Source organism: Capricornis sumatraensis, chromosome 12, assembly GCF_032405125.1.
Source record: "Capricornis sumatraensis isolate serow.1 chromosome 12, serow.2, whole genome shotgun sequence".
In the NCBI taxonomy this organism is placed as follows: domain Eukaryota; kingdom Metazoa; phylum Chordata; class Mammalia; order Artiodactyla; family Bovidae; genus Capricornis; species Capricornis sumatraensis.
In genome coordinates, this window is record NC_091080.1 from 42,349,544 (window position 1) to 42,492,686 (window position 143,143).

At 47.6% G+C, this 143,143-nt stretch overlaps 1 protein-coding gene and 1 non-coding gene across 2 annotated transcripts; both read left to right on the plus strand.

Annotated features, from left to right (window-relative positions):
• The first annotated feature begins 28,812 nt into the window (after nt 1-28,812).
• On the plus strand, nt 28,813-86,321 carry USP12 (ubiquitin specific peptidase 12). The gene is made up of 9 exons (XM_068984311.1): nt 28,813-28,886; nt 58,976-59,056; nt 66,679-66,892; nt 71,950-72,176; nt 75,820-75,896; nt 76,016-76,099; nt 79,252-79,449; nt 81,957-82,035; nt 83,164-86,321. The coding sequence occupies exons 1-9, from the start codon at nt 28,839-28,841 to the stop codon at nt 83,263-83,265; spliced, it is 1,110 nt and encodes a 369-aa protein (XP_068840412.1). The 5' UTR covers nt 28,813-28,838; the 3' UTR covers nt 83,266-86,321.
• Nucleotides 86,322-104,691: 18,370 nt separating this feature from the next.
• On the plus strand, nt 104,692-104,764 carry TRNAR-ACG (transfer RNA arginine (anticodon ACG)). Its single transcript has one exon. It is a non-coding gene; the product is annotated as a tRNA-Arg (tRNA).
• Nucleotides 104,765-143,143: the final 38,379 nt, after the last annotated feature.

Consider the following 143,143-nt stretch of genomic DNA (forward strand, 5'->3'; position numbering starts at 1 on the left):
GACTAAAACCTTTTTAGCCATTAAAAAAATTACTTGGGCTACAGTTGCATAATGCCAGGAATTTCTGAAATAGAATTTTTTGGAAAACTGACAGTAACTTTAACCATTGTAATGAACCACAATGACATCAAAATGCTTCTGCAAAATGACTGATACAAAGTGGTTTTGAAAAATTTTAGCGGCGGAGTTTGTAGCTGAAGCAAAAAGTGTTATGTGAACAATCTTTGTCAGACATTATTTTAGTGCTGCTAATTTTCACAAAGCTTTCACATTTTGCAAATGCAATCCCACTGCCAACTATTTTCTTCAAACTAGTTTTCAAGCATCTGTGATACTTAACAGTTGGTTTCTGTAGTATTTGAATGCTGATTTAGGTGCACGAAATTGGTAAGGCTCAATTTAAATAATTTGGTAAAATTCTATTTATTTTTAGTTAATCTAGGAGAAGATATTTGAAACTGGAGAATAAACTGGATAGGAAACTTATTAGGGTAGTGGTCTGATTGCTTTGGCAGAGTGGATTCCAAAAATTTTAAATGTAAGTTTCCCATGGGTAAGGACTTAGTCACTTTGTATCCAGTGCTTAGAGAGTGGAGCATGAAGGTGGCTCAGTCCTGTCCGACTCTTTGCGACCCCATGGACTGTAGCCTACCATACTCCTCCGTCTGGGGGATTCTCCAGGCAAGAATACTGGAGTGGGTTGCCATTTCTCCAGGAGATCTTCCCAACCCAGGGATCGAACCCGGTCTCCCGCATTGCAGGCAGACGCTTTACCATCTGAGCCACCAGGGAAGCTCAGGTAAATGCTTAAGACATAATTGGAAATAGAGATGGAAAAAATGGAACTGGATGGGGGCAATAAGATAGCCCAGTTGGTTCAGTGTTACTGTGGGTAATTTTAGAAAATACTGATTATTTCGCTGCATCAGGTCTTAGTTGCTGCACGTGGGATCTTCCTTGGGGTCGGCAGGCTCAGTAGCTGTGGCCTGGTGGGCTTAGTTGTCCCACAGTATGTGGGATCTTAGTTCCCCAACCAGGGATTGAACCCACTTCCGCTTCATTGGAAGGCAGATTCTTAACCAATAGATCACCAGGGCAGCCCCTGGGCACAACTTGATAACACTTTGCTAGTTGAATGTTCCCATTTCCTGTATAACTCAGCAATTCTATCAGTAAGTACCCTACAACTGCTTCTGCACATGGACACAAGGAGACATCCATAAGGACATTCATAGCAAGATGGAAATGGTATTCCCACCTTCTTTTCTGCAAGCATTGAATAGATGCAGAGTCTATCTCTGTGGATGAAGTGACCTAGAATTCTAGTTATATGCATAACTCATTAGGGAAGTGCTTAAAAATACACAGAAGATTTTCATAGAACTACGCATTCCTTGTTTACTCTGGGTAATTTTAACATGGCATCAGACTGGCAAGTCACCTCTAATAAAATGTAAACTGAAAACAGATTTTTTTCCTTCATTGTCTAGACTATTTAATTTTGTTCTCCTTTGCTATTTTGTCTAGTTTCAAAAGGAGCGGCTTCATATGAAATTTGTGGGAAGGCTGCTATTCAGAGTTTAATGCCATTATGTAGTAGCCCCATGAAAATCCAGCAGGAAGAATGTAGATACTTCTAGAAGATGCTGAAAACTATTTGAAAAATGAAGAATTCATAGACATAATTTCTCCAAAGTCATCGAGTTGGAGATTGAATAAATGGATAATTGAATGCATGGGTGATTCAAAATACATCATTAATGAATTGGAAGTAATCAACTATGTCACCTGGTCCTAAAAATATTCCTGAAAAGGCTTCTCTAGTGATTCAGATGGTAAAGAATCTGCCTGGAATGCTGGAGATGTGGGTTCAATCCCTGGGTTGGGAAGATCCCCTGGAGAAGGAAATGGCTACCCGCTCCAGTAATCTCGCCTGGGAAATCTCATCAATAGAGGAGCCTGGCTTGCTACAGTCCATGGGGTCACAAAGAGTCGGACACGACTGAGTGACTAACATTATTTTTTTTTTCCCTAGAGGATGAAGCATGTGATAAAGCCATTGAATTCTGCGGTCAAAATCCCGCTGGCAAATGACAGCCTCTGTAAATGCATCTCTTTACAGCATTGTGGTGATAGAGAAGACAGTCTCTGAGTTCAGGAATGCTAGTGCTGGTGGAACTCCTGGGGGGCAGGGAGGGCAACCACATGATTGGAGCAAAGGTCTATCCCACTGAGGCTGATTCTGCTGGAGGGGTCTCCTGCTGACCCCTTGGGGCATGGTGCCATCTCAGGGTCTCAGTGTTGATCAGTTGCCAGCAGGTTGGACATGCAGCCCCTGCAGAAGCCAGACCAGAGTTGAGGAGGGAATAAGCTACTGGCGTGTACAGCTTCCACCCCGCCTCGTATGTCCTTTGTTCATGAGCCCCTGGAACAGGCTTGTAGGTGACGAGGAAAGACTGACACAGGTCCACAGGTTGGATCAACTTGACCACCTGGTTTTTGCTAGGGGCTAGGTTTTTCCCTCCTCATATCCATGAGTTTATGTATTTGGAGAAGGGCCATAAGGGAGATTATTGTTGTTGTTTAGCCAGTAAGTCGTGTCCTACTCTTTGTGACCCCATGGACCATAGCCCACCAGGCTGCTCTGTCTATCGGGATTCTCCAGGCACAAATACTGAAGTGGGTTGGTATTTCCTTCTCCAGGGGATCTTCCCGACCCAGGGATGGAACCCATATCTCCTGAATTGGCAGGAGGATTCTTTACCATCTGAGCCACCAGGGAGTCCCCTTAAGGAGATGCTGCTGCTGCTGCTGCTGCTGCTGCTGCTGCTGCTGCTGCTGCTAAGTCACTTTAGTCATGTCCGACTCTGTGCGACCCCATAGACAGCAGCCCACCAGGCTCCCCCGTCCCTGGGATTCTCCAGGCAAGAACACTGGAGTGGGTTGCCATTTCCTTCTCCGATGCATGGAAGCGAAAAGTGAAAGTAAAGTTGCTCAGTCGTGTCCTGACTCTTGGTGACCCCATGGACTGCAGCCTACCAGGCTCCTCCGTCTGTGGGATTTTCCAAGCAAGAGTACTGGAGTGGGGTGCCATTGCATTCTCCCTTAAGGAGGTGATTCAAGTTAAATGAGGCCCTACAGAGTGGGCACTAATCCAACAGGACTGTTGTCCTTAGAAGAGGAGGGAGACTAAATGTTCATTATAGCTCAGTAGAGCTGGAAGCAATGTGAATAAACAAAAGTGAGGAACAAAGGGGAAAAAAGACAAGGAGACCTCAAAGAGCTCTCTCACCAGTGGCGCTCAGAGCGGAGGCCCGGTGAGGACCGAGAGAAGGCCGCCTTCTCTTAACCAGGAAGAGAGGCTTCACGGAAACCAGCCCTCGTGGCACCTTGCTGTTGGGACTTTTAGCCTCCACAACATGGGGAAAGAAATGGCTATTGTCTAAGGCTGCCAGGCAGTGGAATTGTAATCTGGCCACCTGTACAGATTCTGTACACATTCCAAAACACAATCCAGCCACACGTCTCTCCCATGCCTTCCCGCCACTAAATGGTTTATTTTTTCCAAATCCCCGATCAGCGTGGTGAACCTGCTACCACTGCCCAGGAGTCAGGTGGTCATTCCTCGGATGTCCTTCCCTTTTCTACAGTAAAGCAGAAGGACGCGTCCCACCTTCCCTTCTTGCAGGCCGCCCCTACTCGTTGGCTCATCCCTGCTGTCTGGTTCCATCCTACCATGTACATCCATGAATAAATCTGGCCAGTTTCTCCTTCTCTGCAAGTGGCTGCAAGGAGCTTTCCATCGGTCCACCAGTGTGTGTGGAGAGGGGAGCAGACAAGCTGTAGGAAGAGATGCCACGGAGCGTGGACCGCCTGATTTGAGGTTTCTAGACCTGCAGAGCCTGGTCTCAGTACATCACACACAGCACGCTGCTGGGCATGCCCTGGGTGTGAGGGCCAGTGAGTCAAATGGTCAGTCCCTCTGGGGCCCTCAAACTGTCCAGAAGCTGCTTTTCAACTGCAAAAATAGTTATCAGCAGGACTACTTCCCTGGAGGTCCACTGGTTAAGAATCCGCCTGCCAGTGCAGGGGACATGGCTTCAACCCTTGGTCCGGGAAGATCCCACGTGCTGAGGAATAACTAAGCCCATGCTCCACGACTACTGCAGCCTGTGAGCCTAGAGCCTGTGTTCAGCAATGAGAAGCCACGGCACTGAGAAGCCCGCTCATTGCAACAGAGTAACCCCCACTCATTGAAACTAGAGAAAGTATCTGCTCACAGCAACGAAGAATCAGTGTGAGTAAAAACAAAAAAATTACGGAAAAAGAAGTATTTATCAGCAGTTGGCTTTACTTGGCTCTTATTGGGTCTTCCCAGGCCCTCCCCACCCCCAATCCCACCCCCATAGCATCTCTGCCACAGACTCTCCCAGGCCATTGGATCTGCAGCTCACAGGGCTTGTAACACAGCCTGGATTTGTTTCAGAACCTTTCATACCCTGTGCCCATTCAAAATGGACAGCCTGGTAGGTTACCCAGTGAGTCGGTCAGAGGGGCACACAGCAACACGTGGTTGAAGTCGACTCTAATATCCCTGTGTCTCCCCAGGGGTGTGGGCGGGGGCACAGCAGCTGTCTCCCACTTGCAGAAGAAGACATCCCAGCATGCCCCAGGCCCCTGGGACCATCACTGATGCAGCGGCCCCTGGACTTCCCAGGGGATTAGCTCCCACCCCCTTGGCATGTGTTTTGCCAATGCACCCAAGGCTCCTGCCCCCTCCTGCTCCCCGAATCCAATTAGCATAATGCCATCAGCGTAATGGACCAGCATGATATTCTGCAGAGTATCAAGGCAAACAAGCGCCCTCCTGGTTGTGTCCAAACAACAGGATTTGATTTAGTTCTGAGGCAGAACAGTTACGATAAACTGTTGTCCTTGACACATGGAGACAAACTGCTTTTAATTTTTTTGCTGATAGAGAAGGGGGGTAGTGAAAGCATTTTACAGATAACATTTGGTGCATACTAGGTGCCAGAGAGTTGGACTGTGAAGAAAGCAGAGCACTGAAGTATTGATGCTTTTGAACTGTGGTGTTGGAGAAGATTTTTGAGAGTCCCTTGGACTGCAAGGAGGTCCAACCAGTCCATCCTAAAGGAGATCAGTCCTGGGTGTTCATTGGAAGGACTGATGCTAAAGCTGAAACTCCAATACTTTGGCCACCTCATGTGAAGAGTTGACTCGTTGGAAAAGACCCTGATGCTGGGAGGGATTGGGGGCAGGAGGAGAAGGGGACAACAGAGGATGAGATGGCTGGATGGCATCACTGACTCAATGGACATGAGTTTTGGTAAACCCGGGAGTTGGTGATGGACAGGGAGTCCTGGCGTGCTGTGATTCACGGGGTCACAAAGAGTCGGACATGAGTGAGCGATTGAACTGAACTGAACTGGGGTGCCAGAACAATGGAAACAGTGACAGACTTTATTTTCTTGGGCTCCAGAATCACTGCAGATGGTGACTGCAGCCATGAAGTTAAAAGACGCTTGCTCCTTGGAAGAAAAGCTATGACCAACCTAGACAGCATATTCAAAAGCAGAGACATTACTTTGCAGATAAAGGCCTGCTAGTCAAAGCTATGGTTTTTCCAGTAGTCATGTATGGATGTGAGAGTTGGACTATAAATAAAGCTGAGTGCTGAGGAATTGATGCTTTTGAATTGTGGTGTTGGAGAAGACGCTTGAGAATCCCTTGGACTACAAGGAAATCCAACCAGTCCATTCTAAAGGAAATCAGTCCTGAATATTCATTGGAAGGACTGATGCTGAAGCTGAAACTCCAATACTTTGACCACCTGATGTGAAGAATTGACTCATTGGAAAAGACCCTGATGCTGGGAAAGATTGAAGGCAGGAGGAGAAGGGGAGGACAGAAGATGAGATGGTTGGATGGCATCACCAACTCAGTGGACATGAGTTTGAGCAAGCTCCAGGAGTTGGTGATGGACAGAGAAGCCTAGCATGCTGCAGTCCTTGGGATCTCAAAGAGTTGGACATGACTGAGCAACTGAACTGAACAGAGGTGCCAGAAAGTGTTGCCATTGGAGCAGCCAACCCACAGCAACCCTGATGAGGAAGCCAGGGTTATAAACATGCCAGCCAGTCTCCAAGCTCCTGCTGGTGCCTCCAGGTACTCAAATCCAAATAAAAGCCAATCCTACAGGTTAGACTGTGGGACAGGAGGCAGAGCAGAGAAGGCAGAGACTGGGTCAGAGATGCAAATGGAAACCAGCATGACATAGTGCATGCTTGATAAATGAAGTGAATAATTGGATTCTGATGTTAAGGGCTTCTCTGGTGGCTCAGTGGTAAAGAACCTGCCTGCGATGCAGAAGACCCAGGTTCCATCCCTGGGTTGGGAAGATCCCCTGGAGAAGGGAATGGCTACCCAGTCCAGTATTCTTGCTTGGAGAATCCCTTGGACAGAGGAGACTCCCAGCTGCCACTGCCTGTTTTGAGACCCATGACCCAGGTCCCACTCGGCTCTAACTCTTTCTTTTCTCTTTCTTGCCCTCATAAGTAATTGTCTTATTTCTGAGCCATGTTCTATCTGTTTTTCTTTTCTCTGTGTATATTTTGTTTGGCATTGCTTAACATCTGTAGAGGATGAAGGGCATCCTGACTGGAAAGCCAAGCATTATTATTATACTTTGTATCTTAAATCATGGAAAATTCATTCCTTTCTCCTTGTAGGGTCTGTTCTGCAATACACTGACATTGTGTCGTTCTTACTTTTCATGCACAGGCAAAACCAGAACTTACCTTTCAGATCATTGCAGTATCCCTTTTCTGAACTCCGAAACATAGTTATTCCATGAGGGAAACAGGCATGGGAGAGAAGACCTTTGATGTTCAGGGGGTTCACCTGCTGTCTCTACCTGCCCCCAGCCCCGCCTAGGAGGAGGAGCACATGCCGAGGTCATGTGTAATCTCCACTTGCAGTATTTAATGCCGCCTTGTCAGCACGTTTCTCCTTACAAGTCACCCTAAGTCACTTTTGCTTCCCTTTCCTTCTCTCCAGTCTCAGTGGAAATGAACAGCTGGCTGGCCATCCTTGCTCCCCTCCTCCCCTCTCCTCTCCTCAGGAGCAGAGTCCTTTTGTAGCAAGAGATCATTCTTTAGTCACTCTGCAGCCATTTCTCTCCCTGGATGACTCATATCCCTTTCTTAAAAGTCCGACCTCGGTTTTATCATTCTGAGCGGTTAGTCATCAAGATGGCTTTTCTTTGAAATCCTCCTTAAGCGCTTTTCCTTGCTAAGCGCTGAGGTCCGAATGAGTTGGTTACTCTTTTGCAGAGCATTTCCAGGAGGGCTGAGACCATAATCCTTTTCATAATTCTTAGGATAAAAACATAAAACCCAATGAAGTAAACCACTGACAACTGTGCCCTGACAAATAAGGAAGCAAATACACAGAGTTGGGGGATTACCCTCATTTCTCTTAAATATTCCCGTTATGTTTCTTGCTCTGAACCAGGTCCTTACCTGCTAGGCTGCTGTCCTCCCAGATGTCCATTTTCTCCTTTGTAATCAAACCCTTAGTTATTGGCTGGACAAGTGACTCCTCAGAGTAGGGACTCTTTCTTAGGCTCCTTCCTAGCTCAATGGGACTGTGATCAGCGGAATGATATTGGAAGTGTTGCATGTGAGTACTGACAAATAATTTTAAAGGGTAAGCACAGGCCCTGTGACCCTTTCTCCCTTCTCCTTGCCTGGAAAAGGAGATGAGATGGTAGGGACCAAGCACCTTCAGGGGCCACGAGGATGCTGTCTGCAGAGGAAGAGCTGTACAACGATCGGCCTGGACCCAGATGATCACGTTAGAGCGGCCTGGGCTGCCTACCTTCTGGCTTGTTCTATGTGTGAGAGATATTCATTTCTATTTTCATAAGCCTCTTGTGTGTGTGTGTGTGAGTGTATCTGTGTGTGTGTATGTAGGGGCAAGAGTATGTATTTATTTCACGCAGCTAAACTTGACTCAATGGCCCTTAGAAGGTGTTTATATATGTTTTGTTTTGTTTCACTTGCAGAGAATGATACAGAAACTATCCAGCTGGTTATGTTTTCCTATCCTCTGTGTAAGAATAGCTCAAGTGTACCAAATACTTACTAGGCTTCCCAGGTGGCTGAGTGGTAAAGAATCTGCCTGCCAATGTAGGAGATGCAGGAGATGAGGGTTCGATCCCTGGATCGGGAAGATCCCCTGGAGGAGGAAATGGCAACCCTCTCCAGCATTCATGCCTGGAGAATCCCATGGGCAGAGGATCCTGGTGGGCTACAGTCCATGGGGTCACAAAGAGTCGGACATGACTGAGCATGCAAGCACACTAAATGCTTTCTCTCTGGCAGGTATCTGGTATGCCTTGATATTAATCCTGACACACATGCTTCTACGATGCTGCTTTTATTTTCATTTTCAATGAAAGTACACTGACACCGAGAGGCAAATAACATGCTCAAGGTCACACAGTTGGTTAAGAGCGGGTACAGGATTTGCTTCCGACAGCCTGGCCCCAGAGCCCACTGTCTTGGTACTTCATGTAAATGTGCATTCTGTTCCCCAGTTCAGTTCAGTTCAGTCGCTCAGTCGTGTCCGATTCTTTGCGACCCCATGAATTGCAGCACGCCAGGCCTCCCTGTCCATCACCAACTCCCGGAGTTCACTCAGACTCATGTCCATCAAGTCAGTGATGCCATCCAGCCATCTCATCCTCTGTCGTCCCCTTCTCCTCCTGCCCCCAATCCCTCCCAGCATCAGAGTCTCTTCCAATGAGTCAACTCTTTGCATGAGGTGGCCAAAGTACTGGAGTTTCAGCTTTAGCATCATTCCTTCCAAAGAAATCCCAGGGCTGATCTCCTTCAGAATGGACTGGTTGGATCTCCTTGCAGTCCAAGGACCTATCAAAAAGGTGTTCATAATAGCTACCGTTCACTGAGTCCCTGCTCCATGCAGGCACACTGATGAGACAGAAAGCAAATTCTAGAAAGCCTGGACTGAACTGGGCAGAGGGGAAGCAGAGCAAGCAAGGCAGCCAGGAGCCCGAATGGAGCGTGTTTCCAACATCAGAGCACCTTTCAACAGTGCTGGGTAGCATAATTTTCCTCTCTTTCCACTGATGTACTTGGAAATTGTGACTGATAGATGCATTCTTTTTGAAGCTCAGTGATCCACGACTCTTTCTTGTGCTTCTGTCTAAATTACTCTCTTAAATTGCTTCATCTGGACTCTCCCTTTGTTTTATGTTGAGAATACTGATATCATACAAATCTTATTCATCAAATGCTTAGATTAACTCTGGAAAGTACTTACCTTGTGGTACATCTTGTCTTACTGACTCATATCCAAACTCATCACGAGACAAAAGAACATGAAGTATAATAAAAATACAATAATTTCTCAGCTATTAACCCGCAGATATTAAACTACAAATAAAGTCAAATAAAAGATTCTTTGGTGTCACTTAATGAACTAACATTTAAAAATCATCCCCTTTTAGACTAACAGCCTTGGGAAAATTCAATACTCAATATGCTCAATAAACTATTGATTGATGGCACGTGAAAATAACCATTCTTTTTAAATTCTCCTTTAGCTGTTCTTTAACAGGAGAAAACTCTTCTCCGTTTGCATTTTGAACAATTAGTAAGGTGAACTTTCAGTCCAAATTAAACTATCTTTCCCCATGAAATTCTGGCATACATTTTTATGCTCCTCTGCTTCTTGAATAATCGATCTCACCATCTTTTTAATTGAGAGCTACATATGAAAGTGTGACTCATGAGTATAAATCCTACACATTGTAACTTTGAACCAATATGGCAAATTAAATTCTCTGAGCCTTTTTTTTTTATGCTGATGCACTGTAATGATACAAATAATATCAGCTGCAAGATATAAAATTTAGCTATTTGTAGCTAAATTGGTTATAGGGCTTTGAACTACCCAACTAGTACTTGAATATGGAATCAGTATAATTTCTATAGTATCATGCAGTACTGTAAGAGCAAATGGTGAAGCATAAAAACCACTCCTTGTTGTTCAGTCACTCAGTTGTGTGACTCTTTGTGATCCCATGGACTGCAGCACTCCAGGCTTCCCGTCCTTCACTATCTCCTGGAGTTTGCTAAAACTTATGTCCATTGAGTCAGTGATGCCATCCAACCAACTTAACCTCTGTTGCCCTCTTCTCCTCCTGCTCTCAATCTTTTCCAGCATGGGGGTCTTTTCTAAACCACTTAAAAAGAGACAAACTCCATAGTTTTGATCACTATTAAAAAATAAAATTCTGTATTGCAAAAATGTGGCATGCGAAAAAGGAAACTGCAGATTTGTAAAATTGATATACAAGACAAAAATATAGAGAGCTCACAAAAATAACTTAAAAAACCATAGGACACCAACAGAAGCATAGGGAAAGACTACAGATACAAAATTCATGAAAGAAGAGGTATAAACAGCTAATAAACATAACAAAAGTTATTCTCAAAAACAAAGAGATGCAAATTAAAAGACACAGTGATTTAAAATATCTCACCTTAGCAAACATTTTAAAGCAATGCTCTGTTAAATAGAAGTGGTTGGAGTGCGCATTCTTGCTTTGTTCTGATCTTAGGGAGAAACCCTTTGGTCTGAATCCATTAACTATGATGCTAGTTGTACATTTTTCATAGATACGCTTGATCCCGTTGAAAAAGCTCCTTTTTATTCCAAAATTCCCTTTTGTTCTCTAGTTTGCCAATAATGCTCAAGGTTGGCAACAATGTCACAAGACAGACACAGATTCTCTGCCATGGGAGTGTATGTTTGCACACTGTCTCTAAAATCAAGTTAGCACTATGTATCAAATGCATATGCCATATGTTTAATTTTTTTTTCTTTGGCCACACCCTGGGACATGAGGGATCTTAGTTCCCTACGGGGGATCGAACTGCCTACAGTGGAAGATTGATTCCTAAACCCTGGACTACCAGGGAAGTCCCTGTGTCGTATTTCATGTCAGTACTTTTGCTTCCACAAACCAGACCTAAGACAGTCATCTGATACATGCCTAAAGATTTATTTACAAAAATATTCCTTGAAATGTTATTCGTAACAGTGACAAACTGAAAAATAGCGTAAGGTCAGTATTAGGACAATGGTTAAGACAATTATGGCTGAACATAAAAGAGTAATATGCAACCATTCCTTTTCAATGTGCAGAGGCTTTTTAACGCTTGAAAATGGGTGTGGGGGAAAGTATGGTAAAGATCAGTTCTGGTCCAGGAATCTGGCTTCAGGGTCAAAGAGGTGAGATGAATGGATTTGAAGTGACAGGGCTCTGAGATCCTGACCAGGGACGTGATTTGGGGACCAGAGACAGGGAAGACTTAAATTAGGGTCACAAGCCCACAGATCTGCGTTCAGTGGGGGAGGAAGTAGAACCCAGTGTAGGAAAGAAGAAGCAGACTGAGAGTCACAGTGAGGGACAGAACAGAGGAGACAGGGACCACGCTGCCAGTGCAGGAGATGCGAGAGGTGCGGGTTGGATCCCTGGGTCGGGAGAATACCCTGGAGGAGGAAGTGTCAACCCACTGGAGTATTCTTGCCTGGGAGAGCCCATGGACAGAGAAGTCTGGTGAGCTACAGTCTACGCAGTCCCAAAGAGTCAGACACTACTGAGCAACGAACACTTAAAGCAACTAAGGTTCCAAGAGAGAGAGGGGGGAGGAAGCCATGATTTCCCAGGGGGTAGGAATTATGTTTATCTTGTTCCCTACTGATTCCCTCGCTATAAGCTCATTCCTGGTTCTTAGTTGGTGTCCAGAAAACATTTATTTAACAAACGTTTGTGGGCAGGGTAATGGGAAGAGACACATAATCAAATTCCCAGCCATGAGGAAACAGGTTTATTCATAGAAAACCTAGTTTTCTTTGGTAGGAGGATAAGCTGCATGAAGAGGAGCATTGGGATTTAAATGGGAAAGTTATCTGTCAGGTCCAAGTGTGCTGACTAAGGAGCACACAGCAGATAATCACGACGGTGGACTGGAAATGTTCACCTGCAGTGGTTTTCAAAATCAATGAAATAGACCAAAGATGAAGAACCGAGTGTAAATCTATTAGAAGAGAATTGGGGAAATATAGATGCAGACTGGGTATTTGACAGTGCTAAACAATTATTGTTCATTTAGGTGTGATAATAATAGTTTGGTGATCTCAAAGAAATACAAGGAAATATTTACAGATAAAGAAGATATCTGGATTTTCTTCAAAGTCATCCTGAGGTGTCCAGGGTAAGGGGTACAGATGAAACAAGCGTGGCTATGTATTGATAACTGTCAAACTGGGTGATGGCAAAGGAACTTTCTGGGGTGATGGGAAAATTCTTTATATTGATAGAGTGTGGCAGTCAAACAAGTATATGCATGCATGCTGAGTTGTGTCCAACTCTGTGCAACCCCATGGACTATAGCTCACCAGACTCCTCTGTCCGTGGAATTTTCCAGGCAAGAATACTGGAAGGGGTTGCCATTTCCTCCTCCAGAGGATCTTCACGACCCAGGGATTGAATCCAAATCTCCTGCGTCTCCTGCATTGGCAGGCAGACTCTTTACCACTGTGCCACAGGGAAGCCTCAGACAAGTATATGATTTATCAAAGCATATTGTACACTTAAAATCCATGCATTTTACTACATGCAAATTTTCTGTAGAAAAATTGGATGATGAGTAAATTGGGTTCTGTTTATTCAATGGGTAAGTTGGGTTATATTTACCCAATGGGTAAATTGGGCTCTAAATTGGGTTACTATTCTCTCTGCTTTTTTAATATATTTGAAAATTTTCATAACAAAAAAGCAAAAAGGAAAGAAGAAAGCATCTACTGCAGTCTTGGCAGCAGGGAAATTATTTAAATTGGAGTAGTGGCATGGAAAGAAGGCAGAAAGATAAAGAGTGAGATCTTTTAAGTTCAAACAGGTGATTGGATTGCTGGATGGAGCAGGATTTGGCCTCCCTGGAACACTCACCTGGTGCCTCAGAACTGCGGTTGGTTTGGGTCGCTTTGAGCCAGGCATTAGAACAGGAGAACACAAAAGAATTCATCTGGTATTTTCCAATGCAGTTCTTATTTTCTCCAACCAGCTTCATTACCTGCATGATCAAAATGCCTGCTTGATATTCTCATCCACGGAACTTCTACTCCACCATCTCTCAAGGGAAGAAAAAAAAGAAAACAGTGAGAAGAGATTTTCTTTGATGTGCTTTGGTTTTAGGGTTGAGACTTTCTCAGACCATTTCATAGTAGAACCAGGAGGAAGGATATTTAGGGCTTTCCAGGGTATGCTTAATCCTAGAGATCCGGTACCTTGACTCTTTCCCTGGATGGCTTCTTCTGTTCGAACTATGTCAACAGAATAGATGATATTGCCATTTTCATGTCTGTTGAGTTGTTTTCATTTTTATATTTGAATGGGAGCAATCTCTCTGGGGATATTTTCCTGAAGATCTGATATTCTAATTACTAACAATGACTGTGAGTGGTGTTTGATGGAAGAGTTAGGGAGCAGGGATGGTGGAGGAAAGTTTTCAGGAAAAGGTTGGCAGGTCCTAAGCATGTAACTAGTGTGAACAGGTTCTAACATGGCATGTGGCTGGGCAGGAAGGCAGGGTATTCACCCAGAGCTTTACAATAACATTCTGAGTAACATTTAAACATACCGTTAAATGCATTGTCCCAGAAGTATGCTGGCAGGGTGGAAAGAAGACACTACCGGAGGCAGCTCTGGCCTGGAGGTGGATGGTTCCCCTAGTCCTGCTTCAGCGGACACATTTACCTAGCCTCTCTTCCTTGCTTCTTCTCTTCTCCCTGTTTTTTAGAGCTGAAATGTTTTGCCTTCTGGTTCTGAAGATCAGAAGTCTGACGCATGCCTCACTGGGCTAAACTCAAGGTCTGGGCCAGGCTGCATTCCTTTCTGGACACTCTAGGGAGAGGTCATTTCCTTGCCTTTTCCAGCTTCAAGCGACCACCCACATTCCTTGGCTTGTCCCCTTCCACCATCTTCAAAGCTAGCATCCTAGCATCTCCGTGAAACCCCTCTCATCATCACATTTTGCTTCTTCCCTTCTGACTGAATGCTTGCTTTGGCCAAAGTGGCCCTCATCCCCCAAACAGTCTCATGCCTCAAGGAGAGCTGACCTACAGAGCAGGTCTGGGGGTGAGCCTACTTAGTCACCCAGCAAATCCCACATCTGCACCCTGCCAGTGATCTGCTCAGAAACTAACTTGTATCTGTTTTCTCCACTTAAATGTGGAGGAACTCCACGAGAATGTGGATGGTCATCTGCTTTGCCAAGAACTTGGAACAGTGTTGGGCACAGAATTCTCACTTAATGAATGAATTTATCTTTTCCACTCCTCTTTGGCAAACTTTAATTGACCACCTACTTTATGTCAGGGACTCTTCTGAGTGCTGGGGATGAGAAGATATATAAGACTTAAGGATGGGTTTCCCAGGTGGCTTGGTGGTAAAGAATCCACCTGCCAATGCAGGAGACATCAGAGACACAGGTTCGATCCCTGTGTTGGGAAGATCCCCTGGAGGAGGAAATGGCAACCCACTCCAGTATTCTTGTCTGGTAAATCCCATGGACAGAGGATCCTGGCAGCCTACAGTCCATGGGGTCATGAAGAGTTGGACATGACTGAATCACTGAGCTCACCTAAGATCAAGGAGTTTAGCAGGGAAGACAGACAGTTCCCTAACAACGCACCATGGTAAACACTGTCATGAAGTCACACAGAGAAGGCCGAGTGGGCAAGGCTTCCCAATACCTCCAACAGGGAGCAGATCATGAAGGATGAAGAATTAGAGCAAATGCAGTGACAAAGTGTCTTGTTGCCCAAACCACCGTGGAAGAAGGCTATTCATAATTACACCGAACAACACGTGTAAGCAGAGACCGCTCTGGACAAACCACGCCATGTGCGCCTTGGCAGAAGCCCGCGGGGACAGGCAGATGTCTGTGTGCTGTGGTAGGGGAGGGGCCGGGCTGGCAGTGGGGGCCCGTGTGAGGGGTGTATTCTGGTGAGCAAGTAGCCCAGGCATGTCCTCCAGGGTTGGGGCCTGTGGGGCTTCTTGGCAGGAGAGCAGCAGGACCAGATCTGCATTTGGGACAACAGCTCTGGCCATGACAGGGAGAAAGGTCTGGAGGGACACAGGTCAGGGGAGGGAGACCAGACCAGAGGAGGGACACGGACCAGAGAGGGACACGGACCAGAGGAGGGAGAACAGACCAGAGGACGGAGACCAGACCAGAGGAGGGACACGGACCAGAGGAGGGACACAGACCAGAGGAGGGACACAGACCAGAGGAGAGAGACCAGACCAGACCAGAGGAGAGAGACCAGACCAGAGGAGAGAGACCAGACCAGAGGAGGGACACGGACCAGAGGAGGGACACGGCCCAGAGGAGGGACACAGACCAGAGGAGAGAGACCAGACCAGAGGAGAGAGACCAGACCAGAGGAGAGAGACCAGACCAGAGGAGGGACACAGACCAGAGGAGGGACACGGCCCAGAGGAGGGACACAGACCAGAGGAGAGAGACCAGACCAGAGGAGAGAGACAAGACTGGAGGAGGAACACAGAATAGAGGGGGCACACCAGACTGGAGGAGGGAGACCAGACCAGAGGGGCATGCAGAGGCTTGTAGCAGGATGCAAGGGCGTGTTCCAAAGGAAACATATTGACCAGGTGCTCCTGAGGTGGCCCTGACGGAGGGGCAGAGTGGGGAAGGCAGAAATGGGTGACGCTCACGTTCCCAGCCTCAGAGACCAGTGGCTTCTGCTGGAGACAAGCAGAGAATGACCTCAGCTGCTTGGCAGATTCTGAAGAGTCATCAGGGAGCAGACACAGGAAGCTGAACCTTGCAAGGCCAAGTGCCCAGCCAAGCGGGCAATCCAAGGGCTGAGTCACTCCATCCAAGGGGTCAGCACAGGTGGAAAAGAGAAGTCAAGGTGACTCATGGGGCCCAGGGAAGCCCGTGAAGGAGAAGTGCTGAAGCAGATGGGCAGTGGGGCAGGAACCGAGGGAGGCCTGGTTTCATATTGAGCCACAGGCGTGCCTGGTGTGTTTGTAGCCTCCGCATCCTAGTAGTGATTCAGAAAGGAGCGGAGACCCCTGGGCAGACCCATGGGGGCACTCGAAGGCAGGCCGTAGGGTGGGGAGGCATACGGGGTGGCAGAAGAGAAGCTGTAGGCAGGTCAGTGTGGGGCCCAGAGGGTGGAGGAACTCAGTCTAAACGAATGCATTGACACTGTCTGTGTATAAGTCCTTGGTGAGTATGTTTCATGATTATTTTTTATCGTGGTGAAATGTATAATCCATAGCATAAAATTTACCATATTAACCATTATTAAGTATACAATCCAATGGCATTAAATGTGTTCACGTTGCTGTGAACCATCACCACCGTCCATACCCCAAACCTTTTCATCATCCTCGATAGAGATTCTGTACTCATTAAATACTACTCTCCATTCCCCTCCTCCCAGTCCCCTGGCAGCCACCATTCTCCTTGTCTCTATGCATTCAACCATTTTGTTATTTATTTATTGGCCACATTCCATGGCACCTGGGATCTTAATTCCTTGGCCGGGGATTGAACCTGTGCCACTGCAGTGGAAGCACTGAGTCTTAACCATTGGACTGCCAGGGAAGCCTTTGATCATTTTAGGAACTTCATGTGAGCGGAATTGTACAATATGGCCTTTTGTGACTGGCTTATTTCACTTAGCATCATGGCCTCAAAGCACTCCCATGCTATAGCATGCATCAGAATGTTGTTCCTTTTCCAGGCCAAATAATATCCCATTATGTGTATTTGCCATAGTTTGTTTGTCCATTCATCCATCGATGGACACTGGGGTTGTTTCCACCTCTGGCTACTGTGAATTCATTTCTCTTCGAACCAAGCAACCACACACTGTTCTGACTGAATCATCTTGTTGAAGAGAAAAGAGGAAAGGATTCGTGAGAACGGTCATGCACTCTCTTATGTCACGCAGCCTGGGGGCCAGCAGAGGCCAGTCCTTACATGCAGTATCTCATTTAATCTCCCCAACAAGCCGATGACGTCAGGGTCTTCCCCTTTGCAATAAAGAGGAAACTGGAGCTTAGAGGGTGAAGAGTTTGTTCAGGATCACAAACTGAACACCCTGTGGGGGCGAAGGGGAGGGATCCAACCAAGGTGACACCCTAATACTATTTTTTAAAAATTATTTACTTACTACTGGCTACACTGGGTCTTCATTGCCGCTCGAGGGCTTTCTCTAGTTGCGGTGAGCGGATTCTCTTTGTTGAGTGCCTGGGCTTCTCACTGCGGAGGCTTCTCTTGTTGCGGAGCACAGGCTTCGGGGCGTGTGGGCTCGCTAGTCGTGGTACATGGGGTTCATTGCTCCGAGGCATGTGGGATCTTCCCAGACCAGAGACTGAGTACATGTTCCCTGCATTGGCAGCTGGATTCCTATCCACTGTACCACCAGGGAAGTCTGCTGCTACTGCTGCTGCTAAGTCGCTTCAGTTGTGTCCGACTCTGTGCGACCCTGTAGACAGCAGCCCATCAGGCTCCACCATCCCTGGGATTCTCCAGGCAAGAACACTGGAGTGGGTTGCCATTTCCTTCTCCAATACATGAAAGTGAAAAGTGAAAGTCTGAGACACTCTAATTCTTAAGTTGAAACCCTCTGGTATTTCAGAAGTCGACCACTGCTAACTACCAGAGAGTTTTATACAATTTTATTTTCCCCTTATTTATTATTTTTGATGTCTATTTCCTATTTCTTACAAATGATTAATTATTGAATCCTTAAAAATAAAAAGCTCCTTGCCGCTTGCATGAGGGAGCAGTGGGGACCAGGTGTGGCCAGTTTGTCAGAAGCAGCAGCCCCTGGCTTGAGCCTTGAATAGAACAGGGCATGTGTTTCCCTGTTCCCTGGAAGACCTGTTGAAAGAAATTCTGGTGTCATCTGTCATTTTTGCTCAAGCTTTGTGCCAGTAAGCAGATATATCTGCTCTTGTATGTAACTGTTGTTCAAAAGAGAAATAAATTTTCTACTATGCTTGTTGAGCTTCTCTGGTGGCTCAGACAGTAAATAATTGGCCTGCAATGCAGGAGACCTGGGTTTGACCTCTGGGTCGGGAAGATCCCCTGGAGAAGGGAATGGCTACCCACTCTAGTATTCTAGCCTGGAGAATTCCATGGACAGAGGAGCCTGGTGGGCTACAGTCGATAGAGTCACAAATAATTGGACATGACTGAGCGACTAACACAGACACAGACACAGACACACACACACTATGCTTAGTAGAATTGGCCAGAGGGAATTGGGAAAGGCTAAAGATATTAAGAAGAAGTGGCAAGAATACACAGAAGAACTGTACAAAAAAGATCTTCACCACCCAGATAATCACGATGGTGAGATCACTCACCTAGAGCCAGACATCCTGGAATGTGAAGTCAAATGGGCCTTAGAAAGCATCACTACGAACAAAGCTAGTGGAGGTGATGGAATTCCAGTGGAGCTGTTTCAAATCCTGAAAGATGATGCTGTCAAATCGCTGCACTCAATATGCCAGCAAATTTGGAAAACTCAGCACTGGCCACAGGACTGGAAAAGGTCTGTTTTCATTCCAATCCCAAAGAAAGGCAATGCCAAAGAATGCTCAAACTACCACACAATTGCACTCATCTCACATGCTAGTAAAGTAATGCTCAAAATTCTCCAAGTCAGGCTTCAGCAATACATGAACCGTGAACTTCCAGATGTTCAAGCTGTATTAAGAAAAGGCAGAGGAACCAGAGATCAAATTGCCAACATCCACTGGATCATTGAAAAAGCAAGAGAGTTCCAGAAAAATATCTATTTCTGCTTTATTGACTATGCCAAAGCCTTTGACTGTGTGGATCACAATCAACTGTGGAAAATTCTGAAAGAGATGGGAATACCAGACCACCTGACCTGCCTCTTGAGAAATCTGTATGCAGGTCAGGAAGCAGCAATTAGAACTGGACATGGAACAACAGACTGGTTTCAAATAGGAAAAGGAGGATGTCAAGGCTGTATCTTGTCACCCTGCTTATTTAACTTATATGCAGAGTACATCATGAGAAATGCTGGACTGGAAGAAACACAAGCTGGAATCAAGATTGCTGGGAAAAATATCAATAACCTCAGATACACCAGTGACACCACCCTTATGGCAGAAAGTGAAGAGGAGCTAAAAAGCCTCTTGATGAAAGTGAAAGTGGAGAGTGAAAAAGTTGGCTTAAAGCTCAACATTCAGAAAACGAAGATCATGGCATCTGGTCCCATCACTTCATGGGAAATAGATGGGGAAACAGTGGAAACAGTGTCAGACTTTATTTTTTGGGGCTCCAAAATCACTGCAGATGGTAACTGTAGCCATGAAATTAAAAGACGCATACTCCTTGGAAGAAAAGTTATGACCAACCTAGACAGCATATTGAAAAGCAGAGACATTACTTTGCCAACTAAGGTCCGTCTAGTCAAGGCTATGGTTTTTCCAGTGGTCATGTATGGATGTGAGAGTTGGACTGTGAAGAAGGCTGAGTGCCGAAGAATTGATGTGTTTGAACTGTGGTGTTGGAGAAGACTCTTGAGAGTCCCTTGGACTGCAAGGAGATCCAACCAGTCCATTCTGAAGGAGATCAGCCCTGGGATTTCTTTGGAAGGAATGATGCTAAAGCTGAAGCTCCAGTACTTTGGCCACCTCATGTGAAGAGTTGACTCGTTGGAAAAGACTCTGATGCTGGGAGGGATTGGGGGCAGGAGGAGAAGGGGACAACAGAGGATGAGATGGCTGGATGGCATCATGGACTCGATGGACGTGAGTCTAAGTGAACTCCGGGAGTTGGTGATGGACAGGGAGGCCTGGCGTGCTGCGACTCATAGGGTCGCATACAGTCGGACACGTCTGAGCGACTGAACTGAACTGAACTGAAAGAAAAAAAGAAAAAGTCCTACAAAAACACCCAGAAAAGGTTAAGATGCAGAAGTGCCTGGGAGGATGAGCACTCTTCTGGAGAAAAGCACCAGACTTTCCTGGACAGGTGTCAGGCAGGAGGTCACGTGATGGTGGTCGTGGGTTCATTGGTTATATGATCACATGAGGGTAATCTCAAAAGAGATGAAAAGAAATATCATCTCTTTTCCATTTGGGCCTTGAGGATGGAGTACCAGGAACAGGAGAACAGACAGGGTTTTCTGGGTTCACCTCCTTCCTTCCCATCTCTCATTTCCTCCGTGACCTCTTCCCTTTGACAGAGCAGGAGAAATACCCATGGCTAGCCCTCTTGAGGCAGGCAGACAAAAGCTTGCCCTTTTGTAAAGAGACTGCTATCTTTCTTAACTCACAGAGTCTGAGCCAGTGTAGACAGAAGAGCCCAGAGTCTTACAGGAGGTAGTGTCAGATGTCAAATGTGTGTTCTATTTAGGCAGAGATGGACCAGAACTGAACTAGGCTCCCATTGACAAGTTACTTAAAATTATAAAAAAATTTAGATTGTGCCAAATAATTTTAAAATATTGTCACATAACTGCATCTTTTGGTTTAAAAAAATTCAATTTACTCAACTTTTGAAACTGACATACTTTTGCATATTCCCAAACTGAAAAAGCATAAAAAGTATGCACCCACTCCCACTTCCTCAGTCCTGGGAAATCACCATGAACAGTTTCCTGTATGTTCGACAAGAGTTTCTGTATGCTAAATATAGTTTGGAATTTTTGCCTTTGTCTAACATCACTATGCTCGGCTATTTTAATAGAGGATTCTTCTAAAAAGAAGAAGTGGGTGTCATGCCTGTCTGTCTCAAGTGATGACAGAGCTTGTGCGTCTCAGGAAACCCCCGGGGGCTACACTGCCTCATACTAGATGCCCTCGGCAGGCTCCTCAAAGTCAAGTGCACAGGAGGCCCGGTGGGTGGTAAGATGCAAAAATGGCAGTAAAATCACAGGTCAGAGGCAAATGTTTACAATACAAACTCCAAGTACATGGTTAAATTCTGGTGAATCATATAGAAAAACTGCCTTGACATTTTTGAGAAGTAAGTCCTAAGGAGAGGGCAGGATGAAGTAAGATGCTGCCTCCACAGAAAAATCCTAAAGGCACAATCAAGAAAGTTTGGAGTCACGATTGGGAAAGTTAGATGTAGGTGCTTCAGACTTTCAGAGTCCACAAAGTACATTTCTTCTTTTTTTTTTTTTCCTGGTGCACTTTCTTACAAGAGCTGAGCAAATGGTGAAATGAAAATGAGAAACTCTAGATGGAAGAGACTCAGAGAAGCATTGGAGTGTCTCTGAGTGCTTTCGGAGACTTCATATTCACTGCGTGGATTATTCAGCATAAAACAGTTCTACCTGTTCTGGAGGGGGCATGCTTAAATAGTAGCTGTTTATCAGTTTCTGTTCATTCACTGACGTTTATCCATTGAGCACTTAACTGTTCTTTCTCAGGCCTTGGGGATAGCTCTAAAACAGACAGGGTTCCAGTTATCGCAAATGTACACATGGTGGTATCAGAGCAGGCCTCCTGGAGAAGGTGACCATGTAAAGGAGAGTGTTCCTGGGAGAAGGAATGGCCAGTACAAAGGCTCAGAAATGGCTTGGAGCTTGTTGGTGTTTGAGGAAGAAGACAGAGGTGAGTGTTACTTAAAAGATATAATTATGTTACTCTGAGATTTTCCAATTTTTCCCTTTGGATCAGATGACCCTACTCTCTAGTAAGTGGTAGAACTCTGGATGACCTAAAGAAGAAACAAGCCCTTTCTTCTCTGCACAATGATACTACTACACATCACACAGTTGGTACTTGGCTGACTTAAAGTGGTTTGTGTACACGTCTTCTCTCTCAACTAGATGGGAAGCTTCTTGAAGGAGCAAGCTTTTTGTTCCTGGAGTGTCGGAAGTATTCAACAGATATGTGTCACTAAAAAAAATGCAATTCAGATGCACAAAGCTGAGTAATCGCATGACTGGAATGGGTCACTTTTCTATCCAAGGTTGTCACTCTGTGGCTCTCTCTCTCTGTTTCCTCCTTTTCACAGGAGATAGAGTGGCTGATTGAAAACATTTGAAAACATATCCGCTTCTCAAGTCACGCTCAGCAGCTTTTGCACTTCTCCTAATCAGCCAGGACGCTCCTCAGTTTTCTCCAGTCTCTCACAGTCAGGCCCTGCTTAGTAAGGAGCCAAGTACTGAATAAACCATTCTGAGTTACCGTCGTGCTCACCAGAAGTCAAGGTTTTTCTCCCCAGTTACAGACCAGTTAGTTTTATGTCTCCTTGAGATTCTCTATGATGTTTAGGCTCAAAAATGGCAGGATGAGGAATCCAAATGGAGAATAGGAAGGACAAGAAACAGGTTTCTCTCTTTTTAAATATTTATTTATTTTTATTAAACATTTCATTTTGTATTGGGGTACCACCATAGCCAGTTAGTGATGTTGTGATGGTCTCAGGTGAACAGCAAAGGGACTCAGCCATACATATACATGTGTCCATGTATTTATTTACTTGGCTGCTCCAGGTCTTAGCTGCAGCATGTGGGATCTAGTTCCCTGACCAGCGATCAAACCCAGGCCCCGTGCATCGGGAGCATGGAGTCTTAGCCGCTGGGTCACCAGGGAAGTCCCAGGAAACAGTGGAGTAGGCTGCTTCTACCACTTAGTAAGGATGGAGATAGCCGTAGAGGTTCCAGAGACCATAGCCCTTGCTGGTCATTGCAGGCTGGATTGAATCCCCTTAACATTCCACCCTCATCTCCACAGATACCATGGACCACTCAGTGCCCCAGCCTTAGATGAGCTTCAGGCTCGGATGGATGTCCTCCGTGGTCCCTTCCCTCACCACTGTTCATCCTGTTCTTCCAGGTTGTGAAGCTAGCCTCACCTCGTCCCTCCTGCAGGCAGACTTTCTTCACTGTCTCAGCTCATTTTCCATAAAATTCACCTGTTCGTCCCCAAAGGACCATGTATTTCTTGAGGGCACAGATTTCTCCTAAGCATCAGTAGATGACCAACTGATATTGGTTTTAAGGAATGAACTAGTTTTTTTCAGTTTTAAATAGAGTATAAAGTGGCTGTGCCTTTGGCCCTCTATTTGAAAATCTAGATTTAAACAATGACAAAGTTTTAGATATATTAGCTACAATGCCATGCTGCCCAGCAAAGTGGAGTTGTATATCCATAGAGCATATGCTTCAACTTCATTCGTCTGAATTAGAAATCAGCCTTGAAAAGACAGTCACTGATTTGTTGATCGACCAACAAAAGAACATCATTGTTTTGATTAAATGATGGTGGGGGGGGCTTCCCAGGTGGCGCTAGTGGTAAAGAACCTGCCTGCTGATACCGCAGACGTTAGAGACGTGGGTTCGATACCTGGGTCAGGAAGATCCCCTGGAGGACAGCATGGCAACCCACTCAAGTTTTCTTGCCTGGGAAAGCCCATGGACAGAGGAGCTGGCAGGCTACAGTCCATAGGGCTGTACAGAGTTGGACACGACTGAGGCAACTTAGCATGCTGGACAGTTTGCCGTTGTTCACTCGCTCAGTCATATCCGACTCTGTGCAACTCCACGGACTGCAGCACTCCAGGCTTCTCATCCTTCACTGTCTCCAGGAGCTTGCTCAAACTCATGTCCATTGAGTCGGTGATGCCATCCAACATCTCATCCTCTGTCATCCCCTTCTTCTCTTGCCTTCAATCTTTCCCAGCATCAGAGTCTTTTCCAATAAGTTGACTCTGTATCAGATGGCCAAAGTATTGGAGCTTCAGCTTCAGCATCAGTCCTGCCAATGAATTTTGTTGTTCAGTCCCTCAGTCATGTCTGGCTGTTTGTGACCCCATGGACTGCAGCACACCAGGCTGTCCTTCACCATCTTCAGCAGCTTGCTCAAGCTCATGTCCATTGAGTTGGTGATGCCATCCAACCATCATTCATTCATTTCAATGAATATTCAGGGTTGATATCCTTTAGGATTGACTAGTTTGATCTCCTTGCTGTCCAAGGGACTCTCAAATTTGAAAGCATCAGTTCCAGAGTTCGAAAGCATCAGTTCTTTGGTGCTCAACCTTCTTTATGATCCAGCTCTCACATCCAACTGGACAGGTAGATGATGTTAATTAGTGCCACCAAGAAGGTTAATTCATTCAACTGTCAAGGATCCAGAGAGAGAAGGGGAGAGACCTTGGGTTTTCAGCGTTTGGGTCTGGCCCCTGGCCCTGCACTGTGTGGGCAGCGCTGAGATAAACATGGTAAAATGAGCACAAAACGATCCAGGTCCAAGGGCCTTGGGAGCTTACATTAGAAAACGCATCTAAAATACAGATCAGATGACTGGCACACAGCAGAGCCTTGTCCTATCGAAGGGAGTGAGCTGGCAGCCTGCGAGCTGTACTCGCTCATCCTGATTATTAAAACGTCGAAAAGCTTGCCAGTCTATGCTGAGTGCCAGACACTTTTATAACCGTGTCTCCAGGTTTTATCCTCGTCACACTCCTCTCTCTCTCTTTTTTTAATATGTTGTTGAGTCACTAAGTTGTGCTCCTCTGTCCTCCACTATCTCCTGGAATTTGCTCCAATTCAAGTCCATTGAGTCAGTGATGCTATCTGAACATCACACCCATCACACCCCTCTGGGGTAGGCATAAACATTACTCTTATCTTTCAGTTGAGGAAAGTAAGGCAAAGCAGTATCTCTCTGAGTATATTTTGTAGCTAAAATCTGGATTTGGGTCCCAAAGGAGTGAGTACCTTTTAACCTCATTCTGTTAGAATCAAAATGAAGCACTTTGACATTCGCTGGGTTAGCAGAGTATATACAAGTGTAACCTCTGGAGCCGGGTTAAAATCCTATTGCTTACTAGTTGCGCCAGCTTGGAAACTTATTTCTGGGCCTCTGTTTCCTCATCTGGAATGAGGTGATGGTGGCACCGACTCCATGCCTGCTGCACAGAGAAGCCCTTGATAAGCACCTCCTGTCATTGTGGGTGTCTTCCGCACTTCTCCCCACCTCCTCACCGTGTCCTTCCCTCCCCATCACAGGCAACATCTTACTCACTGATGTCAGCTGGTTGCAAACCCTAATGCCTGCAAGGGAGAGAGAGGCAGCAGAAATATACAAAGTGACGCATGGTGAACTGGAGGCAGGAAGAGAACAGAAAATACAAAGTGGCTTGCAAGGAACTATACGAGGGAATATATAAAAGATTGTACAAAATTATTCAGATGAAGCCATTTAAATAAATATCGTGCTGACCCAATGGAATCAGCTTGGCCCTAGGTTGTTTACTCGGTTGGTCCCTGAAGTTATCTGGGTGTAAACTGGAGCTGATACACTCAGGGAGGCCAGAACGAAGTCAGTTGCCCACAAACTCATCTTTTCCCCGCATACAATGAAGCTCTTTGTGAAGCTGATATGGCTGCAGGTGAAAACTGTGTTCTAAGCCCAGATAATCCCTTTCAAGCTCTGGGAGCAAAAGTGTGACATTTCAGCTTACTCATCTTCAACTGCATTATAAACGGTAGAAAACAAAAACCAAAAAACGCACACCAGCACAGCACCTAGTGCATGGAAGACTCTCTCTTTACATTTGTATCTTTCTATTCAACCTTAGGCTGGAGACCCGAGACATTGAGATATTTGCCTTTCGCATCTGTGATATCACCCAATTTATTTACGTTCTTGATCTCACTGCGAGGCATGAGAGATCTTAGTTCCCCGACCAGGGATCAAACCTGCATCCCCCGCAATGGAAGCACAAGAGTCTTAACTGGCGGACCGCCAGGGAAGTCCCTCACCTGAATTTTGATGACTCTAAATTACAAAGGTCTGTACAGTCAAAGCTCTGAATTTTCCAGTAGTCATGTATGGATGTGGGAAAAGGACAATAAAGGAGACTGAGTGCTGAAGAACTGATGCTTTTGAACTGTGGTGTTGGAGAAGACTGTTGAGAGCCCTTTGGACAGCAAGGAGATCCAACCCATCAATCCTAAAGGAAATCAATCCTGAATATTGGAAGGGCTGATGCTGAAGTTGAAGCTCCAATACTTTGGCCACCTGATGCGAAGAGCCGACTCATTAGAGAATACCCTGATGCTGGGAAAGATCAAAGGCAGGAGGAGAAGGGGACAACAGAGGATGAGATGGTTGGATGGCATCACGGACTTAATGGACATGAGTTTGAACAAGCTCCGGGAGATGGCGAAGGACAAGGAAGCCTGGTGTTCAGCCACGGGGTTACAAAGAATCGGACATGACTGAGCAAACTGAACATCAACCAACACAACTCCAGGTAATTCTACCAGAAATCCATGTAGAAAAGTCCTTGTTCTTATGTGTGTGATTGCAAGCTGATCAGTTGTGACTCTTTACCACCCTATGGACTGTAGCCTGCCAGGCTCCTCTGTCCATGGGTTACACTTACATGTAAATCTAGTGGCCTCTTTTCTTGGAAAGATCTCAGTGGGCAGCATAGATAGAGGTGAGGCTCAAGTTCTGGTGCAGACCTGCTTGATGAAGATAGATTTCAATCCAAATAGGGGAGACAGCATCGAGGGGCATGGCGACAATGGTAGGAGGCCCAGGCACACACTGGAGGCCTAAGCAAGATGGAACATAGCAAGAAGGAATTCAGGTGGGTGATACTTCCCAGTCTGGGCAGAGAAACAGGGAGACGAGCACCCAGCACCCTGAACGTGTGTTTTGGAGCTTTCTAGTACTGGCTCAGGTATCAGGGCAAAGAGGGTGGGCCTGGCTTCCCAGGAGGCAGGTGCCTGGAGCATCAGGCCAGCTACTATGGGACTTGGTTACATTCTGTTTGCAATTTATTTTCCCCCCAAGCAAGCTTATAATGGAAATCACTATGGAAACAGCATGCATGTACCAGAAATATATTTTTCACCTAAATTTTGTTTGAATGTTTTGTTTTTTTTGAATGTTTTGAACTAAGGAGATAAGGAATATCTGATTTTAGAGATGCGTCTGAATTTCTGCCCCACTGAAATGGGGTAACCCCAAAAAGCATTCCATGACCACAATTCTTTAATCGTGAAAAATCACAGCTTTCTAATACAATAAGGGCTTCTCACGCGGCTCAGTGGTGGAGAATCCGCCTGCCAATGCAGGAGCCACAGGAGATGTGGGTTCGATCCCTGTGTGGGGAAGATTCCCCTGGAGAAGGGAATGGCAACCCCCTCCAGCGTTCTTGCCTAGAGAATCCCGTGGACAGAGGAGCCTGGCCAGCCACAGTCCTTGAGGTCGCTAACAGTCAGACCCGACTGAGTGACTGAGCACACAAGCAGGCTAATACAATAATTTATATTCTATTAACTTGAACTTCTTTCTCAAATAGGAAGAAGTGAAGCTGCGCTGCCTGACAGGAAGCACAGGGTGCAATTATGCATTTTACAAAAGCGGAAAATGGTAACTGTCCTCCTGGCTAACACCAGCTTCACCATTTCTCACAGGACCTTTTTCTCACTTGCAGGACTAAGTAGTTCCCTGGGAACATCATCGTCACTGCTGGGTTGAGATCTTTCCTATTTTGCAACTCGACTTTCGGAACAAATATATTTAGAAACTATATTTATAACCAAATTCTAAATTTATGGCCAACAAGCAGGCAGGAAAGCAGCTTTGCCCCCTTCCTTGTAATTCACCTTTCTTGATTCAAAGAGCTAAATATATATAGTTTCTTCTTTGCCCCTTTCACGTTTACTGAATTAATCTGTCTTTCGCTAAGTCATGGTGTTTTGACCCAGGTTATTCACCCAAAGTGTGTAAAAAGAGACAAACCACTTTGTATTTTTGCCGTTTGGGATGCTGGATGACCCGGGCTATTTTAACCGTCCAGAAGCAGGTTTCCTCCCATTGCATCCAAGATTATCGAGACCGCCCCTCAGTTTTCTGGCTGGGCAGTGGGGGCTAGCTGTTCCCTCGGCCGTGGTAGAAGCTGGAGGTCAGCTCCTTTCAGGATGGACGCTAGTCACCCCCGCGCCCCTCTTCGTCCCTCACCCGAAGCGCAGGCTCTAGGACCGCGAGGGCCGCGGGCGGAAGGCGGTGCCGCTCGAGCCCCGCCCCGGCCGAGCGCGGGGTGGAGCCGGCGCGGGAGTTCCCAGAGTGGCGCGTTCAGGGAGGCGGAGGGAGGTGGAGGGAGGTGTCCGCGGGACAGGGCGGGCCCGGCGCGGGAGTGGGCGTGGCTCGCGGCGGCGGGCGAGGCTCGCTGCTGTGGGCGGGGCCGGCACGGGAGAGGGCGGGGTGCGCGGCGGTGGGCGGGGCGGCGGCGGCGGGCGGGGCCGGCGAGGGAGTGGGCAGGGCGCGCTGAGGTGGGAGGGGCGGGGCGGTGCCGTGGTGGTGGGCGGGGCGGGCGCGCCGCCGGGCCGCGCATCTGCTGGGCAGGCCGGGCATTAGGGCCTCGGCGGAGCCCGCTCCCCGCGCGCTGGGCGGGGTGCGCGGCGGGCAGGCGCGGGCCCCGAGGCAGCGGCTGCGCCCTGCGCCGGGGAGGAGCCGGGGGCGGGCGGGCGGCCGGCAGGCGGGGGCTGGGGCCCGCGGCGGGGAGTGCCGGAGCGCCGGCGGCGAAAGCGGCAGCGGCGGCTGAGCAGGCTCGGTGCGTGGGTCCGCGGAGGCTCGGGGTCGGCCCGCGGTGTGAGCGGGCGGCCCGGCTGCCTCCCTCCCCGCCCGCCGCCGCCGCGATTGGGTGGAAGATGGCGCTGGGCGGATGGAAATCCTAATGACGGTCTCCAAACTCGCCTCCATCTGTACCATGGTAGGTACGGCGGGCGGGCGGCCCGCGTCCCCGCCCTTGCCGCCCGCGGGGCCTAGCGCGGGGCCGGCCGGGGGCGGTTGGACGGCGCGGCCCGAGCGCGGGCGGAGCTGCCCCGGGGCGCGCGTGGGTAGGGAGGGGCGCGGGACGGCGGTGCTCCCGATCTCCGCGGCTCTGGGGGGCCGGAGGCGGGAGCACGCGCGTGGTGTCCCCGCCTTTGCGTCCGGAGCGCGCGGGGCCGCGGCGGGGTAGGCAAGTCCCGCTGCCGGCCCGCGCGCACGGAAGTCGGCGCAGGTCTGCTCCCCGCGCCCTGGCGAGGCCGCGTCCCTTCGCCGGGCCCGGGGGACCGGTGTGTGTGTGTGTGTGTGTGTGTGTGCGCGCGAAGAGGGAAACTTTTAAGTGCTGTCGAAACTGACCCCCCCGCCTCCCCCAACCGTGTCTCCTCCTCGGAGGTGACCGAGCTCCCTGGTTTGCAGCCGGGGAGTCTTGTCCGGGAATGCCCGCCGATCCTGAGAACAGCTTAAGCGTTCCTGTCGTTTGTTTACTTGAACGCACCAGACGCATCGGTGTGTGACTTGGAAGTATTTCTGTGTGGGAACTGACGGCAGCATCGCTGTCTTGTGTCGTGTCGGGGGTTTTTAAGTAGAAGGGGAAAAGAGCTTCAGGGGAAAAGAGCTCCTGCCTCGTGGACAAGTCCCGAGTTAAGCAGAGCAAGTGTGCGTTTAAATCTTGGTCTTCTGTGCTTGGCCAGGGTACCCGTTGTCACTTCACACGGTGGGGGCGAATCCGTTTCCTTAAGCTCCTCATGGCTTTTACATCTGGCGATCTCTCAGGCGATCTTAGTTATGAGCCGTCTCAGGAAAAAAAAAAAAAAGTTATTCTTCTACCACGTGGGCCTAGCGATCACGTTTATTAAAGACTCCTGCAGTCTTTCCTTCTGTTTTACGCCTTCCCAGCCCTTTTTGTGCCTGTGGGAGATTCCCCCCGCCCCCCACCAGCTGTCTTCCTCATATGGGTGGTACATTTCCTGTACCTTTCTTTAAGGAGCTGCGAATCCGATCGGAAAGATGGCTTTTAGCCGCAGATTTCTGAACTGCACTCTGAGAAACAGTATTTTTAAAAATGGCTGAAATCAGGTGGGATTAAAATCTACAGTATTAAAGACATCACGCTGAAGAATGAATCATGAAGAGTCCATTTCAAGTGGATGTTTTTTTCGCACAGTTCACATTTTAGGAAAGCATTGATATTAAAGGGACCGTATTAAAGGATGATTTCCAAGGGTCAGGTAGATTAATTACGTTTAGATGTGTCAGTTATCATCTTACTCTGTTTCAGAAGGAATGTGATAATTAAGTCTTTGAAAATGATAATCTCGATAATCTCACCAGATTGCTGAGCCTGCACAGACTGCCGAGCCTGCACAGATTGCCAGGTCATGGTTCCCTGTCAAAGTCTAGAGTTTCTGGAGAGATGTGTCTGTCTTACTGACTGCTCATCCACTCCAGTATTTCAGGTATACATTTAGCACCTACTTCGTGCAGGAGGGTGTGCTGAGCGCTGGGGATACAGCAGCAGTCAAGTGGGACTCTTGCTTTCATGGTTGTTTACTTTCTAGTTAAGGGAAGCAAGCATCATTCACATCAACGAATTTATAGATGCACTAGTCACATTAAGAAAATGAGGCAGAGCAATTTGCCACGTCAAACAGTGGGATCTTGATCTCAAGAACCTTATACTGTAGAGTTCTTCCTAGGGTTTCTGCTCTGGTGCATTAATTGCATGTAGTGTGATGTGTGTATTGTTGGCAAATACAGAAACATCAGTGCTCAACCAAATGAGATTGCTCCTGAAGCAGTGTTAAAATTGGGTGTGTCAGTGTTCATATTTGAATAAAAACTCTGACGCTGTCCGAGATAGGGTTGAACATCTCAAAGTAGCCTGCAATCTTTTGCTTAAGGAGAACTTCAGACTATCTTCTGAGATATCACCAAGTAGACAACCAAGAAAAGAAAAATATTTACCTGTGTGCCTTTGTAGATTTCTGGCACATTCACAGCTCTCTCTCAAGCGGGTAGCCTTACTTGAATAATCTTAAACCTGTCCATCCCCAGCCTTCATCCCCACTCATGTCTTTTCGCAGCATTTTTAAAAATCTCAGTGGTACTTCTCACATTGCTGCTGCTAAGTTGCTTCAGTCGTGTCCGACTCTGTGCGACCCCATAGATGGCAGCCCACCAGGCTCCCCTGTCCCTGGAATTCTCCAGGCAAGAACACTGGCTATGTTGTAAAGTTTTCTCTTACCGCCTTATTATAATAGATTGTAAAGGCCTTAAGCAGAGGGACTGTTGTTTATTTGTTCAGTTTGGTAGAGCACTACCTTCTGCGGACAGTCAAGAGTTTCTCTGGGTCCCTTCCATCCCATGCTGATGTCTGGGGGGAGTGCGTTTGGCTAAACGTGGCTGAGATTGAGGTTGTGTGTTGGGTGGTGGGAGGAGGGGGCTGGATCTCTCAGAGAATCAGCAATTGTGAAAAAATTTATAGTGAGTTGACATTTTATTCTATAAATAATAAAGTTGACAGAATTTTATTTCACCTGTCGACATAAGGCACTTGGGCAAATCAGCAGTCCCGTGATTGGATTAAGTACCTGTTAAAAGCGAATCTCTTCCAAAGTGTCTTCTCCTAGATCACTGTTCTGGCGTGGGAATGTTAGTCAAGTTTGTTGCTCTTAAGTCAATGTTGCAGCTTAATTGAGTGAGGGATTGCATTTAGGCTGCAGGGAATCCATCTGCAGGGTGCCTCTAGAAACCCCTCTTATTTATGATGTCCAGGAAGTAATTTCAGTATCGCATGATGCTTGTTTTGCCGCCAAAGTAGCTTCCAACTTGAGGGCCTGGCATGGAGTATTTACCTAATATTTAATATTGTACTTCATCATGGTGAAATAATGGGAAAGTGACAAATGCATGTAGAGGGGCGGCCTGCGTTTTGAAATCGAAGTGAAGTTGTAGAACAACTTGTAGCGGCCGGGACCAGGTGACCACACGGCTCAGGGCCATCAGGAAGCACAGTAGTGGGGGCACAGGGGATGTGAGAGGCATCTAGGCTTGTTTGGGTTGTAGGAGTCCTGGCCGGGGAGGGGGCATGGGCCGGGGCTTGAGTAAAGGAGAAGTTGTGGCAAAGGAATGTGGTAGGCGGTGGGATGGCCTGGCTTCTTGCCCGTCCCCAGTTCTTGGGGTCAGCTAGGTCCCCTGGAACATGGGACTGCTGAGCCAAGACCATAGTCTGCAGCTTGGTGTCTGACAAGTTTGCTTTGAAAAAGGCGTGGGAATCTTGAAACTGACTGTACTTACTGCAGGAAAGTCGCAGGTGAGACTGGCTACTTGTCTTTTCTTATTGAGTCTCACTGGGGTCACTCACCCATGGTACCTTGTTCATGGGGGTGAGGCTGTGGGGTAGGCTTTTCTTGTAGTCTGAATATTCTATTAAATAATAACATTCTGTGGTCCTTCTTAGGAAATAGGGTAGATGTGCTGTGCTTAGTTGCTCAGTCATGTCTGACTCTGCAACCCCGTGGACTGTAGCCCATGGGAATTCTCCAGGCAAGAAGACTGGAGTGGGTTGCCATTCCCTTCTCCAGGGGATCTTCCTGACGCAGGGATCGAACCCAGGTCTCCTGCATTGCAGACAGATTATTTACCATCTGAGCCACCAGGGAAGGGTGGATGTAGTTCTTTTATTAGCGAAATATTTAATTAATTTTTATCTATATTTTAATAGTAAAACTAGTGTTTCTGTGACAGGAATATTTAAAGTGAGTTGCTGTTGGTTTTCTAATTTTGCTGTGTTTAATGTTAACTTAGGAGGGATGAAAACTTCAAAAATAAGGAGTCTTCTGTCATATAATTGGTTGGATAGGAAATGTTTGAACATGTGTTTGAGGACCTTAGTGGAGAAATCATTGAGAATAAGTTTTATTTAAGCTGGCTGATCTCAATTTGGCCAGAATACATACTGGGCATAAAAAATTATTTTCATTATAGAAAATTTGGAAAATATTCTATTAAAAAGAATTTGGAAACTCTGAAGGCAGCAGAAAATAATTTACTTAACCCCCCCGCCCCCCAGCTTGTTTTGTCCTTTTTTTTAAAAAAAATAATCATCTATTTTTGGCTGCTCTGGGTCTTTGTTGCTGCCCGAGGGCTTTCTCTAGTTGCAGTGCACAGAGTTCTCATTGTGGTGGCTTCTCTTGTTGTGGAGCCGCAACCCAGAAGTTGTGGTGCATGGGCTTTAGTTGCCTGAGGTATGTGAGATCTTCCACCATCAGGGATCGAACCCTCGAACCTGTGTCTCCTGCGTTAGCAGGCAGATTCTTTACAACTGAGCCACCAGCCTCCCTTTAAAGTCAGATTAACAGAAGCTTTCCTGAAAGTTTTACTGTCTCCAGAAAGATTATGTAAGCATTTGTTTATTTAACATTAATTTGTTTCCAGCAATCTTCATTTTTTAGATTTAAAAGATCTGATTTTGTTTTGATTTCTCTCTCAGTAGCTCCGTTCTAGAAGCTTAATATAGTATTTTATAATGTGTCCTACCGCATGGTATAATTAAAAAGAGCAGTTGGACCAGAAGGAAAACTCTAGTCCAGATTTTGACATTTAGATCTGCGCATATGGGAAAGTCTCTTAAAACTTTCCGAGTTCATTTTTCTCATCTGTAAAATAAAGGGGTTGGACTAGACACTAATAAATATTCCTTCTGTGGTTTTTTTCCTTCTAGATGTAAAACTCAGTATTCTCTAATCCTTTTAGAGTTTTTAAATGACTGTTGATTTCATCATTTTGGGGAATGTTAATCATGTTTAATTAATTAATTTTACTTTTTGACCCCCTTCACCCAGTTCTCTTCACACTTCACCCTTGTCGCCTCTGGCAGCCACCACTCCTGTTTTCTGTATCTATGAGCCTCTTTTTTTTTTTTTTTTAAAGATGCCACATATAAGTGAGTTTATATGGCATTTGTCTGTCTGACTTATGTCACTTAGCATAATAACCATAATATCCATTCATGTTGTTGGAAATGGCAAGATTTTTTTTTAGTGGTTGAGTAACATTCCATTGTATACATATACCTCATGTTCTTTATCCATTCATCCATTGATGAACATTTAGATTGTTTTTTCCCTATCTTGGCTATTGTAAATAGTGCTGCACTGGACATAGGGGTCCATTTATCTTTTTGGATTAGTGTTCCCATCTTATGTGATAAATGTCCAGAAGAGCAATTGCTGGATCATATGGTAGTTCTATTTTTAATTTTTTGAGGAGCCTCCATATTGTTTTCCATAGTCGCTGTATCAACTTACATTCCTGCCAACAGTGAGCAGTGATTCTCTTTTCTGCACGTCCCCACCAACACTTGTTATTTTTTGTCTTTTTGACACATTCTAACAGGTGTGAGGTGATACTTCCTTGTGGTTTTGATTTGTATTTCCCTGATGATTAATGATGTAGAGTATCTTTTCATGGAACTTTTGGCAAATGCGTATGTGTGTTTTTCAAAAGATGCCTGTTGAAATCTTCTGCCTGCTTTGTAATCGGATTGGCTTTTTGCTATTGATTTGTATTAGTTCTTTCATATATTTTGGATATTAGTCCCTTAGCAGATATATGATTTACAGTAGTTTCTCCTGTTCAGTAGGTTGCATCTGATCATGTTTTAGATAACATGAAGAGCATGGAATTAGATATAGTTAAATATGGATTATACTTAGTTTGCTAATTTTTAAAAAATGTTGTGGAATTTATGGATAATTATGGTCCAAAGTAAATGTTTCTTCTTTCAAAAGCATTTAGTGGAGGTTAGTGATATCACCATTTTATACATTAAGGGCCTCAATCCACATAGCTGTTTACTTATTTTTGACATTTTTTTCTTTTCCGATACCATTTTTTAAAGTAAGATTTTTGAATTGCTGCCCTTTTTGAGGGCTTTCCTGGTGGCTCAGATGGTCAGGAATCCGCCTGCAATGCAAGAGACCTAGGTTCAATCCCTGGGTCAGGAAGATCCCCTGGAGAAGGAAATGGCAACCCGCTCCAGTGTTCTTGCCTGGAGAATCCCATGGACAGAGGAGCCTTTGCATCCATCAGGTTGCAAACAGTCGGACATGACTGAGTGATGAGCAGGCACAAGCCCTTTTTGATATTCCACATTTATTTTCATGAGTGTGAATGTGATCTTGGACAAATTAGTTCTCTGTACCATGATTTTCTTATCTGTAAAATTGGGGTGAAATAATGTCCACTTTATAGGGTTCTAGAATGGTACTGGCCCATGACTAATCATTTGTTGTGTTTGTAGTTATTATTATTACCTTTGTAAAGTGGTTTGCTTCTAGTTAATGACAGGTTGGCAAATACTAGTAACCAAAAGGGAAATCTTTTAAATAAAATGCAGTTATTTTAGTTCATTTTCATCATAAGAAACATGAGTTTATTAATAGTATGTGCTTCTGAGAAAGCACACAGTTATTTTGAAGTTAAGTGGGTTAGATCATAATATTCAAACTAAGAACGTGGATTGTCTTTTTTCGCCTGTTTTGAGTAGTTTGTAGGAACTACTGCTTTTGGCTGGGAATAAAAATGTTCTAAATTTGCGACATTCTCAAGCATGTTTGAGAAGTTTAGATAAGTTGGGAATAGTACTTTGAGAAGAAAAGTCTTATTTTTTATACTGAAAAAAAGCACACCAACTTGTCATCATTGGTAGAATGAAGTTTGTGTTTTAAAGTCAGCTTCAGGCCTTATTTCCTTTTGGATTTTCCTGTTCTTTCCTGGGGCCACATTGTTGCATTTGATTCCTTCATGCTGCCTCGGTCCCCTACCAGGGTGACACCTCTTGTTGGCCTGTGGTGCAGTTACTGAACCCACTTTTTGAAGAGGATTGTTGAAATATCTGTAAAGTGCTTTGTGTTGGAAGAAAAAGATAAATGCCAGGTATAACGGTGAGTTACATGAGATGCTGAATCAAGAATCCAGAGACCCAGTACTGTTGAAAATACCCATATAGAAGTCGTCATCATTTAAAACCTTATGCACAGAATTTATATTAGAAGGAGACGAGAGAGATGGTTTGTATACATAATTCATCTTGTAGGAAAAACCCTGAAGTCTACTTTCCCAGAAATAATCAAGAATTTTGTGATGGTGTGAAGTACATGATATTTAATATAGAATGTGATTGTGTGAGTGGCTGTGGGTCTTCATAATCCTGTGTGTTCACTGGCTTATCCTTTGCTGCTGCGGCTTCCAAAGAAAGATCAACTTTTTCTCAGAGTTGTGTGACGTCTATAGAATGATGTCGAAGCTTGCTTTGGACCTCCATCTGTAGTAATCCACACATCGAAAGCTGCAGGCCAGTAAAAATTCTTTTCCAGCTCAGAACAAGACGTGGATATTTTTCCAGTGCCAGCTGACAGATATTCTTACTGAAATGCTGCATAGGTTCAGGGACCAACCCTGCACTTCCTACTTGTGAATAGTGGTCTCATCATGGTATATTTTAAAGGAGTTAGAATATTGTTGCCTTTGATTTTATTTTAGTGCTTTTTCTTTCAGTGACCTAAGCCAGGCTTCTTCATGATGCTCAGTGTGTAAATGCTTTTCATGGAAGGCGTGATGGGTTTATTCTTTTTAAGCCAATAGCGATGTGTTCTTTTTTGTTCCCCCCTGTAAAGAGTGCCTTTTCTTCATAAGCGCTTTGAGGAAGTGTTCACAGGGACCTGCATGCTGTCAGGTTGCATGTGGTACTGAGAGTATGGAGAAGAGCATGATGAGCTCTGGTCTCACAGGAGCTTCCCATTCACTGTGTCCCGAATAGGTCATAGTTGTGACCAGGGAGAAATCCTCTTGGCTGCTGGGCAACCAGGAGCTGTCTGGATTGACCAGAGACCCTTAACCAGTTGCATCCAGAAAAGAACCCGCCTGCCAGTGCAGGAGACATAGGAGACATGGGTTCAGTCCCTGGGTTGGGAAGATCCCCTAGAGGGGGAAATGGCAGCCCACTCCAGTATTCTTGCCTGGAGAATCCCATGGACAGAGGAGCCTGGTGGGGCTACAGTCCAGGAGGCCACAAAGAGTCGGACACAACTGAAACAACTTGGCAGACAAGTACGTATGAGAATAGTCTTACCTGTATGTTCCTGTGGGCTCCACACTTAGTACCCACTGTGTGTACCAAGATGAGAAAAAGGTCGAGGAGGAGGCCAGACGTATCCAGCACGTCAGGAGTGAGTAATAATCAGTGTGTGAAAGAGGAAATGGTCGTTTCTCCCTGGGAGAGAGACAAGGGCTTGGGGAGGAAACCTCTCGGAAGAGATCGGAACGTTGTGCTGTTGCTGTTGTTCAGTCGCCCAGTTGTGTCCGACTCTTTGCGATCCCATGGACTGTAGCACGCCAGGCTTCCCTGTCCTCCAGTATCTCCCGGAATTTGCTCAGATTCGTGTCCAGTGAGTCAGTGATGCTCTGTAACCATCTCATCCTCTGCTGCCCCCTTCTCTTGCCCTCAGTCTTTCCCAGCATCAGGGTCTTTTCCAGTGAGTCGACTCTTTGCATCAGGTGGCCAAAGTATTGGAGCTTCAGTTTCAGCATCAGTCCTTCCAGTGAATATTCAGGGTTGAATTTAGTGCAAGGAAGTCAGTCATTGTGTTGCCAGGAAGAGAGGGGATTCCAGAGGTGAGCAGAGGTGCAGCCTCCTGGGATCTGCATTTATCCTGAGAAGGTATAAATTCAGAGGAGAGTTGGGATAAAGGTGTAGTGGAGTTGATAAAGGCACATTGGTAAATTTTACTACATTGATTGTTAAAAAGTTGTTTTTAAAAAAATATAGTGACAATAACATCATGAAGTAGAAGGGACTATTTAATGGTAGTTAAAAACTTGTTAAAAGTCTTGTCCCCTATCCACAAAACCTCCCAAGAAACAGTTTTAGAAAATTTAAAGTTGTATATGCATGGTAAAAATTAAGGCTAAATATATACCTACACAAGAAATGATTTTCCTTGCTTCCAAACTAGCTGAAACTTTATCACTCAAATTCTGAGGGCAGGAAAACAGGAAAGATAAGATTGGAAAAAAAAAAAAAAGAGGATAAACAGAAAACCAAAGTAAAATGGAAGAAATAAGCTGTTTTATTATAATAAATCTAAATGGATTAAATTCATCTGTATTATAGTGAAGGAACTATCAGATTACATAAAGAACAAAATATTGCTGAAAAACCTTTGTAAAACAAAAGGGCAATGTGTATAACAAAACACAATACTATCACCACCTCTAAGAACTTAATGTACAGACAGCTTTTCTAGATATTTTAAGATCATTTAGTCCTTTTTTGTTAGTCTCATACTCCTCCTCACATCTGTCATCTTTAAGATCCTTTCAGAGCAAGGAAAGCTCAGGGAATATTAGCCCCACTTTCACAGAGTACAAAAACAAGCTTCAAGTCGTTCCCAACGTGACTGGGGGTGAGATCCATGTTTCTTGAGTCCCTAGTCCGTGATGGTATCTACAGGGCAATACGTTGCCTCTTTCATGGTTGAGATAAAATTGTTTTTCTTTCCTTTTTAAACAAGAATTTGGGAATTTTTTTTGTCCCTAATTTCTAAGCTTCTGTGTGTGTGTGTGTGTGTGTAGCTTTGAGTCCCACTCCACTTACTATGTGTATTTGGATGGACCACTTACTGTGAGATGGAATCATTCTCCCCATTAGATCAAATGAGAGAATGAATGCCTGTGAAGGGAGATGATCGACGTGGAACTGCTTTCTTTGCACTGGAAACATAAACGGAGATCCCCGTGGTGGTTGGTGATGGGCATTCGTCCTCAGGGGCAGAGGGCGGGGCGTGTCTGGCCACCTGGGCTGTGGCATGGCAGCGGGCTCCCAGGTTCCCTTTGACGAAGTAGAAGTCAGCGCAGAGTTTGAAAATGAGTATTTTAGTGATCCTGGTCTTGTGGTGCTCAGGTAACTGATGAAGCACAATTTTAGGTTCTCTTTCATTAAAAAAGTCTTTTAGGAATTTATGGTTCACAGACTTTTTTTTTCTTTTCTTTTTTTTTCTAATGAGGTATCTGTGGGCTTGCCTCTCCTACAACACGCAGTTCTTTGCCGAATTATTCGTGCTGTGAGGGAGCTGTTTACTTGTGATGTCAGCTAGCTTCTTGTTGCTTCCTTCTAGTGGCATTTTTTTTTTTAAGGTCTAAAATTATAGTGACTCAATTGTGTTCATCTCTATAGTATTCATCTACCTGGGTTTTTCAGGAATGCCTGAAAAGAGAGCTTTATGAATTCTTTCAAATTAGGCTTGTAGAAAGAGAGCCCATCCAGGCACAAAGAAGGAAGCAGTGGAGTAAGTCCTAGGGGCAAGGAAAGAAGAAAATAAGAGCCTGCTATTCTCTGGAGTGGAAAACATGTTTATAATGTGAGATCCTGTAGACAAAAACATTTCCTCTGCTCTGAACCTCAGTCCAGAAAGCTGGCCACTGTCATTTTGAAAAAAATTTTTTTTTCTTTTTTCCCTAGAATGTTGTTCCATAGTTTTTTTTTGGTTTGTTTGCTTTCCCTGACGTTGGGACAATTCCCTGGTGTTTAATCTGCTTCACGCAGGTGCTCTTCTGCAGGATGATCAAGGTGGTACCTTGGGGTAGCAGTTGGTACTTTGCAGTTTGCACGAGGAAGATGTGTCTTGAAATAGCAGAGGAAGGGTGTTCTGGTTTCTGCCGAACAAGACAGCATGTTTAGATGGTTTCAGACTTCGGCCGTGAATGACGCAGCTTTGGTTCATCCAGGAGCAGGTGAGGAATGGAAATCAAGTGTTCTCTGTGTCCCCCTGAGGGAATCAGGGTTACTAAAGGTGAACAGAAGTCAGAACAGTTTTGAAATGTCAAAGGCTCAAAACTAGATACAGTTGATCAAAAACGAAACCCCAGGTATTGTATTAACGACTCTGCTAGGCAAATTTATTATTTTTGTTTTCGTTAATTTGCATGTTATTCTTTAAAAAGACAGTTCATCTTTTTTTTTTTTTTTCAAGACTAGTTTCTCTAGTTTACTAGTGAGTTTCATTTGTTTTTGCTGCATATTTTAACTCGAAGGAGGCTTACATCTCTCTCCCAGGGGATGCAGCCAGCCCACAGGACGGTTCTCCTCCCTGGTTAAGTAGGTGCCCCAGGGGAGCTGGTCAGCCCAGCAGGAGAAACCTAGAGGCACCCATGAGCCCTCTGGTGGGTTTTCCCTGTAAAAATCCAGCCCTCGCCCCCTGACCATGCTTGCAAATCTGCCTCGTCTTCTTGTTTGAAGACATTGATACATTGCCCTTTTTGACCGAAAAGTGGTCTCTCTTACCTTTTCTCATCTCTGCTTGTGGTTTGTTTTTATTTTTGTCCTTTAGAGGTGGCGTTGCTGCCTCTTGCGTGTCCTCCCGCCTCTCCCCCGTGGTTGCAGTGTTTCACCCCAGATGTCATCTTCTCTCCTTTTCACTCCTGGAACTGCGCTGTGGTTCTTATACCACTCCTGTATATAGTGTTAGTGATGAGCTGGCTCATCTCCGTGGTCACTTTCGAGGCGGGGTGGTGCCTCTCTCTCTTGTCTTCCCACCTCTCCCCTTGTGTGTTAGACATGGGGTGGTAGATACGCCTCTGAGGTTGCATAAATTATTTTGAACTATCAAAATGAGGATTTTAAAAGGGAGCACTTTGCATGCGTTACCCCACCTCCTCAGCCTTGCTGCTGCTGAGAAGTCAACTGTCAGTCTTGGTGTCCCTTCTAAGTGACTTGTCCTTTTTCTCACGCTGCTTTGAATTTTTTCTCCTTGTCTTTGACTTTCAGCGTTTTCACTATCACATGCCTGGTTGTGGGTCTGTGTGTTTATGACCTATAGATTCTTAAGTTTGGGTTTATGTTAAATGCCTATACAGTTCAGTTGAAAGTTGTTTTTTTTTTAGGGGGGTACATTTCAGTTATAATATATCAACTTCATAGGCCAGAGTGGTTAAATTCATTCAAAATCATTGTGTCTCAACCAAGAATATATTACTGCAGTTAAATATTACAAACATTCTCACAGAAGACATTCTTAAGAAAATTGGAAGCAAACTGAAATGATAGTATGAATTTCTTTCGTGAGTTGTATATTGGCATGCCTTTGGACTAGCCTCACTGAGTATTTATGCTACAGATGAAATTGCTCGGTGTAAGCTCTTTGGAAAGGCAGTGCTCTTGAGGGTGTCCTGCATGCTTATGGGATAGTGTATTCGCTTCGTAGGGCTTCTGTAACAGGAGCTGCAAACTGAATGGCTTAGAACAAGGGAAATTTATTGTCTTACAGTCTGGAGGCCAGAGTCCAAGTCCAGGGTCTTGACAGTGTACTGCCCCCTTGGAAGGTGCTGGGGTCCCCCCCAACTGCCGCCAGCATCTGAGAGCCTCACTTGGAAGTCTGAGCCTCGGGTGTCCCGTGGCTTGTCAATGGCCACCTTCCCCTGGGTCCCTTCACATCATTTTTCCTCTATGTGTGTCCATGTCTCAATTCCCCTTTTTAAAAGGACACCAGTCATACTGAATCGGAGTTCACCTTAGTGACCTCATTCTAGCTTGATTACTTCTGTAAAGACTCAGTTTTTAAATAAGGTCACAATCCACGCTGCTGTGAGTTAAGTTTTACATACATCTTTTTCTTTTTTTTTTTGGTGGGGAGGGCAGGAGTGGACACAGTTCAGTTCATAACGGGTGGCTTAAAAACATTGCCATCTCAATCCTTTCAGAAATCAGATAGGGACTTAAAGAGCTGTAGTTTTTTGGTGGTGAGGGGGGAGCAACCAGTTTAAGTGTCTTTTAAACTAACTAGTGTAAATACCTCTAACGTCACTTGTGAGCCAAGATTGGACCTGTGCAGTGGTGGACACTTAACATTGCATTAAACCAGTGATGGCTGACAGTTTCTGGAAGTGGATGTAGTTGGCTAGCCGTGTGGGTTTTTTTCCTTTGTGATTGATCACTTGCTACCTGCCTTCTTGGGAGCTTCCCACTCCCAAGTCTTCCACAGATGTGTGATGTTTTCTTTTAGTTACATGGATACTTGCTAAGAAATTGTACTGTCTTACTGATTATAACAGGAAAAAAATGTGATGGACAGCAATGTGTAAAGAAGCCAAAAGTCACCAGTAACCCATTAATCATTTACTCGTGTTTGATAACATGTTTTTGTGTCTCTCTTGGTCTTTTCCATACATGGCAGACATGATTTTTAAAGCACAATTTGTATTATTAAATATGCTCTTACCATCTTGTGGGTAATTGAGTTAATTATTAATGCTGGTGCTCTCATAGCAGACGTTTTATTTGCTCTTGTATCTTTCTATTCTCTGACCTCTTGGGAACCAAGATATTTTTGTTGTTTCTCATTCTCTCTTCTGACAACCAGAGTCTGGTATTACAGGTTTATACTTTTGGAGTTTAAAAGGAACCTTTTGACACCTGGCGTTTTACAGTTAGTATGTGGTGCAGGGGAGCTAAATCTGAGGTCCTGATATTTCACAGTGATGAGCAGATTCTGAATGAACTCCTTAAGCATCGTGTTTTAGATTGAAGCTCAATGGGAGCTAGTGTAAGTTATTATTAATTTGTCCTTCCTTCTGAAAAGCTGCCAAACTGGAATGGCAAGCATTGGAAGGGAGTGGTTATGCAGGAAGTCTCCAGCCAACAGACTGATTTCCAGAGGTCTTTTTGAAAGTCAAGTCGATTGGTGCTCATTGGCTCTCCCGCGGAAACAGTGTATATAATTTAGTTCCTTAGCCAAAGGGATAAGGCCTGTTTTAACCGGAGTGTTACTGTGGTTCAGCCACATTATGACACGTGGTTCATGCAGAGGGGCTGCTGTTGCCACCTGGGAAGGTGGGACTCAGTCTCATGTTTTTGCTGCCTGTTGGTTTTCTTTTCTTTTCTTTTTTTTGCCTGTTGGTTTTCAAGAAGACTCCCTGGGGAAGGTCTTGCGCTCCGACAGTGATCTGAGGCGGACCTGACATTGGGGAGGGGTGTGATGAGAGGGGAGCTCTGTGACTCTGACCCGCGTTGTGCTTTCCCCTCTGCCGTTTATTAGTTGCAGCCGTGGGCCTTTGCCTTCAACCCTTGAGTTTATTTTCTGTATAAAGTGGGCCCCACATAATGTGCGTAATAGCTGGGTAGTGCTGACCGCATGCTTGTCATTATTCTAAGCCCTTTGCATACATGAATCCATTTAGTTTTCACGGTAGCTCTGTGGGGTTGGAACTGTTGTTGTCCTTTACGGATGGAGAAAGTGAAAGTCGTTCAGTCATGTCTGACTCTTTGTGACCCCATGGACTATACAGTCCATGGAATTCTCCAGGCCAGAATACTGGAATGGGTAGCTGTGCCCTTCTCCAGGGGATATTCCCAACCCAGGGGTCGAATCCATGTCTCCTGCATTGCAGGCGGATTCTTTACCAGCTGAGCCAACAGGGAAGCAAACTGAGGCACAAAAAGCTGAAGGAGTTTTCCTACCGTCATGCAGATCTAGGGTTCAGATCCCTCGAGTCTGGGTCCAGAGTCTTGGTTTATAACTGTCTCGCTTAACCGCTTGTCCAGAAGCACTGCTCTGAGGTTACTGGGGGGCTTGCTGGTGGCTCAGTGGTAAAATACCCACTGGCTATGTAGGAGACGTGAATTCGATCCCTGGCTTGGGAAGATCCTCTGGAGAAGGAAATGACAACCCACCCCAGTGTTCTTCCCCAGCAAATCTCAAGAACAGAGGAGCCTGGCGGGCTAGAGTCCATGTGGTGGTGAAGAGTTAGACACAGCTAAGCGCCTGCGCATGCACGCATGAGCTTACTAGGAGGAGTAAATGAGATAGTGTGTCAGGGGTCTGGTTCAGTAAATGTGAGCTCCCTTCTTCAGCTCTTTAGTAGCCTTTGAGGAACCCTGTGTATTCATGGTTGACTATATACTCAATCAAATTGTGAATTCCCTGTATCAGCAAGGTAAATTTTAGTAACATAGTAGTACTTCGCTTGACCTGTCTGCACATTACCTTCTTATTGGAGGTGGAAATCCCTAGTCAAAATTCAGGCACTTTTGGGGTGAGTGGAAAGGGAGGGACAGACCCTGGGAAGGGTCTCCCCAGGACATGGTAGAGTCGCTTGGTGTCAGGCATCATTGGCGGCTGGAAAGTCTGAGGCATCAGAGCACTTGCCGCTGTGGGGGTAGGGCCATCTCTCTGTGGTGGTTCTGAGTTATACTTAGCTCTTTCTTAGTTTAGGTTCTAGTGGGAGAAATTAACCTTTCGATTAAAAGTTATGTGTTCAATAAAGGAATTGAATTCTAAGTGGGCAGATTCTGACGGATCATCTCAAAATCAGGGCCTCCTTTGACCTGACAAATCCATTTCTCACTTGTGACAAGCCATGGCAGTTTTCTAATGCTGTCTATCATGTACAATGTAGTACCTGTGTGTGATTTCACCTGCATTTATATATATCCTAAGATCTGCTGGAGGAGGGCATGGCAGTTCACGCCACTATTCTTACCTGGAGAATTCCATGCACAGAGGAGCCTGGTGGGCTACAGTCCAGCAGGGGTCACAAAGAGTTGGATGCAAATGAAGAGACTTAGCACGCATGTACCACATAAAATAATTTAAAGTGGGCCTAGGGCTTCCCTGGTGGCTCAGATGGTAAAGTGTCTGCCTGCAGTGTGGGAGATCTGGGTTCGATCCCTGGCCAGGAAGATACCCTGGAGAAGGAAACAGCAACCCACTCCAGTACCCTTGCCTAGACAATCCAATGGACAGAGGGGTCCTGTAGGCTACAGTCCATGGGGTTCCAGAGAGTTGGGCACGACAGTGACTTCAATTGGGTGTGTGGAATTGCTGTAGGAAAGCTCTGTCTTTCTAAAGAAGTTTCTGACATTAAAGTTTTATCTAAGAACAGCTGTTTTAGAAACAATTTTATACACGTGTGTAACACAAGCTGGAGGAACCTTACTACTGTGGTAGGAATATTGGATGTAGCAGCATTACAGAAATTAATCTTCCTCCGTTAGATGTAAACTAAGGAAAGCTCTGTTGAATGTGTCTGCAGCTTAAATGTTATATTTTGATCTGTACGCTGAACTTCTTTACCAAAGAAAATCGTTAATCTGGGCAAAGTCCAGCAGAATGTTAATGGTAATAGATAGAGATGTGTAGTGTGTTCAGTTGGAGCAAACTGAAAAGAATGAAAGGTGCAGTCGTGCTTGGGACGATAATGATTTAAGGTGTAGAATGTGAAAACGAGGCTGCAGACCCATTCTCGTCTCACCCAGGGCCCTCTGGGACTGAAATGTGTGCTGACACCTGGCCCGCACTGTCTCAGGCAGAGCAGGGCATCGTGCAGGGTCAACGTCGATCTCTCTGTTGTATCCTGGAGTTCCAGAATCAGTGTTTCTTTAAACTCAAGAGATGGAATGATGGCAAAACTGAAGGGGCGAACACTGCACAAGCTGTGCCAAATGTAGAGCTTCAGAATTGAAGATCGCCACAAAGTTCGCAGCTTAAACCAGCATGTGCTTGTCATCGAGCAGATCCACTGCCAGGTGAGGCTCTGATGAGAACTGACCTCTGGCCAGGGCACCAGCTGCAGCCTTGCAGAGGGCACAGGTTGGAGGGGCCTGCCTTTTGGCTGGCTGTCTGTAGGAGACAACCCTCAGCACTGAGAGGTCACCTCCAGTTCCTGGCTGTGGGACCTCTCCATGGGACCCCTCCGCCATGTAGCCCTCCCGTCCACGTGGCCCCCCTCTGTCCTGGGATGGTCCTTTCAGCACCTGGTAGCCTGTTCCTTCAGAGCCAGTCAGTGAGTCAGACAGCACGCCAGGGAGCGGTGCAGAGTCTTCTACAACCAAAGAATCGTCGTCCCATGACCTTCATCAGATTCTGTTGGTTAGAAGCAAGTTGCTGGCCCTTCCTGCAGTCGAGGGGAGCCCTTTTACTCTGTCCACCACAGTGATGCCTTCCCAGCAGCTTGTCAGTGTGAAGTCAGCCTGGCTGAGGCTTGTTTCTCCCCTTGCTTCCTTGCTTGGTAAATGTCCCACTTGTGATTATTTTCTGTGAAGGGGCCACCTCTTTCTAAATGAATCCGTGATCTGAATCACTTCTTTGCCAGTTCATCACGTTTCCCATTCTGTTTTAACCAAGCGCAGCCTTCTTTCCTAAAGAAAAGTGGCCGTCTCTTGGGTCAGCGCTTCATGTTGCGTGCCGCCGTGCACCATCCGCAGTCTGCAGCCCAGAGTGTCTCTTGACCAGCCTGTGTCTTCTTCCTTCCCACCTGCTGTAAACCCCCTGGATTATTTTGAGGTGAATCCCAGGTACCATGTTATCACTGAAATTAACTTTTCCTTTTGGGCCCTGGTTCTCCTCTCCTACGCTGTGGGTTCCCTGCAAATAGGGATTGCCTCGTCCACATCTTGCTTTGTTCTGGTGGTGCCAAGTGGGTAGGCAGCTACACACACGTGTGCAAAGTCATTTCAGAATCCCCATCGCTTTCCACATGGATTTGTGATGGCGAAGCAGTCCTTTGATAACAAGACTCCGCAGTAACTCAGGCCTGTGGTGGGAGGATTCCTAGACGGAATCCTGCCTGAGTTCTAGCCGGAAGGAACCCTGTTCACACAAAGCTCATGTGTTCCGGGTGGGGGAGACGTGTCCTGGTCCCCTCCCCCGCGCGCTCCTGGCTGCACTTGTTGATGTATGATTGTATCCTCTGTAGAGGCCAGCGGATATCTTAGGATTTGTGTATTTCATAGACCTCAGTGGCTAAGCGTTTATGTAAATGTTTGGAGGTGCAGCTGAGACCATAAAGCATTACCTGTACTCAATTGATAAATTTTGTTACACTTAGGGATCTGAGATAGGAGAAAAACAAACTGTGAATGTTTTCATTCATTTTATGATGCCTCTTCGTTCATCTTCAGGCTGCTTATAGGTGCCTCTAGCAGCAGCCTTTTGTTCCTGATGTCTCTGTGTCATCTGGGCCAGCTTGTCTGCATTGCATCTCCTTTCTCGTTTAAGTGCATCACATGTAAGTCTCTCTTTACGACGCTGGTGGCTACTGTGGCTTGGGATGGCATTCCTGTTCACAGAATATGGATCACTGTTCTTTGTCTGCTTGTTTGCTGATGTCCCCACATAATATATCACTAATTGCTGACCTAGTCTCTCCTTTATAAAAGTGATTTTTAAAAGACTATCTATTTTATTTATTTGGCTGCACTGGGTCTTAGCTGTGGCATGTGGCATCTAGTTCTCAGAACAGGGATCAAACCCGGGCTCCCTGCATTGGGAGCTTGAAGTCTTAGCCACTGGACCCCCAGGGCAGCTCCCTGTAAAAGTGATTTTAAAGCTTTGTTAGAACATCCATCACATTCTGTAATGAGATCACATCTCTAGCATTACAATATTATGTTCAAGTTGTGTTCAAGTTCCTTACTTCTTCTCTAGAGGAATTAGAATTACTGTTTGTCGGGGTTGTTTCAGACTTCCTTGGCTTACTCTTCGCTGTTCAGAACGAAGTAACTGTGAGAGTATTTTTGGTAGTAGGAAAGACTTTAGGGGACCTGAATGGAGAGCAGGCCCCTGTTCTCTGGGATTTGGGGGAGGGGGCACCGTGTATCTGGGCAGGTGATGTGTGTGCTCACCTTGGACTCACGTTTCCCTCCTCAGACTGAATAGAGGAGACCCGTTCCCCACCTCTGTGTCAGTTTCAGAATATAGTGGAAGATGATTCTAGATGGCAGACCAAACGTGATCAGGATATTTTTGAAGCTGAGTCCCCTTTGGTCTGCATACTGCTTCTCCCATGTCCTATCCTGTGGGAGTCAGCATCGCTGTAAAGAGCAGTGCTTTAGTCCTTTTCTTTGTGGTGTGGTGGCACAGTCGTAGTGTGACTAATAAAATAAGTTTTCAAATTTGTTCTAATTTATAAAAACTATTCTGAAGTAGATAATGGATCTATGAGTTTCTTTTACATTTCTGGATGTAATAAGAAAGCTTTGTTGGAAGTGACTGCAGGGAACAGCGGTCCGAGTGGAACAGCCTTTGCTGTGGGGTGCGAGTTTCCGCTGAGATTGGTTTAGCACCAAGGACTCCTTTCATGACTGTAGATGTTTATTAGCAGAGCTTGCTGTAGGATTTAGATACATTAGTGTTGTGTGGCGCGCAGACTACTGGAAGTGATACTGTACTTGTTAATATAAAAACTCTTGATACGAGATCCGCTATGAAGGACCCTGAGGCCAGTGTGAGCACACGCACGTCTGCTTCCTCAGTGGCACCATCTGTGGGAGTCACAGAAAGGTGTGTCTGCGTGCGTGTGCTGAGTGGCGCTGTTGGTGCTTCGTCCGTTGAACTGCAGTAGAGCTAGAGGGTGAGCGGCGTTACCGAAGCACCAGATCCTTTGAGGGATTCCTAGAGGACTGGAAGGTAGTGATGGGAAAGAAAAGAAGCGAAAAACAGACCAGCCAGCCGTGGTCTTCCCCAGAGAGCCCCGGTGGAAGCTTGCGCTTGGAATCTGCCGTTCACGGTTGGCTGTGGCTGTGATGCCATCACCATGGTAATCGCATCTAGCCTCTGGCTTGGGAGAGCTGGGTCAGGGAGCCTTCTCACTTCCTATTGACACAGAGTAGTGAGCACGTGGGGTCAGGCCAGAGACCTGGTCTTTGCAGAGAGTGGCTGACCTTCTGTCTGGGGGTGGGTGGACTGGCCGTTAGGGCTGGGGAGAGAGCAGGGACCCTGCAGACCTAGGGCCACACCAGGGTGCAGCCACCCCCAGCCACGCCCCCTGGCACTCTGCCTCCCTGTCCCTCCCAGCTCTTTCAGGACCCGTGGGGAGGAATCCCAACCAGAGATGCAGATGCTGGCCATCTTTCTTTCACAAGTTTAATCTGCTAAGCGGGGGTTTCCAGACACTTAAGGGAAACTGGGGAGCGAGAAAGAGAACGGGAGACTGGAAAGGTTCTCCTTTAAGTGACAATAGTTAAATGTCCAAAGGGCATGTGTCTGTTCCTTAGGTTTTTTTCTTGTTGACTTTCCTGAACTGTCTTTGTCTCAGCGATGATTCGTTTTTGTTTTTTGATAGTTACTTGTAAAGTTTTGCTGCCTTTGTAACTCACCTTTTCTTACGTCGAAGTTACTCAACGTCTTTTTGTCTGCTTTCGAGTTGAGCTCCCGGGCAGCATTGGCTGCCCTCCAAGCTGCTGTCTGTGGAGCTCCTGTGTTGTGAGTGAAGTGTTGTGGCTGAATTGTCACAGAAGCAAATGTGAGTGGTCCAGGCTCTGCCCAGGTAAACAGGTAGTAGGGATGGGGAGGAAGGAGAGACATAAAAGGAGAGTTTCACAGCAGTAATTTACCTACTTTATGAGATTGGTGAATCTGGCTGGAGAGTTAAATATAGAATTACTAGATTCCCTAAAGCGATCTTATACCCAGTAATTCGTAATAAAAACTGGGAGGTGGCGTGGGGAAGGAGAACCAGAGGTGTGTGTGTGCCAGTTTCTCATTTGCAGAGCAGGTTTAAAGCTGGTGACGAGACATCTGTAATTTACGGCTGTGATAATAACCGCTGTAGAGCTGAAACCAAGCTGTTAGCAGCCGGTGTCTCTGGGGAGAGGAACGAAGGGAGGGGGCGACCAATAACACCTTAGTTTTACTCTCTACCCTCTGCACTTATCGTTGTTTTCAGTGTATGAACTTGCAGTATTTATTACATAAGGTGTTACATGAGGCGCACAAAAGGGATTTGGTGCTTGTTCTAGTATTTATTACCACTGTCCAGGGGGTGCTAACTTAAGACTTTCGGATAAAGAGCTATGTGTTTTCTTTAACCTGCCTAGTAGCTTCCAAAACAAAGTGCAAGTGAGGTAGTTCACTGTCTTCTGTTGGAATTTTCCGTTGTGTTGTTCCGTTTGGTTGAAACCATCACTTGAGTGACTGATGCTTCTGATAGCCTTACAAAGGGCAGCTTCACTCTCGTTGTTTGCTTTCCAGCCCCATGAGCTTGGCAGAGTAGGTATTTTCCTGTATTAGGAGGTGCAGAGACCACACCGGCCTTGGTGACTTGTCTGGAGGTGGTGCTGAGCTTGGGCTCAGACTCTGTCCCCGATTCCCGGCCCCCACACAGGATCTCTGTAGCATTCTCAAACTCAGGCTCCCACTCCCATTTCTCCCTGCATTTGGAACATGGTGTTCTAGTTGTATTTAACATACGTAAGCCTGTGTTTATTTTGAAAGGTGAGTTTGGTTGAGGTTTTTTAGCAGTGCCACGCATGACACTGGGTGTCACTCAGCCTCTGGACCACACTTGCTCTCTGCCCTGCTGTCCCCCTCCTTCCTCAGACAGCAGTGCCTCCCGGAATTTTCCCTATGTCTTTATTTTGCACTCTTGTAGCTAGCTCAGTCAGAGCAGTGGAAGGTAGGTATTGTTTGCTTCAAGGTTTAATTCATCTTTTTGGGCTTGTGACACTAAACAAGCAAGGCTTGGCCTTATCTGATCCTCATGGTGAGGTTTTTTACCCAAGAAATTGTGGATTTCAGTAGTGACTCACTCTCCAGGAAGACGATGGTGGGGGAGGACGCGTGATTAGCTCTTGTCTTGGGATCCCAGTGTGACAGCCTTGACCCTTGATCACAAGGTCCTTTCCTTAAAATTGTGGTCAGATATATATAACAACAACAAAAAAGTTGCCATTTCAGTTAATCTTATGTACAGACTTCAGTAACATTAATTACATTCGCCATGGTGTGCAGCTGTCAGCACTGTCTTGTTCTAGAATGCTTTCGTCACCCCAGCCGCAGCTCCACGGCCATCCAGTAGAGCTCCCCATTCCTCCCTGTCTGCAGACTTTGCTTAATCTAAAGTTGATCCACTTTCTGTCTTCTGTGAATTTGCCCAGTGGAGGTGTTCCATGTCCATGGAACCCTACACTATTTGTCCTCTTGGGTCTGGCTGATTTCACTTAGCATAATGTTTTCAAAGGTTATGCGTGTCGTGGCATGAATCAGTACTTCATTTCTTTTTTATGGCCCAGTGATACTCCATTGTATTAGTCGACGTTTTGTGTATCTGTTCCTCTCTTGATGGGCATTTGGGGTTCTTTCTACCTTTTGCCTTCAATGACTAATGCTGTTGTGAATGTTGACATTCCTGTTTTCAGACCTTTTGGATATATACCTAGGATTGAAATTGTTGAGCCATATGGGAATGCCGTATTAAATTTTTGGAGGAACCACTAAGGTTCTTCACGTCCTCACCACCGCTTGTTGTTTTCCATTTTCCCCCCTTGATTCTGGCCAATTTGATGGGTGTGAAGTGGCACCTTGTGATTTCGATTTGCATGTCCCTAGTAAGTAGTGAGACAGAGCATCTTTAAATGTACTTGTTCGCCATTTGTATGTCATCTTTGGAGAAATGTCAGTTCAAGTCACTTGCCTATTATTTGGTTGGTTGTTTTCTTTGTTCTTGAGTTGTAAGAGTGCTTTATTCCGGGTGTTTATCCCACTTGGTCATGGTCGGTAATCCTTTTAACATGTCACTGAATTTGGCTCACTAGTGCCTTGTTGAGGTTTCTGCATCTGTATTCATAAGGGATAGCACCTGTAGGTTATAGTGTCTTAGTCTAGCTTCAGAGTCAGGGTGATGCTGGTTTCATAAAATGAGAAAGTATTCTGCCTTCATTTTTTCCAAAGGGTTTTAAAGTCTGTGGTTGTACGTCTTCTGACATAGTTAACGCTGAGGGTTTTTCAGCTGAACAGTGGTGGTGGAGGGCCTGACCCCAGGAACTTCCTGCTGTGTCTCCTCTGTGACGTCTTTCCATTCTGCGGGGTGTTTTGGACAGGACTCCACGCGGTGCCAGCTGCAGTCAGTTCTTTTCTGTGTCTAACAGATATTTCAGTTTGATGATAATGTTAGTTTTTATTATAGTTAGCCCCTGGAATCTGGAGTATGAACCCTGTTGTTTCAGTAACAGAATAATTCAGTCAGTCAGTAATTTACATAGTTTTGATTTCACTTCAGCTTAATAGTACGTTGTAGCTGGATGGTGATTTTCCTTGCAGGAGTATGAGGGACTTTTCACATAGTTCACTTTACTGTAACACAGGATTTGGGGAAAACAGAGGGGTTCACATTTTTGTAAGTGGGAAAAGGTTACTCCCCGTTTTCTGATTGAGCAGTTTGGCAGTTAGACCTAATATATGTGTACTTGAATATTGGAACAGAAGTCTCACAAACCACCGTTTACTCTCTCAGTAGGGAGAGGCACTGTGACCTCTTCAGCGTCACTGAAAAGGGAGCAGCGGTCGTGATACTCTGCTTATTTACTGAGAGCTGCGACCTTTTTGGTTCTCAGACGCTTACTGAGGTTCATCTTTTCTAAAGGACTACAGCTTTGGGATGACTTTTAGGATGCCTGAGACTGAGAGTATGGAAATGGTTTGTTTTCTCATGAAAATGTTTGTTGTCTTTGGTTTAGTGTCAGGGTACAGTGTCTGGGTTAGTGTCGGGGCATGGCGTACCTCTGGGTTAGCGCTGGGGCGCGGCGCCTCTGGGTTAGCATCGGGGTACAGTCTCTGGTTTGTTGTCGGGGCACAGTGTCTCTGGTTTAGGTACGGCGTCTCTGGGTTAGTGTCGGGGCACGGCATCTCTGGTTTAGGTACGGTGTCTCTGGGTTAGTGCTGGGGCACGGCGTACCTGGTTTAGTGCCGGGCATGGCGCCTCTGGTTTAGTGTCGGGGCACGGCGTCTCTGGTTTAGTGCCAGGCATGGCATCTCTGGTTTAGTGCCGGGCACGGCGCCTCTGGTTTATTGTCGGGGCACAGCGTCTCTGGGTTAGTGTCGGGGTATGGCGTCTCTGGGTTAGTGTCGGGGCACGGCGTCTCTGGTTTAGGTACGGTGTCTCTGTGTTAGTGCTGGGGCACGGTGTACCTGGTTTAGTGCCGGTCACGGTGCCTCTGGTTTAGTGCCGGGCATGGCGTCTCTGGTTTAGTGCCGAGCACAGCGCCTCTGGGTTAGTGTCGGGGCATGGCGTCTTCCGAGGGAGCAGTCTTGGGCTCGCAGCCGTGCCTTCCTTCCCCGTCTTCTGGTTTGGGAGACAGGAGCTGGCTGCTCGCGTCTCACTCTGGATCCACCCTTTCCCTGCCCGCGCTCGCTTCCTCCTGGCTGTGTCCACGTCCTATCTTGCCTCTTCCTCTGCCTCTTGCACTGTCGTCGGTTTGTAGGGTCACTTGCTTCTTTGATCTTCAGGAAGCCTTTCCTGCCTGTTTTGGCAGTTCTCCTTCGGCTGCCGACGTGATCTGACCCTCTTCAGTATTAAACTGGGAATGATAAATGCTGGATTTCAAGATAGGACTTGAAACACAACAGTGGGGGAAATGTGTTCTCTCATATTTGTATTAAATACGGGCTATCTAGTATAAAGAACCATAAGCTGTCTAATGGAAAAAGGAAGTCCCGGCCCTCTATATCTGTGGGTTCTTCCTCCCAGGATCGAAAACATTTATGAACAAAGTCCCAGAAAGTTCATAAAAGCAAAACTTGAATCTGCCGTGTGTTTGCAGCTATTTACATGGCATTTACACCGCACTAGGTGTGACACGTCGTTGAGGGCCCATGGCTCATGGGTCATATGCAAGAACCGCATCATTTCGCATGAGGGGTTTGAGCATCCTTGGGTTTTGGGATCTGTGGAAGTCCTGGAACCAGTTCCCCACATATACGGACAGATGACTGTGTTCTTGATAAGCCCATTTTCTATATGGAGGTGTTGATCTTTTACACTTTCATCCCTTTTTATTTCTTGCTGAAATGTATACAGTTTGCTATTTTCTTTAACAGTGTATACTGAACATAATTAGCTTTTCCAAATACATCTTCACAGATAACCATTTTTTAATCATAGTTGAGCTTTAGATGGTAGAAGAGATTTCCTTAATTTACTTCCTTGAAAACATTCCTGGGTGTCACTTTGCTTTGGTGTAATTGTTTCTTTCTCTCAATGGCAGAATGCAGGGTGGTCAGATGTGTTTTCCATGGTTGACTCTGTAAACATTGTCTTTCAGAAGAGCCATCTCCTGACTGGTTTTCTTTTTTCCTATTTGCAGCTGTGTCCTCAAAACGTAGTATCTTTATCAGTAGACAGAAGGTATCCTTGTAGTTTCTAGTTTCTCTTCTTTCACATGGGTTGGTGGTTAATTTTCGGTGAGACTCAATTTTTTAAAGAATTGGACTAGGTCAGGGTGTTGTTAAATTGCTCAGTTGTGTCTGACTCTTCATGGGTCCATGGATGGCAGCACGCCAGGCTTCCCTGTCCATCACCAACTCTTGGAGCTTGCTCAAACTCACGTCAGTTGTGTCAGTGATGCCATCCAACCATCTCATCCTCTGTCGTCCCCTTCTTCTCCTGCCCTCATTCGTTCCCAGCATCCAGGGTCTTTTCCAGTGAGTTGGTTCTTCATATCAGGTGGCCAAAGTAGTGGAGCTTTTTTTAAAAAAACTGTCTCCATAATTACCATTGAGTTATTCACTTTCAATTATAATTTTCAGATTTGAAAGTTTTATTTGATTCTTTAAGAACAAATCAACTTAGGCTTTAAATTCTCACATTTGTTCTTATAATCAGGCTTTTGCTGTTTCTTCGTATATACCAACCATTTGCTTTATGTCATGTCTGAAATATTTCTGATATTTAGCATCTTGAGTCTAATTCTTCTGTCTGTTTTCACTGGTTTTTATACATGGTGCTTTGTTTTTCTGCTTTTGTGTGTATGTGTGATTTTTGACCATGAACTCAACCTCTTGGGAGTTTTACTTGCGGGAATTCCTTGTGGGTGGATGGAATTTGTCTTCTGGAGTGAGTCTGTAATTCCACTGGTTGCTAGTTGTGGGCACCATCCACTCAGGACCTCGTTGAATTACGTTTCCTGCCCGATTCTGTTTGTGTGTGTGAATTCGGGTCACAATCTTTGATGGGGGCCAGCTTGTGGTTATGACTGTTGGGAAGATACTGGTCGTCTCTCCCTCCCCCAGGCCAAGGAGAAGTCCGGCAGGTTCCTTTGCCATCCCTTTTGTGGTGCAGGGTTATTTCTTGTTCCACCTTCGCTGAAGACACAGCCCTCTTTGTTCCCTTGCTGTGCTGGGGTCTCCTGCCAGCCCCTGTCCTGAGCGGGCCCTGGGCCTCAGCCCTGGCCTCTGTGCCCCGTTCAGTCCGGCCCTCAGCGTAGGGTGCTCGGGTCGCTGGTGTCGGCAGGCGCCTCCTCGTGAAACCTGTCTTTGGCACTTGCTCTTCTCTCAGGTTCTCCCATCACTTGATTTTTGGTTTCTGCAGATTTCTTATTTTCTCACCAGCTCACTAAATTGCTATATATATATTTTTTAAATTAAAAAATTCATCCAGTTTTTGGTGGTTTTCATCAGGAGGGTCATGAATATCTAATCACTTCTTCGTGATGAATTTGTAGCAATAGGCCCTGAGTCTAAAATAATCTTACGAGGTGACAGAAGAGTCAGAAAGAATGTTTTCTTCCTTCAGTGCGTTGTGTTCTCAGACAAAACAGATGACATTCCTGATCCCCACGAAAGCTTTAGAGTAGAGATTCCTGAGAGTGCCAACATTTCTTCCCTTTGTCCCAGTGAAGAATCGTGATTTCACGCAGTGTTGTTAATTGCAGTAGGAACATATTTCTCAAGTGTGGGGATGGGAGACTGTTCAGAGCCATCACTGTTGGATGTTGACAGGTTCTAGGCTCAATTTAAATCTTGGGCTGCTGGATTGACTATTATTTGACATGGTAGGGTTTGGCAACCTTCAGCAGAATCTTAGACTCTTCAGGGGTTGGTGTTTGAGAACTCTTGTAAACGTACTAAAAAAATTGTATAGCAAATTTTCAACTTGGTGGGTTTTTTTTTCTCTTTTTAACCAATTAATGTCTAAATACAGTGTTGAAAACACTTCTAAATTAAAAAACAAAAAACAACCACTTACCAGCCATTGGATTGCTCTGTCTACACTCTGCCTTTGTAGTTAGTGTCTGGCTAGAGGCAGGAATGCGCTCTGGTCGTTTCTGCAAGAGAGTCTTGAATTCCTGCCATGAGGCTGTCCTCCCGCACGTTCACAGAATCAGCGCTGAGGTATCATCGTGCTGCACTAAGGTATCGTTTACTGCGCTGTACCTTAACTTAGCACTCACGTCCAAAAGTTCCGTGCTATCTGTACTTCCCATTGCAGTCTGCTGCCCTTACTCCATCTGTAACCATCTGTGGTACTTGTCATGTGCTGGTTGACTTGGCGTTCCTAGAGTTTTGTGTTAATCTAGTAGTGTCCTCAGAAGTGTGGATAAAAGTGATTAGACATGATAGAATGTTGAGTTAGAAGAGACTTTAGAAATTATCTGACCTTCAGCTGTGAAAACCTAAGTTGGTGTAAGGGCTTTCTTGAACACCCAACAGAAGAGCTCAGAGCTGGGGTTTGGAAAATTGCTGAAGAAATCTACCCTGGATATTCAATGAAAGGACTGGTGCTGAAGCTGAAGCTCCAACACTCTGGCCACCTGATGCAAAGAGCTGACTCATTGTAAAAGACCCTGATGCTGGGAAAGATTGAGGGCAGGAGGAGAAGTGGGGGACAGAGGGTGAGATGGTTGGAAGGCATCACCGACGCACTGGACATGAATTTGAGCAAGCTCTGGGAGATAGGGAAGGACAGGGAAGCCTGGCATGCTGGGTTCTCGATTCACCCTGAGGGCGAGAAATGCTTTCCTTGGGTGTGCCTGCTGGCTTTTACTGTTCCAAGCAGATGTCCTTTGACAATAGCACCTTTTCTAGCTTTAGTGTGTGTGTTTGTGGAAGGAGGTTATACTTGTTTGAATGACACCAGTATCAGTTTGAATTCTTAGTGATAGTTTTCAGCACACGCGAGGAAATTCTGTGACAAGACACTCGAGCTGGCGGTGTCGACGGTGGGCTGGTAGGCTCCCCACAAAGGGCTCTGGTTCAGTGGATCTTGAAGTTGCTGTCAGAACTGAATTTCGTGTTTTTATTAAACGGTTCAAATTTGGAATGCCAAATTTAAATAGTATCTGTGAGCTAGGAGAAGGCAGTGGCACCCCACTTCAGTACTCTTGCCTGGAAAATCCCGTGGATGGAGGAGCCTGGTACGCTGCAGTCCATGGGGTCGCTAAGAGTCAGACACGACTGAGTGACTTCACTTTGACTTTTCACTTTCATGCGTTGGAGAAGGAAATGGCAACCCACTCCAGTGTTCTTGCCTGGAGAATCCCAGGGACGGGGGAGCCTGGTGGGCTGCCGTCTATGGGGTCGCACAGAGTCGGACACGACTGAAGCGACTTAGCAGCAGCAGCAGCAGCAGGGATTGTATCAAGGTCTTATATAAAACTGAATAGTATGTCTTAAATTAAACAAGTAAGCACCATGTATAAATACAGGTGCTGGGTGGCTGGAATGTATTCAGGCAAATGTCTTGTTTTGGTCGAGCTTGACCACCAGCCCACCCGGTCCCTTCTGTCAGGCGTTATTTTCAGGCCTGGCGTGTCAGGAAGCCAAGGAGGCACCGTCCGCCAGAGGGCCGGGCTTCCAGGCTCAGGAGGCAGCAGGGGCGCGCTGGGCACCGGGTGGTGTTGAGCGCGGCTGTCCCTGGGGAGGCGCCGTGTGCGTGTCGTCCTGTCCGCAGCTTCATACACAAGGCAGCGTTCGGCTGTTTTGTGCGTAGTGTCGGTTGTGTTCGTCTGGTCCTGTGTTTTCTGGGGAATTTTGAAGTTAACAGCTACTCTGTCTCCAGAATTGCTCTGACTTCCTTTTCAGACTGTCTGCAGTGCCTTTGCTAGCACACGCCGGTGCTCAGGGCCTTTCACCCCCGCCCCCCACCTCCTTCCCTTTTCCTTCCGGGCCTCAGATTCACAGACGTGAGTTGATCCTATTCCTGAGACCGGGGCACACAGTTACTCTCTGAGCAAGGCCCTTCTTTTGTTGGGTGTTGCCTCATTTTCTGCTCTTGTCTTTCTCCTCCTTCACTTCGCGTCCTGGTCTCTTCCGGCCCCACTCAGGTACGTGTCGTGTACATTCTCCCAGCCCCCTTGCCGTGTGTTGTTTTGTATATATGTGGTGGTGGTTGTGTTAATCTTTTTTTCTTTGTGTACTTAGTATTATGTACTTGAGAAATAGCTGTGTGTTTGAATGAACTCGCCTTCGTTTATTCTGACTGCTACGTGGTATGTCGTCATTTTACAGCCCATCTGTTAATAGATTGCGGTCAGCTGTGCTGTCATCGGTGAGCGTTCAGGAAGCGTTCTGCTTTAAAGGTTTTCTCGTGTTATTGTTTATCTGCTTTTGGCAGTGTTGTGTCGGTCTTTGTTGCTGTGCGGGCTTTTTCCCAGGGGCTGTCCTCTGGTTTCTCGTGCCAAGGGCTTCTCTTGTGGAGCACAAGCTCTAGGCGCACAGGCTTCTGTGAGGCAGCACATGGGCGCAGCTGCTCCGAGGCACGTGGGGTCTTCCTGGACCAGGGATCGAACCCGTGTCTCCTGCGTTGGCAGGTGGATTCCTTACCACTGAGCCACCAGGGAAGCCCTCAGCAAACATCCTTGCCCCCTTTGTTCTGTGTGAGAAATTTTCATGCGTACGCTGCTGAAGAAGTGTTAGGTTGCCGACAGCATGCCTGTTTAACTTCACGATGTCTCTGAGATCACGTGCCTATGAGACCACAGATACAGCAGGGGCTCTCATCCATCACAGAAGAATCATGTAGGAAAAGGAGCAGGATTTAGTAGAATTCCTTGATCCAACTGTTCCTGCAAACTGTTTTTTTTTTTTTTTAAGTCATATTATTAAAAGCCTTTCTTTTTCATTGTCACCCTTTATTTTCTTTCCATAATGTTAGGAAGTTACAGGAAACAAAATCGTTTTAAGGATCTCTCTGTAATGTGTATACAACTGTGATAGTATTGGGAAAATACCCTAAATACTGAGATTTCTCCTTCTCATCCCGTAGGGCGCCAATGCCTCGGCATTAGAGAAAGAGATTGGTCCAGAACAGTTTCCGGTCAACGAGCACTATTTTGGATTAGTCAATGTAAGTATCTGTTAATACGTAAGTAGCCTATAGAATTGTGCTTGGAAGTAGTCTTAAGGATGATGAATGCAGTTCATAATTTATTAAAGGAAAATTGTTCATTCGTATCAGCAGATTTAATGCCAAGAAACTTGACTTGGAATTTCAGAATTCTCTCTAATGGAAGAGAGAGAGGCACTGCCTGAAGTCTTAAGAGTCTTGGAACAGTTTCTGATTTATCAGCCTGATTTTTTTTTCCTCTATTTTGTGTCAGAATTTTCTCATAACCAAAATCTCATATGGCCTAGACCAAACGATCTGGTTCTTTGAAAATTATTTCCGTGTCTAAATATAAGTGGTCTGCATGTACAGATAGAAATAAATATAGTTTTGTAAATGCCTCTGTGTGTCTATAGAGTCTAAAGAACTTTCTTTAGAATTTTGAACTCTTTCCTGAATCAGAGAACACCACAGATCTTTACACATCTGTCATGGTAGTTTATGCTATTGTACTGTACTGTTAGGTGGATCTGTGGCATTTTAAATAAATAAGTAAATAAATATATATATAGGTGATAATACAGATACGAAAGTAAGTTTTATTAAACTTGGTTCTAGCATGTTGTTATGTACACATGGATTTCTTGTGCAATTTGAGGAGGGCAGATAAAGTGGTGTGTGGTGTCACCTTGCCAGGGGACCCTTCTTTGTCTGTGCTGGACACAGAATCAGCAGTGCCCACCTTCCTCTGTATTCCCCTCCCTGGAGGAGACCACTCATCAATCCCCTGGCTCTTTTTTCTGGAATGTGTCCTTATAGAGTAAATAAGGTACTTATACTTGTATTTATATATATATGTGTACATGTACACATATATGTATACTGACTTGCTGTTTTGGCAGAAACAGAAGCAGGAACTTTGCTGTCTTTTCCCACCATCCCTGCCCAAGTTCACTTTCCCTGGTTCTCCCAGTATGGAATTAATCTTGGCCTTAATTGTCACTTATTCTTAACCAAAGTCTTCAAGAGAAACAAAGAAAGCCAAGAAGACCTTGTGTCAGTTTCCACGGAGCTGTGCCCAGCAGGCCCCCTCTGCTCTCCTGGTGCCTGGCAGCGTCTCTTCCGTCGCCCTGCATGGCCCCTGTGCTTGACTCCTCCCCTCCATCCCGACCCCTTCCCTCCACCCCGACCCCTTCCCAGCGGTTTCCTCCCTTGCTTTGCAGAACACAGCCTGGAGTCGCTTGTTACGGAGATGTGCACAGGTATAAACTCTGAGGTCGTGTGTACCGAAGATGGGTTTGGTTATCTGTCTCTGAGTGTCAGTTGGACGTCCATCCTAGGGTATACCCGTCCTTCAGAGTCTTTGGGGCTTGCTCTGGTGCTTTCTGGCTTCTCTTGATGCTGAGAGGGCACTTGCCATTCTGGCTCTTTCTCTCTTACGAACGTGCCTTCTTTTCCCCTTTAGAAGGTGTTTGGGAGTCCTGAAGGGTGTTCTCTGTCCCCAGTGTTCTGAAATCTCATCCTGTCTCTTGATGGGAACCCTGTTGTTGTGTTGTTTACTGACCCATTCAGACTAATGATGTGTGTCCCTCAGGTCTAAGCCGTTTTGGATACTGTTATTGGGATAGTTTTCTTCTTGTTACTGTAATGTCTCTGTTTTGTCTTTTTTTTTTTTTTTTAATGGTTATTGCATATTGAAACAGACTGATTCCTTTTTTTTCTCCCATTTTTGATCATCTCCTTTAGTCTACATTTTAGACTGTATCTTCAACTTTTTTATCCACTCTGCATTTTTCATTTTTTAGAGTGTTACCTTGTTGTTTTTTTTTTAAATCTTGTTTCATGGAGGCAGCATCTTCTGCTCCTTTTCTTACGATATTATTCAAAGATTTTGTTGTTGCTGAGGTTTTCTTTCACTCACTGGATTGTTTCTGAAACCTTTGAGTTTATTTCTGCCGCCCTCCCCCCCCCCCACCCCCCCCCCCCCCCGCCTCTTTCTTAGTATCTTTACTGTTGGAAGTTTTCCTCAAATTTTGCTCATCTAAAAGAGTGAAATTTTCTGTAAGTTTGCTGCTGTCTCTAGTCTGTTGTCATCTTCTTTAGCCTTTTGAGTTTTTGCCTAATCTATTCTTTTACTGTTATTTTATTTGGGGTTTCATAGGGAGGAGAGTTAAATGAATATTTAATTTCCCTTGTTTATTGAGAAGTCTGGCCTCGACTTCTGTCTAGTACCTGAAATGCTCGCACTTACATCTGGAGTTGCCTAGTGATCAGAAGCCTCATTTCAGTTCTGGGGGAGCAGAGCCCATTTTCTTCAGTCTCACTGCTCCTTTTTCTGTGGCAGCCACCCTTACCTGGTTCAGACCCCAAAGCTCATCTGTGTCCTGAATTGTTGTAAAGCTGTGCCCATTGTTGGTGTCCCAGGTGTCCTCTTTTCTTTAGAACAGTAGTGTTTTCTACATTGAAGGCTGTCTTACCTTTAGCTTGTCCTGCGTAAGCATTCCAGCCTTCTCCTTTTTGTGCCTAAGTAACTTTTGTGCAAATAACCTCCAAACAAGTAAAACAACGTACTTGATACAGTATGAGCCCTAAAGCTCTGTGGGGCTTCTCTGGTGGCTGTGTTGGTGAAGAATCCGCCTGCAATGCAGAAAACCTGGGTTCGATCCCTGAGTTAAGAAGATCCCCTGGAGGAGGGCATGGCAACCCACTCCAGTATTCTTGGCTGGACAATCCCCAAAGACAGAGGAAGTCCACGGGGTCTGACAACTGCAGTCCATGGGGTCTCAAAGAGTTGGACACGACTAAGCACAATGCTCTGTGGTTTGTTTTTTTTCTTTCCGCTGATGTTTTTAACGCAATATGATACCAGTATCCAAAAACCATTGTTGATTGTGTTACCAAAAGTTTCTAAGAAGGTATCATTTTTATTACTTCGTATACACCAGTATAAATTCAGAAGGTGGAGTTTGTGTTTCTCCCTGAAGCTGAATAAACGAGATTCAGTAAAGCCAAAGAAAGCTGGAATTTCCGATCTCTGTGCCTCATTACGATGATGAAGAGTTGAGATCCTGAGGTAGCCAGGGCTCCCGCTGTGAAGGGTTGATGAGCACCTCGAACTCTGCGCAGAGATCAGTGCTGGTGAGAGTATGCTCCGCTGACCTGGGACAGTGATACACGCTCCTGTGATCTGTGCTCTTGGGCCACTTTACGGCTGTGCTGTGGGCCTTGAACCGTTTTCCACCAGCTCTGTTTTCAACTCTTACATTGTCATCACCCTTTTCTCTAGTTTCATTCTCCTTTTTTATTTGGAGTTATCACACTATTTATAGAGTCCCTTAAAAACTAAGGTTGGAGCTCTGAGGAGTTGGGGAGATGGCTTAGTTAATTCAGAGGTGAACATTTGAACATTTTCCTCCTGTCCTATGCCTGTCTGCCAAGTCGTTAGTGTTTATAAACAACACAGAATGCAGCTGCTTTAAGGAACTTGGTGGTTAATCTTTCCTAATAATTGGATTCTGTTAAAATGAGGCACGTGTCTGTTTTCTTCTAATCAGTCTGTTCTAGTGTGCATTTCCAGGTTCATTATAGTCACTGTTACAAAAAGCGAATACTGAAAAGAGTTCCTGTTAGGTCTGCCTGATTGAATCCCATTTTGCGACTAGTAAAGTACCAGAATCACTCAAAGGCATTTGCTTTTGGGAAACTGTCTGTGCGTTTGGGCAATTAGAAAAGTGGACTTTTTGTTTTTAATGGAGAGAAGGAAAAAAAAACCCATAGTTTAATTAACCTACCAGACAATTCAGAGTGGTTACTCTTCACTTTGTTAATAACAATCTAGTTTCCATTACTTTCAGTTATAGATATTTTTATCTTGGAGGAACATTTTTGCAAATGATAGCTTTCATGGCAGTTGACTCTTCATGATAACTCTGACGTCTATCCCTGTGATTTGCATAATACATATGGTGGGGGTTTCCTATTGAGTTAACCCTTGTGGATACGTTAGTATTTCTGATGTTGCAGGATGTCAGGAGAAATATGGGTGTGCCTGGGTGGGTACAGGGGAGTATGGAAACCATCTCGAAAGGCAGAGGAGCCTTTGGGTGCTTTCTCTTGCTGTAAAATCCCTCTTTCACATGTCGGCTGTCTGTGCAGTTAGCTGAATTCTTTGAAAACAAATGGTTTTAATCTGATCAGCCAACTTGCCTTTTCCCCTTTATATCTTATAGCCAGTAAATACTTACTCTAGTGAAGTTGAGTGAAGAGTGATTTAGACTACTGGTGTCTCTTTCCTACTTTTTGTGCAGTCCCTCCATTTTTAGCGGCCTTTTGAGAATCATTTTAACTTTCTAATACATAAGCCCCCAAACACAAGTCGGTTGGGATTAATGAATCTTTTTGTGAGGGTGAACCATCTTATAAAAGGCTTTCTCTAACCTGAACTGATAGTAGTCTTTAGTTGGAACTCTGAATGCAGGGAACAAGGGTCACCATGGAGGAAAGAGAAATAAAAATGAAACTTACCTTTTGCAGGTTACAGGGTTGAGTAGGCTGATGTCGCTTGGTTCTATTTTCTTTTGTGTCGATCTCATTCTCCTTTAGTTTCTTCCCACCTGGTGTCCTTAGGCTGCTCAAAGCCTGTATTATCAGAGATCGCAGACTGTTCCTATCAAACCTGACCAAAGAACTCAGGCCAGATTGGATCAAGTGCCTGATCCTGTGGCAGCTTCTGCAGAAGGGCTTGTGACTGACCCCCTTACAGGATTTGCATAGAGAAGTCAGTTCCTGTGAGGAGGCCTGGGGCTGGGGAGCAGGTGAGGGGGGAGGAGCGGGTGGGGGGTGGGCAGGTGAAGAGGGGGTCAGGATGGGGGGCAGGTGAGGGGCAGGAACAGTGTCCCTGAGAATCTGGATTAGGTACCCTTGGATGCAGGGAGCAGGTGGTTGGGGATGGGAGGTCTAGAGTTACATGGAACAGAGCCACCTGAACAGAAATTGTGGTGGGGAGAAGAGGGTCTTCCCTTAGAAGGGGATGTTCATGGGACAGGCACCATCACTAACCAGCGTGGGCGACAGCGGAGCAGTTAGCCATTTAACACATTATGTTGACATTATGTTGACTTAATAGTGGTTAAAACCAGTAGTTTCCAAATGGAATATGTAAGATGATTCATTGGGGGGTGGGGGCGAAAGTATGAGCATTGCTAATGTTTACTTTTATCTGAAAATGAAAGATAGATTAAGCTTTGCTGATTCTTAATAAATGGACGATGCTGGTACCCGTACGCTGTCCACACATGTGATGGCTCTGTATCACTTCAGGTTGCACAGTGCTGCAAGCTGATGGTACCACCCCTCTGGTTTATTTGTGCTGCTGCCATCTATCATGATTTAAGTGTAGACCTGGGGATTATAGGATTTAATCTGTTTCAGCTAAGCTAATTTTCCAAAGGGGACAGATGACTCAAAAAGGTTGTTTCAAAAATAACCATATAGTGATGAGGTATGCCAAACCACACTAAGTTCTTCATGCAGGTCATTGAGTTACTTCTTCACAAGATTGTAGAGATTGGTGCTGGCAAAAACGGCATTTACAGATGAGGAAACCGATAGAGAGAGTGGCTTGGTAACTTCCCTAGGAAGGCATTGATAGTAAAAACCCATCCTGTGTTTTAAAGTCATTTGAAGTCATTCTTTAAGTAATTCTGCTACCAACTTGATAGACATTTAGGTTTATTTCTGTTTATTTTCAATTTTAGGAATTTATTTTTTCTTCCTGTTTTAATTTAGTTTTTTGAAAATATGGATACAGGGACTTTCCTGGTGGTCCAGCAGCTAAGATTCTGAGCCCCCAATGCAGGGGGCCCAGGTTCTATCCCTGGTTGGGGAACTAGATCTTACATGCTGCACCTAAAAGTCTGCATACTGTAACTAAAGATCCCGTGTTCCTCAGTTGAGACCCAGGGCAGCCAAATAAATCTTTTCTTAAAAATTTATGGGTGCAAAAGAAACTTCTTATAACCATGTACATGCACAGTGGTCTCACTTTCGTTGCTCTCTCCTCTTTTCCTTTTCCCTATAAATAATCATTTATATTAGCTTTTGATTTAGCCTTCCTAATTTTAAAATATCAGCAGACGTGTGCATGTGTTTATGGACATAGTTGAAGGGTTCCCGTTCTTCAGCACTCCTCTGCAGGTAGCCTCACCCTGGGACAGTGCTCTGAGAACTGTCCTTGGTCCTTGTTTACTCCCTGGATCCTCCCTGAGTGACTTCCAGGTGTTTTATTAGCCTGCTTTTCACGTCATCGTCTATTCATGGGAAGGAAGAAGGAAGGCAGAAAATATTTGTCAAACTCTGTGCTCTTTGCTTTGTAAAGTAAGACTGTTTCCTCCCTTGTCATTAAATAGAAGGAAACTCGTGCCTCCCTGGTGTCTAGTGGTTAAGACTTTGTGCCTCCAATGCAGGGGTGCAGGTTTGATCCCTAGTTGAGGAACTAAGATCCCACGTGCCTTGGGGCAAGGCCGCCCCCTGCCAAAAGAAAAAAGAAGAAGAGGGAAACTGAAGCTGAGTGAGTCGTGGTCGCCTGCTCCAGGCCACATGGTCAGTGAGAGGCGGGGCTGCTGTTCAGGATTGAGTCTGGAGTGAGTCCACGTCCTCCTGATGGACTGAGCACGGTGTGACCTGGCATCAGCATGTCAGTGGATAGGCTGTCACACTGTTGATTCTTTCATCTAATACTTCAGAGTATCCTGTTTTTTTCTTATTTTCTGTTTTTATTTTTTGGATGGCACTGAAGAACTTGATAGTAAACTTCACTATTATGTTTCTATAAAAGAATTTTTGAGAGTTATGTTTTTAAATGTACCGTATAGAAAATGGTTCTTATACAACCAATACTATCAAAACAGTGAGAAGTGGAAAAGGAAAAAATTCTCCAGAACCCTAAACCTTAACTAATTTCACTATTTAAACTGTAGTTCTTTAACTCAGTGGTCATAAAGGCCAAATTTGTCCCATGTATCTTTCTTCCATTTTTAACCTGAAACTGATGTCAAGAGCATCCATTTAATGTTAAAATCTCTAATTTGCAGTCAGGACAATTATTTTTACCCTCAGTTCAGTCACTCAGTCGTGTCCAACTCTTTGCGACCCCATGGACTGCAGCACACCAGGCCTCCCTGTCCATCGCCAACTCCCAGAATTCACTCAAACTCATGTCCATTGAGTCGGTGATGCCATCCAACCATCTCATCCTCTGTCGTCCCCTTCTCCTCCTGCCTTCAATCTTTCCCAGCATCAGGGTCTTTTCAAATGAGTCATTTTCAAATGAGTCTTTGCATCAGGTGGCCAAAGTATTGGAGTTTCAGCTTCAGCATCAGTCCTTCCAGTGACTATTCAGGACTAATTTCCTTTGGGATGGACTGGTTGGATCTCCTTGCAGTCCAAGGGACTCTCAAGAGTCTTCTCCAATACCACAGTTCTACCCTCAGGTACCTTTTAATTTATGAGGATCATAAATATTCCCTATCTTACTCTTTCTCTTCTCTGAACAACTCTAGGCTTGGAAATTCTTTCTCTGGATATTGTTTTACCCCCAAATCTAACCAAAAAAAAAATTTTTTTTTTTTCTTTTTCTCTCCTAGTTTGGGAACACCTGCTACTGCAATTCAGTTCTTCAGGCACTTTACTTCTGTCGTCCGTTTCGGGAAAAAGTTCTCGCCTACAAGAGTCAGCCCCGGAAGAAGGAGAGCCTTCTCACGTGCTTAGCAGACCTCTTCCACAGCATTGCCACCCAGAAGAAGAAGGTTGGAGTCATACCTCCTAAGAAGTTCATAACGAGATTGCGGAAAGAAAATGGTAAATAACTCTTCTGCTTCTCAACCTGCTGCTGGGGTAACAGGACGGTCAGGTGCAGCAAGCGTCAGCTGGGCGTCCTCACGCCTGATGGTGCGGCTGCCTCTGAGAAGCCAAAGGTGGTGCTTCTGCCTGGAAGGCAGCGCCAGCCGCTCAGTGAGGACACAGTCACTCGGGTTCCTGTGAGGTGTGGCTGCCGTCTGAAGTGTGCTGTACAGAGATTAAATTCTGTACACCCGGAAATGAGAAATCATCAATTCTCTTTTTTTGCCTACTTGGCTGTTTGATCAAGGAAAGTTGTTGGGGGACACTTCCTTGGTGGTCCAGCGGCTAAGACTCCAGGCTCCCTCCCAATGTGGGCGGGGGAGGGGGAGTTGGAGGTGGCTGGGTTTGATCCCTGATCAGGGAGACCTGGTGCAGCCAAATATTGAAAAAAGAAAAGTTGTGGAGTCTTCTGCAGTTTTTTTGTTGATTTTTTTTTTCCAGTTACTGTTCATTTGCTTTTTTCGGTAATGCTTTTTATGAATATTAACTCATTTGATCCTTACAATAACCTGATGAGAGGCCATTATATTTCCCCCACTTTAGCCATGAAAAAGAACACAAAAAGACGCCGAAAGACTTGCCTGGAGTCACACCCCAGGCAAAGGAAAGCGCCAATAAATGAAACTTTCTGGCTTAGGATATATCGTTTTAACTCCACCCCCTACCCCACCCCACACTTTTAAAAATAGTTACTGGCTACACCCCCACTTCCTTTTTCTCTCTTCAAATAGTATTCTTTTGATTTCCCTAGCAAGCTCATCATTAGTCACTACTTCCTCAGTTGCCTTAATGTCACTGGCACTCAGGGATGTTAAGGTGACCTGTCAGGCCCGTGTCCTCCCTGACGTCTGAGCCCAGCATCTGTCCAGGGTGGTGAGCCGCCTCGGGAAGTTCGAATGGACTTGAGAAAGTGTGGAATTCTTTTTGCTTGTTTGTTTGGAGGTAGGCATTTCAGTCACTGTAGGAAGAAAACTGGGTGTTATTTTTAGTTTCATTTGTTATCTGTTGAATATAATAATGCCCATAGAAATATGATTTGAGAAGTTTCTAAGGTTGGTTATTAATAGTGAGCCCTGCCCTTAACTCAGTTGACATTGCTCATTGTCACATGAATCCAGAGAAGCATGGATCATACTGAGTTTCCTAAAACATGAAGGTGCTGGAATAATATGATTATAGGTTACTGTTTTTTAATCTGATAACCATGTTAAAAGTTTTGTTCATTTTCTCCATATACAAATAGATTAATTGCTCACAAAAGCACTTTTAAAAATATTTCCCTGATTCAAGCTAAACCTACTTACTGTCTTAAATTCCAGATGTGTCAAGTATCTGCTGTTTGTGAGAAAGCCAAGTACAGCTCTTAGAATGAGACTGATTCAGGTCTTCTCAGAGGTTTTTTTTTTTTGTCTGTGTTGGTGGGACACTTAAAAAATTTTTGTCCTGGTAGAAAGCTCATGTACAGTGGACCTTTGGACAGCATGGGTTTATATTACGTGGGTCCACTTATATGAGGATTTTTTTCAGTAGTCGATACGAGAGCCCTGCGTCATCTCTGGCGGCTCACAGCCACAGGCGCAGGACCAGGTACGGAGGATCCTCACATACAAGGGACCGACTGGTGTTACGTGGGTTTTCCCCTGTGCAGAGGGTCACCTCTCCTAAGGTGGCTTGAAGTCAGAACAGCTGGCTTGTAGCAATGTGCATCATTCACGTTGCTGTTGGGGGCCAAGTTTATTCTTCTTGTGTCCCCTTCACTGTTTCAGTGCCTGTGGTCTGTTCATTCATTCATTCAGTCACTCAGGAAATGCCAAATGACCTCTTTGGTTTACCATGGGGTTGAATGTTTTTTCATGTATTTTATTTAACCTTTAAAATTTTGTTTCTACAAGTTGTTGATTTCAAGTCTTTTGCTGACTTTGTCTTTTGTATAAATTCTTCTTATGTTGAAGATGTTGATGCCTTTCAGGTTTCACCATCTTAAACTTTTTAAATGATTTCTAGTACGTAGAACTTGGTCTTATGTGGTCATATCTGCAGCTCTTCTAAAATGTAATTTTTAAATTCCTTGTGTCTTAGGGAGGCTTTCCCTCGATTTTCTGATCGGTTTCTATTCTATCATTTTGAAAATGTAAACCATAAACTTCCTGAACTTTATAAGCTCTGGAGGTGAAACTTCCTGACTGGGTGGTGGTCTGAGTGCACGTTGTTGGCTGGGTGCAGACGCCTGTGTGGCCAGGTGGCCTGGCTGCCCGAGTCCCGTGGGTGGGGCCGGATGGCCTGCCTTGAGTCCTGGTCCTGCTGATTCCTGGCAGCGTCTTTACCGCTCTCTTCTGTTTCCTCGCTTGTGAAATACTGCTAATGGCGGTGTCACGGGGCTGTTAGGAAGGTGGCGTGAGGCCGTGCCCTGGAAGGGCTTCCTCTCCAGGCTCAGGGTACATGATGCGAGCACAGGCCAAGTGCTTAGTGTTTCCATGACAGCGACTCATTTGAGTAGCTACGGGGACGTTCCACAGAGTTACAGATCTTTGGAGGGCCCTTAGAGATTCTCTGGATTAAATATGTTTTCGATGTTGCCTTTGTTCCCTAAACGTGACTGCACAGCAGAATCACCTGGAGGAGCTTAGAGAAGTGCAGGTTCCAGGCCTCACCTAACTCTGTCAGAGAATGTACACGGGGCTGTGTGGCCCAGTGATTTATCATGTTCAAGGCTTCCTCTGTGATTCGTATACATTTGCCCTGGCACTGCAACAAAGTTGTCCACTTCCTGCTTTAAAACTTGCCCTGTTGTAGTATTTATCAGTTCGGTTCAATCGCTTTGTGACCCCATGGAGTGCAGCACACCAGGCCTCCCTGTCCATCACCAGCTCCTGGAGCTTGCTCAAACTCATGTCCATTGAGTCATTGACGCCATCCAACCATTTTGTCCTCTGTCGTCCCCTTCTCCTCCTCCCTTCAGTCTTTCCCAGCATCAGAGTCTTTTCCAATGAGTCAACTCTTCGCATCAGGTGGCCAAAGTATTGGAGTTTCAGCTTCAGCATCAGTCCTTCCAATGAATATTCAGGACTGATTTCCTTTAGGATGGACTGGTTTGATCTCCTCACAGTCCAGGGGACCCTCAAGAGTCTTCTCCAACACCATAGTTCAAGAGCATCGATTCCTCAGCATTCAGCTTTCTTTATAGTTCGACTCTCACATCCATACATAACTACTGGAAAAAACATAGCCTTGACTAGATGGACCTTTGTTGGCAAAGTAATGTCTCTGCTTTTGAATATGCTATCTAGGTTGGTCATAACTTTTCTTCCAAGGAGTAAGCATCTTTTAATTTCATGGCTGCAGTCACCATCTGCAGTGATTTTGGAGCCCCTAAAAATAAAGTCTGTCAAATGTTCCCATTGGTTCCCCATCTATTTGCCATGAATTGATGGGACCGGATGCCATGATCTCAGTTTTCTGAATGTTGAGCTTTAAGCCAACTTTTTCACTCTCCTCTTTCACTTTCATCAAGAGCCTCTTTAGATCTTCTTCATTTTCTGCCATAAGGGTGGTGTCATCTGCATATTTGAGGTTATTGATATTTCTCCCGGCAATCTTGATTCCAGCTTGTACTTCTTCCAGCCCAGCATTTCTCATGATGTACTCTGCATATAAGTTAAATAAGCAGGGTGACAGTATACAGCTTTGACATACTCCTTTCCTGATTTGAAACCAGTCTGTTGTTCCATGTCCAGTTCTAACTGTTGCTTCCTCACCTGCATATAGATTGTTTAGGAGGCAGGTCAGGTGGTCTGGTATTCCCATTTCTTTCAGAATTTTCCACAGTTTATTGTGATCCACATAGTCAAATGCTTTGGCATAGTCAATAAAGCAGAAATAGATGTTTTTCTGGAACTGTCTTGCTTTTTCCATGATCCAGCGGATATTGGCAATTTGACCTCTGGTTCCTCTGCCTTTTCTAAATCCAGCTTGAACATCTGGAAGTTCATGGTTCACGTATTACTAAAGTCTGGCTTGGAGAATTTTGAGCATTACTTTACTAGCATGTGAGATGAGTGCAATTGTGCGGTAGTTTGAGCATTCTCTGGCATTGCCTTTCTTTGGGATTGGAATGAAGACTGACCTTTTCCAGTCCTGTGGCCAGTGCTGAGTTTTCCAAATCTGCTGGCATATTGAGTGCAGCACTTTCACAGCATCATCTTTCCGGATTTGAAATAGCTCAACTGGAATTCCATCACCTCCACTAGCTTTGTTCGTAGTGATGCTTCCTAAGACCTACTTGACTTCACACTCCAGGATGTCTGGCTGTAGGTGAGTGATCATACCATTGTGATTATCTGGGTCGTGAAGATCTTTTTTGTATAGTTCTTCTATGTATTCTTGCCAGCTCTTCTTAATATCTTCTGCTGCTGTTAGGTCCCTACCATTTCTGTCCTTTATTGAGCCCATCTTTGCATAAAATGTTCCCTTGGTATCTCTTAATTTTCTTGAAGAGGTCTCTAGTCGTTCCCATTCTATTATTTTCCTCTATTTCTTTGCATTGATCACTGAGGAAGGGTTTCTTATCTCTCCTGGCTATTCTTTGGAACTCTGCAGTCAAATGGGTATATCTTTCCTTTTCTCCTTTGCCTTTCACTGCTCTTCTTTTCATAGCTATTTGTAAGACCTCCTCAGACAACCATTTTGCCTTTTTGTTTTATTTATGGGACAATAGATAAGTGAACTGATAAAAAGCAGTTGTTTCTTACTACCTCAATACATTATGTATGAGGATAGGTTTTCTCTTATTTGATCAATTAGTATTTTTTAGAAGATTTTTCTTCATCCCAACTTTATTTTCCCCAAATTTGAGTCATAATTTGTATATGTGAAAGATATATGTTTCTTGTTCATTACTAACAGTCCCAAACATTTTATGTAATTCTGATAGAATTCTAGATATTCTTTTTTTAATTTAGTTTTTTTTAATGAAGTTACTCATTCTGAAATAATTCTCTATGCATTCTTATTTTTAGAGCTCTTTGACAACTACATGCAGCAAGATGCCCACGAATTCCTAAATTACCTACTAAATACCATTGCTGATATTTTACAAGAAGAGAGAAAGCAGGAAAAACAAAATGGTCGTCTGCCTAATGGTAACATTGACAGTGAAAATAACAGCACACCAGACCCAACATGGGTTCATGAGATCTTCCAGGGAACACTGACTAATGAAACCAGGTGTCTTACGTGTGAAACCGTAAGTGTCTCATAAAATGTCATATAGAACGCATCTAACCCATTGTGTTAAAAGCTCTTTGAGGATGAGTATGAGAGTGAGCTTGAGAGTTGTGGTGCCTGTGACTGACGAGCCTCTCGGCTGTCTGCTTGTTGACCGAACCCTGGGCTGGCAGAGAAACACTCGCTGCGGCGTGAACTGTTCTGAGACTTCATGTTGAACAGGAGGGCTGTGTTGTGACTGCGGTGTCATACAGAGTAGTCTCGCTGCTCTGACGACCCTCTGTAGTCTCGCTGCTCTGATGACCCTCTGTAGCCCGTGTCTTTGTGCCTCCCCTCCCCTGACCCCTAGCGGCCACTGGTCATTTTACTGCCTCCAGAGTTTGCCCCTCTCCAGATGCCACATGGTTGGAGTCATAGAGCATGGGGCCTTTTCAGATTGACTTCTTTCACTCGGCAGTGGGTATTTAAGGTTCCCACCCGCCTTGTCACAGCTTGATAGCTCATTTCTTTTTATTGCTGAATTACATTTTATTATCTGGATGTACCAGAGTTTATCCATTTACCTACTGAAGGACACCTTGGTTGCTTGTTTTGGTAATTATGAATAAAGTTGCTCTGAACATGCACGTGCAGGATTTTGTGTGGATGTTTTCAGTGCCTCAGTTAGTGGCCAGGGGCGCAGTTGCTAGATCGTGTGGTAGGAAAAGTACGTTTAGTTTTGGAAGGAACTACATTCACATTCCCACCAGGAATGAGGGCGAGTTCCTGCTGCTCCACGTCCTGGTCAGCACTTGCTGATGTTGGTGTTTTGGATTTGGGCTGTTTTAATAGGTTTGTGGAATTGTATTTAAATCAAATGCATTTAATTTGCATTTCTCTGATGGCATATAATGTGGAATATCTTTTCATGCACCCGTTTGCCGTCTTTATGTATCTTCCTTGGTGAGGTATCAGTACTAGTCTTTGGCCCATTTTTCACATGAGGTTGTTTGTTTTCTAGCTGTTGAGTTTCAGGAGTACTCTGTACATTTTAGATACCAGGCCTTTGTCAGAGGTGTCATTTGCAAGGATTTCTCCCAGCCTGTGGCTCATCTTCACATGCTCTCAACCATGCCTTTGGCAGATCAGAAGTTTTTAATGTTTTAATTTTAAATTTTAATAAAGTCCAGTTTAAAGGACAGAAATGGTATGGACCTAACAGAAGCAGAAGATATTAAGAAGAGGTGGCAAGAATACACGGAAAAACTGTACAAAAACGATCTTCACGACCCATATAATCATGATGATGTGATCACTAATCTAGAGCCAGACATCTTGGAATGTGAAGTCAGGTGGGCCTTAGAAAGCATCACTACGAACAAAGCTAGTAGAGGTGATGCAATTCCAGTGGAGCTGTTTCAAATCCTGAAAGATGATGCTGTGAAAGTGCTGCACTCAATATGCCAGCAGATTTGGAAAACTCAGCAGTGGCCACAGGACTGGAAAAGGTCAGTCTTCATTCCAATCCCAAAGAAAGGCAATGCCAGAGAATGCTCAAACTACCGCACAATTGCACTCATCTCACATGCTAGTAAAGTAATGCTCAAAATTCTCCAAGCCAGACTTTAGTAATACGTGAACCGTGAACTTCCAGATGTTCAAGCTGGATTTAGAAAAGGCAGAGGAACCAGAGATCAAATTGCCAATATCCACTGGATCATGGAAAAAGCAAGACAGTTCCAGAAAAACATCTATTTCTGCTTTATTGACTATGCCAAAGCATTTGACTATGTGGATCACAATAAACTGTGGAAAATTCTGAAAGAGATGGGAATACCAGACCACCTGACCTGCCTCCTAAACAATCTATATGCAGGTGAGGAAGCAACAGTTAGAACTGGACATGGAACAACAGACTGGTTTCAAATAGGAAAAGGAGTACATCAAGGCTGTATCTTGTCACCCTGCTTATTTAACTTATATGCAGAGTACATCATGAGAAACGCTGGACTGGAAGAAACACAAGCTGGAATCAAGATTGCCGGGAGAAATACCAATAACCTCAGATATGCAGATGACACCACCCTTATGGCAGAAAGTGAAGAGGAGCTAAAAGCCTCTTGATGAAAGTGAAAGAGGAGAGTGAAAAAGTTGGCTTAAAGCTCAACATTCAGAACACGAATATAATGGCATCTGGTCCCATCACTTCATGAGAAATAGATGGGGAAACAGTGGAAACAGTGTCAGACTTTATATTTGGGGGCTCCATCACTGCAGATGGTGATTGCAGCCATGAAATTAAAAGATGCTTACTCCTTGGAAGAAAAGTTATGACCAACCTAGACAGCATATTCAAAAGCAGAGACATTACTTTGCCGACTAAGGTCCGTCTAGTCAAGGCTATGGTTTTTCCTGTGGTCATGTATGGATGTGAGAGTTGGACTGTGAAGAAGGCTGAGTGCCAAAGAATTGATGCTTTTGAACTGTGGTGTTGGAGAAGACTCTTGAGAGTCCCTTGGACTGCAAGGAGATCCAACCAGTCCATTCTGAAGGAGATCAGCCCTGGGATTTCTTTGGAAGGAATGATGCTAAAGCTGAAGCTCCAGTACTTGGGCCACCTGATGCGAAGAGTTGACTCATTGGAAAAGACTCTGATGCTGGGAGGGATTGGGGGCAGAAGCAGAAGGGGACAACCAAGGATGAGATGGCTGGATGGCATCATGGACTCGATGGACGTGAGTCTGAGTGAATTCCGGGAGTTGGTGATGGATAGGGAGGCCTGGCATGCTGTGATTCATGGGGTCGCAAAGAGTTGGACACGACTGAGCGACTGAACTGAACTGAACTTTTTGGTTTTTTTTCCTTCATGGAAATGCTTTTGATATTCTTTAAATGCTTTTTGTGTTGTATCAAAAAAGTCATCACAGACCACCTGTGCATGTAGAGTCACATGGTGGTGGAGGGGTCCCAGGGACCAAGTCTAACGTCCCTTCTGTTGCATCCTGTCAAGGGAGGCAGCCAGCATGAGTGATGTGTCTTACTCTAGCTCACTGAATAAGTAGTAACTTTAGATCACTATAAATGATTTATTCATAAATCAAACATGGTTAAATTTGGAGGATAAATGAAAGAAGGTCATAAGTGAGGGCTCAGTTTGGCCTGTTGGACTAATATTTTTTCTTAAATGGTAGTTTTTTCTTAAATAATTAAATGGTATAGAGATCATGTCCTTTACCAGCCATTCTCATTCAGCCTTGTCCTATGTTCTTTTAAGAATTACTGTGTATGGCATAGTTTGTTTTATGCTTTACACCATGGGCGTGGGAGCCTGGCAGGCTACAGCCCATGGGGTTGAAAGAGTGGGCCACGACTGAGTGACTAAACCACCCCCAATACCAGGATTCGGGGAAGTGATGGGATTTCACATCACACCAGCCTTTGCCAGTAAGGAGAGCAGCTGTAGGTGCAATTTGGTATTTTCTTCTGAATATAATGAAGGGTATTGATTCAGCTTCCTTTTGTAAACTTGTATGACTCAAGTAGTTTCTTTTCAACTTGGGGGAAAAGGTTCTTTATATATTTAATAATACTGATAATTACCCGCATTTAATTCTTTCATTTTGGAGCAGTAATTTACAGATATCTAAAGAAATCAAAGGTAATTAATTTTGTTATTTTTACAGATAAGCAGCAAAGATGAAGATTTTTTAGACCTTTCTGTTGACGTGGAACAAAACACATCAATTACTCACTGCTTAAGGTAAGCGTGGAATTATTTATTTTGACAGTTAATGATTATCTTTGGTTTTTAGAATATCTTTAAATGAATACATCATTTTCTGGTATAGGCAAAACTAATTTATTTTGAATTTTACACAGGGGTTTTAGCAACACAGAAACTCTATGCAGTGAATACAAATATTACTGTGAAGAATGTCGCAGCAAACAGGAAGCACACAAACGGTAATTTAGTGTTTTCTGTAATTCATAGTGATTCTTTGGCCATGGATGTTCTAACCAAAAGTGATCTCTGGCAGTTTGCATTGAGTAATCATCCTTCATCTTATCACCAACCGTTAAGACTCATTAGGTAATTACTAGAGAAACACATTAGGTAGTTACCAGGCAAACAGTGCTCAACTCCGGGCTGCCTTGACTGTCCCCACTTGGTGAGTGTTTAATCGCCATAAACCAATACAGTGAGAGGATTCTGCTTTGAAGCTTTCCTCGTTGTGTAAGCTTTCTCCTGGTGAGGAAAGAAGAGGGGAAAGGTGCTTTCCTCACGACTCCAATCTCCACTGTTCCTCCATAGGATTCACGCCTTCTCTCAGTGTGTCACCATGAGGACTGTACCCTGGTATCAGAAAATGGACTCATCATCACCCTGATTATTTTACTTTTTGTTTTGAGGCAGCCTCAAAGTCTTGTGAACAGTATACCAAGAATGCTTTTTCACCCTTAGCCATTTGAGAGTGGGTCCCTGCTGTGATGTCCCACAGTTCTGAGGCTTCGGTAGTGGTATCCTGCCAGCAAGGACGTTTCCCCTGTACCGTGTCCAGCCACGTCAGGAGAGCAGCGCTGAGGTGTTACTGTTGTTGTAGACCTTACTTTAGCATCACCAGATGTCCCAGTAATGTCCTTTATAGGAAGAAAGGGTCCAGTCCAGAGGCACACGTTGCATTTACCATTCGTGTCTCTGTCATCTTTTTACACTGGGAGCAGTTCCTTATCAGTCTTTGCTTGACTTTCACTCTCTTGACACTTAAAAATTACAGGTTAGGTATTTTACAGAATGTCCTCCTTTGAGTCCATCTCATGTTTTCATGTGATGAGGTTTAGATTTTGTATTCTGGGCAGGAATCACACAGAGGTGAGGCTGTGTTCTTTTTAAATGGTACACGATTTTGATACGTGTCATGTGTCGGGGCCCCCACGACCACTCCTGGATTTAATGGTTGCCTAGAAGGACTCATAGGATTCAGCGTCTATAGTCCTGCTCACAGCTAAGGTTTGTCACAGGGAACAGTGATAGGTCCGATCAGCAAAGGGGAAGCCAAGCCAGCTTCCAAGTGTCCTGTCCCCGTGGAGTCACATGGACACACTTGTTTCTCCAGCATCGAATGTGACAGCATTGTCTCCCAGAGAAGCTCATCACAGACTCAGTGTGGTGCCCGAGATTTACTGGGGGCAGGCCACCTAGGCACTCCCTGCCTGCGTGTGCATATACGCTCAGTCACGCAGTGTCCAACTCTTTACAGTCCCGTGGACCACAGTCTGCCAGGCTCCTCTGTCCATGGCGATTCTCCAGGCAAGAATACTGGAGTGGGTTGCTATTCCTCCTCCAGGGGATCTTCCTGACCCAGGGATCAAACCTGAGTCTCTACGTCTAATGCATCGCAGGGGGATTCTTCACCCGCCAAGCCATCAGGCGTGTACCAAAACTCCAGGCTCCTGGAAGGGAAGCAGGTGTTCAGCATAAACCATATGATCTGCACAACAAGTTCAGGCACATCGAGACCCTCTTACCAGCTAGGGAACAGCAGGAGTACCTCCAGATCAAGTTCCCAGATGCCAGCTGAGGGTCAGCCCCACAGCCAGCCTTCCCCAGGATGGTCTGGGGTCTGCTCTGTATGTCCTGTGACTGCTACCGTTCTCTCTGGTCACTTGACTGAGGTGCTGTCTCCCAGCGTTAAGCTGTGCTTTTCCCCTAGTTGTAACTTATATGCATTTTGTGTGGAGGTATTTTGAGACTATAAATATCCCTGTTTCTCAGTCTCAGTGAGGGCTCAGGGATATTGTATTTGAGGTTATATATTTAATTTCTAGAAATGGAATTATTGAGGAAAAGGACATAAAGACTGTTGGTTCCTGTGGCTGGCTGGTTTTCCAGGAAAGATTGGGTTTTCACATGTATTTTCATTAGTGTTTTGCACTGGCCAGGTTAGTAAATATTTCTGGGATAATCTGCTGCTCCTCCACACTAAAGATCTGTAGAATGCGGGTTTCGAATAAGGCTATAAAAAAATTTTTTTTCACTTTATTAGAGGCAGTGGCTTAGTAAATTTTTTTTTTAACATGGAAAGTGTTTTGCTTCACTGAACACATGCAGAATTCAGTCCTGCACTGTTTGTCAAGTACCTGCTGTGTGCCAGGCATATTACTGAGTGGTGGAGAAATACAATGAAAGAGATGGTTTCTGTCTGCCCAGAGTCCAGACCCTAGACAGAGAGAGAGACCACAACCATCTCTGCATTTTGTAGTGCAGCAAACTGTACCGAGACAGGGAGAGTCTGTAAAGTGCTGGTGGAGGGCCGAGGAGAACAGCTGTTTCTGTCGGAAGGGAAAGCGTTGGCGGTGAATTTTGTTAGGAAGAGGCTGCCATGCGGTGACATGGGGGAGCGGAGATGGCGTGGAGGGGGTCTTCAGGATTGTTGAGGATGAGGAGGCCTGGACTTCACAGGTAGAAACCTCATTCCTGTGTTTCCAGGTTATTTTATTGCCTTTGTGGGATCCGCGCAGTCAGAGCTGTTAGTAAGGAGCTGTATCCTGTCTGTGAAACGCCCTGAGTGGCTGGTCTTCATTGCTCTTCTCTCTCTCTCCTGTTCCCAGTCTGTTCCTGACTTATATAGATGAGTAGAACGAATGGATTTCAGTCTCTGCTCACAGCAGCTCTTAGGAACCGGTTTTTCCTCTACCAGACACAGGCGTCGCCTGCAGTCTGCCTTGTCATGAGGGACCTCTATTTCAGGAGTACAGAGTTCTTAAAGGGCTACACCTCTGTCTGGGAGCCACACGGAGTTCCACGTCACATTATGTGGTTTGGAGATGATGAGGGACAGGGGGCCGTCTTAAGACCGTCAGAATGTTGCCCTGCTGATGGTGGAGTCACAGGAGATCGCTGTTCACCCCAGCCCATCACGGCATTATGAGTCAGTTCTACCCCAGCACACAGTAGAAGCTTAAAAGAGGCACAGGTAGAGAGAGTGCGGAAGTGGGCGGTGCTGGGCTGGTAAAACTGACTGTCAGCGGTTATTGAGTCCTGCAGTTTGATAGTTCTTTCAAGGACATGGTTGAATGTCTGTTACGAGATTCTGTCTTCATGTTTATCCTGACAGGATGAAAGTGAAAAAGCTGCCCATGATTCTAGCTCTGCATCTGAAAAGATTTAAGTATATGGATCAGCTTCATCGATACACAAAACTTTCTTACCGGGTGGTTTTCCCTTTAGAACTTCGTCTGTTTAACACTTCAGGCGACGCGACCAATCCTGACAGAATGTACGACCTCGTGGCCGTCGTGGTGCACTGTGGAAGGTAACGGGCGTGGGCCGTGCAGGCGGGAGGCTTGGGGGCGGGCAGTGCGCACAGGACACCCCAGGGCCGCTCAGAGGTGGGCCTGCCAGAGATCCCGTACCCCCGGTGCTCTAGGACCGAGATGAGTTTATTTCAGAATGAGTATTTCAGATCCATTTTACCATCTCCCCCTTAAAGCTTTTATCTGTTAAAATAGTGTGTTATTGCTTGGATCTGATATCTGTTCTTATTATCTACATAGGAGCTTCTCTCGTAGCTCAATTGGTAAAGAATCTGCCTGCAGTGCAGGAGTCTCGGGTTCAATTCCTGGGTTGGGAAGATCCCATGGGGAAGGGGATGGCAACCCACTCCAGTATTCTTGCCTGGAAAATCCCATGGACAGAGGAGCCTGGTGGGCTACAGTCCATGGGGTTGCAAAGAGTCAGACACAACTTAGTGGCTAAACCACCACCACCAACCACCATCTAAATATTACTCTGAGAAGTTTTAAGTCCTGTTAGTTTTCTTTTTTGTTTTTCTTGGTTGTTGGTTAAAAAAAAGAAAAAAGATGCTGCTTAAAGAGATTTTATAAAATAAATTCTTTATTTTTACAAAATAAAGCTGAGACTAGTTGGATATGTTCATCATATTAATAATAATGAAAAATACTTTTAGAAGGCTTTGGAGATAACCTTCAAAGATAAGTTTTCTGATTTTACAAGGCTGTGTGTATGTTTCCTATTGCTAATTTAGTATACTATCTCATCTATAGACCTTAATTTATAAAATAGCTCAAAAAGTTTCTCAGACCACAAGAGCGTTGCAGAATCAACATTTATGTTTAAAACGTACAGTCTTCATTGACTGTTTACAATTTCCTGTATTAATTTGATTATATATATATATATAAATATATACACACACACACACACACATACATACTTTGGCTGTACTGTACAGCTTGTGGGATCTTAGTTCCCTCACCAGGGATCGAACCAGGGCTTAGCCAGTAGAAGTACAAGTCCTAACCACTGGACCACCAAGAAATTCCCTTCTTGTAATAATTTTAAAACAGGACACTCCTCCATTTCCCCTGGTGTTTGGAAACTTGTACCGACAGTGTATTGTATCCCAGAGAACGAGAACGTTAGCTGTCCCTCCCTCCCACCTTCCTGCTCAGAACATGGTCAAGATAGCTGGGAGGGGGGTCCACGTCTGTCACGGTCCTTAACCTCCAGGGTCTGCGTCAGCCCGTTTCCTGTCATTTATCCTCAGCAGTAATCTCGCTTTTCCATTTTTGGAGCATTCTGTTTCTAAAGTAAGTAAGGACATCTGAACAGAGGAAAACAGTATCAGATAACTTACAGAACCCTACTGTAATGATCAGACTGGAGGTTTATGTTAGCATTAAGGTTTTTTTTTTTTAAGTTTAAAATGTTTTCTTCTGCAGGGAAAAAGTACTCTCGTCATATCTTTCTGTCAACAAGATACTCATTTTAACTACGGGATCAAAGATCTGAAGAAACTGGGAGGCAGCTTATTCTCACATCTGAGGTTGCTGCTTTTAAAATAGTATTCAGAGCCATAAAGCATAATTTGTGTTGAAAATTTTTTCAAGGCCTATAATATAATAATTGTGGTAGAATTGTAATTTAATTAAAAATGATATAGGCTTTTCTAGTGAGTCATACTTAAGTAACTGGGAGCAGTTAAAAAAAAATTTGATATGTTCTTTAAAAAGAATTTCTTTTAGGGAATTTGCTGGTGATCCAGTGGTTGGGACTGTATGATTCCACTGCAGGGGACATGAATTCAGTCTCTGGTTGGGGAATGAAGATCCCACAAGCCACGCAGCATGGCCCCCCCCAAAAAACAAACCCCACCTTTATTTTTACATTTTTCTAGATTTCTGTATCCCAGATTTATTTAAAATGCAATGCAGAAGCAATTATAATAATTACATGTTGCTAAGAATTAAATACTTAAAACTAGCACTAAATACTAAAAATAAGTTATTTGTTTAGAGAAGTTTATGAAGTTGGAGCTTGATTGCAGATCCAAGATTTCAGTATCTTTTTCAACCATCATGTGGAATTTTTCCTCAAGAAAAACTATTGCCAAGGGTTAAGATTCAGAAATAATTCTGTGTACATTGTTCGATAGTTATAATTCAGTGTGTTCTGGCCTCTCCTGCCCCACAAAAATGCTAGAAATTTTATTTAAGTCTCTTGCAGAATCAAATTTGAACATTACTTCAAAAATAATAATTTTAAAAGGCAACAAAGAATTTTAATAGTATAGCATTATGTAAATAGAATACTGGTTATATCTCTCAAAGTAGAGTACAAATTATTTTAAAATCAAATGACAGTTCAGGTCAACGTAGCTTGATCTCTTGGGGGGAAAGAATAGGTAAGGAACATTTTTATCTATTTCAGTTTTTCTCCTTTCAGAACAAGGAATTTAGAACATGGAAGAGTAATACTAATAAACTGTATAAAGCTAACTTTTATTTCTCTCTGTTTTAGTGGTCCCAATCGAGGCCATTACATTGCAATAGTTAAGAGTCATGATTTTTGGTTGTTGTTTGATGACGACATTGTAGAAGTAAGTAGTTTCCTGATTTCTTGTTTTCCTTCAAAGTTGTGTGTGCATCTTGCTCGTGACCTTTTCCTTCCAGCTTCTCATTGTGCAGGACAGGTCTTCAGGTTGTAATCGAATCCCTGCTTCTCTCCCTAATGCCCAGTTCAGTGCTGCTGGAACAGTCGGCTATCCTTGAAAATGTCTAGAATAAAACAAGTGAGATCTTTCAACCACAGAGCTAGTTAAGGAAAGAAAAAGAACTTACACTGTTAAGAAAATAACTTATTGAGCTATAAGACACAGTTAAGTGTGCAGATTTTAAGCAACAGTTTAAATTGTTACATGTGAACACACACACATGAGTGCATACACATAACTGCCATCTAGATCAAGAAATGGTGTATTTCAGCACACCAGCAAGCTCTCTCATTCCTTTTCCCCTTCAGTACTTACCGCTTTCCCCTCCCCTCCCCCATCCCCTGGAACCCACTATTTCTAATCTGATTGTCTTACTGGGGTTAATTTTGTCTCTGTTTGAATACAAGTGGGCTCATCCAGTATGACTTCTTTGGTGCCTTTTTTCACTCATTCGCATTTATGCAGCTCATTCTTGTACTTGCAGTAGTAGTTCTTTTTTTTCTATCTAATTTTTCATTGTACAAATATACCATGTGAGAAACTTGGCTTTTTGTCCATTAATGATTATTAAAGTAAAACTGCCTTGGTTACCCTCGTACAAGTCTTTCACTGATGATATGCACTCGTTTTTTTTTTTTCTTGAGTATATATTAGATTGGACCTTATGAAATTGCCAAGTTCATAGATCCCAGACGGTTGACAATCAGTTGTTTCTTATAGTTCATCCTGTACCTAGGAATAGAATTGCTGGGTCACAGGGTATGTTCAGGCTTAGAAGATGATGAAAGTATTTAGTCTGTGTCTGGTGCCGTTTTGCAGTCCCAGCTGTGAATGAGGGTTTCATTTGTTCCACATTCTCACCAATACTGGGCATCATCCAAGCCATTCTGATTGTGCAGAGCTGTTTTACAAATGAGAAAATGAAATTATCCTAAGAAAGGCTGAAGCTTTTACTGGATTCCAGGAGTCCGAAGAGCTCATTTTTCTACTGACGTTTGTTTTTTTCCCTCACAGAAAATAGATGCACAAGCTATTGAAGAATTCTACGGGTTAACATCAGATATCTCGAAGAACTCTGAGTCTGGCTACATCCTTTTCTATCAGTCCCGGGACTGAGGGAGCTGCGATGAAGAGAGACTTTCTGCCTCATTTCTTCTCTGGTTATTTGGGAAAAGATCAAGCACCGATTTTTTCCAAGAAAAGAGAACTGCGGGGAGCTCAGGGGGGCAGCAGCGCACTTTGCACACAATAAAGCAAAGGCTGTGGGTTAACACGCTCTTCCTATCCTGGTAGTTGATTGATTCGCTCAGGTATCATGCTGTCTGTGCAGCTCTGCACAAGGCAGTGGAATCAGAGATACCAGCTCCTCTTGTGGAAACAGCCTTCCAGTAACCGACATGCATTTTCTCTTCCTTCATTGCACCAGTAGTGATTGAGCTCCTTGGGGGTGCAGCAGAGAGAACGGGAGTCTGTGCGAGGTTATACTGACGATGGCAGGAGGTGATGCTGAACACGCCGCACACGCGCGCGCCTGGGTTGGACACACAGAGAGAGAACACTGGGTAGTCTTTTCGAGCGTAAACCAGAAATGCTTTTTGGGCCCAACACTTGCAGTCGCCTTCCTGATGTAAAGAGACTTAATAGATACTAGAATCCAGTGTCAGGAAGGCAAATAACGTTTGCTTCTCTGAAGAAGCTTATAATCATATACAGTATATGTATATCTAGGGAACAATTGGTCAAAAGTGGCTTTTTGTTTCCCCAAGGGGAAAGACTGGCTTTGTAATTATAATTTTTTTCCTTATTTATTTTACTTAAAACTGGTAGAGTCTAAGTATTGTATGAAGTGCCCATGATTCTGTTGGTAAATTTGAGAATATTTTTATTAGTTTTTGTCAGTTTAATGAATCCTTTCGTTTGTTTCTATTTTTAAGGTGAATTTTTAAACTATTTTAAATCATAAGTTACCCTAAGAAAAATTGCAGTGAGAGAAGGTAAATTATTCTTTTTCCAGGAGGAACTGATATCTCTGGCTCTAAATATTTGTTCCTGGTTGTGAGTTTTATTCAGCTTTAATTTCAGTAAAATTTTAAAAAATAATCAAAAAATTCCCTGTTGTTGTGGAATGATGGAGGAAATCCTGGTGCGGTAGTGGTGTGCTGGTGCTGAGGGTTCTTCAGGGCTCTGTTTCAGGCTGAGGCCGCGTTTGGAAAACTCATGGCACAGCAGTTACCTTATTTTCAGAAGTTGTTTATTCTGGAAAGAAGTAACCATCCCAACCCCAGCCTTCCTGGGGAGCTGACAGACCCTGGGAAGAGTACATTAATGAGGTCAACCAGGAGTACTTTGAAAGCAAGTCCTTTTTTCCCCCCTTCCACCTTTACAGATCTTACTGGAAGAGTGTTTAGAAATTTAACTTTGTGTTTGTAAAGACTTCATTCTGTTGGGAGTTTCAAGAAGTGACATACGTGATGTAAGATGTATGTAAATCATTGCAGTTGACACTTTCCTATACATCAGTAAGTTGTCTGACAGTGGCCGAATGTAACTTGCAGAAAATAATTGAATATATATTCAAGATAATAGCAATCAGGTCTTAGATGTTCTTTATTCCAGTCTTTTTAAGGCAGTAATCTTTTTTTTTTAATTGCTGTAATTTTCTAAACTTATTTTACTAATACTGTTGAATCTGAAAAAAAAAAAGCAACAAAGAAGAATGTTTTTGTCTGCTGCTATTATTAACATTTATTATCTGTATCTTTTAGCTCAGGAAATGACTTCACCTATTCGTTCCACGAATAGATTTTTAACAGGGTCACTTAGCTAATTGGGCTGTTGAAACAAATGTGCCGGCAGAAAATGATGATGTCTTCTGACAGATTGCTTTTGGAGATAACAGTTTCTAAAGCCTTACCCCTGGCTGGGATGGTTTCGTACAAATACATGGCCTGCCCAATCTACCAGGGTGGCTCAGAGAATCACAACCAAGAATGTGGGCAAGGTCAGAGCTCTGGAGGTGCATACATTTTTTTTTTTGCTTTGAGGGCTTCAGCCAAATCGTCTTGCAATTTAAAGCTGAATGTCTGCAGCTTTTAGTCCAGAGACGAGGAGTAACGTGAAGCTGAACCAGCTTTGACTTGCATTGGGCCGCGGCATGTAGAAGATAGATAGATGAAGTCATTTGCATAAAGGTACAGCGTTGGGATACTGTGTTGTGTTTGTAAACTTTACATTTTGCATTAAAAAAATACAGTAAAGTAAAAGCCAAGGTTAAATTTTCTATGAAAGCAAGTTCTCACATTTTTCTTGAGTTTCACGGTAGTCGCACACTGTCCCATCTACACCCTGTTGAATAGGACGACCTGTCGGGGCAGGACAATGGCATGATGGTTCTCCATTTACTTTGTCCTCCTAAGTGCACCTGCATCTGCGTGTAATGTCTCGAAGCTTCTCAGAAATGCAGTCTGCTTTAAAAACACGGAGGGTTTAGGGCTAGGGGGAGAAATGGCAGACAGAGGAAGGAAAGTGGCGCGTCCAGAAAGCGACCTGAGGTGGTGTGTTGGCTGGCCGACCAAAAGGGGCGGGTTTCAGTTGTACACGGTGGTGATTACTGTCTAACTGTGTACATGTTTGTTGGGATGACTGTCCCATATTTTGTGTATTGGAAGAAGAATTTCTATGAATTATCGTAACTGAAAGTAAGTATTCTAAATTAAGTCTCACTTCTAAGTCATACGGCTTCTGCCTTGGCAGCAGTACCTTTAGGAGCTGGCCGGAGACAGGAGCCCTGAGACTCTAGGCAAAGGGAGAAGGGGGGGTGTGTAATATATGGGTCTCGTCGCCTCTAACCATCCGTGTAGTTTTTTCCTTTCCTTGATGGCAGTAGAAAAGACCTCACTTCCATAACATACTACTCTTGATACTTTCTTTAAAGCTACTTTTTCATTGAAGATTTCTCTCATGAGGTATTTAACCTGGGAGCCGGGAGGCTAAGGCGCTCAGGCCTGGCTCTTCAGTGAATTTAACTGTGTGACCTTGGGCAAGTCACTTAACCTCTCTGTGCTTCAGTCTCCCTATCTTGTAAAATGGGAGTAATACCTACCTCACAGGGTTGTTGTGGGGATTAATTAGATACAATGTCTGTAAAGCATCTAAGGTTCTTGAAGAAGGCGCTATATAAATACAAAATAATATCTATTAAAGTTGGTCTATTTGTGCCTGTGGGGCTTCGTGTTTTTTTTTTTTTCTCCTTAAAATGCATGTATGAATTAGAAGTATACACTGTGGGCGCTGTCTTACTGCTTTTCCTCAAAAGTTGACTACTCCTGTCACCCAAGAGATTTTCCCAGAATGCATCCCACAAGTCTAAACCGGTGTTCCATCCGTGCTTGTGTTTATTCAGCATGCACCGTGCATGTATTCGTCTTTATTTAGTGGCATTGTCTTTCCCCAAATCCCAGGTTTAAAAATTTAAATTTCACATCATAGAATCTTAGAGGGCAAGATACCTTCGCAGTCACTGTTCCTAACGTCCCGTCCTCCCTTCCACGGGCCTACTTGCTCCTGTAAAATGATCACATGAACTTGAAACGAAGCCTGGTTCTCTGTAGAGTGACTTAAAAATTGCTGTTTTCTTGATCCCCATGGTTCTTGGGAAGCCTGGCCAGGCAGCACTCTGATTGGAGTCTCTGAAGGAGAGTTCTCAGAGGTAAACACAGTAACAGGGGAGCCAGCTACCTGGGGACCTGAGATAGACATCTGTAACATACTGAACTTTGAGTAAATTACATTGTCTGTATTCAAGAGTGTTTCATAGACTGTTGAGAAGCCATGACTGCCCCTCACCTTTTCCACCTTGTCACCCAGTGCTTGTGTGTGAGTTATTTGAAACCCTTTCCACCTTTCTGCACTGGTCTGTTCTTTATGATAAGCTGTCAACCATTTTAAAAAATCTCCAGGTCTGCTGAAATAACCCATCATTTTTGAGTTGATTGTGTGATAGGCTCTATACTCAGCATTTTACGTTTTTTAAAAAGGTAGCTTGAAGACTGTCTCAGAGATCATGATATCCTCACTTTACAAAAAAGGAAACTAGGTCTCTCCAAGGTTAAGTGACTCCAAAGTCACTCAGCTGGAAGGTGTCAACTAGGTATAAGTTCACTGCCAAGCTCTTAACCCCTTGGTTCCTAAAGAGGGTTCTGCAGTGCTCTTAGGAATTCTCTCTCAAGCAGCCACTATGGACCCGATTCTGGAAGAAACAAGCTCACACTCTTTGTCATTTGCTGCTTACTATGAAAGTGAAATAGTAGGGAAAGTATTAGGCGTTTGTTCAGTCATGTCCGACTCCTTTTACAACCCCATGGACTGTAGCCCAGCAGGCTCCTCTGTCCATGGGATTTCCCAGGCAAAAAGACTGGAGTGGGTAGCCATCCCCACGCAGGGATCAGACCCCAGACTCCTGCATTACAGGCGATTCTTTACCATCTAAGCCACCAGGCTTACAGTAAGCCACTTATAATCCACCTTATAATGGGTCCCTTTCTTAAATTTCCTCACTTGCTGTCAAGGATTTGCCTATAAGGAAACTGATGCAGAACTTAATGAACATTTCATTTCTCTAAAGTTTTTAAATAAAACTTTGAAGAGCAAGGAAAATCATCCCGCTCTACTGATAAGTCATTTCCAAATCTGGACAATCTCAACTCGCTGGCGTTGAGAAAGCTCATTCTCAAAGGCTCCCCGGTGATTCTAATCATCCAGTTTGGGGCCTGTGTTAGGACTCCTTTGAAGTTCTAGATTATGTTTCTGTAAGGTCTGGAGTGCCAGTCTGGAGTGGACCTGATGGGAGCACTGTTGAAAAGTCAAATTAAGCAATGGTCAGGGTTGATTTCCTTTAGGATTGACTGGTTTGATGATCTTGTCCAAAGGACTCTCAATAATCTCCAGCACCACAGTTCAAAAGCATCAGTTCTTTGGCGCTCAGTCTTCTTTATGGTCCAGCTCTCACATCCGTACACGACTACTGGAAAAACCATAGCTTTGACTATATGGACCATACGAAGGGCTGAAGCTGAAGCTCCAATACTTTGGCCGCCTAGATTCCCTGGTGGCACAGAGGTTAAAGCGACTGCCTCCAATGTGGGAGACCCGGGTTCAATCCCTGGGTCGGGAAGATCCCCTGGAGAAGGAAATGGCAATCCACTCCAGTATTCTTGCCTGGAGAATCCCATGGATGGAGAAGCCTAGTAGGTTACAGTCCACGGGGTTGCAAAGAGTCGGACACGACTGAGCGACTTCACCTTACCTGATTTGAAGAGCCAACTCATTGGAAAAGACCCTGATGCTGGGAAAGATTGAGGGCAGGAGAAGTGGGCGACAGAGGATGGGATGGTTGGATGTCATCACTGACTCAATGGACAGGAGTTTGACCAAACTCTGGGAGAAGGACAGGGAAGCCTGTTGTGCTGCAGTCCATGGGGTCACAAAGAGTCAGACCCGACCGAGCAACTAAACGACAAATTATCGGGTCATTCAGAAATGCACTCCAGAATGGGAATCAGAAGAGCAGAACTGGCTCATATCTCTGTGGCGCACAGTGACTGTGGTTCCATCCATCAGAGAAGGTGGCAGCGGGCAGGGGTGGAGGGGTGGTGTCTGGCTGGTGGCTCGGGTCTGATGAAAACAGGTGTCATAAACACACACCCCAGAGGGATAGATCTGGGCCTCAAACTCCATCCTCATTCCCAAGCAGGATTTGAAAATCACCTTGAAAGCTGCAGTGAAAATTTTACCTGAAGGATGATAAACATTTAGCTTTGCTTTTAGAGCTCATGGCTGATCCTACATCTGAAGTGGGTTGTGGGATGGCGGGCCAGAGCCCAGGGCTTCTCTGAGGCCCACACATCTGAGAAGGTGGGAGGGAGGAAACGTCCCATGACCAAGGTGTGTGCATGTGTGTGAGCCCACCAGGCTGGGACCCCAGCAGGGGGCCTTTGGAAGAGGGTGTCAGTGACCAGAGCAGGAGCATGGGAACAGGAGACCCATAGTTGTGACAAGTGTAGGCAGTGTGCAGACAGGTCAAGAGAAGTACTATGTTATTAAAATTTACTTTGCTGATACACGGAATTCATAATTTGATTGAGTGCACAGTCATCCATGAAAACACAGGGTTCCTCACAGACTACTAAAGAGCTGAAGAAGGGAGCTCACATTTACTGAACCAGACCCCTGACATACTATCTCATTTACTCCTAGTAACCTTGTGTGAGCGTCCTCAGTCACTCAGTTGTGTCTGACTCTTTGCGACCCCATGGACTGTAGCCTGCCAGACTCCTCTGTCCATGGGATTTTCCAGGCAGGAATACTGGAGTGGGTTGCCATTTCCTTCTCCAGGGGATCCTCCTAACCTAGGGATCGAACCCACATCTCCTGAGTCTCCTTCATTGACAGGTGGATTCTGTATCACTGGGCCACCTGGGAAGCCCTTCACCACATCTAGCTGCCCTGTTTGCTTTTCTGATTCCTATGGCGCCAGACTGGTTTCCATCACAAGGGCCGCGTGCTTGCGTCAGGGACTTGCATTCTACAGAAGGACTCTTCCACCTCCACTCCAAGTCTCACTGGAGCAAACTCGCTGGCAGGTGCAAGTGAACCTGGAATCTCTCCAACTCACCTGCACACCTTTGAGGGGAGCTTTGTTTTTTCCCAAACTAGCTGATGCCTGAGGTTCATGATATCGTGCTTAAGACATGTGATTACCTACTACATCAGTCAATTAAATATTATGAATGCAAATATAATGAGTTTGGAAGGGAGAGTTGCTTCTTTGAAAGCTCAGTTGAATGATTTGAAAAGATTCAATAAAGGTAACAATATTTGCTTTAAATTAGGTGTAGGGGACACCGGGGGAAAATAAGAACAGAAGGATTCTGTACTGAAATGGTTTTTCAATAGTCTTTAAGATCTCCAACCCCTTTAAAGAAAACAAAATCTGAAATTGTAGATAATTCATTACAGGTGTGATTTACGCAAAAGCCGAGGCAGCAAGATTCCCCAGCGAGGGCATCACTCAAAGAAAGACTTCCCCCTGGGTCAAAATATTGGCAAGTAAATTACCATGTATGTGTTTTAAGGTAAAAGAAAATGTTGAAAGTGTTTATATAATTTTTAAATCTTTGGTTCATCCATGTACTTATCAAGAGCCTACTACATGCCAGTGTTGTTAGCTTTGGGAATGAAAAAATAATTGATTCAAACCAACAAGTCCCTGGCGCGGAATGTACCTGCTAGTGTAGGCCAAGGCAGGAAACAGGCCTGTAAAACATACCTATGACGTCATGTACGTGTGTGGGCCGCACAGGAGCACAGACCCCTGGATGCGGTGAAGAGGCAGGGGTAGGGAAGGGCTCTGTTATGAGGGGACATGAGGGCAGAGAGGGAATCCGACGGGAGCCACCTGGACATCAAGGGGAGACTCGAGAGGCAGAGGGGCCGGGGGCAAGACCCCCAGCCCAGCCTTAGCTGGACGCATTGAAGGAACCTGGAGAGCAGGTTGGAAGATGGGCACTAAGGAGAGAGGAGAGACACAGGCAGGGCCATGTCACGGGGGTGGGGGGCTGACTTTGGACCTTATCCAGAAAATGAGGGAAGCTACATGGGGGAGGAACCTGGTAAGTCTGATTTCCAGGGACTTTTTTTTTTTTTTTGGCGGAGCAGGGCACATGGGATCTTAGTTCCCAACCAGGGAGTCGAACCTCTGCCTCTCGCCATGGAAGTGCAGAGCCCTAACCACTGGACCGCCAGAGAAGTCCCTGATTTCCAATTTTAAAAGGACGCTCTGCTACTGTGTGGATAATTGAGGCCAGGGCGTGGGATGTAGGGCAGGTGCTGTGCTGTGCTGAGTCGCTCAGTCCTGTCTGGACTCTGCGACCCCACCAGGCTCCTCTGTCCGTGGGATTGTCCAGGCAAGGATACTGGAGTGGGTTGTCATGTCCTCCTCCAGGGGATTTTCCCCATCCGGGGATCAAATCCCGGTCATCCGCATCCGCAGGTGGATTCTTGACCATCTGGGGAAGCTCACGGAGTTGGGGGGTGGGGTTAAAAGTAGAAGCAAAAAGCCAGAAATGGGCCAGACAGTGCTGAGCAGAGATGCTGAGGACAGCAGGGAGGCAGGATGCCCAGGGCGGCAGCAGAGAGGAGCAGGTAGGGGTGGAGGGAGTGACCCCCTACCAGTGGCCTGATGGACGCAGGAGGGAGGGTGCCAGGGAGCTTAGGGAAGGGACAGGTGTGCTGGGGGCGGGGCGCCTGGGGGCGGGGAGGGATGGGGCAGCGAGGGGCAGGGGGCGCCGTGTGGGGCGGGGAGTGGAGACTGCGGACTTTTTCATCACAAGGGAGAAGGCCGGAGGCGAAGCCTGCTTTCCATCTGTCTCTGGCCTTCGAGGCCAGCCAAGGGGGCGGGAGGTGCGCCCGGCCGCTCTTGCCCATTTTTGGCGGCTCCGCTGAGGCTGCTCCTGGGCCTGGTTCCCACGTGGAGGGAAAATAAGCCCCAGGCTTACATTTCTCAGGCTTTAGGTAGATGCCTTGCGGTTGGAAAGCTTTTGGAAAATATCTGTTTATAGGAATCTATTTTATATACAGGTGTCAACAATCTATTAAAAAATAATATTATTAAAAATAATAAGAATTTCTGGAAGCCTCTGGGCCTGGCTGGGTCCCCATCACAGACAGGAAATACCCTGAGTGGGGTCACTCTTGGGGACCATGTGCTTCTGCCGAGCATGGAAGACTCTTGACATCTTCAGAGATGTTGCCCCCCGCCACCCTCCTGGCTTTAATTTTCTGTCATTTCTGCCTTTGCCCCTCGGTACTGGACTTTGGGCACAGATGATGCCAAGAGGTTGAAGATCTGAAATGTTGGGATTTTGCTCCAACATAGCCCTTTCTTGCCCTTGATAAGCCCAAGTCAGGGAAGGTGAAGGCAGATGTGTACCTTTTACAAGGAGGAAGCCCCATGTGGGTCCTTACGGACTAGTGTGGCCCTGTGAGGAATTCCTTTCTCCCAGCTGGAGGTAGGTCAGGGCCCAGAACCCAGACAGGCTGGGCCTTGCCTGCTAACCCGCAGCCGCCTCTTTCCTGGTGGGAGACGGCAGTCGGGGAGGGTGTGGTGTTGAGGGGCGCCTGTGGGGATGAGCAGGGAGGATCAGGTGCCTGAGAGGAGCAGAGAAGAGGGGGGCAGAGCTGCTCTGGGCAGGACAGCTCCCAGGGCCTCTCCAGCTTTCTTAAGTTTGAAAAATATTGCTTTTACCAGTAAATAATAGCCAACATACCTGAAGTTGCTATGAAAGTATCGGGTTGGCCAAAGAGGCCATTCGGGCAGTAATAGAAAAATCTGAATGAACTTACTGGCCAACCCAACTATACGTCCAGTTTAATACCTAGGAGACCATGTGCCTCTCTCTCTAGTCCACCTCCGACCCCTCAGGGTGACCGCCCACCTGACTGTCCACTACAGCGTGAGCACGCACGTCTCTATCTCAAGCACGGCCCGTGAGCTTTGACTCTTTCTAAACTGTGTGGGAGTGGAGTCACACTCTGTTCCCGTATCCCAGCATTCGTGCTTTGAGATTCATCCATGCTGTCCTGTGCAGAGAGTCCTCTGATTCTACTGCCATGTAGGATTCTCTCTGGTGAATATACCCCGGTTACTTACTCATTTGACTGTGGACGGGAATTGGCTGCTTTACAAGGCCGCTGGCAACGAGCAGCGCTATTGTGAATATTTTTGTATATGAGTCACGTGTCGTTTCTCTGCAGGTTGTATCTCGCAAATTGGGAGTTCTGGGTTTGCATATCTGTGATTTTAAAGATAATGCCAAGCTGCTTTTCAAAGAGATATCTGGCTTGTCCAAATCTATATCCTGGCTGATTTTTATCTGTTTATTAATTATGAAAATAGGTAAAAATCACTGTATGTGTTTGTAGATTTGTCTGTTATTTATTTATTGCTTTATATATTTGAATCTCCCAGGTGGTGATTCAAATTGTTGGTGGTGCAGTATAGAATACTCCTGCCTAGGCAGGAGACGCAAGAGACATGAGTTTGATCCCTGAATCGGGAAGATCACCTGGAGGAGGAAATGGCAACCCACTCCAGTGTTCTTGCCTGGGAAAACCCATGGACAGAGACATCTGGTGGGCTACAGTCCATAAGGTGACAAAGAGTTGAACACGACTGAGCACACACACACACACACACACACACACACATACATATTTGAATCTAGGTTATTAGACGCGTAAAATTATTATATCTTCTTGGTCAGTCGATCATATTCAAAACAATTTTGATTTAATTGCAAGAATGTTGATAAGAGGGACTTCTCTGGTGGTCCACTGGTTAAGAATCCACCTTGCCAAGCAAGAATCCAGCTTGCAAAGGTTCCCAGTGAGGGACCCATTTGGATCCCTGGTCGGAAAACTATAATCCTTCATGCCTCAGAGCAACTATGCCTATGCACTGCAACTAGAGAGTCTGTGTGCTGCAACGGAAGATCCCTCATGGTGAAATGAAGATCTGGCATGCCGCAACTAAGGCCCGATGCAGCTGAATAAATAAATATTTAAGAAAGAATGTTGTAAGAGCATTGTGCACAGCCGAACAGCCCCAAATGGGCAACTGTCCGTGTGTTATCATTTTATCACTACGATGTGATCCTCATCATCCCTGCAGATGCTTTTTGCTGTAAAGTCAACTTTGTACTTCTAACCCTGTTGCCTCCAGGATCCTGGGAGAAAGAGAACCAGAGAGAGTGAAGCTGCTGAGTGAGCTCAGGAGAGACAGGAGAGTCAGGGGCGCAGGGAGGTTGGGGGACCTTCAGTTCACTCCCTCCAGGGGCTGGAAGGAGGCGGGAGGAGGAGCAGAGACTTGAGGCCAGCGCTTCCCATTGGGAAACCTGCTGGCTGGGGGTCAGCTGTGCACACGGCCTCCCCAGGGGCTTACCCCAGGGCTCTGAGATTCTGTTTCTAAGGCTTCTGTTTCTATGCTATGATGTGATTATCGACCATATTTTCAGAAGAGAAGATGTAAAATGTGAAGGCAGTTGTGACGGTGGAGGGAATCAGGCTGGGCCTCTGCTCTGGGGGGCTAGGGAGCTGGGTCCGGAGCAGGGGGCTTCTGGGGCTTATAGGGCTTGTTACTGAGCAGTTAGCAGGAGCCTGGACCCCTTCAACTGAGATTCAGGCTCCTTGCCAGCCCCCAAGAGGAGGGAGGGATGCTGGAGTTTGGCCTCATGGCAGGACTGGAAGCCCAGCCAGTGTGTCACACCTTCCATCCACATCACCACAGGCAGGGCAGCCTTATGACTCACCCCCTGCTCATCTCTGCCTCGTGTCTCCTTAAAGCCTGTCAGCAGAGAGGCCACGTGTGTCTGTGCATGAGTGGGGTCCTTCCAGTCATACCTGGCTTCCTCCTCACTCAGAAGCTGTCCTGTCTTCCTTGGGAGCCCCAGCCCTCCATCAGCAGTCCGCTGGTCCCATGGTCATTGGAGTTATGTGCCCCTGAAGGTAATAAGTGATCCCATCACTTCATATGGGATCAGCCAACACCATCTTGCTCTTACTGGGTGAATTTCAGTGTTTTTAATCTTCATGTATCTTAAATCTGACATGGAGCCTAAAACCCCCAATGCACTCCTTGCGTCAGGCCTGCTGTTCCGTGGTCTCAACCACCTGGGATTCTTATCTGTTCAGTAAACCCTCTTAGGGACAGAAAGGAGTAAACAGAGATTCTCCCCCAGGCCTCCAGACACAACTCTAAAATATCATCTCTACCCAAGAACCAGATGCCTGGGGACTATGCACCCTGTGTCATTTTCTTTCTCTCTCTCTCTCTCTGTGTCACTGGATGGTGTTTAGAAGCCTCTTTTCTATAGTTAGAAATTATTTGGCAGGTCAACAGCGAGCTCCAGGCCTAATTCTCTATCTTGAATTTATAGACAAAGCACCTTAGCTCCACGAGGCTGGTTTGAGATAGCAGCAACCTGTTTCAGCTCTTGTGTGGAGGAGCTGGGTCTGATCTGCAGGGATCTGGAGGGGCAGGGAGACGTGAGAAGGCAGGTCCAGGCCTGAGGGCCGCAGGTGTGACAGCAGGAGAAAGTTCGAACGGATGCTTATAAAAATAGGGAAGAGCAGAAAAACAGGTTATGAGAGTTCAGGGTCAAATAAGTGGGCCGTGGCATCTCATTCCTTGTGTATTTTTCCCAGGGATCTAGAACTAGTTTTTCCCCCACGGTCACGTGCGTCACCTGGGACACGGAGAGGGGCCCGGGCTCTTGGCTGCCAACATAGTCACCTCAGGGTTGGGGCTGTGGCATGTCCTTCCTTTACGAGATATGGGAGCCCCGGCTTCAGCTCCCATCTATTCCAAAGCAAAGTGTATGACACATACGTCCCTCTCCCCAAAACATTTAATGCTCTTCAGTGCAAGGCACCACCCGCAGCTGAATTTTCACCCTGAAAGTGGCTGCTGAGTACTGGAGTTGGTCAGAGTGATGTGACGCCACGGTGCTGGCGAACAGCTGAAATCTCCCTTGGGAGCAACTTGAGGGATAAAAGCCAAGAGGCCCAAGGCCCAGAGATGCCAGAGGAGCCCACCATTGTCCAACGGGGTTGCCCTGAGTTCCTACTTCCTCGGCAAGAGGGTGTGTGTGTGGATAACGCCAAGTCAGCCTGGAAATCATTGACTCAGGTTTGAAGTCGATGCACCGGTGCCCCTCACCCCCCTCCAGTTGTGCACAAGCAGGACCCGAGCCCTCCCCCACCCCCACGTTAAGAGCCACGACTGCCTCTCAGTGTCCTCTCTCGGGGTCAGGCCCCGGGCACAGTAGGCTTATTCCTAGTCGAAGCGGAGCCTCGCCTGGTTAAGGAGCTCAGAGCCCAAAGAATTCTGCCCCGACCCCCGCCCTGGCCAGTGACTGGCAGAGTTCAGAGTTAGTCGTCGTGTTTCTGGCCTCAGCTTGTATCTGTCCATCACCCCCACACAGCACGTTTGCCATCTTTGCCTCTTTTGTTTCCTTCATTTCCCGCTCTCCAAAGAAGCTCTCTGGAGGAGACTCCTGCTTGCACGCAAGGACACGTTCCTGGCAGTGGGACCCCCAGCAGGTGCCTCTGACTCCGCGGGTCTCCTTCCCCCACACAAGCATCACGCCCCCGGCTGTGGACAGCTGGGCAGCAGAGCGTGTGTCTTGCTGTCTCTGCATCCTGGGGCCGAGCCCCTCCTGGGCTGCGTTCAGTGCTCAGTGTGGACAGGGCCCCCACCTTCCTCCCTCTGCTCTGGTCCCACTAGCCTTTCCTCCCACACCCCAGGGTTCTGATTGTCCCCCACGGCCGCCTACGTGGCCTTTCTCAGTGCACTGTTCTCTCCCAAGCCTGAGGGAAGGGGCAGGGTGGGGCCAGAGCACGAAGCCCAGGCCGCAGGGAGGGCCTCAGCGAGGTGGACTGACCACCTCAGGCTTCACACCTGATTCTGGTTCCCTCCACACAGGCCAGTGTGGGGCCCCAGAAGGTGGGGGAAGTTAGCATTCAAGTTTCCTCCTGCTGCATGTTGGGGGGCAGTTTGCTCTGTGTTTGAAAGAGAAGCTAATGTTTAGCTGAGTCCGTGACAGGGAGGTTCAGGACAAAGAAGTGGCCTGTTAGTTGCAGGGCCTGGGGTATGGTTTTGTGGCCGCGGGTAGACACGGGCTCACATCAGTGATGGCTTCTGTGCATCTTGGTCTGGGCCACTGGTGGGAGCCCTGCAATCATCGGTGAGAAGAAACCTGTGCTCGGGGCTGGCTGTGAAGGGTTGGGGACCCACCCACCCCAGGGGAAAGAGCAGCTAGAGAACCGCCCTTATTACTGGAGGGCCGGGTCGCTATCCCCCAGCCAACCCTGCCTGTGGAGCTGAGTCGGGAACCCCATAACCTGGTGGCCGCATTAGATCAAAGGAGACTTGACTCACATGATTTGAGGCCTATTTTGCCACCAAAATACAAAGTATTGATCACAAGACAAAGCACAGAAGTCTGTAATTGTTATTACTTTCGCCTTGTTGCTTTGTTCAGTCACTCCGTCGTGTCCGACTCTGCGACCCCATGGACGGCAGCACACCAGGCTTCTCTGTCCTTCACTGTCTCCCGGAGTTTGCTCAGATTCATGTCCATTGAGTCGTTGATGCCATCCAACCATCTGTGGCCAACCTCTGTCTAACCTCTGTCGCCCCCTTCTCCTTTTGCCTTAGAGTTGCCTTAAGTTTTGTGATAAAAACAAAATTTAGTAATTGAGTAAACTTGAAGATGTGACGTGCTCTGTTAGCTGAGTAATGAATTGGACAGCAGCATCTCACCCAGGGGGGGCTTGTACAAAACGGTGGGTTTTTATAGGCAGAAGGGGGTGGGGGAAGGGGAAGAATTAGCAGAAGAAAAGAAAGGATTGTCCCAGGCCAGGCCAACTCTTTTGGGGGAAGGGGAGACAGGCAGGGGTCTTACCTCCCTAGACTCGATCAGGAAGAGTCAGACTGGCTGTTTCAAAGATAACATCTGGAAGGGACTGAAACTGTCACTAAGTCTTGCTTTGCTGCAGGGGTGGGGGTGGGGCACAAATGGCTCCATCTGGGGCTTGTAATTTCTTATTAACAGTTTTCTCAGCCAGTGGCTCTCGTCTTCTGTAAAGTCCTGTTCCTAAATGAGGGCTTCCCAGGTGGCTCAGATGGTAAAGAATCTGCCTGCAATGTGGGAGACCTAGGTTCGATTCCTGGGTTGGGAAGATCTCGGGGAGGAGAGCATGGCAACCCACTCCAGTATTCTTGCCTGGAGAATCCCCATGCACAGAGGAGCCCGGCGGGCTGCAGCCCATGGAGTCACAAAGAGCTGGACACAACTAAAGTGACTAAACAACAAGCACTAGCGGCGCTAGTGGTAAAGAATTTGCCTGCCAATGCAGGGGACGAAAGATACGAGGGCCCGATCCCTGGGTGGGGGAGATCCCCTGGAGAAAGGAATGGCTACCCACTCCAGTGTTCTGGCCTGGAAAATCCCATGGGCAGAGGAGCCTAGTGGGCTGCAGTCCTTGGGATGGCGGAGTGGACTGAGCAACCACACACACACTCCATAAGTGACCAGGGTGTAGTTCAGGCTTCCTTACAGAGAGCTTTATCACATTTGATTTCTGCTCCAAAGATGATGAATGTCGGGCAAATTTTTTGCCGCATAAACGCAGTGAGTGCTTGGATGACATTTTTATACACACCCAAAATACTTTAAATTATAATGATAGCAAATGAGGAAATAATGACACACGAGCCATCAAAATCCCTCCCATACTTTGGTTTCTGAAGTGTCTGGAGTACAGAAGCTGAGGTTTATTTTCCAACCATAGTTAGCAGTATGAACACAACTTACAATTTCCCTGTCCTACCAGCTTTGGAACTGTATGGATCTTGATGAATTCTTAAAACTTGGAAACATTTGAATCGCTTTACATTTTGCAAACAAAGTGAGGCTTTATTAATATTTTGCATGATACCATTTCAACTTTGCAAAATTTGAGTTAGCATGGGATATATTCATTCATCCCACAAATCTTTTTGGAGTCTGGTCTTCTGTGGACCAGACTCTTCTAGGTGTTGGAGATTCTGCAGGGACAAAACCAGGTCCCCACCTCAGAGGACTTAACAGTCTCTTGGGAGGACTGACAATAAATAAGTAATCAATATGCTATGAGGTCAGGTCAGGTAAGTTCAGTGAACAAAAATAAGGCAGAGTAAAGACGGAGAAAGAGGTGCCTCTTCAGATAGGGTACCATACGGGAAGGGAGGGGGCAGGGAAGGGAAGGGCGGAGGCAGCAGTGAGCAGAGTGCCTTGGTGACTCTTTAACACACACTGATTAACTGTGTGTCTTTGGGCAAGTGATTTAATTAATCTCTCTGGGTCTGTTTGCTCATCTGTGGAGCCAGATGTAATAGTACTTGGCTTGCAGGTTTGTGGTAAATACAGGATGTGATCATGTGCCTCAAACCTCTGTCTCTGACCCCAGCACATACAGAGGCTGTGCTGAGAACAAGGCGGCTGTCACTATTATTATTATCACCAGGATGATGTGGAAGAGAGGGTGGTGCTCAGAAGAAGGGTGGTCTCTGTGTTAGTTTCCACTCACAGGCAGTTCTGTTGTGAAGCCTGTGAATTTGTTCCAGAGCAACTGATACATTAGGGCAGCCGTCCCCAACCTTTTTACTTCCAGGGACTGTTTTCAGGGGAGACAATTTTTCCATGGAGTGGGGGTGGGTAGAGGAACAGTTTCAGGATGATTCAAGCACATTACATTTCTTGCTCCTGCGTGTGCCTGCTCAGTCGTGTCCGACTGTTTGTGACCCCCTGGACTGTAGCCCGTCAGGCTCCTCTGTCCATGGGATTCTCCAGGCCAGAATACTGGAGTGGGTTGTCATTTCCTTCTCCAGGGCATCTTCCTGACCCAGGGTTCCAACCCATATCTCTTGCATTAGTAGAAGATTCTTTACCACTGAGCCACCTGGGAAGCCTACATCTATTGTGCACTTTATTTCTTTTATTATTACACCAGCTCCACTGGGGTCATCAGGCATTAGTCTCCAGACCTTGGGGATGCCTGCCGTTAGGGAAAATTTAAGCATAACGTGAATTTTGTGTTTGCTTATGAGCGTCAACCTGCACCCACCTAAAATGAGCAAGGTAGGGATTGTGAACATGGGCAGTATATGCGTGTGCAAATATGCACACTGGCACATGTGCCCATGTGAATGCAAGCACTGGTGTGAGCATGCACGTGCACAGCCCTCTCAGACAGCTCCCAGCGACTTAGCTTTCCTGCACACGTGGTCCTGAAAGGCTTCGTTCTGCGTGTACATATGTGAGTTTTTCTCTATTAAATAAAAAAGAAGAAATGGTTATTCCACACCTAACTTGAGTGTGAGGCTCCAGGCCCACGACTCCAGGGAGCACTTGTGGGGAAGGCATTGCGGGTGTGCGGACCCTTTCGTAGGAATCCCCGAGCCCTGTGGAAGCCGCCTGGCTCTGCACCATCCCGGTGGCTCAGTGGTTTCAGGTCCTGTTGCATTTCCCCAAGCGCTGAGCGCTGATGAGAAAAACAAGAAGGTTAGAAACACATTTCCAGCAGTGATTCCCAAGCTGACTGTAAGAGAAGTCGATAATACTGGATTTGATTCTCAGCTTTGATAAAAACAGATATTTACCATAAACAATTGCTTCAAAGGACCTGCCTCTCCAAGGCAGGAAACCAGACCTCAGGATAAAAAGCTGGAAAGATTGCTTCCCTTTGGTCAAGGATAACCAAGGATAAGGGGCCCTGCCCCCAGCCCGTGGGTATCATACTTCCCATCTTTCATGAAGACACACAGGCTGCAGCCCTGCCCAGCCCCCTCCCTGAACCGCTTCAGGTCATTTCCAAGGTACAGTGGTATGTTCATTCTTCTCTTTTTGTGTTTGTGAACCATTGATTGTGTCAAAACACGATCCCTAGGGGGTCCTGTCTATGTATGAAGGTGTCCTTGGTCTTTAGGGTTGTTCCACGGGCCCCACTTACTCCTGTGAGTCTAGGACTGTTCATGGAGTGAATTTTGATTTTGCGCCCGGAGGGGGTTTTTGGAACACAGGCATCATGTTAAAGCACAGTGGACTGTATTTGGCAACGGTTTGTCAGCTGGAGTTACTTAAGAAGGCTTAGTAATCTCCCCACGTGGCTCATGGAGTATGGGGGTGGGGGTGCGGAGCCAGTGTTAATATTCTGAGGAGCCTCACATTTATTTATTAATTGAGTTTTTATTACGTTGTTTTCCAAACATACACAAATGTTGAGAATACCTCTCTGGAGCTCAGGATGTACAAGAAAGAGCCTGAGACTGAGAACCAGAAAAAGGACCCCAGGGCAGGCATGCAAACTCCAGTTAGGGAAGTGAGACCTGGGGACAAAACCAACCAGAGGCAGCTTGAGAAAATACTCCTAGAGTGGTCTGTGATCTTTGAAGACTCGGGTCAGAGATGTGAGCTGAGGGTATCCTGGAGAAAGAGGGGCTGGTAGGATTTGGGGGGAGGCAAGAGGGGGCATCACAAGCAAGAGAAGAGCAGGTCCAAAAGCCTGGGTTTGAGGAGGTCACCAGGCATCATCCATCAAGAGCTCCTCAGAATATTAACACTGGCTCCCCACCCCACCCCCATACTCCATGAGCCACGTGGGGAGATTACTAAGCCTCCTTAAGTAACTGCAGCTGACAGTGAGTTGTGCCACAACTCATTTGGGGCTCCTGGCATCCACTGCTGGCTCTGTCAGTGATGCTTGTGCCTCTGACCATCTTAGATGGTCCGTCAGCAATCTGGAGCCTCCCAGCTGCAGCCCTGGGTCCATATGACAGAGTGACTGCCTGCCAGACATGTGTAAATGCCCCAGCAGAAGTCACCAGATCCATAGCTGGAGGGAGCAGAGGGTATGACTCCTTTCGCAGAGCTGAGTGAGGTCAGGGCAGCCTCACGTCTTCACTGGGGACTGGGCTGAAGGCTCAGAGAGGCTGGGCAAGGCAGAAGGGATGGAAAGAGCCTTGAGGCGGGATGGCGTCATGATAACCTGACCCCCTGCCCAGGGTTATCCTGGAGAAGGTAACTGGAAAGGCCGGGAAGGGGTTCCCCCCAGCACACGCCGCCCCCAGGATCTCGCTCACCCAGTGTTCAGCTGTCGGGGCTTGTGGAAAAGCTCAGGGATTAATCCCTCCTCAGCTGCTCCGTCCAGCTTCCTGGCATTCCGCAGGTCAGACTGCACCGCTGGCATGGCTTCCTGCTCTGGGCTGAGGGCTGCAGTCCCCTCGCTAGCTTGGGAGCAGTAGAGGGAGCAGAACCTCTCCTCCTCCGAGTGGGCGAGGAGTGACACCATCACCCTGACTAGTCCCTGCTGGAAATCCTTCCTTCAGCCCGGTCCCCAGTGAAGACACGCGGCTGCCCTGACCTCACTCAGCTCTGAGAAAGGAGTCATACCCTCTGCTCCCTCCAGCTATGGATCTGGTGACTTCTGCTGGGGCAGTTACACATGTCTGGCAGGCAGTCACTCTGTCATATGGACCCAGGGCTGCAGCTGGGAGGCTCCAGATTGCTGACGGACCATCTCCCTCCATCCTCTCCCATCACTCCTGGCTCAGGGGGAGACTGTGTCTGGGGCACCTGTGAGTGATAGTGACAGAGATGGCCCAGCATCTCTGGAGCATGTGGGTACCTGTCATCTGTTGTTCCCAGCCGCGGGGCCTCAGCTGAAACACCAAGACAAGGGCAGTATCTGGTTACAATCCTACACACATAGATCGTCTGTGAATTTACTGCTCTGTCCCATTCGTTGCTGAGTGTGTCCTGTGCCACACCTGTGGTGTTTTTATTTCTAGAACTTGTTGCATGTCTGAGTCTCTAGAAATGTGGCTTATCTCGGACGATGGGATATGGTCTAAGATCAAGAAGAATAGCAGAGAAATCTTGAACGGCATTCACTGTTATTATCTGTAGTAATGTGGGTCTAGTAATTTTGAAGCTAATTACATAGGAGGCTGAAATCAATAGGTAAATTTATTGATGTAGTGAGCCAAGCTTTTCAAGGTGAGAGAAAAGCTACAATGACTCTATAAACTAATTCGATGACTGTAGTTAAAAGATATCCTAAAGGTTCTCATCACAAGTAAAAAATTTTCCCTTTTTTATTGTTTCCCCTTGTGTCTATATGAGGTAGCAGCTGTTAACTAAATTTATTGTGAGAACCATTTTACAACAGCTGTAAGTCATTTTGCTGTACACCTTAAACGTACATGCTGCTCTATGTCAACTTTACTTCAATGCAACTGAAAGAAAAAAACATTAAAAAAGTGTATTCTAGATATACGTTCTTTAACAGCTATATGATTTTTCAGATATTTCTCCCAGTCTGTGGCTGGTTTTATTTATTTTCTTGTTCTCTTAATAATATTCTCAAAACAAAAAGCAGAGGTTTTTGTTTTGGTAAAGCCTGCCTTTTTCTTTTATGGATCATTTTTACTTTGCATCTTTGGGAAAAGTCAGTCGTGCGCTTATGTGTGGGTCTGTTTCATTCATCTCTTTGCCTTCTGCCTTGACTAGATAGTTGCAGCCTATGCGTAGTCTTGAAATTAGGCGGTGTTATTGGATCCTCATTTTCAGAGTTGTTTTGGTGTTCTCGGCTGGGCCATGGGGGTGCCCAGATATTCAGCCAAATGTAACTCTGTGTGTTGAAGTGAGGGTGTTTGGGATGAGATTAACACTTATTTATTTATTTTTATTGGAGTATGATTGATTTACAATGTTGCGTTAGTTTCTGCTAACCACAGAGTGTATCAGCCTTACGGATACACATAGCTCCTCCCTCCTAGACTTCCCTCCCACTCCCCACCTTGCTCCTCTAGGTCATCACAGAGCACCGAGCGGAGCCCCCTGGGCTATACAGCAGGTTCCCACTAGCTACCTAGTTTACACATGGTAGGGTAGATATGTCAAACCTAGAGATTAACATTTGAATCAGTAGACTGAGAAAAGCAGGCTGTTCTCCCTAATGCAGCTGGGCCTCATCCAATCAGTTGAAGGTCTGGATAGCACTGGAAGGTTAACTGGAACATCGTCTCTTCCTGGGCTTCCAGAGTCTGCTGGCTGTCTGACCAGAACTTACATCACCAACTCTCCTGGTTCTCAGACCTTCAGACTTGGACTGGAGTCATACCATCTGCTTCCGTTGGTCTCTACCTGACAACTCACCCTGCAGGTCTTGGCACTCCCCAGCCTCCAGGATTCCATGAGCCAGTTCCTTAGAATGAATCTCTCTCTTTTCTCTCTTGATAAACAGGTAAGTGTGTGTGTGTGTTATATGTGTGTGTGTATGCATATATATGTATATATACGGATGGAGATTGGGACTTCCCAGGTGGCACTAATAGTAAAGAATCCACCTGCCAATACAGGGGATGGAAGAGATGCAGTTTCGATCCCTGGGTTGGGAAGATCCCCTGGAGGAGGAAATGGCAACCTACTCCGATATTCATGCCTGGAGAATCCCATAGGGAGAGGAGCCTGGCGGGCTACAGTCCACGGGGTTGCAAAGAGTTGGTCATGACTGAGCGCTAAGCATATGGGGAGCTTTTTCTCCTTGACGGAAAGGAAGAGCCCCGGGGGGAGAAGCACTCTTTGCTCTTGGCTTTGTTGTGTTGTGGCAGGATGAACTGTCTAGAGCTGTAATGGTCAGCTTTGATGACAAGAACATGAGTCTAGGACAGTGGTGCTGGGAAGCAGGGTAGAAAGACAGAAAACCTGACCCCTGGTGACGTGGCCAAGCCACTGCACCCACGGTCCAACAGCCTGATCCAGGCATCTCCTGGAAGTTTAACCCTTGCCACCAGAAGTGAGGTCCACAGCCCACCCTGATCGCATTATCCATTATCTTGGCCGATTACATTGTCAGTTATGTTCCACAGTTCTAGTAGGGATTTCCCTGGTGGCTCAGGTGGTAAAGCATCTGCCTACGACGCAGGAGACCCGGGTTCAATCCCTGGGTCAGGAAGATCCTCAGGAGAAGGAAATGGCAACCCACTCCAGTACTCTTGCCTGGAAAATCCTGCAGATTGAGGAGCCTGGTGGGCTACAGTCCATGGGGTCGCAAAGAGTCGGACACGTCTGAGCGTCTTCACTTTAGACCCCACCCCAGGTCTTCTCATTTGAATCATTTAAAAATCAGCATCTTCATTTTAGTGAGATCCCCGGGTGATTTGTATACACTCTGAAGTTTGGAAAGCCCTTGAGTGACTTTGTGCTGGGTGTTGATTTTCTTGTACCTGACCATATCCTCGTATAACTGACGTGACCTCGTTCGGATTCACGGATATTTGGCTTGTGTGGGTTTCTGACTGTGCGGGGCCCCTTCTTTCTTGCTTGTTCCTTTGGACAGTCTGATCTCTGTCCCTTACTCCCCGTTTTTCATGCAGCTAGTGCTTCTACTTCGTGACTCAGCTAAGGCATGATCGCCTCCTCCAGGGAGCCCCCCTGACTCCCCCCAGGCAGAATGCAGAGTGCTTCCTGTAGTGGCTGCTGTATCCTGTTTCATTTGCACCTTATTCAGCTCTTCAGCTGGAACCCAGGCACCTGAGGAGAACTGATGTTTACTCTTCATACCCTCCATGCCTGCCCACCATCTGGCACAGCTAACAGCTGAGGAAGTGTTTCTGAAAGGCTGGCTGTAGAGCGCTCTGCCGGCGATCCTTGCTGCTGTGTCCCACTCCACCAGGGTTCTGGGCACCCGAGGAGGCACGCGGATGGGTTAGGAAGCCGGGTGGTGTTAGGGAGAGAGGAGGCCAGCTGGCCCAGCAGCTGTCTCTCCCTGCACCCCCCACCCCACCCCCGGTCCCCAGAGTGAGCCCACGTCAGAAGCAGCTGTCGGGGCCTCCCTCTCCCTCCCTTTCCCAGAAACAAACGTCACAAAGCACCGGACAGCTGAGGAAGAAACATTTGGGTGAAGAGTGCGTGTGTGTTCAGCCCCTCAGTCGTGCCTGACTCTTTGCGACCCCATGGACTGTAGCCCGTCAGGCTCCTCTGTCCATGGGGATCCTCCAGGCCAGAATACCAGACTGGGTTGCCATGCCCTCCTCCCCCACAAATGTGAGCTGGAGCACTCCTGTCCTCCCCATACCAGGGCCAGTCTGTAGAGGCTATCAAACTGCTCAGGCCCGGGCTGTCATTTTAAAAGCCGAGTGAGTGGGGATAAAACCTCAGAGGATAGGTCTGGGGCAGCCCTCTGCAGTTACACCAGGGGCCTGGCGTGTTCATGGCGCTTTCTTATGAAGATGTGGTTAGAGGTGACTTAGCAGCAGCAGCAGCAGAGGTGTGTTCAGAGAAGACAATGGCAACCCACTCCAGTACTCTTGCCTGGAAAATCCCATGGATGGCGGAGCCTGGTGGGCTGCTGTCTACGGGGTCGCACAGAGTTGGACACGACTGAAGCGACTTAGCAGCAGCAGCAGCAAAGGTGCGCTGCCGCTCCCTCGCTGGATGCAGTGTCATTTGCTTGCGTGGATGGAGGCTTTCAGCAAAAGCAGCCTGACTTTAACCTTGGCCTTTGCTGGGGCAGGTGAGGGGAGGAGGTCAGTTGCGGTTCCCCAGCAGCTGAGGCAGGGCCCTGACCTCACCGGGGCGTTCTAGCGTCTGGGGTGTCACCTGTCAGGGACTGCTTGCTGAATCAGCTCTTGAGCTGAGCGGCCTCTCCAGCTGGTGCCCTCCTGGCCTGATGTGCAGATGTGCTAATTGGCCTGACTGCAGGTGGAGGAAAGTACTGAGGACTCGGGGTGGGGATGTGTGTGCATCTGTCCCCAGAGGGGCCCACGGGGGACAGTCCCCTGGGTGGAGGTGGAAATGGTGAAGCTGCAGTGAGTTTTCTCATTTTGCAGATGTTTGTGGGTGAGCCCCTGTCACCAGCATCCGGGTGGGCCTTGGGAGTCAGAGTTGAAGGGCCTGTTCCTGCCCTCAGAGTGCCCCGTCCAGCAGGGGAGACGGACAGACAGATGGACAGTCTGATGTAGGAAGTGCTGACCTAGAGGTGACCACAGGGAGCTAGGGGAACAGAACCCAGACCGAGGGGTCAGAGGACGTCTCAGAGGAGGGGTACCTGAGCCCCTTCCTGGAGGGACAGGGCCAGGAAAGAGCGGACTGATGTCTGTCGGTGCTGGCCTACTGGTAGTAGCCCACCATGTGTATATACACACACCATATCTTCTTTATCCAGTCATCTATACAGGGGCACTCGGGTTGCTTCCATGTTTTGGCTTTTGTAGATAATGCTGCAACGAGCATGGAGATGCATGTGTCTTTCTGAATTAGTGTTTTCATTTTCTTTGGATAAATACCTGGGAGTATTTACTCGAATTGCTAGATCCTATGATCATTCAATTTTTTAATTTTTGGAGGAATTGGAGGTAACTTTAAATTGGGTGTCATCAAACTGTGTCAGGAGTGGTCAGCACAGTGAGTGACAACACGGGCGTTTGACCTGTTGACGTTCGTCCTGCAACGAGGTCTAAATTCCACCCACAGGGAAGACACATCTGCTTTGTTGGTGGCTGCGTCCCAGTGCCTAGCACAGTGCCTGATGCAGGGCCAGTGTGCAAAAGGTATTCACTGAATTGGTAGATGAAGGAGCTGATGAATAGGCGATGATTGTTTCCATTAGCTAATTAAAGACCTAGCAGGCCAATGGCAGACTAGTGGCCAAATCAACCAAGACATGGTTGTCTGTGACACAGCTGTTATAGTTGTTTTCTGTACAGATACGAGATCTGTTTCTGGAGAATTTTTAACAATGCGGGGAAATGCTTATGATTTGTCATGGAATGACATTGTAGAATATGACTGCTTATTAAATTTCAATTATTTTAAAAAAGAAGAGGAGAGTGAAAAGGGGTCCAGCACTGAACCTCATGATGACTGAAAATCCTAATATAAACGCTGATAAAGTTTGTTGTTTTCTACATTGAATTTATTTAACTCCTCTGTTTCATTTGCTAGGTGCCTTCATGTCAGGGCTAAAGAATGATTAGCACCTTTAAAAATTAGAATCCTATTAAATATTCTATATTCTTTGGGGCATAAAAATGAAATGAAAAATAAATAGGGCCTCTGGGCTAAAATAATCTTATTTTCAGTCAATCATTTTGCCATTAATTAAACCATATCTGATAGAATGTAAAATGATAGGTTGAAACTTATTTTGCACATTTATTCTTTAAAATTAAAAAATGATTTTTTTTTCTGATTTCAGAACTAATGCATGCTCATTATCAAAAGGTTCAATATCAAAGTAAAGTAGAAACTTAAAGTACTCTAAAATTCAGCTTCAATCAGAGCAATACCATTAGTTACATTTTGGTAATATTCTCCAGAGTTTACTCTAAACACACACTACCACATACAGATGTTGTGTAGAAATGAATCCATAGTACAGGATGGTCTACAAGTAGCTTTTTCAGTTAAAACATTTCTTTGGCTAAAGCTTCATGTCAATTTCCATCACCTCTCTGGTTCTTATTATCCCAGGATAGTCTCAGACTCAGACTTGGCAACTTAGGATCTGAGAAAGGTCTCTGAAATACAGAAAGGTGGCTGCCTCCACGGGCAGGATGGCCATGGTCCAGATGCCTAGACTGGTTCATACTCTGTTGATAATCACTCTTCTTGGCTGTGGAGACCAAGCTCATACTCCACGTGTGCTGGGTGTTTGGATGAAGTCCTTTTGGATAGAAGCAGCTGTGTAGGGAACATTATAAGAGAACCTGGGCTGTCCTCTGCTTACTGGAGTTAAAAGTCCCACCACTTTGTAGAATTCTCTGAAGGTTAATGGAGTTATTTCACTATCATTTGGAGCTGTGATGGAATATATGGAACTGTGTGAAATGGCTAAGCATACAGATTAAATGGATGTCCCCCATGGCTCAGCAGGAAAGAATCCACTTCCAATGCAGGAGACTTGGAGATGTGGGTTTGATCTGTGGGTCGAGAAGATCCCCTAGAGGAGGAAATGACAGCCACTCTAGTATTCTTGCCTGGAAAATCCCACGGACAGAGAAGCCTGGTGGGCTACAATCCATGGGGTCCCAAAGAGTCGGACATGACTGAGCAACTAACACATTCTCATTTCAAGTAGTGATGGTATGGGATGTGTGCTACGCGTGTTTGTGTGTATCTGTATGTCTGAGTGTTTTACTAACAATTTAGGAAATTTCAGTCTCCACATTTTCTTGTGAAGTTATACTTTTCACATATTCTCAGTGATTTATAGATACTCCTTTTTCTCCCTCTGTTTGGTGAGTGAAAAATTGTATCTTTAAGTATACTGATACATTAATACATCTGAAACACCAGAATTATATTTTGAGGCATCTAATGGAAAGCAGAGGTTGCTGTTGTTTAGTCACTGAGTCATGCCCCTACTCTTTCAGGAGCCCCCCAGGCTCCTCTGTCCATGGGATTTCCCAGGCAAGAATACTAGAGTGGGTCGCCATGTCCTCCTCCAGGGAATTTTCCTGACCCAGGACTCGAACCCGTGTCTCTTGAGTCTCCTGCTTTGGCAAGTGGGTTATTTACCACTGAGCCACCTGGGAAGCCCAGTGGTTACTGCAGGGTCTGTAAATAGCCTTTGCCCCTCAAATTTGGAACGCCATGAAGTGCCAGTGTTACTATATATTTCAAGGCTGATTTTTCCGAATGAACTCTGCCCTGCCCTGTTTTCCAGCCTCTTACCTTGTGCGGGGAGGACTTCATGTCACATTCCCAGGAGATGATGGTACATCCTACCACACTGACGGTAAACAAGAGCATCAGCTTCGAGCTGCGGGAAAGAAAGCCTCTGCGGAGAGGAAGACTGCAATTTGAAGTTAGTCTGAAAATGCTTTCATTGCCTTATATTTTATAGAATGCTATATAAGATAATCTATTAATTATTCCATACTTAGAACAGCTTTTTCATTCATTTAACAGAGCAACCCTGTTCACCTTCTCTCAAGGTACAGAACAAAACGTTTAACAGCCCACAGTTATGAGTAACGGGCTCAGGGGAGCTTTATTCCTGCCCGTGGTGCACACCTCATCCATGCTTATTGGTTTCACCTTTGAGGCTAAGCAAAGCATCAGACGCATCCTTTTATGTCAGAATCAGGAGATTCTGGAAAGAAAAGCAGTTGCACAGTATTTCAGAGAGAAAGAGTTAGGAGCAGATGGCAAGGAGACATGAAGAAGGACTTGGAGCTTGAACCTTGACTTTGAATGTCATCGAGGGTACTTTCCTATCTGGGCGGCAGGGAGGAGGGGGCTGTCTGCTAGTCCATCACACACAGCCTGGGCGGGAGAGCATTTTGTGCTCTGCTAATCAGTCTGCAGCCGGAGCTGGGTCCTGTGCACAGCAGGAGCGTGCCTGACAAACACTGCTCTCACCTCCCAGTTGGCACTAGGGGTAAAGAACCTGCCTGCCAATGAAGGAGACCCGGGTTCTATCCCTGGGTGGGGAAGATCCCCTGGAGGAGGAAATGGCAACCCACTCCAGTATTCTTGCCTGGAGAATCCTGTGGACATAGGAGCCTGGTGGGCTACAGTCCATGGGGTCTCAAACAGTCAGACACGACTGAAGTGACTTAGCACGCACACAAATCTGAGTGGGCCAGTGGTGCCCAGATAGCTGGTTAAGCATTATTTCTGGGTGTGTCTATGCAGCCGTGGTTCTGTTTCCCTGAAGAACCCCTACTATCCACAATGGACTTAGTGTGTCAGTTTTGCAAGGTGAGAAGAGTTCTAGAGATGGATGGTGGCAACTGCAGGGCGATGGACAAATGTGTGTGGGACCACTAACCCATGCACTCGAAAATAATTCAAATGGCAGATTTTGTTACATGTATTTTACTGTAATAAAAAAATGGGGGAAAAGGTAGCACATGATTTGCTCTCAGTCACACAAGGGGTTAATGCTGGAGTTCAGATTTAAAGTGGGATCTTTCAGATTCCAGAGTTTTGACTAAACACTGCACAGTGGGTATGTTTGTCTGTGTGACTGAGGCTGACCATGTGTTGCTGTGCTGAATATCTTGCCACCGTGAAGGTGGCTATGGTGGTGGTCCGCCACCCTGAGAAGCCAGCAGCCGCCCAGTGTGCAGAGGTGGGGTGGGGGGGCTTCAGGGAAGCCACAGGGATGCCCACGCTGTGGCGCATCTGGATGTTACCCCGCCTCTGTGCTAGGACCTCGTGGGAGAAGCTAGGGGACGCCCCCACACTGACACAGGCTCCTCTCTGCAGCTCAGCTCTGATGCCATCTGCCCCGATCGCACAGCAAATGAGAACGAAATTAGACTCTGGTTGGAAAAATTAAACAAATGAGATAGAGCAAATCCCTTACCTTGTCTGGAAAATTCTGGCATCTAATTCTACTGTCTAATTAGAAATATTGAAGATGCCAACAGAACAGACACTAAGTTCATACAAGTGAGAAATCTCTCTGTTTCATAGTCTCTGGGAAAGGATGCAACTGGCTTGTTAATAACAATGTGTGCGTTCTCAGTCATTCCAGTTGTGTCCAACTCTTTGCGATCCCATGGACTATAGCCCGCCAGGCTCCTCTGTCCATCGGATTCTCTAGTCAGGAATACTGAAGTGAGTTGCCATGTCCTCCTCCAAGGGATCTTCCTGACTCAGGGATTGAACTTGTCTCTTCTGTGTCGCCTGCGTTATAGGTGGATTCTTTACGCTGAGCCACTGGAGAACCCTGTTAATAACAATGGTGGACACTGAGCAAAGCTTTGCTGCCCAGGCATTGCAGAGGCCAGGTTCTTGGCACTCTCTCTGATCTGCCCTCTTCGTGAAGCCTGTAGCCTGCGGAGCTTTCCTTGGCCCAGCTCTTCCTTGGATTCTCTGATTGACCCTAGCCTCCCTTTAGTAACTTACTCCCCTTCCTTTTTTTTCTTTTTTGGCTTGAGCCAGTTCAGTGGGCCTCTGTTACTTTCACCTGGACCTGATGCTCAAGGGAGTTGAGTGATGTGCCCAAAGTTAGCAACTGGCAACTGCAGAATCTACCCCTCAGTCTGTTTGGCACTGAAGCACATCACCTCTTCATGCTGCATTCCCAGGGTGCTTGTCCCAGGGGGTGGCTGGAGGGGCAGGCTGTGGGAAGGCTGGCAAACCTCACCTGCTGGTCGGCATGGAAGAGAGAGGAACGAGCTGGGCAGGGGCCTGAGGTTGGCAGCTGGACAGGCCTGCAGCGAGCGTGGAGTCAGGAGGTGGAAGTGCAAGAGGGGCACCCATGTCCACTGAGCGATTAACATCTCAAAAGCTCTCCTGGTCTTGATCTTGGTTGGACGTAACATTTGAAGAGAAGGAGGGCCATCAGTCAGGATTTTACTTTGAAAATCCATTTGCTTGAAGGCAATTTTGGCGAGAAAGCCCTTGGGTGGATTTTGCTTTTCTACCGTCCTGCTCCCTGCCCTGCCCCCTGGCCTCACGCTTGCTCACACACACACACACATACACACACAGACACAACACACATACATACACACGCATCTGGTTGGCAGAGCCCTGTCTGCTAAGGAGTGTCCCCGCTGAGGGCCAGACAACCTAGCTTTGTCCAAGCTTGTGGGCTCTTCTTTGGAACACCGAAGTCTCTGTTTGGGTTGTCTGCTCCTCAACCCATGGTCTTCGGGCCACCGAGGGCGCCAACGATGGTTGAGGGAGCCCTCTGTGAAGGCCACCCTGGGCCGCTCTGGCTCCGGGGAGCCCCTGTGTTTGGAGGATGTACGTGTCCTGCTGGAGAAAGGCTGGATGGTCTACTTTCTTTAAGGACCACCAGCCGTGCCTCAAGGTGCAGGCAGAGAGCTTTGCTTGCTAGCTGGGGCTCTCAGGGCTTGTTGAGGTTGCCCGAGCAGAGCGAGGTTGGCGTCTCCCCTGCCGCCTCACCTGGGCTCCTGGCCTGGAGGCAGAGGTCGTTGGAAGGAAGAAACCCGGCATGGCAGTGAGGCAGGCAGCCTTCTGCCTTCTCCTGCCTCCTGCCTCAGTGATCAGTGATTGAACTGGCACCACCTGGCGACTCGACGCTCCCCTGGGCTGGCACGACTGCCACCCACACTCCAGCTGGCATTCTGAGATAAACCCATCTGGACTGTTCTGAAAACACGGAGGCTTAGTGATATTGTTGAATACTGAAAAAAAAAAAAACCTGAGGCTGCTTTCAACATAAGAATATAAAAGCTAAAGTAGTGACTTGTCCATTCAGCAACCCACTCTGAGGGCGGTGGCTGAATTTCTCCCTCATTCATGCCTCCTTTTGATCGCTGAGGTTCTGTCCAGGCCCCGGACTCGGGGCAACAGCTGAGATATCTAGGGGTGCTGAGCAAGCCAGCAGTGACCTGCTGCTCTCTGCCCAGGATAAACCACTTGAATTGGAAGATTCACAAACTGCTTAGTCTGAACTGAACTCATATAGTAAGTGGTCTTGGCAGAGAAACTGGTCCGTTTGTTACTTAAACAGATATTTCAATGGTCTTGAACTATGATTCAAATCATGGTGTATAGCAGCCCGGCATCGATGTTTTGTTTTGTTTTTTTAAATTTTATTTTCAGTTGCACTGGATCTTCATTGCTGTACACCAGCTTTCTCCAGTTGTGGAATCAAGGGCTCTCTTCCTTGTGGACAGGCCCACAGGGAATGCAGAGTCAGGAGGTGGAGGTTTACGAGGGGCCCCCCGGGGACGTGTCCTGTGGGCTCCTGTTCTGTGCTAGTAACATTCTCGCTGCGGGGACCTCTCTGGTTGTGGAGTGCCGGCTCTAGGCGTGCAGGCTCACTGGTTGTGGCCCACAGGCGTTCGGGCTTCAGTAGTTGGAACACTCGGCTCGGTAGTTGTGGTGCACAGACTTAGTTCCTCCGAGGCATGTTGGATCTTCCCAGACCAGGGATTGAACCTCTGTCCCCTGCATTGGTAGGCAGAGTCTTATCTACTGCACCACCAGGGACATCCTGACGGCTTTTAAAAGGTGTCCACTTGTTCCTTCAGCAAGTGTTTGCTTAGCACCTGCTTCCTGTGCAAGGTGGGGTTGGTCCTGCCCTCGGGGGCACTGACTGCTGGAGAAAGGGGGGCAGTGGCTATGGGTTCATGCTCCATAGGGAAGTACAGCTTGGGTGGGAGGCACCTGGACTACTCAGGGCTCCTGGGAGGGCTCCTCATGGAAGGGTGTCTAGGGTCAGACCCAGCGAGTAGCTGGGAGTTAGCAGCAGCAGGTGCTGCAGGCAGAGGGTGTCCTGGGCAAATGGTCAGTGGTTACTGAGAACACAGGTCCCACTTCGGGTCAGCGGTGGGCCAACGGGATGCCCTGGGAGGACTTGCATCGATGGATGACTGTGCTGGCAGGCCCCACTGCCCCCATCACCCTTTCAAGCACAAGGGGTCTGGGGGAACCACTGCCAGCCCCGGGTCCCATAGGCCATCCACCCACTCGGGGGAGCCTTGGGTAGAGGTGCCCAGGGTCCACACCAGTCATCAGGCTCCTCCAGGAAGGCCCCCGTTTTGCAGGGTCATTGTGCTCTGTGGTCCACCCATCTGCCCCACCATTCCCAAGTGAAGGCCCTGTGTCCAGAGACGAGGGACTTGCCCTGTGACCTCCGCTTGTCCGGTGCCCGGCCAGGTCTCCTGACTCACCAGCGTGGCTGCATCCGGGCTTCTTGCCCGGAGCCTCTGAGTTGTGCCCAGAAGGATGTTTTCCAAAGCGCTAATGGACATGATGGTTTCCTGCTTACATCCTCCTGAGGTTTTGCTTTGCATCAGGAATAAAATGCACGCCTGTCGTCAGAGTCTCCAGGACTCTGGTCAAGGACTTTGTCTGGGTCAGTGCTTTGTCTCTGGGGGCCCCCACCCAGAATCCCCTGGATTGTTGATGATGCTGTGTGCGGTGTCTGGCATGCAGTAGGGACTCAGCAGGTATTTGTGGAATGGTGTGTGGACAAGCTGGATTTCCTTGAGTCGAAGTGGCTCTGTTGGAGCAACCATCACACTTGGTGAGCTTACGTCGAGCTGTTTGAGGACCAGCATGGGCATCTCATTTTATCTGGGGCGCTCTTCCCAGAGGCCTGGGTGAGGCTGGAGGTCAGCCAGGCTCCCAGAGAACCAGCCCTGACGGGCACATGAGGGCTGGGCTCTCTCTTTGGTCTGTGCCCTGGGAACACACTGGACATGGGCAGAGTTGTCAAGAACCTTAGTGAAGGCCCTTGCTGTCTAATTTTCTACATCTGGAGATCGGCAGATTAACCACCGAGTCAGAGGCTGATCCCAGACACAAACCTCGCAGTTGGCAAAGGCAAGGCTTCCCGAGCTGAGTTGATGTGAGGTCTCAAGGTAGCACGCGGTGAAGTAGAGAGTGACTGACATCATTTCCACCTGAACAAAGCTGGGAAGATCCACTGGAGGCTGCTCTGCCTAAGGAAATGTTAAGTTGCAGTTAGAAGTGACTGAAGATCAAGAGTCATCTTTTCCTCCGTCCAAATTGACAGATAACACCCCAAACCTGCCCACAGACCCTGGGGGGCTCCATGGCCCCGGATGAGAAGTCCCTGGGGTTGGGAGGGGTCCTGGTCAACTGGGCCGAGTTGAGGCAGGAGAGGAACTGGGGGACCCACTGCAGGAGGGGACAGAGGAGGTGTCCTCGCCGGCTGCTTGGGGTCTGGGTGTCTGTGACTCAGAGTTGCTGCTGGGCTGGCTCTTGTTTAACCGGGGACCCTGGTTTCTTTCCTGTCACTTGAATCTCATGTCACAAAAGGGAATGACTTCAGAGGAATGTGGAAACTAGACTAGAGTCAAGGTTCAAGGTCAGGGAGGGTAGTTGTTCACATCAACCCCACAATGCGGCAGAACTGGGGCGGGGAGGAGCCTACCTCCCAGGGGCGTTTCCAGGTGAGGGCCCTTTTAAATTTGATTCTATTTATTTTGTGGCCTTGTCCACCCTGGCCCTGCCTGTATCATGAGAGAAGGAAGTGGCCTTCTCTTGTCTTTGACCCTACAGATTATAAACTTGAGGGCGGAGAGGTGGGTGCACAGTGGTGGGGCGGGGCAAGGGGAGGCCTGGGATGATGAGCCAGCAGCCTGGACCCCCTGCCACCCCCTGGACCACAGGGTCACTGCCCCACCCACCTCGGTGTCCTTGGGTGTGAGCGTGAAGTGCTGCTGACCTCTGCCACAGAGATCTCGGGCCGTGATGAACACGCATACACTCTGCCGTGTCCAGTACCCACAGTCACAGACACAAATATGTACAACAGGACAGAAAAGTAAGAAAACTGGAGCGAAGGGAAACTATGGGCAGGAGAATGTGATAAAAGGCGCAGTTACCCACGATCCTGTAGCGAAGGAGGAATAGGGAACATGGGTGCTTGGGGAGGAGGGGAGGAGCTCGGGGTCGGGGGCACGTAGGGTGGGGAGGGTGCTCTGCTCCCGGCCGCTGGGGACGGCAGGGCGGGCGAAGCCAGGGGGCCCTCTGATTTCCAGCTCAGCTCCAGGGGACAGTGGAGCAGAGCCTGGGCTTGGGGGCAGACCCCAGTCTCACCTGGTCTGTGGAGTTGGAATCCTGCTTTGATTTCATTGCCCTGGACATTGGGCAACACTGGTTCTAGGAAAGCAGAGGTCGGGCTTGGTGTGACTGTCACTCCTGGGGGTATCCAGGGGCTTTCATTAGGACGTTTTCTCTGAAGAGAGGAGGCAAGAGATTGCAAGGTTTGGGAGCAAGAAGCAGCTGAGCATTGGTATGTGAGGTCTGGGGAGGAAAAGAGGAGAAAACGCCCTTATTTCAAAAGATCTTTACAAATGCGTCAGCCTTGAGCTGAGATCTTAGGTGACTTCTCTGAGAACTGAGTGTTTAGTTTAACCAGGGTTCTGGGTGAATGGCGTTCCTCTGGGAATCCCTGAGCTGGAACCAGCACACAGTCAATTTGGGATAGTGACTGTGTCTGCTGCTTGAAGCCAGCAAAGGGAGGGTCTCTTCTTGGGGAGTTCTCTCCTTGGGGAGTTCGCACCTCCTGGCAGGAGGCCGTGTATCTAAGGCGTGTGGCTACACGGCACAGTTTGTTTCGTCCACAGACCAGGAACGATCGTGGGACACGGAGATCCTGGAACACTGAGGGTGGGGCCTGGGCCACTGCCACACTGTCCCCGCCTGCCACGTGTGCAGTTACACACTCCTGCTGTCATGTAAAAGACTGACTCAATGTTTCTGCCATTGGGGAAATTGAGCATCTTTAAGCCTCGGCTTTCATCTCTATGATGGAAGGATGATAATCACAGCCTCACTGAGGTGTGGCTATCAAGGGGGCGCCCTGTTCTCCTCTCACGATCCTGGGCATGACCACGTACATGCTCAAGAAATGGTACGGAAATCACCGAATCCTGGTTCGAGCTGTATGAGGAGCCGGGGGAAACCGAGAAGGAAACTGAATGTGCTTTGGTGCCTGAACTGCACGGTCTAGGGGTTACTGATGTCATCTTGGAGTCAGGGTGGTGCCCTGCTGGAGAGCTCGCTCTCGTGTGTGCAGGACAGAAGCGATGCATATTTATTAGAAAACCCCCCGTTGTATAGGAGACGCAGCGGGGAAGCTCCGAGGTATAGGCGCTCAAGGACCTTATGGAGGAGGCATCAAGCCAGAGAGTGGGGACCCTGCTTGGGGGCCTGTGTGTCTCCAGCATCCGGCTTGGACCCCAGGACACAAAGGACCCTAGATGGTTGTTTCCTGATGATACAGCAAAGGTACTGACTCGACAAATTTGGAGACCTCATGCTGCAAAGACCATCTTCCACAATTTAATTTTCTTCGTTTTTTTTTTTAAAGTCCTCAAAAGCACCACATCTCAAATTATACTGTTTTTCTAACTTAGGATCTTTTCTGACTTCCAATACCTGTTTAAATGTAGTTGGGGTCGAGGGAGGAAAAGAAACAGGTAGAGAAAAGAAGCTATAATTCTTCATGTTACTTTTGCTCCTTAGGCTGTTGGCATAAAGACAGAGATTTGATTTATTTGACAAGTGGGTCACACCCTCTCTGAGTGGAGGTACAGCTTTGGGTTCACAGAGGTAATTAATCAGGCCAATCAGCCCGGAGGGCTTGCTTCACAGAAAATAGATTGTCTTAGTCTGACACCTGCTGGTCAACCTTGTGCTTACATGTTTGTGTAACGACAGATCCAAGTTCCACCATTGGTTTTAATGTAAAATGGTCCGGCTAACCAAAGCTATGGTTTTTCCAGTAGTCATGTATGGATGTGAGAATTGGACCATAAAGAAAGCTGGGTGCCGAAGAATCGATGCTTTTGAACTGTGGTGTTTGAGAAGACTCTTGAGAGTCCTTTGGACTGCAAGGAGATCAAACCAGTCAGTCCTAAAGGAAATCAGTCCTGAATATTCATTGTAAGGACTGAAGCTGAATTTCCAATACTTTGGCCACCTGATGCAAAGAGCCAACTCATTAGAAAAGACCCTAATGCTGGGAAAGATTGAAGCCAAGAGGAGAAGGGGCAACAGAAGATGAGATGGTTGGGTGCCATCACCGACTCAATGGACATGAGTTTGAGCAAGCTCCGAGAGATGGTGAAGGACAGGGAAGCCTGGGCATGCTACAGTCCATGGGGTCGTGGAGAGCTGAGTGACTGAGCGACTGAAGTCAAGCACTTTCTCATCTCCACCCCTCTGCCCCCTGCCCTCGAGCCTGGTTGTCCCTTTCTCCTAGATCTTGGAAGCTAGAAGGCCTCACCCTCTCCTGCTTTCTTCTCCTGACCAATCTCTTTGGCCTCTCTCTGCAGTCAGCCCCATGCGGCCTCTCTCTCTCTACTTTGCTGTCTGTCACCTGTTGCTCCCCTCCGACCCAGCTCACAGCCTGCATGAGCACCCATCTCTGCTGGTGGCCGCCCTCCGGAGCAGAGCCCAGGATTCCAGGGATCGGAGTCCTGAGTGCAGCACCTCCTCCCCACTGACCAGGGGGCTCCAGTTGTTAAGCCCCTCCAGGGAAGGCATTGACAAAGAGCCTTCCAGGAGTCTTTTGCCCTGTCTCCTGTTCCTGGAACTGCGGCTAGACTCTGCCTTAAGAACGATCCCCTAGAGCCTTGACGGCGAGGGAGGTGCGAGCCCGAGTGTAGCCAGGGGCCCACCTACACTTATTGTCTCTGTAGCATCTCAGATGTGGTGGTGGTGGTTTAGTCGCTAAGTCGCGTCCGACCCTTTGCGACCCCGTGGACTGTAGCTCCTGGTTTAACATTTGTGGAGCTTGGCTTTGAGGCAGCAGGTGTGGGGAATTTCTGGCCCACCGAGCTCTGCCTTGCAAGATTAGAAAGGCCTTGCAGCTGATGTGGAAGGCTCTCGAGTGGGACCAGCCCGAGTGCCAAGAGTCCAGGTGAGGTAGCGGAAAACAGATGAAATGGTCATTTGTAACCTGAAGACGGGTAAGCTTGCCTTTGGGCGCATGCTGGCCATGGAGTGATGCCAGTGCAGAAGTTGTGGGCGTTTTATTGGTGCTTCAGGGTGACATTCTCAGTGGCCGTGATGCTTACTCACTGTTGGTTATCAGCGAGCTGTAATGCTTCCAACTGCCAGCGGACATCTGAGATAAACACAGGCAGCCTCAGACTGAGCGGCGCCTGGGCCGTGCTTCACATGTTGGGTTTCCTTTCTCTTTCCCTTTTACTGTAGGGTGAGCATCATTTTTTGACCTGGAAATATTTATGCAAGATATAAAAAGGAAAAAAATTCCCCCAAATCTAAGGGGAATCCTTAGAGAGAATTCTATTAATCCTATTAATGTACTCCTCCAGTCTTTGCTTTTTTCTTCTCTGTATTTGATGACAGAGAAGTAGAAGAAGACACAAGACAGTCTGGGTTTGTAGGGGGAAGTGCATCTCCCAACCTGGCTCTGAGTGAGCAGGAGGAACTCACCCGGGAGAACTGAGTGAGCAGGGTGTTAACATTCATTGATTTCCTGGTTATGTGGTTAAGGGGGAGGATTGCACATGGGTTAGGTTCTGATATCAGCACGAAAGGCAAAAATCGTGTCCAACCCAAATTACCTTTGAAATTCCCTTCAGCCTCCCATAAAGCATCCTGAAATGGTTTTAATTCAACAGTTGTGCAGGATACTTATAAACACGTGAGTTTGAAAACCACTGACCTTGACTGGAAGAGGAACTCTGTAGGTAGACTTTAGGCTTAATATTGCAATATAAGAAAACTGTCAATATAGTTGTGTACAGAACAGCGGTGAAGAATGCCTGTTTCCCTGTGGAGTCCCTCTGTTCTATTTCAGTCCCTATAACTTTAAACCCTGGGAAGGAGACTTGCCATTTAAGGAATCACTAAGATGGGGAGCCCCCTATTAACCTCCGGTCCATGAAGGGGAGAGCCTCATTTCAAGTAAGACTTTGAATGTAGGCTACTGACAAGATCTTCGGAAACCATGCACTTTTTAATTAAATTAAAAAAAAATTTTTGGCTGCACTGTGTGACATGTGAGATCTAATTCCCCAATCAGGGATTGAACCCACGCCCCCTGCATTGGCAGCACGGAGCCTTAACTATGGGGCCACCAGGGAAGTCTGAGAACCTGGCATTTTTGATGCCAATAATAAGACTGATGAGAACTCTGCAGACAGTCAGCATCCTTTTCTCTTTGGCCAGCTTGCCCCCAGAAGGACTCATCTAAACCCCCTGCTGCCATCTCTCCACCTGGCACCAGGCACAGAGTCTGAGCACAGTCATCACAGACCACCTCCAGCCAGCAAGCCTGTGTGTCCACCTACTCACGTCCTTTACAGGCTTCCCTGGTGGCTCAGTGGTAAAGAACTTGCCTGCCAATGCAGGGGATGCTGGAGATGATCCCCTGGAAAAGGAAATGGCAACCCACTCCTTGCCTGGAGAATCCCATGGACAGAGGAGCCTGGTGGGCTACAGTCCATGGGGTCGCCCAGAGTCGGACCCGACTGAGCACACACACGCTCATATCCTGTGTGCCTTCAGCCTTAGACCATTTCCTGATGGCAGTTGTGCTGCTTTGGAGACCCATTAAACCCAATTCCACAGCAATCCTTCAGGCTTTGTAGAAGATCTGAGTATTTAGACACTTAAGTTCTGGCATTTTGTTCAAGTTGGTGGAGGGAACCATCTGGAGTCCAGGGCATAGCTTGACATTGCCGGGTGATGCATCAGACCTGATCAGAATCACTTAACTCCTTCTGACTGGCTGGGGCCCGCGGAGACTAACGTGAGTTGCCAATGTTAGATTGAAGGGTGGGATAAGTAGGCTTTGTGAAAGCCGACGGATATAAAATGGAAACAATTCACTCTAGGCTGCTGGAACAAGGCCGAGTGGCATGCCACCAGCCCGGGGACAGGAGCTGCCTGTGGTGTGGCAGCCGGCCGGCCGTAGCGTCCCCTGGCCAGCCAGGAAGGGCTGTGATTACCAGAAGCATGGCTAACACAGCCACAAGACTCGCTGGTGGATGTGGGGATAAGTGGCCCAGCTGCTTTTACCTCTGCGGCTTTAGCTAAATTACGGAGGCTGAGGTGTGTAGAGACGCATCTTCAGGAAATAACACGCAGAAGGTGCCGTAAAACACTCGTGGGGCTTCGTGTGCTGTTTATTTAGCAGTTTGTGAGGTGAAAAACACATCAGGGTAAACCTCTTTGCCGCCAGGCTTTTGTCTCGCTTGGTTTTATTGCTATCTCTGGGCTTCTGAACACACAGCTCCTTTTCCTTGAATACAATTTAAATCATGAGTTGGGTGGGGAGGATAGGATCTCTGAAAGCAGCGTCATCAACTGATGATGCGTGAGCAGTGTAGCATGTGCTGCGGACCCTTGTTAACTGGCCCGTGTGGTGGCGTGGAGTCCTTCCCGGAAAGGGCTCCGCTGTCCTCAGTTAGCATCTGCCCAGGGACCCTGGGAACAGCTGGACCCTGGGGGCTGGCACGGGCAAGGGGGGCCGGGCTGGAGGTGGAGGGGGGCGCTGACCCCTTGAGGGGCGGCTGCCCTCACGGCCCACCTGGTCCCCCCTTCTGACTGCTCAGCTAGAAAATATCGCTGATAATGGTGTCTGGGGAGAAGATAAAAGGGCTGAGTAGGGCCTGGAGAGGGAGAGGAATGGAAAGGGGATAAGAGTGGAGTAAGAGGAGAAAAGAGGGCTGAGCCGGAACATTCTAGAAAGCTGCTCTCCTCACTGGGACGTGCCTGCAGTCTGGAAAGCTGCAAACCCGGGAAGTCTGGCAGTGGGTCTTGGCTCATGTCATCCTGGGTACACTCTCGGAAGCTGTTCCCCACCATGGGCAGAATCCAGGCCACCCCCGCCCCACCTCTGACCCCCAGGACTGGTCATCCAGCTCGGGGCTGGCCAGGCTGGGCCCGGAGCTCCTCAGGGTTTCAGAGCCAGGAAGGGACCCTCTGACTCATTGGTTCAGAGAGCAGTTTTGACTCCCTGGGGCCAGGTTGGCGGTCAAGGGGGTGGCCTTCGCAGAAGGGCCCGTGTCCTGTTGAGTTCTCAGCCACGGTCAGCAGCATCTCCTTCCAGCCCAGCTGCCGTCCTGACGTTGACCAGTTCCCCATACAGGTTGCTGCCAGGCCCTGGGTCAGGGCTGAAGCTTCCGTCCAGTGGGGAGCCAGGGAACAAGCAGGTGCAGGGCCCGAGTGGCCTGGATGGGTCTTCTCAGCACTTTCCCCATGGAGCCCACCAGCCAGACAGCTCACAGCCTGGGAGCAAAACTCCCTGAGTTCCACGCAGTCCCCATGGCCCTCAGAACCCACCCCTACCCCAGCTGACATCTTATTGTTTAATCTTTATTGCTAGAAAATTCAAAGGTACACCAGGGATTTCACACCAGGTTCTGCGGCTGCAAGATGGTTTCTCATCGTCGCTGGCAAATGAGGCTGGAGCGGCCTCCCCAGCCCAGAACCTGGCCGGTTACAGTGGGGTCACCAAGGGGGACTGTCCCTGGCTGTCACACATGTCCAGTGAGCATTTTTCCAGGGCCCTCCACTGTTCCTTCATCCGCTGTGGGCTCCTTCTGAGTTACCAGGTGCTGGACAGTGTTTCAGAGGAAGCCCGTCAGCATCCCCTTCCAGAGATGCCCTGACCCCTCCCCTGCCCACACAGGTGCACAGTTCCGTGCCATGGGCCACAGACATCTGGAGAACAGATGCTGCAAGCCATTAGAAAGGAAATGTCACAGCCAGGGCCAGGCTCACAGACCTCAGTGCTCGTAAGAATCACCTGGAGAGGACTTCCCTCGTGGTCCAGTGGTTAAGAATCCGCCTGCCAGTGCAGGAAATGCAGGAGACGCAGGTTTGATCCCTGGGTCAGGAAGATCCTCTGGAGGAGGAAATGGCTACCCACTCCAGTATTCTTGCCTGGAGAATCCCCTGGACAGAGGAGCTTGGCAGTCCATGGGGCTTCCAAGAGTTGGACATGACTCAGCATGCACACGTTTAGCATTTAGCTAGTGTTTCTCGAGTATCCTCTGAAACCCTGAGGTACAGGGCTGGGCTCTGCTGGTGGCAGAGACAATCCTGTTTGTTGGGAGTAGCTTGGAGAGGAGGCGGCCAGCCTGCAGAGCATCAGGTGAGGGTGAGACCCGGGAGGTGGACTCCTGAGGGAGCTGGGCCTCAGAGTCCACTTTGGTGGCCTCAGCCACTGTGTCCCAGGCTGTGACTGTGGAGAGGGCCACCGCCGGAAACCACGTGGGGTCCCCTCAGGGCACTGGCTTCTGTCTCCACCAGTGCCATTCCCCACTGGCTCCTTCATATTCCATCGTCTCTGGCTCTCTCGCTGGCCGGGGTCGGGGTGGGAGGGGTGCAGTGTGTCCAGAGGCCCCCAGAAGGTGGGCAGTGAACCTGACCAGGGTGCTGTGGCTCTCAGGGCCTGCGATCTTCCCAGGCTCGCACCCCCACAGAGTCCATTTACCATCAGGGTCCCGTGGCCCTGCCTCCAGCTGCCCGTTGCTCCCTGTGGGCGCTGGTCATCTGTCAGTCAAGTTAAGGAGGGACAAGAAGAGGTGGGCTGTGGGTGGGGGAGCTCCCAGGAGCTTCACTTGGCCAGGATCAAGGGTAGGTGCACATTTGGGGGTGTTCTCTACTCTGAGGACTTAGGATGAGGATTTGGGGAGGGGGTGGTACAGTTTAAGAAAAATAAGACCGAGTTTGCTGGAGTTTTTTTTTTTTTTTAAATAAGAGAAAAATCTCATCAAGTTACAAATTTTAAAAAGCCTACAAATACCACAAACAGAAATGGACTTGTCTGTGAATAAGCTGCCTGGTGGAATAGTTTTATGTTTCTTTACCCACGTGCATTTTGATTTTGTGATGCCATTTTTCTATAGAGAGAACAGAGAGAACGTGGCGTGCTGGGCTGCGGGGGCAGGGTGGCCTCTTTCCCATCACCCTTTCAGGGAGCCAGCCTTGGGCTGCAGGGGTCAAGTGGCCCCCCGATTCGTTCTCTTAGTCCTGGAGGACTGAGAACCTGGGCAGGATGCTAAGAGGTCTGACATGGAGAAGAGGACACATTTCCCCGCCTAATCTTGGGGGCGAATGTGTCTGCATTTGGCAGTTGGCGTCTTCCCTTTTTCCAGCTGTCCTCTCTCTCCTACATGGTTTGTGAACTCCTGCCCCAACCTTGGGCTTCCGCAGTGGCTCAGATGGTAAGGGATCTGCCTGCAGTGCACAAGACCCTGGTTCGATCTTCACATCCCCGTGTGTGTGTGTGGTGTGCGTGTCTGTGTGTCTGTGTGCCTTTTCCCTCGGAGGAGGAAGCCCTCTGTGCTGTCAGACGTCTTGTCTTTGTTACCATCAGAGCTGGTTCACAGAGGCTGCCCTGGGTCCCTCCTCTTTCTGGCTGCAAATAGCATCAGGTCTTTCTCCCTAAGCCACCCCCTCTGTGTAACCTGTATGTGCATGTTCGTTGCTCAGTCGTGTCCAACTCTTTGCAACCCCATGTTCTATAGCCCACCAGGCTCCTATTTCCATGGAATTTTCCAAGCAAGAATATTGGAACGGGTTGCCATTTCCTCCTCCAGGGTATCTTCCAGACCCAGGGATCGAGCTTACCTTCTCAGACCTACAACCGGGCATCTTCCTTCTCATGGCCTCAGGGCTCCCTCTGCTGGCTTCCTCTCCTCTTCCTGTCCCCTGACAGCCTGTCATTCAGGGTCCAGCTCAAATGCCTCCTACTCCAAGGAGCCTTCCCTGGTATTCAGGGACAAATGATTCTCTTCTGCCCAGAGCTCTTTAGTGGCCTTTTCCTCTGGGATGGTCCTTCTAGCGTCCAGCCTTGTGCTGGACGTTTCTGAAGCATGGTCTCGCTCCTAAGAGCAAAGATTCTTATCTTCATCGTCCTCACACCCATCACAGTGTGTTCTGAACAAATAACTCTTCTCTTTTGACAGAGGAAAGCATCAGCACTCTGAGAGGTCAAGTGACTCTCGCAGGGGTTATTTGCCCAAAGCCTCCCAGCTGGTGACTGGCAGAGTCAGATCCCCGTCCATGCACACAGATGCGGAGTTTCCTGGAACCCATCATGACCACACCATTCAGAGCCTGTGGGCCCCATCCCTGTGCCCTGGGGCTGTGCTAGGCCAGGATCTGCAGGGGAAGAAGGGCTTGGGGGGCCCTCAAGCCTGTTGGTCCAGGTGGAGATGAGAGGGCATGGAAGGGGCCCATTACAGCAGGGGGGGCGGGTGCGGGTCCATCCTTCACATTTTCCTTATCACTGTCTCCAAGCACGGCGGGTTATGGAGACGTGTCTGAGTGCTGCTTTGCATTTGTGTACACATGTCTGTGCCAAATACTTGTAGTAGTTATTTTTAACCCTTATGATCAAAATTTCACACATTCAGAGAAGCAGAGGATATAATACAATGACCCCCCCCCCACCCCCGCCATGTACTCAGCAAGGATAGAGATCAATCAGTATATGGTTTCCAGTGTTCTAGATGCTGCCACATGCAGCCCTGGGTGTCATTCAATATTTTCCTCTAGTCCTGTATTCCCTGTACACCAGTTGGTAGATCTGGAAACGTGATAGGGCTTGGTGTTTTTTTTGGTCCAGATTGCTTCCTTTACAGGAGGTGGTGTTATTTCCATCAATGGCACATAGTGTTTGATTCATTTATTTATTTTATATTTTGCTTGTTTACATTTTAACACGTTTTATTTATTTTTAAAACTTTATTTAAAAAATGTGTTTACTTGTTTATGGCTGCGCTGGTCTTCATTGCTGTGCACAGACTTTCTCTCGTTGTGGCGACTAAGGGCTGGTCTCCAGCTTCAGTGCGGGGGCTCCTCTCTGCGGGGGCTTCTCTCTGTGGCAGAGCACGGCTCTCGGGTGTTCGGGCTTCAGTAGTTGTAGCTCGGTCGTTGTGACTCGCAGGCTCAGTAGTTGTGGCTCGAAGCTTATTTGCTCCAAAGCACGTGGGATCTTCCCTGACCAGGGGTGGAACTCGTTGTCCCCTGCATTGGCAGGTAGATTCTTAACCCCTGGACCACCAGGGTCGTCTCTGTGGGCATTTTAAAGTACAACATATTTGAGAAAAGATCGGCATGCTCATACTCTTCTGAAGAAGGGGAAAAAGTCCCTTGCCCAGGAGACCCTGACTGGAGAGATGAGGTGGGGTCTTGGTACAGCCTAGCTGATGAATTAGATCACAAATAAAAGGCTCTAAGCACGCGGCTCAGTGGGTGGCCTCCTGAGGTTAGAGGATCCCAGAGCTGGCTGCCCGCTCACCAGGACAGGATGTCAATATTTGATGCCATCCGGGGACCGCCTGGAGTGCCAGGTGATGGGTGTGCCAGCAGGAATCAGGATCAGCTTTTTCAAGGAACAGTACACAGCTCCTGTTCCACAAGGAGAGCCTGGAAAGTGTTCCAAGAGTCTCCTAGCTTCTGTCCTTAGTAGGAAAGGTGCTTCTGGCCCTTGCTGTCAGTTCAGAGGGGCTGGTGGAGTGGGAGGTAAAAGACTGACAGGGTGAAATGTCTCTGAGCTGGGACTCCGTTGGTGGATGAGGACCCCAGTAGAATGTTCGATAGAAGGTGCTGGAGCCAGAGCTGGGATGGCGGCTCATGGCGCCATCTTCATCCAGACAATGCCCTCCAGTGAGTCTTCACATCTGTTTGCAGATTGGGAGACCCCATTCGTCCTCTGCTGACATTGTGATTTCCTAGAACACTGAGGCTTTGTAGGCCCTTCATCTTAGATAATTAATTTATTTGACTGCACCGGGTCTTAGTTGCGGCATGAGAACTCTTGGGCTTCCCAGCGGTGCTAGTGGTAAAGAACTCGTCTGCCAGTGCAGGAGAAAAAAAGAGATGCAGGTTTGATCCCTGGCTCAGGAAGATCCTTGGAGAAGGGCATGGCAACCAACTCCAGTATTCTTGCCTGGAGAATCTCGTGGACAGAGGAGCCTGGCAGGTTACAGTCCATGGGGTCACAAAGAGTCAGACACAACTGAAGTGACTTAGCACACACACACTTGAGAATTCTTAGCTGTGGCATGTGGGATCTAGTTTCCTGACTAGGGATGAAACCCAGGCCCCCTGCATTGGGGGCAAGGAGTCTTAGCTGCTAGACCGCCAGAGAAGTCTCTTAGAGTCCTTTTTATCGTTATTGCTTCTCTTTTGGCCTTGCCTCCCCAGTGAAAGGATTCTCCTGCACTCTGCAAAGCGCCATGATAGACCCAAATCAGTTCAAGAACTTTAGAAGAAAGTTGCTGGAGAATTTCATTGCAAGATGCCAAAGTGCTTTTAAAAAAAAAATAAAGCTGAAAATCCTTTCTGAGTTTCACTCCTCTTGGAGAGAGGCCCTCCAAGGCTCAGGACCGGCAAGCCATAAAGATAAGAAGCCACGCAGCCTTCTCATCTTGGAAGGGCTTATCTGTATTGGGTCCAGGGAAAAGCTGCCTCTTAGAGGACGCCCCCCGTTGGCGTCCTCACTGTGGACTTTACCAGGGCCATGTCCCCAGGCCCCTGACGTCAGGCCCCTGTACCTGTGGGCAGGGCCACGTTGGGTCATTGAAGTGAGCACACCCTGGAGAGGCAGGAAGCGTTAGCTGGAGTCAGAGTCGGGCGCCAGCAGGGCCCCTCCCCGGGGCCCTCTGCACTTGAGATAGCTCGGGGAAACTTTCTCATTATCAGTGTGACCTCCAGGGCCCTGAGCCGCCCGTTAATCATTACCTGGGCAGGGCTGTATCCTGGGCTCTCGGGCCTGTTTTTGCATCCAGCTGGGTTTATTACAGGCCAAGGGGCCTTGGTGGGTGTTTGGATTGCATACTGATGGGTGGCCACTTGGCTCCAACTCACCCTTGCTGGATGTAGGACACAGGCCTCTTCTGGGAAACTTGGGTCATCTGGGCAGCTGGTACCCCATCCCTTGAGCTACTGCAGGCCCTGAGCACCCAACATCTCCTAGGGGAGAAAACCCAAGACAGAACTGGGGCACAGGAAGGCCAGGCCAAGAGGTGAAACCTCCGAGTTGGACGGTGAAGAAGCCAGGATGAGTCACGGCTGTGCCCCTGGGGGGCCTCTGCTCAGGGTCCAAACAGCTGGGCCAGATTGGGCTTCCTGTTCTGAAACCCTCTTTCCTTCTTGACACCCTCCTCCTCCTCCTGTTTGTCCTCAGAGTTGCTGAGACCTACTGGAGATGGTCGATGCACCTGTTGCGAAAGTGAGTTGACTTTCCCGGTAGCATCTCCCAGCTTCCTGATGACCATAACCAAGTTCTCAGCAATCAAAGAAAGTTGGGTGGGGATGGGGCCCAGGGCCACCTGCCCAGTTGGCCTCCCCTGAACGAGTCAGGTTTTACAGGAACACCTGGCCCTGACCCAGTCCCTCGGTACAAAAGCCCCGTGCCTCCCCAGCCCCAACTCACCCGTGTGTGGTGCTGTCCACACGATGCTGCCCGCCTCTGCCCCCACCACCTGCTTTCCCACCGCCTGCCCTAACTGGGCCACCTCCTAGACCCTGCCCTTGAGCCAGCGGCCTTCTCTAGACTGCCCGTATTATTTAAGGCCTGAAACTCCTTCCCTTCCTCCGGGTGGGGTCTGCTCAGGGCCAGATCTGAACCGCAGTCCACGCTCCATCTGATCCGAGCTGATTTGTGTGTTTTCTCTGAAGTTGGTGCCCAGGCTGCACTGGGTTGGGCAGGGCTACCCTTTCCTTTGGGTCACTCCAGGGAGTTCCTGGGCCTGCTGCAAGTACAGGGATGTCACAGGGGTGACGCTGGGCCCCCTTCTGTGTTGCTGGGAAATCTGGCTCTGCTTAGGGTTGGTGTCTGTGCAGAACAAGAGGGGACTCTTGGTTCAGATGCGCGTCCTCCTGTGTGCATCGCGTGAGCCCCTCCACCCGAGGGTGGTGAGGGGGAGGCTGCACTCACAGCCCCTCCCCCTATGTAATCCAGGCAGTGGGGGTGGTCATGGGAGCAGCTTCCTCCCATGAGGAAGGGGGAGGGGGCTTAAACAAGGGCTAGATATGAAGCCCCTCCCCCTTGTACCCCTAGGGCATTTGTGGGCGGCTCTTTGGTTGGTGCAGGGCACAGGTGCTGTTGCCAGGCAGGCACCCGGACTAGTGAGTGTCCTGCATCTAAAGCTGCCTCCTTTATGCTCCCTCCCTCCTGGCCCTCATCCCCGAGTTTGCATGATGGGAGAATGCGCCTCTACAGACGAAGCCTCCTTCCCCTCTTTTATGTCACGTGCTTAGTTGACCAGTTGTGTCCGACTCTTTGCGACTCCGTGGACATTAGCCCACCAGACTCCTCTGTCCATGGGATTCTCTGGGCAAGAAGACTGGAGTGGGTTGCCATGCCCTCCTCCAGGGGACCTTCCCAACCCAGGGATCGAACTGGAGTCTCCTGCACTGGCAGGCGGATTCTTTACCACTGAGCCACGAGGGAAGTCCCATTTTTATGACACAGTTGACAGCATTAGTTTCCTTCGTGATTTCTTTTATTACCCTCAATTTTTATTAATCCCGTGGCTGCAGGTGATAACAATCTCATAAAATAATCACTGGGTGAAGCTTTGCTGGGAGGCCCATTCTGATGAGTTTGAGAGTGAGTGTCTCTTCGCCCCCAGGATATTGGGATATTGAGATTTGCAACCGCAGGGGCTGTAGCCCACCAGGCTCCTCTGTTCATATAATTCTCCAGGCAAGAATGCTGGAGTGGGTAGCCGTTTCCTTTTCCAGGGGATCTTCCCAACCCAGGGATTGAACCCAGGTCTCCCATATTGCAGGTGGATTCTTTACCATCTGAGACACCACTTCACTTCACTTTGTCCCCCAGAGTGAGGGGGTGCTGGGCGCAAGGACAGGAGCTCCTCAGCGCGTCGGCATCACCTCCAGGATTTATGACAATGGGTCCTTTCCTGTGACATGCTCACCTGGAGCTTAGAACAGAGATAGCTTCTTTAGAGCCATGAGCCTCACAATCGAGGGCTTGGATGCAGATACAACTGACGGGGAGGGGACAGAGGAGGTGCTGCCCCCAACGTGCCGTGTGTCCTGGGTTCACGGTGGGGGGGCGGCGGCGGATTGGAGCTGCTGGGGCCTGTTTGACTAATGGACCCCAAGCAAGGGAGACAGAGCCTCTGCACGAGGTCAGCTGTCCTTCCTGGGAAGCCCCGGATTCCCTTCAAAGTGAAAGCACCAGCCGTGTCTGACCCTTTGCAACCCCATAGAATGTCGCCCACCAGGAGTGACGGGATAGGGTGGGTTTCAGCTTGCCCTCAGAATCCAGCTCATCCCGTCACTGTCCTTTTGTGTTTTCAGAACGGTCCTTTCTTTAGCATCCTTCCGCCCACACCAGACTCGCTACCCCATGCAGCCTGGTCCTTCCTGCCCCCAGGGACTGGGGTCCTGATCCCAGCTCAGTAGCCCCAAGGCCCGCATCCTCCTCCGGTCAGTCCTGCCTAGCACCAGCGCTCCTGCACTCACGCTCTTTCTGCTACGTTTATGACCCGCTTGTCGGAAGCTGCGAGCGTTTGAAGACTCATTGGTCTGCACTTTAGTAGCATGTGATATCTCTCTCCTGGCTTTTATACCCACTTTCATTAAAATTCAATGCTCTGCAAACATACTCAACTCAACTTTTCATACTCAACACTTGCTTATTTAACTCAGAGAGAAAAAGGACAAACAGATTCCCTGGAGTCCAGCCTGGTCCCCAGCTTGGCGTGTGCCCAGCAGGAGTGCACAGTGTCCCCTGGGAATACACCAACGTGTGCTCTCGTCACAATGGCCCAGACCATGCCCAACCCTCAGGAGCACTGCCAGGAGAGGGGCAAGCAGACGGGGACACGTCCCCGTGGGGCCCAGCCCCGGGTGAGGGCAGTGGCCATGGGGGTGAGCCAGCACACGTGTCCGCTTGACCCAGAGGGGGGCAGGCACACAGAGAACTTACATGGCAGTCAAGGCCAGGCAGAACCTGCCCGGGGCGTTTGAAGTCAGGATGGTGGTCCCGGGGGGGAGGGAAGCGCCTGGAAGGGGCTGGGGGCTCCTGGGGAGGGAAGTGCCTGGGAGGGGCTGGGGGCTTCTGGGGCCGATCATGCTCTGTGCTGTGATTTAGGTGCAGGGCCCACAGGCAAACGCCCTGGGTAGGGAATTCGTTGATCTGTATTCTTGCAATTTATGTGTTTTTCTGTTATTAATATACTTCAGGAAAAGGGCTTCTGGAAAAACCCTGCCTCCCCAACATCAAATTCACTCTGGATTTGGTGCTTTTTAGGAATTTGTCATTTTAACCAATTACTGTAGTCTCAATGGCCCATTTCTTCAGCTCTTACTAAGGACTGCTCTGTGGCATGCTCAGGACCACTGGTCCTTGCCTGCTTTGTGTTTTGATACTTCTTGACATCAGCTCAACCTCAACGCAGCCCTCATTGGCGTGATTAACAAGATAGGCACTGATTTTTTGTTTTTTTTTTTTTGCTGGGAGCTGAGGGTCAGGGAACAGATAGCACGCATCGAATCTTCACGCTGAGGGTGCCGTCCTAGCCGGCCCCTCTGCAGTATGAGGCCAGCACACCTGACCCCCATGCCCTGTCCTCCCCCAGGGTCAGAGATTGTGCTTCAACCTCACCCCGTGTGGGCAACCCTCCCAGCCCGAGCTGGAGGAGCTGGGCTTTTGGGGGAGACTGAGGGCTGGGATGCGCCCCTGGCCTTCAGTTTTCAGCAGGTTGGGGCCCAGCGAGCACAACATGAGGTGGCCGGCCTGGATGTGTGGGAAGAAATGGGTAGGGAGCGGGGGTGAAACCACCTCCCACGGCTGCCCGAGGGGTGCTCACTGGTTACACATTAACCGGGGACCAGCCACGTGGCTGCCCGGGGCCTCCAGCGAAAGCCGCGCAGGCATGTTTATAGCCAACAGCCTTCCAAAAAGTGACCTCTTCTGCCACACACGCCCGCTCCCCCTTTCATGTCAGCCTCACCACCGGGCTGAGATGACAGGTGAGCAAACAGCAGGGGCGACAGGCCAGGGAAGCCCCTGTGCTCAGCCAGGCCACAGAGCTCCCCGCACCTGACCCTGGCCCTTTATCGCCTGGGAACAGCCTGTGCAGATAACGGAAACACGGCGGCGGCTGCTCCCCTGGAAGGAGGCCCCGGGGGTGATGCGGAGGAGGGGGTGCGGAGAGGGCTCTGTGGAGGGGATCACTTCATCTCCACCAGGGAGGGAGCCTTCGGGTTTTCTAGAACTGAGACGCTGAGAGGTGCTGGGGAGGAGGAGCCTGTGTCAGGGCCCATTGGGGAGCGAGGTGGTGGGGGCCTGGCCGGTGTGAACCTCTGCAGCCGCGGGGCCCTTTGCCATGGACGCTGATCGTGGACAGCTGAGCCCCTGTGCTCCCGTCTGAGTTCATCCGGGCCCTGAAATGCCCAGGACAGGAGAGACCCGGAATCCAACCCCCAGCCCCCTAGGGTTTCAGAATCCTGGGCAGTGAAATGGGGACAGGACTCATCACGTCCTAAAATAAAGCCAGGGCAAGTTCTGAGGGCCTAGAAAGCCCCCTGGGTTCTCAGGCCATGAGCATACATGTGATGCAGAGAGGGAGCCGCGTCGTGTCTGTCCGCCTCTGCCTCGTGTGTCCGTCTGTCTGCTCCTCTCTCTCTCCCACCCTCCTTCCCTGCCCTGTGTCTTTACTGAGCACCAGCTGTGTGTCAGGCCCTGTCTGAGTAGCAGGGGAACTGAGCGGGGTGAGCTTGGCCCCCTTCCTCTGGGCAGCTGCAGCCCTGCCCAGGGCACTGAGCAAGCGTGGGCAGGTGGCTGGGAAGCAAGGCCAGGTGTCCCTGCGGGGCACGGGGAGGGTGCGCTGACTTCCTTCTGGGTGTGGACTGAGGCAGCGTACCCCATCCCAGTTTCTAAACAAATTATGGTGAAATACACGTAACGTCAAATTTACCATCTTCACCATTTTTATGCACTCAGTTCAGCAGTGTTGAGTCCATTCATGTTCTTGTGCCACAACCCCCAGAATCTTTTCATCGTGTGAAACCAAAACTCTTGTCCCCACCGAACAGCAGCTCCCCACCCCCTGGCTGCTCACCCCCTGACCCCCGGCCGCAAGGGCCTGCTTTCTGTCTCCACGGATCTGACCGCTCCAGGGGCCTCATACAGGTGGAGTCCCGCAGCCCTCGTCGTTTTTCCCCCAAGTATTGTCCTCACTGCCCTCCACACTGTAGCCTGTGTCAGGATTCACTGCATTTTGAGGGCTGAATAATATTCCATTGCACGGATACATTGCAGTTTGTTTGTCCGTTGGTCCGTCAGTGGACACTTGGGTAGCTTCTACCTTTTGGCTACTATGAATAGTGATGCTCTGAGCACAGGTGTGCAGAAACCCAGCCTCCAGATTGTAAACTGTTTGGAATCTTTCAACTTGTGCCGGATGAGGGGACTACCCCACTGGCCTGAACGGAAGGCAAGGGGGCGGCGGCCAGGACGCTCGAAGGCCACCCTGGGGCGGATGGTGTCTGTGAAGGCGGGAGACAGCACAGGGGTGAGTGTGGCCAGCCCTTGCCTGCCCCCCTGCCCATCTGCTCCGAGGAACATTCCATAATCTCACTACACGTTTTCCCGCCTTAACCTTGGCCAGGGATTGTTGGGCTGGGGTCTTTGTGGCCTTTAACTAGGATGTCCCTGTGACCCTGTCTTCTGGGACACCCCCACCCTCACCCTCATCCCCGTCCCTGCCTCTGACCTACCTTCCCTGCCGCCCCACCCCAGCTCAACCTCTCCTCACTGTCCCGTCCAGTCGGGTCCAAGCAGAGTCAGGCTCTGAGCCTCAGAGGTGAGGTTCACACCTGCTAGCCCTGCTTGGAAACCCATTTCAGATCTTGGTTGCCTTGCCAGTAAAATGGGGCTGACCACCACATCCACTCTATGTGGGATTTTGTGTGTGTGTGTGTGATAACTAAATGGGCAATGGGCTTCCCTGGTGGCTGAGTGATCAACAGTCTGCCTGCAAAGCAGGAGATGCAGGGTTCAATCCCTGGGTCTGGAAGATCCTCTGGAGGAGGGAATGGCAACCCACTCCAATATTCTTGCCCGGAGAATCCCACGGATGGAGGAGCCTGGTGGGCTACTGTCCATAGCATCACAGAGTCAGACACGACTGAAGTAACTGAGCACAATTGGGCAATACCATAAGAAAGAGAGTTACAGTTTCTTAGGTATCGAGATTGGTGACGTCAGCATGTGAAAGAAGCAGGGAGTGCCAACCTTCAGGCCAAAACTCAGGCTTCATACAGAATCTTTTGTGGATGTGAAATGTGCATGAAAATTACAAGCTGTTTGTTCTGAGCACTAAGGAGGAAAGATGCTGGCAAAGTCTCAGAATACTAAAGATGACGCCAACCGGTGTTGAGGGTTCCCAGTGCCGCCCTTGCGTTGTCTCATCCATTTCTCACGGTGATCCAGCGAGAGCCAAGGTTTCACCCTTCCGATTCTATAGAGGAGAAAACCCAGCACAGGGTTTGGTGCCCAAGGTCACGGAGTAGGAAGTGTGAGGGCGGGTGTGGGGCCTGGGCAGTTGGCAGAGGGATTGTGCCTTTGACCGCGTCCCGCCCTGTCTCCTGACTTCCAGAAGATGCTCGGGCCTGTCCTGGAGGGCAGAACATAGGGCCCCTCATCTCCTGCCCGCAGCCGTACCAACAGCCAGCTCCCTCCTTTCCCTGAGATTCCGGGCACTGGAGGGCTGTGGCCTTGAGGCGGCCTCCGCCTGACACTAGCCCATCAGATGGGGTTTCTGGAAAGATCCCCTGGGTGAGCTCTGCATGAAAGTCCAGCTCGGCTCCTTGGTCCAAAGCACCGCAGACACTACAGCTCTGAACCCCAACACATAGCCTGTTTGCTCAGGGGTTGCTGTGTCTTATGGAATGGTTAGTTCATCTCTGCCCACCTCAGTGGCTTTCGCCCAGACCACTGTTGAACAGGGCTAGTGTGCACACGCTGGGACAGCTCAGATGCTGCCAGCTGCATGTCCTTAGCCTCCAGCACTGAAGCCCACCTGAGCCCACCTGCCGGTCAGTGCTCTGGGCACAGAAACTGACCACAGGGGTGGGAGCACCTTGGGGCCCCCTTCCTGGCCCACCACTGTCGTCCACTCCAGGTGCTCTCGGTGGAGCAGATGCTTCCAAGATCAATCGAGGTGGCCTCCACCCTCTGAACACAAAAAGATTGAAAGGAAAGCAGTGGCCACACAGAACGCTCGCATCGCCCAGGGGCCCCGGTGTGAGGACGTGTGTGGATTTACTTTGTGCTGAGCGGTGAGACAGGTGTGGACCTTGAGTAGGAATGTGAGCCTGACAGGTGGGCACCAAGGAGGAGGGCAGGAGAGTGGGGTGGGGGTTGGGGGGGGGGTGGAAAGGCTTCTGTTCAGGAGTGAGGCTCAGCCAGGGCTGGGGTTGTTCAGCAGCCCCCACCTGAGGGTCCACCTTTTCATTTCTCATGTAATTGGTCACCTGGTTGGCCAAGCAGAAGATATGAGAGGCCTGGAATCTTCTTCCCAATCGATTCAGTTATCCTTTGATTGTGCTGCCTTCTTGACCAACTTGAAGCAGGAACTAAATAAAGCTGCTCCCATGGTGTGTATGCTTGCTCTGTTTCTCTCTGTCTCAGCTCAGCTGTGCTGTTACGGCTCCTTGACTGCCTGTAGCATCTCCCGTCTTGCTTCCTTTCACCTACTCATCCTTCCTCGGACGCCCACAGTGCCAGGCCCCTCCTGCAGCGTGCGGCCACCAGCTTTCCCTGCCCTGAAGCACATTCATATTCCTAAGGAGTTTCCAGTCACTGTCACTGTGTTTCTGTCTCTTGTGTCTGACTCCAGCGACCCCATGGACTGTAGCCCTCCAGGCTCCTCTGTCCATGGGGTTCTCCAGGCAAGAGTACTGGAGTGGGTTGTCATTTCCTCCTCCAGGGGATCTTCCTGATTCAGGGATTGAACCCATGTCTTCTGCACTGCAGGTGTATTCTGTACCCACTGAGCCATCAGGGAAGTCCGATGGTCTTGGCTTTCTTTATTTCTAGATTCTTTGAAGACCTAGATTTTTATTTCTAGATTCTTTGAGTGGGTTCAGCCGCTCACCTGACACCTGTCCAGTAAAGTCAACTAAGAAAGCTCCTGGACTGTGGGAGAGTTGTGAGGACTCTTTCTACTTCTGCTAAACTCAGAGAATGCCATTAATTTCCCAGAAAAGAAAACAGAAGTTAAAATAAATATTAACAAAGTTATATTTTGTGACGGGCCATGAAAATGCTACTCTTCTCTTTTCTAAACTCAATCATAGAATATTAGTTTACTTTGTGGCATCAAATGACTCTTTATTTCTCCGTGACTGAATTTTTATGGTCGCTCTGGCCCCTTCCCTCTGTCTTGCCCGGCTGCCCTGGTGCCTGTATCAGCTCAGAGAATTTCAGGCGGCAGGGCGGGGGGATGGTTTTTCCCTTATGGGTAAGGCTCCGAACAAATTCTGCTAATCTCAGGGCTTGGTGAAACTCTTTGCTCAGAAACTTTATGGCCAGTGGGAATTGATGGTTTGTGTTTGTTCTTCAAATAAAGGAACCTTGGAGGCAGAGAAGGGCATTTTCTCTGTAGCTGCTGAGTTTTGAAATCTTGAGCCCTCTTCCTTATCAGGCCTGTTTATTACAGGTTTCATAAATGTTTTATGAGGCCATGGTGAGGCCCTGCTGACTTGGGGTGGTGGCAGCTGTCTCCAACCTTCCACATTGTTGACAAGATCAAAGGACAGATTTACCACCTGATAAGATTGGGCGGATAAGACTGGGCGGAATCCCAAACTGACTTTTTGCCTCCATGCACACGGCAAACACCCTGGGCTGGACAGGGGTGGGAGGTGGGCTTTTTCTTTGCTGGTTGAAGCCCTTTGTCTCCTGCATCATTTGTGGGACCAACCGCACCTCCCAAGCAATTTCCACCCCAATCACCGTTCAAATCAATCACTGTCTCTCTTTCACATTTTCAGAATTTTTTTAAATATATGTTTTACAGATTGAAAATTATCTGTGTGCTTCCATCCCCCCACCCCATGTGTTGATACATGTGACGCGGATTTTAAAATATGTGCAATGGAAAAGAGGAAAAATGTGTGCTTGGAAATAATTTATGGCCAAATAAATCTCTAGTATATTTATGTGTTCATGGAGAGGAATGATATTGACTGTTTCTAGCCATTGTTGACATTTGACTACCATTGCCTTGAGCATGACTGCTGCCAATTGGAACTTTCCTTTTATCAGAAACCTCTCTTTTTCTTGAGACGGAGGGGCCAATTCTTTCCTGTCTCAAAAGAAGTCTTTCTGATTTTCCGACAATGCCCAGCTCCTCGCCTACCTGCCTTCTCTGTGGCTCACCCAGCCCCTCTGCTCCTGGCTGTGGTGTCAGGCCAGATGGATTGTTGCTAAGTCACTTCAGTCGTGTCCGACTCTGTGTGACCCCATAGACGGCAGCCCACCAGGCTCCCCCATCCCTGGGATCCTCCAGGCAAGAACACTGGAGTGGGTTGCCGTTTCCTTCTCCAATGCATGAAATCAAAAAGTGAAAGTGAAGTCGCTCAGCCGTGTCTGACTTAGTGACCCCATGGGCTGCAGCCTACCAGGCTCCTCCATCCATGGGATTTTCCAGGCAAGAGTACTGGAGTGGGTTCTCCAGCCAGATGGATGGCCCTGCCTATTTCGGGGTTGGCTCTAAAAGTATCAGAATGTTCTTGTATGTTCCGGTAGTGACACACACATCTGGGTGATGCTTTACAGCTGCCGAAGTCTACTCTGCTGACTGTTAAGGGGCCACTTTATCATCCACCTTGTTCTAGAAGGGCTGGCAAGCAGACCCTGAGAGAACCTGGGAGGACAGCTCTCCTCCCCTGGACTGGGGTTTCCATCCTTCCCGGCTCCCTTCTCCCCAGCCCGTGGGTCTCCCTTTGCCCTGAGCGCCCCGATCTTTTTCTGTCGGGGTGCCCTCCCCACCCCTCCACAGCTCTGCGTCTTCTCCTTTTCATCTCTGTTTCAAACACACCTGCACCTGCCGTGTGTCCTGAGGGCTCTTGGAAAACGAGTTGATAAATGAACCCCCATGAAAGCGAGCTTGCGGGTCAGCCCTCTGATTGACTGTGCCTCTCTCCTCCCTCGGTGCTCAGGTTTGCAGAGCCCTGGATGGCAGTGGTGGTGATTGCACCACCAGGGTCACGCCGTGTGCCCCCTGTCCTGCACGCTCACCTGGACCCTGCTCTGGGAGACGCGGGTGTCTTCAGAGCCACCCCTTCGGCTCTTCCCCAGCGCCAGGATCCAGGCACAGGTGTTCACGCGGAGATGGTTCCAGCATGGAAACACGGCCCTTCCCCACTCTGGGTACAAGCTCAGGCCAGGGCTCTGTTTTCTGAGTCACATTTGGGAGGGTAAAAGCACACCCATGTTCCGTAAATGCTTCTCGGGGGGCGTGGGATTGTCACAGGGACTGAAGGACCAGCCTTGGGTTGAGTCGGACTTGAAAAGAGACAGGAAAAGTCACCTGGAAAAGGACTTCGGAAAATAAAGAAAGGAAAGGCAGTTTAAAGAGACTCGTGTGTAGGTTTCAGAAGCAGCAGTGTGTGCCTGGGAGTGGGTTTACTCCCCGGGCAGCGTCAGCCTCTTCTGCACTGCTGCACTTACAGTTAACTCAGGAGGAAGCCGGTTGGAAACCAGCCCCTCGGCCTCTGGTCCACACAGTGGCGGAGGCCTCCCAAGGCAGTGCTGGGTGCACCTCATCTTCTTGAGAACAAGGTGTGCAAGGAGAATAGATCTGTTGAAAGTGCAGATTCCTGGCCAGCAGAAAGCTAGGGTGGCCTTGGAATTGGCATTTGATCTGGATGCTCTGATTGGCCCTGATGTGGGATGTGGCTCACCTTGCAAAGGCTGGCCTGGCTGGCTGGACGAGCCCTGAGCCACAAGAGGAGAGAGCTGACTTCCAGCCTCCCCTCTGCTGTGTGACCTTGGACAAGTCACCCTGCCCAGATGGGTTACAAGGTCCTCTAGCTCCTACGGCCCCCACTGCACCCTCTCCACACCAGTTTCGAAACTGGGGGAAGCTAGGGTCATACCCAGGCCTTCCCCGGTGGCTCAGTGCAAAGCATCCAGCTGCAGTGCCACAGCTGCAGGAGACCTGGGTTCGATCCCTGGGTCGGGAAGATCCCATAGAGGGGGGCATGGCAGCACGCTCCAGTATTCTTGCCTAGGGAATCCCAAGGTCAGAGGAGCCGGATGGGTTACAGTCTGTGGGGCTGCAAAGAGTCAGACATGACTGAGCATGCGCACATGCAGGTTAGTATCTAGATATTTCGCTTGGCTCAGCTCTGGGGAACTTCAGAACTCTGAAGAGGGAGGTGTCTTTATACTTTGATCCAGAAGGCCATGTTGGCAGAGGCCTGGCTCTCTGACTCCCATCTGACCCTGGTTCCTAGAGCCACCAGGCCAGGTGGCTACCCTGACCACATGACCATCACCAAGCCGTGCAGCCCTACCTCCACACTTTAGGGGCAGCAGTGGCATTGGGCCACCTCTCATTCACCAGCTGTGTGACCTTGAGTCCCTTTGCCTCTCCTGGCCTTGGCTTCAGCTTCGTTAAAATGGGGTCACGGTAACAGGCTCTCCCTCACAGGGCCTTCCCTGGTGGCTCAGACGGCAGAGAACCTGCCTGCTAATGCAGGAGATACAAACGTTGAAATAAAAGTTGAAAGTGAAAGTTGCTCAGTTGTGCCTGACTCTTTGTGATCCAATGGACTATACGGTCCATGGAATTCTCTAGGCCAGAATACTGGCGTGGCTAGCTGTTCCCCTTTCCAGGGGATCGTCCCAGCCCAGGGATGGAACCCAGGTCTCCCGCATTGCAGGGAGATTTTTTACCCGCTGAGCCACAAGGGAAGCAAAACAACACTGGCGTGGGTAGTCTATCCCTTCTCCAGCGGATTTTCCCGACCAGGAATCGAACTGGTGTCTCCTGCCTTGCAGGTAGATTCTTTACCAACTGAGCTATCAGGGAAGCCAAGGCAGGAGATACAAAATATGTGGGTTCAATCCCTGGGTCGAGAAGATCCCCTGGAGGAGGGCATGGCAACCCGCTGTAGTGTTCTTGCCTGGAAAATCCCATGGACAGAGGAGCCCGGCGGGCTGCAGTCCATGGAGTCACAAAGAGTCGGACATGACTAAGTGACTAATACATTGGGCACAGGGATTTGGGGGTGTAATTGTAAGGAGTTAATCTGTACGGGATGCTCATCCTGGCACCTGGCACTTAGTGAGTAACTGCTGGGGGATGTCATTGTTGCCGTTGTTACAGCACCTTACAGTTTACGAGGCACTTCTATCAACATTACGTGTTCCTGTGATTTTCGTAAAGACTCATGGAGAAGGCAAGTCATTCCATGGTGCTGATCGATTAACTGTGACTCAGAGAAGTTCCAGGAGCTCATTTCTTTGGCCGCCAAACCAGGAGTGGTTTCTGATTCACAACAATGATGTCTGACTTGTGGTTGGTGGAGACTCGTCTTTGGAAGGACTGGGGTTCATGTTTGTGGACATGTACTGCTTCCACAGCAGTCGTGAGAGTGTTTAGAGTGTTGTGGTGATGGTGGGGGCACCAGGCCATCCTCAGGGGCCAGCTGTGTGCTGCGGGTGGGGCCCAGCACCCCCTCTCCCCACTCCCTCTGTCCCACATCTCCAGCTACCATGCCCTGTCTGGATCAGGACGTGGGCAGAGCAGCAGAACCAAGGAGCACAGCCGTGGTTTCAGGTCTGGAGGACAAACTCGATGCCAAAATCTCGAGTCTGCAGCCAGGGCTTCCCCTCCCTGAGCTCCAGCCTGGGCCCAGCGGTCGAGGCGAGCATGGGGCAGTGGATGCAGATGGCCTGGAGATGACGCAGGCCTAAGGCTGCCAGCCCGGACTGAGGCAGGGATGCAGGACCCTGGGGAAGCCCTGGGGTGGAGAGGGGGGCACAGGTCTCTCCTGCTCTCTGTCCAGAACCGGCCAGCATCTCTGATGAGTGCCGTCCACCTAGTAGGGAGCTTCGGCTTGAAAGCCCTGCTGTGTTTGCTGGGGTGGTGGTGGGAGGGGAGGTCTTGGTTTCAAGCGAGTCAGGCTGGGAAGCACAGGAGATCCAGATGGAGAAAACCTGTGCCGAGCACGGATGCTGAAGCTGAAGGTCCGGTACCCCTGATGCGAAGAGCTGACTCATTGGAAAAGACCCTGATGCTGGGAAAGATTGAAGACAGGAGGAGAAGGGGGTGACAGAGGATGAGATGGTTGGTTGGCATCACCAACTTGATGGATGTGAGTTTGAGCAAGGCTTTGGGAGATGGTGAAGGACAGGGAAGCCTGGCGTGCTGCAGTCCGTGGGGTGGCAAAGAGGCGGACATGACTGAGCGACTGAACAACATCAGCAGACGCCGCTGCGGAATCCTGAGCCAACAGCAAAGTTAGTGAATGAGACAGAGACCAGACTGCGGGTGACACAGCGGTTCCTTGGGGGTGTTGGCCCGAGGGCCCTTTGCTGGGGCCACATCATCGGCTGGAGGTGGTCCCTGGATGCTGTGTCCAAGATCGTGTTGCAGGCTACTCCTTCCTCCTCGACCCCCAAAAGTGCAGATTCCTGTGAAGACCTCTGGAAGGTGATTTCCTTGCAAGAGGCCCATGCGGGCGAGAGCGGGGGTGGGTGGAAGCTTGAGAGCAGGGCAGCTGGGGCCATGGGGTGCATGCATCTCTGTCCCTGAACGGCCCCCAAGGCCTCCCAGGCCCCTAAGGCCCTGCGCCGAGGCTGCCGATCGCCCGACAGCCTCTGGCTCAGGCCCTGTGGCCCTGTCTTTTTATGGACAAGTCTGAGGAGGAGGCTGGGCTGGGATTGGGGCAGGGTGGGGGTGTTGAAGGAGAAGGCAGCTTTTATTATCTGTGCGATTGTTTCCAAAACATTATCAACTCAGATTATTGGCCACAAATTTTCACCCTAAATCAGAGAGTAATAGGCTTTTACGGTGCAGTAAAAAGAGTATTAGCCTGTTCTGGGGTTGTCTCACTTGCTGTTTACTCCGTTTTATCAATATTGCCATAATTTGACACTTGTGAGTAGAGGAAGATTGTAAAATGTCCATACATCCTGTAAACCGTGCTAAATAGAGATTAGTATTACTCCTAAGTTTAAACCCTAGTAAAAGATAATTAAATTGATGGATGTGGCTGTAAATCTCCCTTTTATCAAGTGCTCACTCTCGTGCGGGCTGTCCCAAGCCTTATTATTTTACAGCATCATTAATGCTCTGGCAGCATCAGCACCGGAAATGGATGCTGCTGGCTGCCGAGTGAGGAGGCACCAAGATATATAGGTTGTTGTTGTTGTCCAGTCGCTCAGTCGTGTCCGACTCTGTGACCCCCATGGACTGCAGCACGCCAGGCTTCCCTGTCCTTCGCCATCTCCTGGAGCTTGTTCAAACTCATGTCCATTGAATCAGTGATGCCATCCAACCATCTCATCCTCTGTCGTCCCCTTCTCCTCCTGCTCTCAGTGTTTCCCAGCATCAGGGTCTTTTCCAGTGAACTGGCTCTTTGCAAGGGACTCTGAGGAATCTTCTCCAGCACCATAATTCAAAAGCATCCGTTCTTTGGTGCTCAGCCTTCTTTATGGTCCAACTCTCACATCCATACGTGACTACTGGAAAAACCATAGCCTTGACTATATGGGCCTTTGTTGGCAAATTAACGTCTCTGCTTTTGAATACACTGTCTAGGTTTGTCATAGCTTTTCTCCCAAGGAGCAAATATCTTTTAATTTTGTGGCTGCAGTCATTGTCTGCAGTGACTTTGAAGCCCAAGAAAATAAAGTCTGTCACTATTTTCACTTT

Excerpts from the sequence above, each read along its gene's own strand:
- USP12 (XM_068984311.1), top strand. The coding sequence starts at position 28,839 with ATGGAAATCCTAATGACGGTCTCCAAACTCGCCTCCATCTGTACCATG. Across the intron at positions 28,887-58,975 it reads TCGCCTCCATCTGTACCATG|GGCGCCAATGCCTCGGCATT; the intron begins GTAGGTACGGCG and ends CTCATCCCGTAG. Across the intron at positions 72,177-75,819 it reads GGTGTCTTACGTGTGAAACC|ATAAGCAGCAAAGATGAAGA; the intron begins GTAAGTGTCTCA and ends TTATTTTTACAG.